Raw genomic sequence first — 144,179 nt, forward strand, 5'->3', positions numbered from 1 at the left:
CCGGTCGTAACGACATTACCGGTGTTAACAGCATTACCGCACGGAGGCAGGGATTAAAAAAGGGGTAATATTACTTAGCACCTTTTATGAAGTCTATAAAGGATATGTCTGGAATAAGCATTTATCCAATAAAGACCTGAGCCTTATTCTGTAAGAACACACAAAGTTCATATCTGGACAATATGACATCGTGTTGACGAAAATACAGTCCGACATATTGAGATCTCAGAGACGATTGCTGTTTGTACTCGACTGAGTGATCGCGATGTGGTTTAAAATATTGTGATGTTGTAAGGGAACTGGAGGTGTAGGTTTCTGAAAACAATTCTGATGTATCATGCCCGATGTGAGGCACGGCGTCGAAAATCGATTGACATGCCAGGATCCGATTACCGTGAGTTCGAATCTAAAACTTTCGTGGGCTCCGCGTCAAACATCTACATCGCTTTACGTTTTCCTCCCCATCAACAACTGAGTGACAAGTCTTAACTCGGACTTAACTGATGTTTGAAGCGGTGCAAAACCCAACCCGTTATGGACTCCCAGTTTCAGGAAATATTCCAAGAATATTTATAGAACTCCGCATTACAAGGCGATTCTTTGAGCATTAGGCCTTCCAACCGCACCATTATCAAATGATTCTTTGTATTCTTTGTTTAGTACACTGCAGGGCAACATAAAATACATAGATGCAAATTCGTTTTCACCAAAAATTACAATTGTTATCAATACGCTACAGGGTTAAAACAGTAGTTGAAAAGTCCAGAACATAACTGTAAAACCCATATGAAGTACTTTACCATCAAATAACCATTTGTTGTTTTGATATATAACCATTAGATATATCCATAACATGTTGAAATACCGTGTACACACATTCAACATACCCGTTCCTGGAGATCTTTACTTTCCACCAGCTGTGTCGTCAAGCCATTTTCCCTTGTCCCACATGGTATTAGATATCTACTGGTAGTTTAAGCAGTGCTGAATAACGTTATCTTTTGTGATTAGTGAACCGTTTTTAACGGATCGACATCTGAAATCACCCGGGCGATGTATTCATTTTAAGTGAATGAGTGAGTAAGGTTTCACTCTACTGTGAATAAAGTTTCAATTGAATTACGACATGTCAGCTCGACTGTAGACGACAGACCGACGTGGTTTGGATTGTAAGTGAGGAAAAACCGTTATCAATAATTTTCACGCAGAAAGTCTGTGTAAATAACACTAATCTTATCCATCAATATAAATATTTTCCCATTTCATACCTGCGTGCTAGATATTTCATAACGTGAATAAGAAAATTGTGCATTAAAACAAATAACATTTATGTAAACAGTGGCGTTGAAATGTGAATGAATCACAAATAATCGAACGTGTATATAGCGAGAGCCATGTATTCATCAAATACAATAATCACAACAATCGGTTTCGTCCTTTGTACACAGAAACTGATGGAAAGGATAATACCCAACATTAACACAAGGGATGAGTAAATAGATGACTTAGAGTTGACTTTAATCTAGCAAAGTACAGATGTGTCGAATCTTGTCCACCTGGTTACCACCTTCCCTTATGTGGATTTGTTATGAAGACTGCTGTATGTGACAGAGGCAACAAATGATTGGAACGCTACTAAAATGTCGAGTTGTCTGCCCTTCGGTTTTGAGAGAAATTGTAGGCTGGAACGTTCTTGACGTCGAATACTTGCTTTAACAATGTAATAGCGACATTAGGACGATTCAAAGCTCTGTATACGTAACTTGAGTCTTATCTACCTGCCAAGAGAGGCACCTATTTCAAAACACTGGATCCCTGCCCGCTTCCGAACACAGTTGCGCACATTCGTGAGACTCTTACATTATTCATAGGGCTTTTTACTTTCTGCTACTTACACTTCTTTGACCCATTGTCCTTTTTGGTGATTGTGAACTTAAAACTGTTATATAAATTATTGATCGTTCATTCATCGTAATAAAGCTATGCACTGATTTCGCAATTGCTACCTACAGCCAATCCTTTCACGTCAACTGAGAAATCACATCGTAATAGAGTGAAAGAGTAAGACTTCACTGCACACAAATAAAAACACTTTTTAGCTACTTCAATACCCCTTAATAACATTTTTACATTTTGCATGTAGCTTCTTTGTAAGATCCACGCTGGACATGTACCAGTATTCAAACAGAATGATACATGTTCAAAACAGGCATATGTATGCTTGCATTATACCCTCAAGTTGGATGGTGAATGAATTATAAATGGATCATACTTCTTATAAGTACATTAAGGTATGTTGAAGAGAAGAGTGAGTGAATATTATTTTATGCTGGGTCAACATTGAATTTGAGAATGCAAGATTCCATTTTTATTTTGTGTTCTCTTGTAAAGTTGGCGGAATATTTTTATCTTCCCTTTCGCGCGATGGTCGTTCCGTCAGCAACAGATCCACGTTGGCTCATGAAACAATCCTCAGGCAAAAACAAATAATAACAAACATGTTAATTTTAAGGGTTTTTATTAATACCTGGAAATTGTAGAATAACAATGTTCACCAGTAGCAACCAAGCAATGTCTAGCTGAGAGGGCGGTAGCGAGAGTGCTCAATAAAGATGTATGTTGGAATAAAAATGTAGCTCATTAAACGTGGAAGGTCTGTGGAGCACCAGAACCTCAGCTCCGAATGCCCGCTAGTATGACACGTAGGGGAACGGGCTTTCAGGTGTACCCTGAATATCTGCCAATCAGACAAACCTAGCTTCCTTGTAGGATTTCTGTGTTAAGGTTGTAATAGAGAGGGATTTATGAGGTGGTTGATTCAAACAAGGATGTCATAAACACTACAGCAAGTCGACAGAACTGTAAGGCTCCAAATGGTCTGGTCAGAGCATTACACCAAGCGACCCTAATGTACAATATGTGAAGAAAGAAGATTAAAAATTAAGAAAACTACCAGTCGAATCTCAGATATTCTCCAGTAAAATTAACAAATATTCTGTGAATTAAAAAAATGACAAACAAAAAGCATATATTCTGAATGTGGAATCTAAAGTTAACACTACCGACAAAATCCTGAGATACACGAGTTAAAATGATCAGCTGTAATGAAGTGATCACCAATATAAGAAAGTATCATGTTAGTCAAGTCGCGGCCATTATTGTCAGAGTCACGGGACCTGTACTGAAATACAGCCAGAAGCATGGAGTGATAAGGAGGATGGTTTCTTCATCAGCCACGATGGAGACTGCGTGTATATCAACTTCATCTAGTACTCTGTACAAAACCGACTCGACCAGAAGCCACGATAAGACATGAGGAAAAAAATCTGACAACAGTAAGGTGCATAATAAAATTCCTTATTTCCCAAGCTACTTTATGAAAGACTTTGTGAAAGACAATTAAGTGCAAAATGTAATCAAATACATATCAAATCTACAAAAGGAAAAACTCACAGTTTAATGCATTTTATGAGAAGTATATGGTTCACTTATGTCTACTGCCGAGGCCAACAGCAGAACACGAAGGTCGTCCCACATGGTGGGAAGACTCTAATGTGTCTAGGGGAAGATTTGGAGCAGTATAAATTAGGCTAAGATCTTATACACCATTCTTACCATGTAGACCAACACGTCATCCCATTCGCTGGTAGCATTCGTCTCTGGGAGAGGATCAAGACGCGCGACAATCCCACACATACACAGTGGTAATATCAGTAAAAATGGGTAGATGTACAATAAACATTTTGTTCATTAGCTGGCACGAAAAACACTCTACCACCTACAATGTAACAAGTGGTCTTAAATTCGATAATATTGTAATCAGAGAAATTGCTAAGCAAACCTTTGAATGAAGGATGGTGGTATGTGAGGACTAGTTAAATACTGTTATACACATTAAATAATATTTGATCAACTATTTGTAATAGTAATTGGTATATTCACTCTATACATAAAGACAAATACATGCCATCATAAATAATCTACAATATTTCGTTTACTGGGCATGACATATTTGAATCAATAACATGTCATTAAATGCTTTCTTTGTTAATCCTGAAAAAAGTTGTGATCATGAATATTATGATGAATCTTTTTAATGACAATCTGCAATGCAAAACATTCAGTAAAACTATTCGTGATCCCTATTCTTTACGTTCAGAATAGATGGAATGAAAGTCATTAAGACTATTAGGTTAAAGATGATCTGAGTAAAAATTACTACTTCGTACAAAACATCTCACTCTTATGTAATTATAATAATGTAGCCTCGCTATTTGTATGTGAAAATGTCACTTCATACAAGGTGTTGTGTACTGTAATCGTATGGTAGATTCATGAAGTTATAAAAGCAAAAAAATATGAGAATACTTTTAAAAAACCACATAGATATGAAATGGATATTTTCATCATATATTGAAAAACTCAATCATAAGTAGGTGGGTGTTTCGTTCTCTATAACAAACATACGGATGATCGACGTACGAAATGAGAAATCTTTGACCCTACTATCACTGAAATTTACAGAAAATGTCTCAAGATGATGGTTACAATAAAACATAAAGTACGAAAAAGAATAAACGAGTTGAAGAAGATCAATAAAAGCAATAAAAATTAAGCTGGCATGGCTATGAACCATTAACAAATTTAATATATAGAAACCAAGAAGCATATATTTTTTTTCTGTTTCGCTCCAATTCAGACATGGGGCAAACAAATTCCAGAAAATATAAAGAAATCCGAACAAACGTTTCTGTGTATTTAAAAGATGGTACAAAATAAATGAAATGAGAATGATACCAACGCCCTTAAGACAATAATAAAATTTTCTTTTTCACCGGCAGAGGTTATACACAGCTGCAATCATAAGTTTAAAATACGTAACAACTAAAGGTAACCATCAAGCGTTTAATCAAAGCGCTGCTTAATTCCAAAACGAGGCACATCACGCATCGTGCTTTATTTAAAAGCTTTGTTTTAAACCCTGAAAGGTATGTGTAACACTACTGAATCTGGCAAAATTCCACTGTGACGTATTTTGGATATTTCAGTTCTTCCTCTCTCAATGAATCGCTTGATGGCTTCCTCTAACTGCAGTAGTATTCTATTGCTTAACAATGTTCATATCACAAGAACTCGCTGGTGTTAGGGACTGAATAATGCCTAATGCCGATATATTACTGTCTGTACGATCCATTGGCATCTTTGATAAATTTTACCGTGAAATTATGCCTTGAAACCTTACTTATCTACCCTGGTGATTGTTTACACTACCCAGATTTTACCACTTTGAACGTTGGGTATTTATGTCACTTTAGTTGTATCACGTCTTTCTTTGTTGGAAAAGTGAAAAAATAATTAAATTTAATACCATTTCGCGGAAATAGTCATAAAAATAAAAATATCCATAAAATTAAAACTGAATCTCTTTCACATTGAGTTGTTATGCAAATGTCAATATAACTATTCAGACACAATCTACAAGTAAAAGATGTGTCTATAATATATTCTAGCTCTAGGTAGTAATCAATACATGTGTTTTATCTCTGCAAATTGAGCGGTTTTAAAATATCAATAAACGTCTTTCACGTGTTTGTCTTTATCAACATTAGAGTAAGCTATGGCTATGAAAACCTTTGGTTCTCATTCCAGCAACTTTCAACGCACATCCAAGACATCATAACATCATTAACACTTCAACAGTTCATACAACAAATGTGTGGAAAACTCAACAAGGGATTTTACATCGCACGGAGATAAAAAGTGTCGTAAATATTTACCATTCAACAAACAGTCTTTAAATTCTATTATACAGTCATGATGTACATCTGTTACTATACTCATTTCACAATTTTAATCTCGACTTAAATATGCACGGGGAGCTGTTAATGACGTAACGTCATTGTCGAAACCAGGATTACCGAATCAAACAGCGTTATGTCCATCCTGTTCATGTTGTCGTGCCAATGGTTATAGTGTAAGTGGTGAGGACAGTGTTGTTATATTGATGGTTCTACAATGGTGTTCAAACTGGCCATGGTGTCCAATTGGTGTCCAGTCTGACTTCATACGGTAAATTACACCATGAGAGGCAGAATATATATTCTAACTCAAGGCAGAGTTTTTTTGACTTATTACTTAACCTCGCCAGTAACTTCTTTGCTTATGAAAAGAACACCAATTCACAGTGAAATGCCATCCCAGTCGATGCAAGAATTAATACTCTTCACAAATACTTTTCAAATGAATACTTTGAAGATAGATACATTAAAGGTGTAAGGGGAAATTATATTTGCATCTTTCAAACTTTTATATATTATTCATATTTGTTCGAGCTTTGTTTAAGTACTTGAATAAGCATTGTCATCAACTCAACTGCCTGGCTTTAAGTGTTCTGGACACAAGGACCTGCTTCTCCTAACAGTAGGTAAAGGCTATAGTTTTACAAATTGAGATGTGTGTTTTCCATTTATTTTCACTTCAAACCTTTCTTTTCGCAAAGTATCTTACAGATCCAGATGAGCGACATAATTCTTGTAACTGTTTTCAAAGGTTTACGAACACGACACATCTACGCATCAATCAGTAAGCAAGCAATATGTTTTCAGTGCCTATTCGTTATGTTTTCGGTATCCGAATGTTTCCAGAATAACTATATTTTGATTAGTACGGTATCCAGGAGCTGCCGGTTCTGGAGGTAGCATACAGTACAGTATATAGCATACTTCTAACATGGAATGATGAGAAATATCACTTTGAAGGAACCTCGGTTGAAATATAGCACACTTTACCAGCACTGTCATACCATATCATGTCATACCATGCTGTGAGTGAACATTACTAACATATTTAAATCATAACACAATAAAAAGCATTTGTATCGGTTCGATTAATATCATTATTTTATCGTAATTATATAATCATGTGATATGGACGGTGCTGCATACAAATCTAATGTAAAATAAGCATTTGTATATATACCTACCAAAGTCCACAAACCTTTGTTATTTTGTTTCTGATATAATTACACGGTGATATATTTACCTATACCTATCGTTTGGAGACATAGTATTACCATTTATGTCATATTATTCTAGTTCTATATTCTAAAATATACCATAAAGAAGAGCTTTTATATTTGTAGCAAAGTGACAAAGGTCATTCAGAAGTGAAAGATCTGTCATATTTATATCTCTACAAACCACTGTGTGTCTAGCAACCAACTGGTCTTTAAATAGAAGCCCCAGACTTTGGTTATATTCCTGTTTCCATGGATACCAGATTGTTAACCATTTGTGCTGAAATAACAACGTTGTTTTCTTGAATGTTTCTGCTGACTAAGTAAGGACATGTTCTGCACAAATATTTCAGGATATTTAAATTTATAATAGCATTAAATTCTTTTGAGCCATATGAAATGCTTTATGATTTGAAATATAACACAGAATTACAGCTGGGATTAATCGATTGTGTTTTGTTCAGTTGTCATGGCAATACACAGCAAAATGAAGAATATGACGTCAAATGAATTCATGGTTACCATGGCGACAAGATGGGTGCAGGAACGTATTCTTAAACTTGGATTCTAACACCCCCTAGAACGAAACATTCCAGAGCAACAACACTCTACCAGAAAACCTTCAATAGCAATTTCAAATATAAATGTCATCTCCCAAAAGGCATAATTTGCAATCCAGTCCAGAATTACATATTCTCAAACCAAAACCAGACGTTTCAAAGAAAGAAATTTGGTTTCAATGAATACAACAAGTTTGCAAATGCTACCTTTTGTTGTGTGAACGTTTATGTTAGTGATAGATCTTGTAGTGGAAATGGAAGATTAATAATAAGCCCCTTTTCGACAATCCCGTGCCAGATTTCGGGCAGATGAAGATAAGACGATGTGGTTTCATGAAAAAGAATGAGGTATGCAATGTTTGTCAAGAAAATGAAAAAAAATATGAAAATTAACAACAAAATGATATAAATCTGTTACTATGTTCAAACTGTGTGTGATATCTACACTGGGTGTGGTTAAAACTAGGTGAGTACAGAGAGACGCTGACGGGTGCATACTATATGGGGGACTAGGTATCGAAAACTCCTCAAGCAAAGAAACCAAGATGAAAACTACTGCTTAATTATATCATGAAAAGACCTCTCCCCATCAAGGATAAAAACAATATTAGCACAAGCACAGTCGTATAGATTCTCATTATGTTAAAACGAGGAACATTCCCCGTAGTATGTTTCTAGAAATGACTGCTTACATCCACCAATATACACGTTTCCGAAAATGGAAAAGTAAACAGGAAGGAAATTTACACATTACTGTACAGTGTTAAGTTTCCATTTAATGAAAGGTGTCATTGTACACATGATTTTGCTATGTCATAAACTCTCAATACATTTGGAAATCTGTATCAAATATATCTGCAATTAAGTTGAAAGTACGCTACGTTTCATAAAAGACATCTAAAAATCTACTCTACGAACCTTCTTAATTTGTGTTACACTCATTACAACAAATATACAAAAAATAGTTCAACGTACATTCTAGAATTATAGTCTATGTCATGTGAGCAAAAGCAATTGATAAACTAGCTATAACTAGAGAAGTTCATCTTGGCAGTACCGACCTCAATGGTGCAGTTGTCCGGCAAAGATTCAGTTGAGAACTTGAAGTCTCGCACACGTTCTGACAACAGTATGTCGACCATACATATTTGATACAGATTTCCTGCTTTTCCAGGGGGCTACGGTCTGCATTGTACGTACAGACTCCGCAAACTGTACAGTACAGAATTTGTACTCTGTACGGTACAGAATAAGTATCCTGCATGGTACAAATTATGTGCAATTACGGAACAGATGGCATATTGTACGGTTTCAACACTTTACCTTGTGGCATAGCCTCTCTGCACTGTACGGCCTAACATGTGTACACCGTACAGCGCACACATTTCTACACTGTCCGCCACAAACTCTGCACACTTTCGTGTACAGAATCTATACACCGTATGACACACAATCTGCACACCATGTAGTACAAATTCCCTACTCTGTACGGCACAAACTCTCCACACTGTACGGCACAAACTCCGTACACTGTACGGCACTATCTCCGTACACTGTACGGTACAGACTCGTGTTGGCTGGGACCACCAGGACGTTGAGATCAGGATGCGATACACATTAAAATGATATGCAAAAATTGTAAAATAAATAAATTAGAAAATATGTACAGGACACTCATCAGTTCAAACAAAGTACTGGAGCATTGTAAAGCTTGAACATTGCATCTCCGAGACCGCCACTAGGGCGAGTTAGGACCTTGTAAACCAACATCCCATAATATCAAAAGTATCGCAATCACAATTGAACGCTCCAATCAACACGCTATCCAACAGCATCCAACTGTGGGATTTTCGGTGCTCGTTCCTCGAGGTTCAAAGAGTGTGAAAATTGCAGCTCTCTGTGGAATATCCGGGGTAGGTCATGTATGAAATACACTTTTGAAACTTTCACGTGGTAAAACGCACCGCCATCTTTGTGGTGTATCACGTGGTTAGTTGCGTACAGATCACATGACTTTTCATTGGATTGTGTTCAGGCGATACACATCTTGTACGAACAATCAACACAGATCAAGACTCGTTCCATTCTCACAACCATACGCATATGGTCGACAAGAATAGGCAGATCGTCCTCAGCTCAAATCATGTATTCACCTTGTTCAGTGCTATATCATGGCCTGGAATCGAAGTGTCTCCTCATGTCTGGCTGATAAAAATGTACAGCTATTCCTCCTCCGCAGCAAAAGTTCCACAGTATCACCAATGGGAAGATAATTAAAGAAAATGTCATAATGCTTACCATCCACAAGAAATTCAGTGACTCGCCTTATATCACAATCACGCATATAAACTTGAAGTTGATAAAAATGTCATAATAAACAAGGTGGTTGAAAATTTCTACTCTACTTGGGAATGCCCGGAAATGCTGTTACAAGGTAGATATCCTCACAACTCCCGGGTTCTGGGATTGGGTAGGAGGAGACATAGTCCCACTTGTACTCTGAGTTTTTAATGATTCCGTCTCTGAGGTTGTACTTGGAGTCGGGAGTGTCACTATCGCTGTTGTCACGGTAAGAGTATTGTTAGATTTACTATTTGTACACTCAACGGCATTCAGGCTTGAGCGAGAGGATCGGTTTATTGTGGGAAGTCGGATTTGAATGTCGTTCAGTTCCTCCTGTTCCAAGCCATGTCTATCGTGTGTTCGACCCTGAAAAGGAACACAGTTTCAGAGTTATTAAGAGCAAACATTCCCACAATTGTGCATAATGTAGAAAATACATATATATATACGTGCATGCTTCAGGGACATCTCTGGCATAAGAGACGAATTTTGAAATTTTCAGATCATCATCCAGAAAGCAGACTGAACAAGATTCGTTGTAGCAAGATTCCAGTTAACTTAGAAGAACTTACCTTCTCACTGGGAACAAACTAAACTAGAAACTAAATTCTATGTCTACATTTGACATGGATTGGTATTTACTATAGAAATTAAAAGAAGAATCACTGTGCAAGAAATTTGTAAAGACGTGCATATAATCAAAGTTTTAACTGAAGCAAACCGTAAAAATCTACTCTTATTTTAATTACTTTATTTACAAGAAAGCTTCGATGTGGTGAAAACCTGCGTGCGCAGCAACCGGTAGTTCGCCGTCTCTGTAACGAGGCCAGGGAGGGATCGGGAGACGGAGGGGGGGTCTCAGATGGCTTGGTGGGTGCTCCATTAAATGTCATTTCCAGTTCTGTGAATTCCCGATCCTGTAGTGACAGAAGAACTTCTCGTCACTTGTGTTTAGATGGCCACGCCGGGCAGGACTTTGTATCACTATGGTTATCTAGGCTCAACTCAACTGCAACTGCACTTAGGGTAGGTACTACTCTCAGGCTTAGATTAATTTTTGAGTTTGTCTACGGGAATTAGTTTTCACAGCAGTCTGTTTTTTGTAGGTTTGCTTTTAGATTATCCAGTGTATCTTGTCTCCATTCTATTAGGATAAATATGTAAGTGAACCAATTTACCTCTATGGTATCATTAGGAAAATACGTCGTCATTTTCATCTATCTCTTCAATCTCTAACGCAACGCAGAATGTCTCTTCTTTATGCCAGTACCCTGATTGGATGGCTATTGTTATCAGGCTCAAAACAAGCCATTGTGCCAATGTGCCCACGGTATTGATCTTAATGGAATGGAGATATTATTCACTGAATAATCTAGGATGATGTGGTTGTGGATTATTTCTAGCTAGTGAAAAGTAGGCTACACAGGGCTATCTTAACAATGAGTGTTTCATGTGTAGCTTTTACGCTCAGTTTGGGAATCCGATTGTTCTCTCACGTTATATACTTCCAATGTGTTTAAAGACTTCATATTTTATAGACAGTAGATTGATAACAACGATTCGTGTAGTGAACTGACGTTGAGAAAATTGATCAATGTTTTAAATATTCTGAGTGTTGTGGGATTTTTTTTACTGATTATGTTACATCCAGGGACTAAACTCAAGAGGCTATCATATGCTATTGTATGCTTGTTCCTTCGGTGGTTAGCATGCTGATATATATGCTCCGGGTTAAGTAAACTGCATAACAAGTATGCTGGAACACATCTGTCTTCTTGAAACAACCTCAACAAGTTCCCTTAAAATTCTCCTTGATATTATTAAATGCTATTAAAAAAATTCAAAACCTATATACACCCTGAGTCTTGCTGGTTTCCATGGCAAAAACATATACCCAATGCTTATTTTTGAACCCCTTTTGGGCCATAATTAAACTTCGTATCGACTGTATCCTTTTTCTTTTATGGTAGTCTTCAAGACCTAAAATCATAAGAATGTTGTCTTCAAGACCTAAATTCATAAGAATGTATTTTGTTGACATTTCTTATGATTATGAAATGTTTTCTTATTTTCCTGTTATGGTTGTCTTCAAGACCTAAATTCATAAGAATGTATTTTGTTGACATTTCTTATGATTATGAAATGTTTTCTTATTTTCCTGTTCTAGTTGAAATGAAAACCTCAATATCATTTGCCTTCTTATTCACATTACTTTTCCTGTCAATACAATATAACTTTCATATTAGTTAATAATAACATCTGTTGTTCACTCTCCTCAGATTTCGTTTCCCTTTAGAAGTAACACCAAACTCTAGATTTTTTTCAGATATCGCTACCTGTGGAAAGTATTGTCCAATCATTGTTTCATCTCTATCCTAATTACATTTTATTTTATTTATTGCCATGAGCATAATTCAAACAATGTTTCTGTTGTGCTCACATTTTCTCGTATGAATGTAAACTCTCAAACATTCTTTTATGTTTATTCTTGTGAAGACTGAAATCTCAACACTGTCCAAAGCAAAATTCAAAAGCTGTCTTCGGTTACCTTTTCCTTTCCTTTTCAATAATAAAATCCCAATATATTGTCCTTTTCCCCTCACGCTTAAGACTGTTTTCCTTCAAACAATTAGGATCACTAGACTATTTCCTTCTTACTCTCACAGTTGCCTTATCAACTCCAAAGACTATTTTATTTTGTCAACAGCAAAATCCCCCAAACTGAAAAACTCTCACCACTACTTTTATGGGTATCCGTACCTTTTCTTGTTTCACTAAAATATCAGAATTTCCCTTTTGATAACTTTTATTTTTAATTTGAAAAAAGTAATACAGTTATTGTTTCATATCTAAATAGTATAAATTTTATTATCTAAAGAAAAATTCCCAAACCCATTTTTTTCTTTTGGGTATCCCTTTCTTGCCCCAAAATGAAATCCTTCTTATGGTTAATTTTGTCATGTCAAAACTAAAATCATCCAGCTGTTTCCCTTTCCTTGTCTTCAAAGAACTAAAATCTGAAGATTTCCGTTGGCTCCCAAAATCTTGTTCCTGTTCTTGTCTAAATTCAAATCCCAATACTCTTTCATTCTTTTTCTTTTCCTTCTTGATAAGATAGTATCCATATATTGTTTCTTCTTTCAGATCATATTCCTGGTCTCATCAAAACTTATATCCAAATATTCCTTACTGCTTTTTCGTATTTCCTCTTTTGTTGCTAATACTCCAAGATTGTTTTCTTTATCACTCTTATTTCCTTCATGCCAAACTGAAAGCCCAATTTATACTCTCCTGTTCTCATTACTTTTCTTGCTAAAATGATTGACGATCCTTCCCTTTCTAACTGTTTTCTTGCCTCAACTAGGTACCAAGACATCAATATTAATAAATGTATATATTGTGTATAAATGCGTGCAACTCATTCGGGTGTTTGCAAGGCACAACATCTCAAACGCACAAACGTGAACAGTGTAGTGTAGTGTATAACTATTCTTATCTATTGATTCAAACCATTGCTCTCGTAAATATCAGACGAGCTTAGTTCTCCACGGCAGGCGCTGGGGTGGGGTTTGGGGGCAGGGCAGGGAGTCACACCCAAACTAACGAGTGCAATAGCCTTTATCTATTGCAAACAAACTTTCTAACTGGCTGCAAAACAAAATTTTCAACCGACAATGCGAAGCTTTAGTTTTAGCTTTGGTGTTTTGATAAAACATTTATAAAGTGACAGAATGTCCCTCTGGACATCTGGCTACTGCATACAGAGGACAATGTATATCGTATGAGGCTCTATGGGCAAACATATTCATAAGAAATACAGAAATATATATTTGTATGTTCCACATAGAGTCTCACATTTAGGCTATTACAACATTGCAAATTTACAAAGCATGACAGCTGTCTCGAATCAAATATATAACAGATCAGCATGTTTAAACATTTCTACAGCATTAGCAACTAAAGCAAATGTATTACGTTATACCTTAGAAAGAGTTAAGGTACATAGCATTCGGGTTAAAAGTTATTATTATTCATATGAAATGATAATAAATAATCACTAGAGTTATTTAGAATGCGGACGTACGGACAAGCTTGTAAATCAAATATGACTGAGAGTAATGAATAATATTAGAGACAGCTTTCATAGGGAAACCAGTCAGGTACACAATGCAGTGACGAAAAACAGATAAGATATTTGTCTACAGAGAGGAGGGAGAGGAGGGGTGCAGATTACCACTTCTAATGGGTGTGACTCCATGGGCGGTTTGAATATGGACCACCTATGTATATGTGCAAATATGTGTCACCATGAAGTCCATGAAGTCATTCTTCAAAGGAATTATGTTTAAAGTTATCGTAAAATATGATAGTGCCTGGGATTGATGTTTGAATAATTTCTCCAGTTCATGAAGTCATTCTTCAAGGGGAGTATTTAAACATTATTGATAAATATTGTGGTGCCTTTGATTTTGAACAATTTCACCAGTAGTTATTCAGATTTAGGATAACACAATGGTGACTAAGTGCATATTAAGTTATAATATCAATTTTGCGATCAGGGGGACTAGAACGTTGGACATAGTGAATTGTGTCCATAATATGGTGACGAAGATCAGAGGCAAACATACACATATAAAGAGATATCTAGTGCAATTAGCTACAGTCTTGAATGGCGTAGGACAGCATAAGGACTAAATCTAGTGGGTAATATATCATAGCATTAGCACTAAAGAAGATATTTAAGAATATTCATGTACATACGGGTACCTTTTGATATGTTTCACTCACACAATGTCACTGCACTTTATGGTAAGGCTCGTACTCATTTTATTTCGCTTAACATATATTTCATGGTTCCCAAAACAGTAATGTTTGGAGGTAATGATAAGGTGATATTCAAAATATTGAACTTTTTTCAACTTGCACTTAAAGATGAGTGCAGGCATGACAGATTTCCTATTATAAGTGAGTCATCGATGTGTGCATCAAATTATTACAAATGTCAATAAAAGTGCCGATGTTTAAATGTTGGACATCCGCATACATATTTTAAGTATTCTCTACGTAAATACTTTAACTCTTTCACTTAAATTAAGTGCACAATTATTTCGGCACTTGTCGTTAAGTCAGTGTACCTTTAGATGTACCTACTATTGCCTGAGGTTATTTTGACAAGCGTTTGTGATTGTTTAAACTGTGGGGTAGTTCTTGGTTAGGGATGGTAATGTTTGATGTCTGTACATCATGCATGACATGTTAACATGGGTGGGGATCATGCAGGATCTATTCATGTCTAACATAAGCTATATATACTATATTGCTGAAACGAACGACAAGTATTAAACATATATATATGTATATATTCTCATTATACGTATAATGCAAATACTTGAAAATACCCGCATCAATGTTTCAAGCAGATTTAAATGGAATAATGTTATGAATGATGTATTTGCTCATTTGAAGGTGGATAATGTTTTTAAATTGTTTTGGCTCCTTTGATGAGATATTTTCAAGTATTTATGTACATGTATATACGATATACTGTGTGCTACATGGGTATACTAACATACGAAGAGGATATACATATTGCCTACGAAATATTTATATTGATATCATAAAAATTAGATAAGAGTGATAGTGTTTTAACACTCAAGTTATTCTATACGCTTAGAACTATATATCACTATGGCATATCATCTATGACATCATAACAGAACATATTTATAATTATTCATCCACGAGGGTTCACCTGATAACAGTTTGCATTCCAATCCACAAACTAAAATTTCATTTAATGCATTAATAACATGCATTTACGTGAAATGATGCATCTACAGGTATGCATATCAAAATAATATGTCCATATCAAATTCTTTCCACGAGAAAACTTAAAATTATTCCAATGTCAAACATATGATAACCCGCGCTGCTAACACACACTATGCAAACTCGTGTGATACAGAAAATAAATTATCACATTAAAATATCTACAAAAATGAAAATAAATTCAAACACTCTGAGAGTAAATAGAATTAGTGTGAAACTATATCAGATTAGTGCAATACTTAAATGTAAATACGCGGAAATAACTTTCAAGCATTGAAATAAACTAGACTTATCTCTGTAAACACATATACACAGGAATGGTGAAATAGATTGTGTCTTTGAATTCCCATACAAACACTGGAACATTTTAGTCCCATTTAAGTCATGATGGCAAAAGACCTTTAAATGACATGCGTTTGTTTGCTCAACACAAAACATGTTGGCACGGATAATTACATACATGGTATGGTGTTCATTAAAGACACATCCCTGTTTCATCACTGACAGAACTAACTGCATCACAAGCAAAACCAGATAGTACACAAGCACGGGATCATACAGTGAGCAGGCAATAGACACAAAGATCATGAGCTATATGCTGTATGCATACTGCAGGCTCACTTACCGTTGTCTTCTCCAGACAGCTTAATAGATGGTGATGTTGCATCTCAAATATGTCCTCCTTGTATTCGTCTAACTCTAATCCGCTTTCCCTCGCTATCATTATTTCCTCAGCTCGTTTCTTGCTGTTCAGGAAAGCAGCACCGCTAGCATTCTTTGCCATTCGAATGCGTGCCAACCTGGCTTTCTGTGAGAATAAAATGAGATTAATATTAATTCAGTAATGTCCGAATGTTACTGAAAACAGAATTCCATTCCATCATTGTTTCATCCGTATCCAACAGATCGACCTTTAATCACTTACTTCCAAACACATTCAAAATCAATACAGCAATTGCGATACACATAAAAGGAAATATAAGGATATTTAGATGTGTAATTGTTTAAAATTGTTCGATCTGACCAAACGCAAGCAAAGTTAGTTTCACCATTTAACGCTTGGCAAGTTAAAACAGATATTTGCTTTGTCTTGTTAGGATCCAGACGTCAAACATAAGCAACGAAAGCCTTTTCACAACCCCTTCTAAAAACAAAGATTATTGTACGATCCCGATCACATAATGTGTTTATGACACCAGGTGTTCGAGAAAAGATGAGCGTATAGTGTCCTACCAGAAGGACCATTCAGAAAAAATATGCCAATCACGTCAGTTGCTTAATATTCACATTCAATCACTGCACGCTTCTTTCATCCTGCATTCTGTTCTATAAATACTTCTTCTGCTAATGCTAGTCATTATATTAACACATTGTGATCAGTGGAAAACATATAGTATGCTTCCCAGCAATGAGATGTCATTAACGTAATTTTGAAATTATCTCGGGAATGACGTAATCGGTTCAGCTGCTGATCAATATTTTGATATTGTGTTCTTGAAGTATGGATGTGTGGAATACAGAACTTGGAGCTATGAAAATAATCTTTGTTTACCTTGAATTTATTTCGAGGTTGACTATAGTCAAATACGTTTATGGCTTGCATTATCCAGGTTGAACACAGTACAAGCCAACAAGCATCCCATTAACCTACCTTTAGTCCGATCACAGAAGAACACGTTGATGAGAGCATTCCCGTTAGTTTTAGTTCGTGAATAGGAACAGCAGACCCCCAAAGGGTTCGTGAGGTTCTTATTCGCGAACCAACACTTATGAGTATGTTATAGAACTTCAGATCCCTAGTTCACACGTTTGGAAAAATATTCTTTTGAAGAAAATATTTCAACAACTGAGTCCATGGATTTACAACAGCACAAATATGAACACAGGTTATCTCCCTTACTCCATGTCCTGAGAGTCGAAGTCGTTTAACGATCCCAATTACTACCAGTATTTGACGGTGTATTGATAATTAACGCAGCATCTGTGGGTGTTTACGTACATGATCTGCTGCCTAATTTAATCTCGTGCACAGAAACATATGATCCTTGCGAGTAAGAGGCATTGGACACGGACCGGCAACCCAATTATGAGAGTCTGACGAAATATATTGACAAGTAATTGTTTAATTTATAGGGAAGGAACAAGTGGCTGGCTGTACTCAATCAAATACGGATAACTGAAATGCATAATGTGTTATCATACAAAGAAGGTGTTTTCTCCATATTTAATCAATGGCACGTAAAGCGTAACGGATTTCCTTGCAAGTAGTTAACGGGCCATGATGTTAGCTAAATAATTGCTGACATGGCAATTTGTACATTAACCCGTAGCCACCGTCACACAATATATTTCCTGTATAATGGTCGTCAGTTCACAATGAACACTACACTCTGCTAAACATGTTTGTGTGTGTCCAATTGTTCCGCGGTTTTAAAATTTCATGATTGGGGGCGGTTTCGCTAGCCCGCTGGCACCAACTGACAGGATCCGGATCCTCAGAGACCAAGGGTTGCCAGAGGCTATGGAGTGGCAGTGGTGGCGCTGTGATCTGCTGTCTTCCAGGCCCGTCTATTGTGCACGATCCTAAAGGACCTTATTCCGCTTCTCTGTACTATACTAATTAATCTCATGGACCAAGCATTTCTTCTTGTCGTCACGTCAAATATGGTTGGGTCCATATTCTAGCTACCCACAGAAGGGCTGGGGTATTCCCCTACCCAATGTTCGTTTTTCATGTTTAACAATTACAGGTAAACGTAAGCCTCATTGTAATGCTATATGCTTTGTAGGTTTTTGTGACAAGACAAGAAGATAATTTTTTTCACTTTTTCCCAAAGGAGTGTACGATTGTATGTTTTAATTGTTTTCACAACAGAGTGTTCATTATACTATGTATCTTCTACTAAACATATATTTTATTTATTTAATAAAAATGTTATGGGGTTTTGTCTGTATTTTATACTATTAGATATACGTTTGCCATAGGATTGGCGACTGGCTAGAGTTAGCTTTGTCCTGGGTTTCACTTGGAAGCAAATGTTTCCTAGCATGCAATAAACCTATCTATTATCTACAATATTATCTAGAATATCACGTGACTTTGTTAAACAACGATGAAGCATTTATATTATCGTCAGCCGAGATCATTGAAACTGTATTACTCTCCTACCCCCGAGCATAGATACTGCTTCAAGTAAACAATCCGACTGGGTTTGTCTAACGCCGTGTGAAGTATGAAGTCAAACACGCCATTAGGGCACAGTCGTGAATCTGGGCTTCGAAACCAAGACTAGATGATCCCGGGCGTAATCTTACTCAGCAAACTAAGTGGCATTGTCCGGTGGCGCGTGGTCCTGTGCTCAAAGCTCAGGTCACAAGTCGGTGAAGTTAAGCAGCGTCGAGCTCGGAGAGTCCTTGGATGGGTGACCGTGTTTGGCAGCTTGACTCCTGAGAGTTTCTAGGACTTGAGTCCTGCCCCACAACGAAGCACATGTGACACATGTGGTCTCACCTTAGGCAAGTGAGTTTGTTGAAAATTGTCTCTGTTCACCCAGCAGGAAAATGGGTACCCGGTGGAAAAAAAGTCATATGACTATAACCTTCTAGCGCCTAACAGGCAGCTTGGGTTATCCGGGGTAATAATGTGCTGTGCCTTGATTCTTAGCGCTATGAGCATACCTAGTGTGGAGTTTGTATTATACCAAAAGCAAAAGTAATGCAGCAGATCCTGGTACCAACAAGGGGTCGTACCCCGCACTGAGACAACCTACGTATAACACATTGTGGTAAGAAGGAGGCATGGACACCAGCTGGGTTATCCTTCTTGTGTCTTTAAACATGTGATCACATGTTTGATGTGGATTACCGTTTCTCATGTCGTAGTATGACATACAAAACATTTGGACACTTCGAAATGTGATTTATCATTGATCAAAATGTATTGCAATTCCTCATTTGATTTGTACTTTATGTCTACAATACATATTTGACTTGCCTGTGCATGTGTTTATGACGGGGCCTTTATGATGGGGCATGATTTGCTCACCTTTTCGCGAAAAAGTGCCGCAATATCGTCATTAATGGATAGTGAACCATAGGCATATGCCCTTTGACAAATGCCCATAGTTTATGATTTTTTTCCTTTTAAAAAAAAACATTGGTTGAGCAAATTAAACATACCTTCTGAGCTTTCCTCTTATCGGCACGTTGATTTTGATGATAGATGCGACTAAAGTTGGACACTATAACTGGAACGGGCAGAGCGATCACCAATACACCACTGAGAGAACACACACCTCCTACAATCTTCCCCGTAATAGTGTTGGGCACCATGTCACCATAACTGGAACAGAAACACGGACAATAAGCACATAGGAAACGGAATTCAGCGCAACAATACATTAAGCTGAACAATGCATTCAGTTCAGCAGTGCATTCAGCTCATCGACTACATTTAGGTCATCAATACATTCAGCTCAGCATTGTATTCAACTCATCAATGCATTTCGTTAAACAATGCTATCAGCCGAACAATGCATTCTGTTTAAATGCATTAAGTTCAACAATATATTCAGCTGAACAATGCATTCAGTTCAGCAGTACATTCAGCTCATTGACTACATTTAGGTCATCAATGCATTCAGCTCAACATTACTTTCGGCTCATCAATGCATTTCGTTAAACAATGCTATCAGCCGAACAATGCATTCAGCTTTGTCAAATGCATTCAATTCAGCAATACATTCAGCTCATCAATACATTCAGCTCAACAATACATTCAGCTCAAATGCATTCAACTCATTAAAAACAGTTCCGGAAACGTATGAAGGCGTATGGTTATCGCCTATGGTGAGATATAAGATCAGTTGGTATAATGACTTCAACAATACAGCCTAGCTGGAGCTGGAGCTGGTAAGATGGTATATTCAAGACTATTGTAAGGCAATGTGCGGAACGGAGCAGACAATCCTCAAGAGTATGTGATTTAACGTTGTTTATGTGGTATTGCCCTCCCGAAGGACTCATAACTGCCATGGTTGTTTGTTATCAGGAAAACTGTATCTTAAATGTGATATTATCTGACAACTACTTCCGTTCGTCAGATTATTTGCATCATAAAATAGGAGCAGTATTGGGGAAACGACCAAAGTATTTGCATGGATACACGTGATGCATATAATAATTCCAGATCCGTAGATCGATGCCTACGATGTCTATAACTGGACTGACAGATCCAGATTTAATTATTTACACAACAAGCATTTGTACATGAACGGTGTTATGCCACTGTCCCATATATTGGTTTTATTCAATACACAAACAAAATCGTCTTTGCTTTTGCAGTAAGAAGAAAAATATAAAATATAAAATTTGCGAAAACAATGTAATGTATTAGCATATGTAATAGGTATGTTCCATCTGTGATGTGGTTTGATCTTTTTCCAGTTGTCATGCACATATATGCATAAACCAGATAGTTATATTACAGCCATACGATATGTGCGTGTATTTCTACCAGATACAACCAAGATGGTATAGGGAGTACGGTAGAGAATGTTTCCCTAAGTTGACAGATTCTAACAGTTTAACAGAATGAGTATTGGTGGGGAAACAAACCCGGAATCGGACACCCTTAAACCTCAAAACCACTAGACCAAGATCACAGTACGGTCCAATATACATTGTGCATGGTCATGGCTTATTCCTCAAAAAGATTTGTCAAATATTTCCATTAGCATGTCTGCTTCGTCCTAACAGGGCAGAACAAAAAACGACAGTGAAAACTATTGCTTCCAGTAATCTTATCAACGTTTTTGTCAAACAAATCAATCACAATAATGGACATTTCTTTTGCCGTTGGCTGGAACTTATCACATTGTTTCACACTTATCAATGCCTAAAGACAAAAAATGAAATTTTGTCTTGATTATAATGTTCACTCTATCCCGACAATATCTGATTAAATAAATCTACAACCAGCATAATCAATTTCTCCAAACATGGTTCCTATAGCAACCATAAAACGATAATGCTTTGATTATTAGAAAAGTACTGTCTGTAAGAAAACATGAAAAGAGTGAATTAAAAAAATACTCGTATCCCTAAAGTAATTCAGCTGACGGTAGTCTTTGAACCTCTGCCAGGCGCCATTCAGGAGAATGTTAGTAAAACTCGCGCTGTCATTGCTATTCGGTGTTGACGAATGAAGGACAAAGACAAACAGTGTATGAAAATTATAATTCTTGTGATAAAATCATACAGTTATTTTCAAGACCAACATGTTTCTGCCTCACCAGAAATTCCATATTTGTGTTGAACGTTAACACATTGATTTCAGTCCACAACAGACTTATTCATGCTACAAAGGATAGGGTGTCATTGGTCTTTGCTTCTATACAACTGTCTGTTAATTCATGACACATCAAATTTTAACATTGTTGAAATGTTCGCCTATGAATGTACGGAGGAACAGTAAACAGCATCAATAATAAATACTACTACAGCCTGGATAGACTGGAAGCACTGAAAACAAATGGAAGTTAGCACGAGATAAAAATATCACGACCAGGTGCCGCAAAAACCATGGCAACGGTATGGACTTAGTCCAAACATGTCATTTCTAACATTACAGAGGCATGTTTTGATGCTTCTTTCAAGATATCCATTTATTGCATGTAAATTGTTATAAAGGCAACGATGCCGGTGTCAAACAATGGCCATTCCCAGTACACATGTAAAATGTATGAAGCTCTTCGAATGATAATTTAAACTGACAATGTCTTCAAAGTATTCAATATTAATGTATGTGTAAGGACAGGTTTCCCATGCATAATATTCAATTCCAGACCCCAAACCCAAACTTTTGTAATATTACAATTCTGGCATGTCGGCAGCCAGTCCGGTCAGAATTAAACAAAAGCACCACCCTTTCCATAAAAATACCAGAACGAAATAGAAATCGGTAGTTGCAGTTTCACAAATGGATACCCAAAACACTCGAACATTGTTCATGCCCCATACCATTGGTTTTCCCGGGTTTGATTCCAATATTTACCGGTCAGCACCGTGAATAATATATCCCTGACTGCGTCAGGAAACGACATTCACACACTACAAAGACACCAGGTGTCAAATAAGATCACACACATTACCCTACAAACAATAGGAACTGGTGAATTGCATTTTATATTTTTAACATTATGTTTGGTATTGGTATTACAATGCCCACAAGCATTAAATTCAGTTGTTGCTATGTTTCACTATCTAAAGTTTTCTTAACTAAATACAAAGTAGCACGAGCACAATACATAAACAAGTACGCTTGCTATTGATGAGCTAACGATCCAGCATCTGATGGAGAGATATTTGTATCTCTCATTACCATATGATCAATCTCCTGGCTCAGACACCAGCAACAAAAATACAAATGGAACCAGACTTCGTGTACAATGTCACATACAATATACGTTTTCCGGTTTGTTTTTACCTCCCTCCCAACTAGGGAAATAGGATCAATCAGGCAGCATTCATGTCGATGCAGTACCGCTGTCATTAGCTTGGTTAGGTCTTGTAAACTAAGCCGTAATTCTAACGGAAAGGCCCGGCCTCCATCATGCCTTTCTCTTCGGTCTGTGTGATCAATGGATGATTTGCTATAGCTCCGCTAATTGCAACATGTGGCAAGCGGGGAACTCTATACCGGTTCTCCTACATGGACGTAATGCAACTGATTAATGAGTCTAAACAGCTGACGAAGAACAAACACAAGAAAACAAGGTAATTAATTGGAAACACCGATCCCTTAACCACACACTGTCTACATATAGCCAACGCTTCTTCCTGAAACCAAACGGCTTAGGGTATATGAACATCTACTGAATGGAAATGGTATCTGGGCATGGTGATGTGTCTCGAAATGCCTGCACATAATTCTCCCCGGACACAAACACTCATTTCATCATCATACGAATTATATGCAGTATTTGAGGCATGTTAGTATGTGGTATTATGCTCGCTGGGAGACTGGCAATCTGCATAGCATGAGAAGAGCTAGAGAGAAATGTTTCATTTACAAAACCGATCTTCTGCAAGGAATGAAAGAAATACCAGACATAATAGGAAGAACCTGAGTTCTTGTGTTACAAATCCCTGTATAAGTGACCCCCATGAAAGGTCATACGGTTTTGCATCACCTTCTTCTCATCTTGGAAGCGAAGTCACATGTGGAAAATGGTGTAACAGAGACGTAAGAACTATCAAACATATTGCAAGATCTACGGGCCAAAAATAACGAACAAATCACAATGTTGAGTTTAACCTGAGCAGGACACTGCTCAATGGAACCCCTATAATTGGTCATTTCCTCATATCCCTGTGTCCCCTCAAGAACCACTTGGAGCATGACCAGATCCTAAGCGCCCACCACAACTGATATTGTAAAGGATGTATGCTGTTAAATATAGTCTAGACAGTGTATTGATGGTGTACAACAGCATAAAGACACCGTGCAGGGAAAGCAAAGGCGTTAAAAATCGATAGTTATTATGTATATAAATGTCCCAGTCGGGAAATGACATGGAGTTTGTGCTACACTACAGAACATCTGCGTTGGATCGGGAGACGTGGATCCATAGATACTGGCGGATGCTAACGTACTGTGATGATACGTATTGATATTTCTGTCCTTAAAACATAATTGATGTTGATCTTAAAGATCACCGAGTTTCGTTTCCTTTTCTTGAAGGCATGTGGATTTGTCCACAAATTTCCTATCAACATATTTACACATTGCATTTATTTGAGGCTGTTATAAACGATTCCTTAATGTACCGTTAGACTCAAAATGCATTTTTATTGTACATCTATTTACTTTTTGTTTGCCTCTGTTTTACAAATAGTATATGCATTAACACCATTTGGTACAGATACTTTATAAAACAGTTCCTGCATTAGGAACCTTGGGAGCATTATTTGTGCTTGCTACCAACTATGCTTGGTAGATAGTTCGTGCTATCCTTGACGGACGGATATAGCACAGCTAACAAGTTGGCATATTGCCCGTCACAGCTTGCTGAAAGTACAACGTTTGACACCGTGGATGTTGGTGGCATCATTGATCTTCAATGTAGACTTTCCCTTCCCAGCCACAGCATCTCCACACGAGGTAGTCGTCAGAGGCGGAACCCTTGCATCACAAACCGTTAATGTCATAGCGCTACTTGTTTGAAAAACAACAACGAGAAACCTTAAACCATTTGTCGGTGAGGAAAGCCCGGCTATAACATACCCATCCGAGAGATGCTCAATCAGAACTAAAAAAACATGTTGACTAGCTGCCCGCCACACAATCTAGTAGACACGTTTGTCAAAGACGCTGCCCTGGCGGTCATAAGGCCGTGCATAGGGACCTGACTGTGTTGGTTGTTGCTGCAGCAAATAATGTTTGCATCGGAGTCCAATATGACCTGTTGTTCGATCAAACAGATCTTGTTTTTGTGCCAAACAGAGCAAATGTGCTAGCATCAATGACCTAGAAGTTGGCCGAATTCGGCGGCTACGTGCCCAGAGAGAGGTTTGAAGTCATCAGACAGAGTCATCTGAATCCAATTGAAAGTGATGAAGGAAAATCTAGTTATTGAATTATTCCGATCAGGCAGTTCCATGCCTTGTCGTGAGCCATGCAAGAATCTGAGATGTATTCTACCTTTTTCCAAACTGCTCATCTTTAAAGCAAATCATGGGTTTTCCCGTGGGGAATCATGTATTGTATTGTCTGATGGTTTATCATGCCCTATGGCTTGGTCTGCGGTCTAAGTTCTACTATGTCCGCCAACTGTTCACCATTACAGACATTAACGGGCATTTTTCACTTCTTGAGCCGTTGTGATGACGTCAATATGCTGTACGTGTTCTTCATACTGAGCCAGGAATGCAGTGGCCATTCTAAACGTACAATTTAACCAAGGAAATGTGATGTATCACTTACATCAGCAAACTTACAGAGAAATTGTGCTTCGACCATTTCACGGCATAAGTCAGGAAAATCACCTCAACTAACTTTCTCTGCTCATCAGCAGAAAGTTGTTCATTACCCAAAGCATGGGGTTAAAACTGCAGATCCTACACATAACAGCACATTCACAGATATAAAATCCGAATTTTTGCATATACTGTATATCCTTGAGTGGGGGCACCTGAGTCTAAACGCTGTCTCTTGACCTGGCTAGCTATTCTTGAAAAAGTCGTAGCCCTACGAACTTCTTAAGCCCATTCTTAACACATTGGCTACGATCAAAGTTAAGAATTCCTAGGGCTACGAACGTATCGAGAATAACGGTTCGTAACATTTGCAAATTTGGGTCAAAAGAAAATGTAAATACAAACCCCGTCCAACAAGATGCGTACGTTATTTAAAACACGGACACGTTAGCAAATCTGGATTCAACCCAACCTTTAGGAATTCTAGGCAGCTATTAGGAGAGGCCTTCATATTCTTAAATATTGTTATACGTTGAGTCGTTCGGGAGAATCATAATAACTTAATATTCAATGACGTTATGTTGAAACTAAATGCGTATACAATGTAAATCTATCACAGAGCTATCAGTGCCATAAATTCAAATCACCTAAATAATTCCCAAACCGGAGCCTTGCCTACGTCACAAAAGCCGCAGAGGAACATAAATCATCCACTCCAGCGTCCGTTTTTTACTGCCATGCATTGTCAGTTGCATCTGAACTCCGCACTCCGAAACAGACGCAGCCAGGGAGAATATGACCTGAGTGTACACAAATCAATACGTCAGTCTTACGCTTGTAGTGCGAAATCTACGCAAGGCAGGAAGCACCAATATAAGACTGAGCTCCGTGTGCGTTGACCGTCTCCAAATCGAGGATAACTCATTTTCTTCTACTTGAATGCAACACAAGCGTTTGTGGAAACACATTACACCCACGAGAAAGAAATATCCTTGTGTCGATTTTGCTAATTTGGAATCCGGTTGTTATATGGCAGCCTTTCTTATGACGATATGGAATCAGTATTCTCATTCCAACCTGGCCAAAGTATTGCATTGTATTTGAAATGTTACAAACTGATTCTGCTTTTGGACGATTCCAGTCTGCAACTAAGACAATATTTAAGAGGGATTAAATACATTTTTTGGTCTTTCCCTAATTGTGTATTCGCGAATAGGTTGATTTCGTGTTCATCAGTACGTTTATAACATTATATACATCGGTATGTGGTATAGTGTCTTCCTGACGACAAACGGTCAACGTTAAGGTGGCTTCCATCACTTAGATTCCATATGACATATTCAGAATTTCATCCTGGTACGTTTTAACAATTAACAAAATATATATCAGCATTTCTTTCTTTTAAGCAATGCTCAGTTTGATTTAACATATTCAGTAACACGATATTACTTCCTGAATGCCTGTCACTGGTTGGTCAGATAGCTACTTGTCAGCTGCTGCGAATGTATTACGATATTGAGTGTTTTTGTCGTAACTCTAAATTTCCATATTATTTCATTAAATTTCCATATTATTTCATTAAATACCGTATCTCATTGATCACAGTATCTACATCTGAATTGAGATACCATCGTCACTCTGCTTAAACCAGATCTTTCCAAATAATATCACAACGTCTCATCGCTAGAAGCTATCATCAGCTATGCTTTACCTAGATTGCGCTGAACATACTCAAATGCTGCTTTGACCTTTGCAGTATTCGTATACATGTATACAAGACTATGTCAAGTTTCTATTTCCAACACCGCATTGCGAAGGGAAGCAATCTTGTATTTCGTTCAAACACACACTCTCAACATCTTTGAAACATATATTGTATGTTCCCTTGATAGTCAGCTACCCAATCTCATAATGAACGCTGGCAGATGTTTTCATTCTAGTCATATGGTAACGAACACTCTCTCCGCTACCAAGACGCCTTCGACTTCACATATGAAGTAAAACTACAATGCTGCTATGTCTCGTCCCTCGCGATTCCTTATCGTTACTCTCTGGGTAGAGTTCTTTTGATCTAACCCGATCCCCGCAAACCAACAAACAAAGGTCTGTAGAGCCCCTTCCGAGGTACCTTCTGTTTATGTACTTGGAGGCTGTCTAGGCAATTCCACATATACGTGAAACAGGAAACAAACATATGGCGCAATAAGTCCTTGTTTACATTGGAACATTATTCTACATAATATTGTGCATTTCTAAAGCGAAATGCAACACTGAACATTATTCTAGATAACATTTTGAATCGCGAATGTCATGAAACATTAAACAGTCTCCTTCATAACATTTTGCGTTGTCCATGCCAAATGCAACACCGGACATTATTCTATATACCAGCATGTTGGGCAATTTCATTGAAAATGCGACGTTGAACATTATTGCGCATAATATTGAGCATGCTAAATGTGTAATGAATTGTCAATGTAGAATCCAACACTGAACATAACTCTACTAAATAGTTTGAATTGTCAATGTAGAATACAACACTGAATATAACTCTACTAAATAGTTTGAATTGACAATGTAGAATCCAACACTGAACATAACTCTACTAAATAGTTTGAATTGTCAATGTAGAATACAACACTGAACATAACTCTACTAAATAGCTTGAATTGTCAATGTAGAATCCAACACTGAACATAACTCTACTAAATAGTTTGAATTGTCAATGTAGAGATCAACACTGAACATAACTCTACTAAATAGTTTGAATTGTCAATGTAGAATACAACATAACTCTACTGAATATAACTCTACTAAATAGTTTGAATTGTCAATGTAGAATCCAACACTGAATATAACTCTACTAAATAGTTTGAATTGTCAATGTAGAATCAACACTGAACATAACTCTACTAAATAGTTTGAATTGTCAATGTAGAATTCAACACTGAACATAACTCTACTAAATAGTTTGAATTGTCAATGTAGAATCCAACACTGAACATAACTCTACTAAATAGTTTGAATTGTCAATGTAGAATCCAACACTGAACATAACTCTACTAAATAGTTTGAATTGTCAATGTAGAATCAACACTGAACATAACTCTACTAAATAGTTTGAATTGTCAATGTAGAATTCAACACTGAACATAACTCTACTAAATAGTTTGAATTGTCAATGTAGAATTCAACACTGAACATAACTCTACTAAATAGTTTGAATTGTAAATGTAGAATTCAACACTGAACATAACTCTACTAAATAGTTTGAATTGTCAATGTAGAATCAAACACTGAACATAACTCTACTAAATAGTTTGAATTGTCAATGTAGAATCCAACACTGAACATAACTCTACTAAATAGTTTGAATTGTCAATGTAGAATTCAACACTGAACATAACTCTACTAAATAGTTTGAATTGTCAATGTAGAATCAACACTGAACATAACTCTACTAAATAGTTTGAATTGTCAATGTCACTGAACATAACTCTACTAAATAGTTTTGAATTGTCAATGTAAATCAACACTGAACATCTACTCTACTAAATAGTTTGAATTGTCAATGTAGAATTCAACACTGAACATAACTCTACTAAATAGTTTGAATTGTCAATGTAGAATCCAACACTGAACATAACTCTACTAAATAGTTTGAATTGTCAATGTAGAATCCAACACTGAACATAACTCTACTAAATGGTTTGAATTGTCAAGTGTAGAATCAACACTGAACATAACTCTACTAAATAGTTTGAATTGTCAATGTAGAATCCAACACTGAACATAACTCTACTAAATAGTTTGAATTGTCAATGTAGAATCAACACTGAACATAACTCTACTAAATAGTTTGAATTGTCAATGTAGAATTCAACACTGAACATAACTCTACTAAATAGTTTGAATTGTCAATGTAGAATCCAACACTGAACATAACTCTACTAAATAGTTTGAATTGTCAATGTAGAATCCAACACTGAACATAACTCTACTAAATAGTTTGAATTGTCAATGTAGAATCCAACACTGAACATAACTCTACTAAATAGTTTGAATTGTCAATGTAGAATCCAACACTGAACATAACTCTACTAAATAGTTTGAATTGTCAATGTAGAATTCAACACTGAACATAACTCTACTAAATAGTTTGAATTGTCAATGTAGAATTCAACACTGAACATAACTCTACTAAATAGTTTGAATTGTCAATGTAGAATCCAACACTGAACATAACTCTACTAAATAGTTTGAATTGTCAATGTAGAATCAACACTGAACATAACTCTACTAAATAGTTTGAATTGTCAATGTAGAATCCAACACTGAACATAACTCTACTAAATAGTTTGAATTGTCAATGTAGAATCCAACACTGAACATAACTCTACTAAATAGTTTGAATTGTCAATGTAGAATCCAACACTGAACATAACTCTACTAAATAGTTTGAATTGTCAATGTAGAATCCAACACTGAACATAACTCTACTAAATAGTTTGAATTGTCAATGTAGAATCCAACACTGAACATAACTCTACTAAATAGTTTGAATTGTCAATGTAGAATCCAACACTGAACATAACTCTACTAAATAGTTTGAATTGTCAATGTAGAATCAACACTGAACATAACTCTACTAAATAGTTTGAATTGTCAATGTAGAATCAACACTGAACATAACTCTACTAAATAGTTTGAATTGTCAATGTAGAATCAAACACTGAACATAACTCTACTAAATAGTTTGAATTGTCAATGTAGAATCAACACTGAACATAACTCTACTAAATGGTTTGAATTGTCAATGTAGAATCCAACACTGAACATAACTCTACTAAATGGTTTGAATTGTCAATGTAGAGATCAACACTGAACATAACTCTACTAAATGGTTTGAATTGTCAATGTAGATTCAACACTGAACATAACTCTACTAAATGGTTTGAATTGTCAATGTAGAATCAACACTGAACATAACTCTACTAAATGGTTTGAATTGTCAATGTAGAATCAACACTGAACATAACTCTACTAAATAGTTTGAATTGTCAATGTAGAATCAACACTGAACATAACTCTACTAAATGGTTTGAATTGTCAATGAACATGAACTAACTCTACTAAATGGTTTGAATTGTCAATGTAGAATCCAACACTGAACATAACTCTACTAAATGGTTTGAATTGTCAATGTAGACATAACTCTACTAAATAGTTTGAATTGTCAAAATGTAGAATTCAACACTGAACATAACTCTACTAAATGGTTTGAATTGTCTGTAGAATCAACACTGAACATAACTCTACTAAATAGTTTGAATTGTCAATGTAGAATCCAGAGATCACTGAACATAACTCTACTAAATAGTTTGAATTGTCAATGTAGAATCCAACACTGAACATAACTCTACTAAATAGTTTGAATTGTCAATGTAGAATCAACACTGAACATAACTCTACTAAATAGTTTGAATTGTCAATGTAGAATCCAACACTGAACATAACTCTACTAAATAGTTTGAATTGTCAATGTAGAATCCAACACTGAACATAACTCTACTAAATAGTTTGAATTGTCAATGTAGAATCAACACTGAACATAACTCTACTAAATAGTTTGAATTGTCAATGTAGAATCAACACTGAACATAACTCTACTAAATAGTTTGAATTGTCAATGTAGAATCAACACTGAACATAACTCTACTAAATGGTTTGAATTGTCAATGTAGAATTCAACACTGAACATAACTCTACTAAATAGTTTGAATTGTCAATGTAGAATTCAACACTGAACATAACTCTACTAAATAGTTTGAATTGTCAATGTAGAATCCAACACTGAACATAACTCTACTAAATAGTTTGAATTGTCAATGTAGAATCAACACTGAACATAACTCTACTAAATAGTTTGAATTGTCAATGTAGAATCCAACACTGAACATAACTCTACTAAATAGTTTGAATTGTCAATGTAGAATCCAACACTGAACATAACTCTACTAAATAGTTTGAATTGTCAATAGAATCAACACTGAACATAACTCTACTAAATAGTTTGAATTGTCAATGTAGAATCCAACACTGAACATAACTCTACTAAATAGTTTGAATTGTCAATGTAGAATCCAACACTGAACATAACTCTACTAAATAGTTTGAATTGTCAATGTAGAATCCAACACTGAACATAACTCTACTAAATAGTTTGAATTGTCAATGTAGAATCAACACTGAACATAACTCTACTAAATAGTTTGAATTGTCAATGTAGAATCAACACTGAACATAACTCTACTAAATAGTTTGAATTGTCAATGTAGAATCCAACACTGAACATAACTCTACTAAATAGTTTGAATTGTCAATGTAGAATCCAACACTGAACATAACTCTACTAAATAGTTTGAATTGTCAATGTAGAATCCAACACTGAACATAACTCTACTAAATAGTTTGAATTGTCAATGTAGAATCCAACACTGAACATAACTCTACTAAATAGTTTGAATTGTCAATGTAGAATCCAACACTGAACATAACTCTACTAAATAGTTTGAATTGTCAATGTAGAATCCAACACTGAACATAACTCTACTAAATAGTTTGAATTGTCAATGTAGAATCCAACACTGAACATAACTCTACTAAATAGTTTGAATTGTCAATGTAGAATCAACACTGAACATAACTCTACTAAATAGTTTGAATTGTCAATGTAGAATCTAACACTGAACATAACTCTACTAAATAGTTTGAATTGTCAATGTAGAATCCAACACTGAACATAACTCTACTAAATAGTTTGAATTGTCAATGTAGAATCAACACTGAACATAACTCTACTAAATAGTTTGAATTGTCAATGTAGAATCCAACACTGAACATAACTCTACTAAATAGTTTGAATTGTCAATGTAGAATCCAACACTGAACATAACTCTACTAAATAGTTTGAATTGTCAATGTAGAATCCAACACTGAACATAACTCTACTAAATAGTTTGAATTGTCAAATGTAGAATCCAACACTGAACATAACTCTACTAAATAGTTTGAATTGTCAATGTAGAATCCAACACTGAACATAACTCTACTAAATAGTTTGAATTGTCAATGTAGAATCAACACTGAACATAACTCTACTAAATAGTTTGAATTGTCAATGTAGAATCCAACACTGAACATAACTCTACTAAATGGTTTGAATTGTCAATGTAGAATCAAACACTGAACATAACTCTACTAAATAGTTTGAATTGTCAATGTAGAATCCAACACTGAACATAACTCTACTAAATAGTTTGAATTGTCAATGTAGAATCCAACACTGAACATAACTCTACTAAATAGTTTGAATTGTCAATGTAGAATCCAACACTGAACATAACTCTACTAAATAGTTTGAATTGTCAATGTAGAATCCAACACTGAACATAACTCTACTAAATAGTTTGAATTGTCAATGTAGAATCCAACACTGAACATAACTCTACTAAATAGTTTGAATTGTCAATGTAGAATCCAACACTGAACATAACTCTACTAAATAGTTTGAATTGTCAATGTAGAATCCAACACTGAACATAACTCTACTAAATAGTTTGAATTGTCAATGTAGAATCCAACACTGAACATAACTCTACTAAATAGTTTGAATTGTCAATGTAAAATCCATCACTGAACATAACTCTACTAAATAGTTTGAATTGTCAATGTAGAATCCAACACTGAACATAACTCTACTAAATAGTTTGAATTGTCAATGTAGAATCCAACACTGAACATAACTCTACTAAATAGTTTGAATTGTCAATGTAGAATCCAACACTGAACATAACTCTACTAAATAGTTTGAATTGTCAATGTAGAATCCAACACTGAACATAACTCTACTAAATAGTTTGAATTGTCAATGTAGAATCCAACACTGAACATAACTCTACTAAATAGTTTGAATTGTCAATGTAGAATCCAACACTGAACATAACTCTACTAAATAGTTTGAATTGTCAATGTAGAATCCAACACTGAACATAACTCTACTAAATAGTTTGAATTGTCAATGTAGAATCAACACTGAACATAACTCTACTAAATAGTTTGAATTGTCAATGTAGAATCCAACACTGAACATAACTCTACTAAATAGTTTGAATTGTCAATGTAGAATCCAACACTGAACATAACTCTACTAAATAGTTTGAATTGTCAATGTAGAATCCAACACTGAACATAACTCTACTAAATAGTTTGAATTGTCAATGTAGAATCCAACACTGAACATAACTCTACTAAATAGTTTGAATTGTCAATGTAGAATCCAACACTGAACATAACTCTACTAAATAGTTTGAATTGTCAATGTAGAATCAACACTGAACATAACTCTACTAAATAGTTTGAATTGTCAATGTAGAATCCAACACTGAACATAACTCTACTAAATGGTTTGAATTGTCAATGTAGAATCCAACACTGAACATAACTCTACTAAATGGTTTGAATTGTCAATGTAGAATCAACACTGAACATAACTCTACTAAATAGTTTGAATTGAATTGTGTGAATCCAACACTGAACATAACTCTACTAAATAGTTTGAATTGTCAATGTAGAATCAACACTGAACATAACTCTACTAAATAGTTTGAATTGTCAATGTAGAATCCAACACTGAACATAACTCTACTAAATAGTTTGAATTGTCAATGTAGAATCAACACTGAACATAACTCTACTAAATACTAATAGAATGGTTTGAATTGTCAATGTAGAGAATCAACACTGAACATAACTCTACTAAATAGTTTGAATTGTCAATGTAGAATTCAACACTGAACATAACTCTACTAAATAGTTTGAATTGTCAATGTAGAATCAACACTGAACATAACTCTACTAAATAGTTTGAATTGTCAATGTAGAATCCAACACTGAACATAACTCTACTAAATAGTTTGAATTGTCAATGTAGAATCCAACACTGAACATAACTCTACTAAATGGTTTGAATTGTCAATGTAGAATCCAACACTGAACATAACTCTACTAAATAGTTTGAATTGTCAATGTAGAATCAACACTGAACATAACTCTACTAAATAGTTTGAATTGTCAATGTAGAATCAAACACTGAACATAACTCTACTAAATAGTTTGAATTGTCAATGTAGAATCCAACACTGAACATAACTCTACTAAATAGTTTGAACTGTCAATGTGAATCCAACACTGAACATCAACTCTACTAAATAGTTTGAATTGTCAATGTAGAATCAACACTGAACATAACTCTACTAAATGGTTTGAATTGTCAATGTAGAATCCAACACTGAACATAACTCTACTAAATGGTTTGAATTGTCAATGTAGAGATCCAACACTGAACATAACTCTACTAAATGGTTTGAATTGTCAATGTGGAATCCAACACTGAACATAACTCTACTAAATAGTTTGAATTGTCAATGTAGAATCCAACACTGAACATAACTCTACTAAATAGTTTGAATTGTCAATGTAGAATCCAACACTGAACATAACTCTACTAAATAGTTTGAATTGTCAATGTAGAATCCAACACTGAACATAACTCTACTAAATAGTTTGAATTGTCAATGTAGAATCCAACACTGAACATAACTCTACTAAATAGTTTTGAATTGAATCAAGAACATAACTCTACTAAATAGTTTGAATTGTCAATGTAGAATCCAACACTGAACATAACTCTACTAAATAGTTTGAATTGTCAATGTAGAATTCAACACTGAACATAACTCTACTAAATAGTTTGAATTGTCAATGTAGAATCCAACACTGAACATAACTCTACTAAATAGTTTGAATTGTCAATGTAGAATCCAACACTGAACATAACTCTACTAAATAGTTTGAATTGTCAATGTAGAATCCAACACTGAACATAACTCTACTAAATAGTTTGAATTGTCAATGTAGAATCCAACACTGAACATAACTCTACTAAATAGTTTGAATTGAAAATGTAGAATTCAACACTGAACATAACTCTACTAAATAGTTTGAATTGTCAATGTAGAATCCAACACTGAACATAACTCTACTAAATAGTTTGAATTGTCAATGTAGAATCCAACACTGAACATAACTCTACTAAATAGTTTGAATTGTCAATGTAGAATCCAACACTGAACATAACTCTACTAAATAGTTTGAATTGTCAATGTAGAATCCAACACTGAACATAACTCTACTAAATAGTTTGAATTGTCAATGTAGAATCCAACACTGAACATAACTCTACTAAATAGTTTGAATTGTCAATGTAGAATCCAACACTGAACATAACTCTACTAAATAGTTTGAATTGTCAATGTAGAATCCAACACTGAACATAACTCTACTAAATAGTTTGAATTGTCAATGTAGAATCCAACACTGAACATAACTCTACTAAATAGTTTGAATTGTCAATGTAGAATCAAACACTGAACATAACTCTACTAAATAGTTTGAATTGTCAATGTAGAATCCAACACTGAACATAACTCTACTAAATAGTTTGAATTGTCAATGTAGAATCCAACACTGAACATAACTCTACTAAATAGTTTGAATTGTCAATGTAGAATCCAACACTGAACATAACTCTACTAAATAGTTTGAATTGTCAATGTAGAATCCAACACTGAACATAACTCTACTAAATAGTTTGAATTGTCAATGTAGAATCCAACACTGAACATAACTCTACTAAATAGTTTGAATTGTCAATGTAGAATCCAACACTGAACATAACTCTACTAAATAGTTTGAATTGTCAATGTAGAATCCAACACTGAACATAACTCTACTAAATAGTTTGAATTGTCAATGTAGAATCCAACACTGAACATAACTCTACTAAATAGTTTGAATTGTCAATGTAGAATCCAACACTGAACATAACTCTACTAAATAGTTTGAATTGTCAATGTAGAATCCAACACTGAACATAACTCTACTAAATAGTTTGAATTGTCAATGTAGAATTCAACACTGAACATAACTCTACTAAATAGTTTGAATTGTCAATGTAGAATCCAACACTGAACATAACTCTACTAAATAGTTTGAATTGTCAATGTAGAATTCAACACTGAACATAACTCTACTAAATAGTTTGAATTGTCAATGTAGAATCCAACACTGAACATAACTCTACTAAATAGTTTGAATTGTCAATGTAGAATTCCAACACTGAACATAACTCTACTAAATAGTTTGAATTGTCAATGTAGAATCAACACTGAACATAACTCTACTAAATAGTTTGAATTGTCAATGTAGAATCCAACACTGAACATAACTCTACTAAATAGTTTGAATTGTAAATGTAGAATCCAACACTGAACATAACTCTACTAAATAGTTTGAATTGTCAATGTAGAATCCAACACTGAACATAACTCTACTAAATAGTTTGAATTGTCAATGTAGAATCCAACACTGAACATAACTCTACTAAATAGTTTGAATTGTCAATGTAGAATTCAACACTGAACATAACTCTACTAAATAGTTTGAATTGTCAATGTGGAATCCAACACTGAACATAACTCTACTAAATAGTTTGAATTGTCAATGTAGAATCCAACACTGAACATAACTCTACTAAATAGTTTGAATTGTCAATGTAGAATCCAACACTGAACATAACTCTACTAAATAGTTTGAATTGTCAATGTAGAATCCAACACTGAACATAACTCTACTAAATAGTTTGAATTGTAAATGTAGAATTCAACACTGAACATAACTCTACTAAATAGTTTGAATTGTCAATGTAGAATCCAACACTGAACATAACTCTACTAAATAGTTTGAATTGTCAATGTAGAATCCAACACTGAACATAACTCTACTAAATAGTTTGAATTGTCAATGTAGAATCCAACACTGAACATAACTCTACTAAATAGTTTGAATTGTCAATGTAGAATCCAACACTGAACATAACTCTACTAAATAGTTTGAATTGTAAATGTAGAATCCAACACTGAACATAACTCTACTAAATAGTTTGAATTGTCAATGTAGAATCCAACACTGAACATAACTCTACTAAATAGTTTGAATTGTCAATGTAGAATCCAACACTGAACATAACTCTACTAAATAGTTTGAATTGTCAATGTAGAATCAACACTGAACATAACTCTACTAAATAGTTTGAATTGTCAATGTAGAATCCAACACTGAACATAACTCTACTAAATAGTTTGAATTGTCAATGTAGAATCCAACACTGAACATAACTCTACTAAATAGTTTGAATTGTCAATGTAGAATTCAACACTGAACATAACTCTACTAAATAGTTTGAATTGTCAATGTAGAATCCAACACTGAACATAACTCTACTAAATAGTTTGAATTGTCAATGTAGAATCCAACACTGAACATAACTCTACTAAATAGTTTGAATTGTCAATGTAGAATCCAACACTGAACATAACTCTACTAAATAGTTTGAATTGTCAATGTAGAATCCAACACTGAACATAACTCTACTAAATAGTTTGAATTGTCAATGTAGAATTCAACACTGAACATAACTCTACTAAATAGTTTGAATTGTCAATGTAGAATCCAACACTGAACATAACTCTACTAAATAGTTTGAATTGTCAATGTAGAATCCAACACTGAACATAACTCTACTAAATAGTTTGAATTGTCAATGTAGAATCCAACACTGAACATAACTCTACTAAATAGTTTGAATTGTCAATGTAGAATTCAACACTGAACATAACTCTACTAAATAGTTTGAATTGTCAATGTAGAATCCAACACTGAACATAACTCTACTAAATAGTTTGAATTGTCAATGTAGAATCCAACACTGAACATAACTCTACTAAATAGTTTGAATTGTCAATGTAGAATCCAACACTGAACATAACTCTACTAAATGGTTTGAATTGTCAATGTAGAATCCAACACTGAACATAACTCTACTAAATAGTTTGAATTGTCAATGTAGAATCCAACACTGAACATAACTCTACTAAATAGTTTGAATTGTCAATGTAGAATCCAACACTGAACATAACTCTACTAAATAGTTTGAATTGTCAATGTAGAATTCAACACTGAACATAACTCTACTAAATAGTTTGAATTGTCAATGTGAGAATCTACAACACTGAACATAACATAACTCTACTAAATAGTTTGAATTGTCAATGTAGAATCCAACACTGAACATAACTCTACTAAATAGTTTGAATTGTCAATGTAGAATCCAACACTGAACATAACTCTACTAAATAGTTTGAATTGTCAATGTAGAATCCAACACTGAACATAACTCTACTAAATAGTTTGAATTGTCAATGTAGAATCCAACACTGAACATAACTCTACTAAATAGTTTGAATTGTCAATGTAGAATCCAACACTGAACATAACTCTACTAAATAGTTTGAATTGTCAATGTAAATCCAACACTGAACATAACTCTACTAAATAGTTTGAATTGTCAATGTAGAATCCAACACTGAACATAACTCTACTAAATAGTTTGAATTGTCAATGTAGAATCAACTGAACATAACTCTACTAAATAGTTTGAATTGTAAATGTAGAATCCAACACTGAACATAACTCTACTAAATAGTTTGAATTGTCAATGTAGAATCCAACACTGAACATAACTCTACTAAATAGTTTGAATTGTCAATGTAGAATCCAACACTGAACATAACTCTACTAAATAGTTTGAATTGTCAATGTAGAATCAAACACTGAACATAACTCTACTAAATAGTTTGAATTGTCAATGTGGAATAAAACACTGAACATAACTCTACTAAATAGTTTGAATTATCAATGTAGAATCCAACACTGAACATAACTCTACTAAATAGTTTGAATTGTCAATGTAGAATCCAACACTGAACATAACTCTACTAAATAGTTTGAATTGTCAATGTAGAATCCAACACTGAACATAACTCTACTAAATAGTTTGAATTGTCAATGTAGAATTCAACACTGAACATAACTCTACTAAATAGTTTGAATTGTCAATGTAGAATCCAACACTGAACATAACTCTACTAAATAGTTTGAATTGTCAATGTAGAATCCAACACTGAACATAACTCTACTAAATAGTTTGAATTGTCAAATAGTTTGAATGTAGAATCAATCACTGAACATAACTCTACTAAATAGTTTGAATTGTCAATGTAGAATCCAACACTGAACATAACTCTACTAAATAGTTTGAATTGTCAATGTAGAATCCAACACTGAACATAACTCTACTAAATAGTTGAATTGTCAATGTAGAATTCAACACTGAACATAACTCTACTAAATAGTTTGAATTGTCAATGTAGAATCCAACACTGAACATAACTCTACTAAATAGTTTGAATTGTCAATGTAGAATCCAACACTGAACATAACTCTACTAAATAGTTTGAATTGTCAATGTAGAATCCAACACTGAACATAACTCTACTAAATAGTTTGAATTGTCAATGTAGAATCCAACACTGAACATAACTCTACTAAATAGTTTGAATTGTCAATGTAGAATTCAACACTGAACATAACTCTACTAAATAGTTTGAATTGTCAATGTAGAATCCAACACTGAACATAACTCTACTAAATAGTTTGAATTGTCAATGTAGAATCCAACACTGAACATAACTCTACTAAATAGTTTGAATTGTCAATGTAGAATCAACACTGAACATAACTCTACTAAATAGTTTGAATTGTCAATGTAGAATCCAACACTGAACATAACTCTACTAAATAGTTTGAATTGTCAATGTAGAATCCAACACTGAACATAACTCTACTAAATAGTTTGAATTGTCAATGTAGAATCCAACACTGAACATAACTCTACTAAATAGTTTGAATTGTCAATGTAGAATCCAACACTGAACATAACTCTACTAAATAGTTTGAATTGTCAATGTAGAATCCAACACTGAACATAACTCTACTAAATAGTTTGAATTGTCAATGTAGAATCCAACACTGAACATAACTCTACTAAATAGTTTGAATTGTCAATGTAGAATCCAACACTGAACATAACTCTACTAAATAGTTTGAATTGTCAATGTAGAATCCAACACTGAACATAACTCTACTAAATAGTTTGAATTGTCAAATGTAGAATTCAACACTGAACATAACTCTACTAAATAGTTTGAATTGTCAATGTAGAATCCAACACTGAACATAACTCTACTAAATAGTTTGAATTGTCAAATGTAGAATTCAACACTGAACATAACTCTACTAAATAGTTTGAATTGTCAATGTAGAATCCAACACTGAACATAACTCTACTAAATAGTTTGAATTGTCAATGTAGAATCCAACACTGAACATAACTCTACTAAATAGTTTGAATTGTCAATGTAGAATCCAACACTGAACATAACTCTACTAAATAGTTTGAATTGTCAATGTAGAATCCAACACTGAACATAACTCTACTAAATAGTTTGAATTGTCAATGTAGAATCAACACTGAACATAACTCTACTAAATAGTTTGAATTGTCAATGTAGAATCCAACACTGAACATAACTCTACTAAATAGTTTGAATTGTCAATGTAGAATCCAACACTGAACATAACTCTACTAAATAGTTTGAATTGTCAATGTAGAATCCAACACTGAACATAACTCTACTAAATAGTTTGAATTGTCAATGTAGAATCCAACACTGAACATAACTCTACTAAATAGTTTGAATTGTCAATGTAGAATCCAACACTGAACATAACTCTACTAAATAGTTTGAATTGTCAATGTAGAATCAACACTGAACATAACTCTACTAAATAGTTTGAATTGTCAATGTGTAGAATCCAACACTGAACATAACTCTACTAAATAGTTTGAATTGTCAATGTAGAATCCAACACTGAACATAACTCTACTAAATAGTTTGAATTGTCAATGTAGAATCCAACACTGAACATAACTCTACTAAATAGTTTGAATTGTCAATGTAGAATCCAACACTGAACATAACTCTACTAAATAGTTTGAATTGTCAATGTAGAATCCAACACTGAACATAACTCTACTAAATAGTTTGAATTGTCAATGTAGAATCCAACACTGAACATAACTCTACTAAATAGTTTGAATTGTCAATGTAGAATCCAACACTGAACATAACTCTACTAAATAGTTTGAATTGTCAATGTAGAATCCAACACTGAACATAACTCTACTAAATAGTTTGAATTGTCAATGTAGAATCTGAACATAACTCTACTAAATAGTTTGAATTGTCAATGTAGAATCCAACACTGAACATAACTCTACTAAATAGTTTGAATTGTCAATGTAGAATCCAACACTGAACATAACTCTACTAAATGGTTTGAATTGTCAATGTAGAATCCAACACTGAACATAACTCTACTAAATAGTTTGAATTGTCAATGTAGAATCCAACACTGAACATAACTCTACTAAATAGTTTGAATTGTCAATGTAGAATCCAACACTGAACATAACTCTACTAAATAGTTTGAATTGTCAATGTAGAATCCAACACTGAACATAACTCTACTAAATAGTTTGAATTGTCAATGTAGAATCTAACACTGAACATAACTCTACTAAATAGTTTGAATTGTCAATGTAGAATCCAACACTGAACATAACTCTACTAAATAGTTTGAATTGTCAATGTAGAATCCAACACTGAACATAACTCTACTAAATAGTTTGAATTGTCAATGTAGAATCCAACACTGAACATAACTCTACTAAATAGTTTGAATTGTCAAATGTAGAATCAACACTGAACATAACTCTACTAAATAGTTTGAATTGTCAATGTAGAATCCAACACTGAACATAACTCTACTAAATAGTTTGAATTGTCAATGTAGAATCCAACACTGAACATAACTCTACTAAATAGTTTGAATTGTCAATGTAGAATTCAACACTGAACATAACTCTACTAAATAGTTTGAATTGTCAATGTAGAATCCAACACTGAACATAACTCTACTAAATAGTTTGAATTGTCAATGTAGAATCCAACACTGAACATAACTCTACTAAATAGTTTGAATTGTCAATGTAGAATTCAACACTGAACATAACTCTACTAAATAGTTTGAATTGTCAATGTAGAATTCAACACTGAACATAACTCTACTAAATAGTTTGAATTGTCAATGTAGAATCAAACACTGAACATAACTCTACTAAATAGTTTGAATTGTCAATGTAGAATTCAACACTGAACATAACTCTACTAAATAGTTTGAATTGTCAATGTAGAATCCAACACTGAACATAACTCTACTAAATAGTTTGAATTGTCAATGTAGAATCCAACACTGAACATAACTCTACTAAATAGTTTGAATTGTCAATGTAGAATTCAACACTGAACATAACTCTACTAAATAGTTTGAATTGTCAATGTAGAATCCAACACTGAACATAACTCTACTAAATAGTTTGAATTGTCAATGTAGAATCCAACACTGAACATAACTCTACTAAATATTTTAAATTGTCAATGTAGAATTCAACACTGAACATAACTCTACTAAATAGTTTGAATTGTCAATGTAGAATTCAACACTGAACATAACTCTACTAAATAGTTTGAATTGTCAATGTAGAATTCAACACTGAACATAACTCTACTAAATAGTTTGAATTGTCAATGTAGAATCCAACACTGAACATAACTCTACTAAATAGTTTGAATTGTCAATGTAGAATCCAACACTGAACATAACTCTACTAAATAGTTTGAATTGAAAATGTAAAATCCAACACTGAACATAACTCTACTAAATAGTTTGAATTGTCAATGTAAAATCCAACACTGAACATAACTCTACTAAATAGTTTGAATTGTCAATGTGGAATACAACACTGAACACAATTCTACTAAATATTTTAAATTGTCAGCGTTGAATGCAACATTGCGCAACGGGATAATAACTGCCATCTGTGTATTTAACAAATGCACATTTGAAAGAAGTCGCAAAATATAATTCCTGCATGAGTAAAACCACAGGCGTATGATCCCAAATGAACCTGCAACACAAGAAAACTATCGCTGTCATGCATATGGTAACTCTCAACAAGAATCCACACGTCGCTTGAGATTTTGCGAATACAAATTCACGTTGAATTATATATTTTAAGTAAATAATGTAGAATCCGTTGCAGATGCGGTATTCAATGAATATTTACTTTACCACAAATAATCCATTGCGGGTATGGGTGTCCAAAGCATATTACTTTACAAGAAATAAAGGAACACGCAGGTAAACTATATGTGAGAAGGTATACACCTGTATTGTACGATGACATCTATATCTCCACACCTGAAATCGAATTAACCCCTTGTCTATGATTAAATCTTATGCCATCAAATACCCATGCAGAATTTAATACTACACCGAACACATAATGAAATCTTCCACCACGTTGGGAAAAGGGCATTTAAAAATGCGATTCTCTATTTGTGAATAGAAGCGACAAAACCCTTTCTACGTCCATAGGAAATCTCTGCTAAAACAGAGTCGATTGCACAGTTGTGACTATATCATGAGCATGTATTTATTTCAGCAGTATTACAGCTGTACGATGTTGTTTGTAAACGATCGAATCTGAACCAGATAATCCAGTGATTGTGACCATGCGATACCATGACAGTACATGTGTTTATGAATCCGATGCTTGATGGGCATTTAGAAGTTGGAAGGTAACATAACAACGTATGGTATGGATTTACAACTTCTTTAATAATTATAACACATTGTAAATATTAAAGTGTGTTGTAAATTTTAAAGAAGTTGTAAATCCATAACATACGTGGTTATGTGTATCAATCACTATGAAATAGTAATGATACCAGGTGTTCACGATACCAGGTGTGAGCGTATCCTGCCCCACCGGTGCCACTAGTCATAAACATATGCAAAGTCTCGTCAATTGCATTGGTTTCCAAGCGTATATATTTATTCAAAACCGTAGCAAGCAATACAGTGGCTCAATTCAAATTGGGACTTCCATAGAATCAGTTTAGTCAACAACTTGCCTCTCAAGTGCTGGTCTCGACAGTCAGATCTATATGGTGTGGGATTAAATTAATCAAGTATTGATAGCTCATGTAGTTTTATCTATAGAACAACATCGTCTTTAGTGCAGCATCTATAATATACATACGTATACGACCGGTTTTTACATCTTACACAGCCTAACTGGAAATATCATATAAAACACAACGTTTAGGGGACGATGGTTGACGCGTTCGCTCGTCGCGCCAAAGTTCTGTGTTCGATTCCCAAAATGCATGAAATATGTTTGGGATCATTTAAGATGCCCTCTTCCAGTACTCTGATTTTCGTCATCATCGTTATAGCCGCAAGTTTACAACCAAAGATGTTCATATTGTCATATAAGTCTCATCGCGTTCGTTTCAATAATGACGACGTGTCACTATAACACTGATTAATATTCAATTTTATTGTTACTTTTATCAGCGTATGATAAGTCCATACATGTAGTTTGTATATTTCCTATGATGTGGTACCAAAATATGGTAATTCTGTCAGTCTGTGTGTCTGTCTATCTGCCTGTCATATGAGAACACACCACCAGTACAAACCGTGACATAACAAAAACTATTCACATGAATCTCATTAACTATTTGATTTTTTCTGTACCATTTCAAATGAAACAATATCCAGTTTCCATGGCATTGCCGATAACACTCTCTATCGTGATGCATAACTACACATTATAAAATCAAATTGCATACAGTTTCCATATGATGGCTTACTAATATATGTACACATGTATCGTCACTTAGAATTCATTTCGAGGCCAGCACTGTGTAACCTAAGTGCGATATGGATTGCCACACACGCGTCATTTATCATTTAATAAAACTCCAAACGTACACTTGCATATTGACCTAGTAATATAGCTCGATCCATTTGTATAGATGTGTCAGCATGCATTCATGTTTCTCGACTTATCAGGTCAGACTGTTTAAATGCACTCATTTTCACTCTGTAAAATTGAATCAGTCCCTTGTAACACAATGGCTTTTTGTCCTGCAAACATCTCCCTCTGACGTCACGAATAGGTTAATAAAATTTATAATGAAATTCGTTCTCAACTTATTGGAGAGAAATCTATACTATTTAAAACATATCTACCCTTTTATTACTGTATATTATTTAGTATAATGTACCATATTTATATTCTGTTGATGAGCATTGGTTTTTCAAAACAACACCTGTACGCGTGGATATCACCGAAGTTGTAAATGTCAAGGAACTCTACCACTTCAGGCTTTCTGCGACCGCCTCCGTGGTGTAGTGGTTAGAGCGTCCGCCCGGAGAGCGGAAGGTCGCGGGTTCGATCCCCGACCGCGTCATACCAAAAGACGTTAAAATATGGTACTTGTTGGTCCCTGCATGGCGCTCGGCATTAATGGGTACAACAAGGACTGGTCGGCTCGGAGTCAGTTTAATGTGTCTGAGTGGGGTATTCATGCTTCACTGCGGCATGGTATCTCAGTGGGCTAGCACTATAAAACCAGCTTAAGTCTGGGCTAGTACCAGCAGCCGCACATACACATACACACGCATGCACGTCGTCATATGAGCGAAAATTCTCAAGCACGACGTTAAACCCAATTTCACTTCAGGCTTTCTGCTTATTTTTAGCTGACACACTGTCATATACTTCGCATGCTGTTCCAACTGGCATTAAAACCAAAGTCACTGTCGTGAGAGATAACTTAGAGATAGAACTGAGGGTCAGAACACGCTTCATCTCTCTGCCATCATGTATGCAAAGAGCAGTTATCACTGAAGTAATTTGCAAAATGGTAATTAATTTAATTAAAAGCAACGCTGTTAAAATATCTCTATAACGTTCACATGTACAGACATAAGACATCACAAGACATCACAAGACATCACAAGACATCACTAGAACAAAGTGTCAGCTAATCATAAAGAAAGGTAATTGCGATTTAAAACAATTATCTCACGATTGTAAAGAATGCAGAAAGCTGCCAGATTCATTAAAGGCGCTAAGGAGGATTACAGGAGATAATTAACCCTCCTCTATATCCTAACAATGAGCGCTAAATGATTGTTGTAGCCAGTGTCCTATTAAGAACATTGTTTCTAAATACCTCATGTTGTTAATTGATTTAGATATTAATCCGAACTGACTCCTGGGATGAACATGATACCTGCCCGGTTTATTTATGATCATGTCACAGAAACACATGTTAATGTATTTCCAGTACAGCGATTCAGGAAAATGTAATATTTGCAGCAATTCCTAAATTGGAAGTATGCCCATGGGGCCTAACATGTCTGTGCTCTATTCAAGGTTGACATGGCCGCATAGCCCCGGTGACCGCACTGGCCGCATGCCATGTTCTAATTCACCCATTGACGTCACGACAGCGCGCTACATCACTGTGATAGCTCGCCCAGCAGGTAACGCTGGCGCGTGGATTAAATCCCTATGTCCATCAGCCTACCAATATAATAACTATTATCTGTGGTAAGCGATAACGTCACGACTTATCTTCAGATTCGTTCTCCGCAGAAGGACGCCCGCGGCTTTCATTAGCAGAGCACAATTCTACAGTAGCGTGCTAGGGCTGGAGCAGGAATGGACCCGGGTGGTGTTAACGCACGGGGAAACAATATTGTCTAAACAGCCAAATTAGCCGTGTTGATAACTCTTGAATTATCCGTTCAGTGCAAGAGGTTTCAAAAACAACATCGTAATATTTGGTATTACCTTTCAAGTGTTGGTTTAAGTAATAACATGCTTAATTCCTGCAGTTACTTGTCCTTGGTCCCAACAGAAACACTGTTCAACTCGAAAAAAATAACCATGAAAAACTGTATTTTGCCTCTGGGTATATATACATTTTATCTCATGATCTACATGTATATGTATGAGTATCATATTATACATATGCATGAATATGACAATAAATTATACATGCATTATGCGTACAAATTAACTTATTGTGAAATGTTAACAGCCAATTGTATTTTTTCATTGTTTACATTTACGACTTTTTATGCATTCATATTTTGATCATGATATTTGGTGTCATTCACTGTATGATCGTAAATGCTCGAATACAGTAACACATATGCATGACAATAAAATTGCGTTTACATCGACACTGTCATCGTGGACGTTTCACTAGCCACTTATAGAATCTGTGTATATTCCATAGAGAGTTAACTACGTTTAAAACGAACGTACGGATATAACGCCCTCGCTTCTTGATGTACATTTTAGTCGAAATGCGTAAACGAATTACCGCTATAACACACTAGCGGTTTCTTTGAGTTCGCGATAACCGTAGTTTATTGTTATAGTGATCATGAACACGTAACCATCATCATGATCATCATGATCGTTGTCTAAAGCACTGTTACAGTGTTCATGAACAACAACGCAACTTTTACAATGTCCATGCTGACAATTATTGTTTTGTTCTATTGTTTTTATATGATAAAATATCCATGTAGTGTCATGCAAGCAGACATTCTGGAGAAGAACAAATATTCTGGAGTAGAACGTTTGCATTCCGAGCCTGCACTTTTTCTGTTTATGTTACAGATAGCGCAAAGGTGCGCTCATCACTTCAAGGCATTCCTTGCAAGCCTTATCAACCTCTACGAGCATTTGTATCTATGGCGTATCAGAAGACAAAAGTCGAAACGCGGATGGTTCCTCAGTGTTTCTGTAGGTTTCTATAATCAATGTGCATTCTTCGTTACAACATCCAGAGCATATGTAGGGATTCCTTGCCTTTTCCTTCACTACCTGCAATACTGGAGATAAATATATTGCAAAGTTGAGTGTAAACAGCAGCTGCCTAACAAATGGGTAGAAAAGATCGATGCCCATTCCCGTTGCCATGGATACATGGACACATAATACCTTGGCCATTACAACAGTAATGGACATATTTTGAGATTCTGAACAATCGTGAGCTATTGAAGAGAATATATTTACAAACCTATTGCTTCATTCTAAGCAAAGCATACTATAACAGTAAGAAATGATACAAACTTTTAAGTAATGAAGACACAGGCGAGTTATAGCTACTGGATACAGAGACGTATGTTCAATGTCTGCATAACATACTCTGTGGTGACAACGATACAAAATTGTTCAACAAATCATGTAAAACCAAGTCCCTGTTTGTGTGAAAACGACACTTCATATTTTGTCCCAATACTCGAGATCAAAACATAAATCATTTGTTTTCCGGCTCATTTGTTTGTGACGGATTCCGCCACAGTGGTTCTAAAGCTCATATTTTCGCGAACCCTGGTTACAGTATGTGATATTAATTCATATACACATACTTATGATCTAGTCGGAATCGTACAACGTACTCTGATTTTAGTTGAGATTTCTAATAATTTTGGAAGGTTTTTGTTGCTTCTATTTTAAAATATTTATTATTATTATTATTAATATAGGATATTTATATAGCGCACATATCCAGGCAACTAGTGCATGCTATAGGCGCTGGTACTTTTTTCCCTCGATCATTGGATGTCAATTACCAAGGAATTAGCAATGCCTTCAAAACACTAAACTAATTGTGTCCTCGTACTTGATATATTTAATGATTTGAGAATAAAACAATGTTCTTTATGTATACAATGCTTCTGTGGATATAATTAAAAATATTAATGAAACACTGCCAAGAACAGCTCATATATTCAATGGGTTCAGGTAATTATAACCTAACGGCTGTTTCACGGTGTGGAATTGAATCCATCTCAGCAACATCTGAATCTGAAGTGTTAACTACCTGACAAAACGACACAGCTGTGTGCCACATTTCATCCAGGACAGACTAATTTCAAGCCAAGATTATCCCTTTATCAATACTTTGACGTCATCATGTACATAATTTGAAAACATATAAGTAATAGTAATATTTATCATATATGCCATTTAAATGGGTCGTTTTATTTGCCTTATAGAATATAATAATATTCATTACTTCTTTCATGTTTTTCAGGAAACTTCCGTTGGTTAGATATTCATGAAGATCAAATGTAACACTAGTCACTTGAACATGTAATACCACTTTACGATCTGTTCAGTTCCAATGCGTAATGACAACGCACAACAAGGCCCATTCAAGTTCCTCCTACAACTAATCGTTAATATGAATCGATATACATACGTATTGATAAATCATATGCAAATATTGATAAAATCCATGGCAGTTTCCAACGTGAAAGCCTGGCATTAAGTAGTGTGACATAATATGCTCTTGCACCATTTGCTTTCAAGAACCATTGAGGTATTTTGCTGATTCTCACCCTACAACATATTTGACTGGCTTTTAGGTTAATATATTTGAGTTTGAAGCCAACTGATGCGAAAATGATGACATGTGGGGCGAGGGGTGATCAATTCTGATGTTCTTGACTCTCTTTAACATCCCCACTTGCTTAGAACTGACAATTGTTCAGGCGCTACGAATCTGAATCAAATAACTCAACACGGCGTTTATAGACTGGATGGAGCATTCAGCTACATTAGTGTGGTAAATGTCATAACCAGGCAGGGAAGGCATAATGACGTTAAAATATGAAATACCGTTCCATTCAGATGTCAAGTGGAGATTAGTGAATTGGTATATTCAATTACCATTAAGGGTCTTTAAGCTTAATTTCATGTCTGCATTTGCCGTGGCATCGGGTCTAAGAGCAAAATGTCAGAATTAATATTGAGAGTAACACATTTCCTGTCTTGTTTTGAGAGTTACGACCTTATTGACAGATGACTTGTAGAATTAAGTTCTATCGTTCTTAACTAGGCTTTGAGTATGAAAGGTGAGTAGTGTCATGCACCATTAGCAGAAACCGTTTCATGTGAACGACCAAACCAGGACAAAAAAAATATTATAAGCCATTATCATCATCAGCGACATCAGCATCATCATCATCAATCATCATCGTCGTCGTCGTCGTCGCCGTCGTCAGCATCAGCATCATTAACACTATCATCATTGTCATCATCATTTGTTGAGGCAAAAATTCCAAGGTTCCTATCACGTAGAAACATGTCTCATGTGCAATACTAGTTTCAAGAATCTTCAAGAATAGTTCAGGGTATATCCCAGATATATCATTAAATGTATATAACTAGTAGGTTTCACCACTGCGCAATAATGGCTGTCACTAACCAATGTGTGATGAGATAATCAGAATACAAGCACTATCATGTTACTACTCATAGCAGGAACAGCATCAACAGTGTTCATCCAGGCAGAAGTAACAAGCTTGTGATGTACCATCTAATCACAGATGGGTTGGCCATGTCACTGGGTAAACCAGTTAGCCTGGCCGACTTAACCTCCCCAGGTCCAACTGAACATGTACAAGCACCTGTTAAAAACTGTACATCTGAAATTGATCAGGCCATCACTTCAATCACACTATGAAATATTCATTGTGTAGCCAAAAATGAAACCGTGTACCCAAACTGCCAATTCTAACCACGATATCGACTTTCGTTAATTGGCCTGAAGCATGAAAGCCATCCCCTCTTGTGACTTGCCTAGCTGAACGTGATACTGGAAACAACTAGACACAAGATCAGGGTGGGAACCAACGATCAATACTACAGTCGATTTCTCTGGAAGGCGTAGTCACTGGTAGGTGAAACAAATGAAGTCTTTCCTGCAGTTCCAGCAGTGGAGTACTCCTCAAGGCTACAAGACACTTGCCAAATCATAGTCAGGGTTACACTACCCATATCCTTAGTTGATGACGTTTTCCCCTTGATTGCAAAGCTTTGCTCTATCTGTAGGTTACTGGGTGGCCATTAGTAAACCTATTGATTTAACGAATAATTTCGTGAAATACACACATCACAGAAATTCGGGTTGTACATTTTTGACTTGTTATATATAGGCCGTTATAAAGACGCAATGTAGTTCTCAAACGTATATATTATGCAGGAGTTCTATCCCATCAATGGAGGGACGAAACGCAAATGCAACACGATTTGAAAATATACAACCTTTGTAGCGCGTTACTCTCACTGATATTAAAGTCACTGGATGATAACAACATAAACAATGGTTATGGTTAGAAATGCAAGAAGGTAATAATATGTTGTACATTGAATATATGCCATTATGAACTGTTTGTTAGATATGTAATATCATGTTTTGGGGAAAGTGAAATAAATTATTATGCTAATACACACCGATTTCATGACTCAAAGCAAAGACAGATAATACTAGATAATATACACATATTACTATAAACAATTTATCCAACTCAAATTTATGGATGGATGAAATCTACATCTGAAGTCTGTATATCTTGTGATCAGTCAGCAGAATACAGTAACGACGAAACTTGATAAAATGGCAACAACCTAACAGTGTGTGTGAGACATGAAGGTAATAAGGTAACAACATAGTTTGCATGTCAGATACGCATAGAATCAAAGACATATATATATATATATATATATGTGTGTGTGTGTGTGTGTGTATATATATATACCTTCTCTATTTCACCATTGTGCATGTACTCAGAACCAAACATATAACGTCGACGGTACATTGTATGTTAACGAGCTTGGTAACATGCTGAAAGAGCTTCAAACAAAGGTGCACATATTTAAAACGAAATAAGAAATTTAAATTTAGCTTCTAATATTCCACACACAAAACAACAATGGTGTAAGTTTTCAAAATGAATTCCATCAACCTCGTACGAGCATCTTCTATCGTTGTAAGATGTCATTGAATCCTGAGTGTCAGCTTTGAAAATAACGCGAAATGCATTTACGAGGGGAAACTAGTTTTATATGAAAAGTCGCTAATGGCCATAGTTTCCTCATTAAGCTGCTAATGACTAACGTATTAGAGTATTTGAATAATGCCAGTAGCGTATTGATCATATAATAGGAGGTATAAATAGCCGTAGTAGCATAACATAGCACGAAGCTTCATTATCAGATAGCTTTTGATAAGACCTGTTGTTCACATCACCAAAGCACTGTGACCCATTACACCATGGGTAGAAAACTGTAATCGAAATCCCACGACCTTGTAGGCTCTGACCCCTAGTGAAGCTCTTCCATGTGGATACATGTCCAAACGGTACCCCCAATCTGGAGCTTAAGTCGACAGTGTTGAGTTGAATGATTACACAGCAATTATATGCCAGGATGTAGTATTACCATACCAATGAAGTCATGCAGAACTGAGAATGGAAACTAGCGACACATATTTCTCTTGTCAACTGTGTGGGCGAGTTTCACCGCCTTCAGATATCCATAGGGGACCCTGTTGTGGTGTCGCGATGGTCATACGTAATAGAGAATTGAACATCATGGAAAACTGATCCGGATCATGAACGCGCAAAGGGAACTTTAAAACATGAAAACAGAATAGTGTTTGCGTGTTAGAACTTTAGATTAATCTGACTGAAGATTTGTTTTGCCATTCCTTCCGATTGCGTGTTGGAATTTAAACGAGTCATAGACAGAATTAGAACTGTGTTCAATGTCCCATAGATCAAGCTTAACTGCGCATGGCCACACAGAAAGAGACAGAGATTTTAAGCAGATGTTGGTAAAAACGGCCTTGGTGCCACTGGTCTTTGTCATCGTGAAAACTGTTGTTAAACAGTACACTTCTTTCAAACGGTACATTGACAATACCGAGGTATAATACCGCTTGTGAAGGACGTGGGAACGGTTGGCACTGTCCTGGTATGTTCGCTGTCAAAGGTCAAAACACTCAGAATTAAATTAAAGATACAATGACTACCCGTGAGTGAACATATTATGTGGAGCTGTGTATGCGTTAGTCATTTTCTGGGAATTCAGTTTAAATGTTAAATTTCGATTCTGAATACAACCGTATAATCATAATGAGTGAGTGAGTGAGTGAGTTTAGTTTAGTTTTACGCCGATTTTAGCAATATTCCAGCAATATCACGGCGGGGGACACTAGAAATGGGCTTCACACATTGTGCCCATGTGGGGAATCGAACCCGGATCTTCGGCGTGACGAGCGAACGCTTTAACCACTAGGCTACCCCACCGCCCCTCATAATGACCTTCATGTTATTTTCATATTGTTTATGTTGTCCTCATATCTTTTCACCTTTTATGTGTTCCTTCTAAATGCTGTTCAAAGTCCCAATAAATACGTGTCCCAGTCCCGAGTGTCATTTGGGTTTTTTCGTCCAGAATACCGCCGTTATACTGCTGAAAGCTTTACGAAGCCAAACTCCCATCTGTAATTTCTGAAATAACCGCCACGTGCTGTGTATTGATTGGCAAAACTGTTCTCGAATTGGACCAATATAGGCGTATGATATAGAAACAATGTCAATACCGACAATCCATTCAAACATGGCACTACCGTGACATATAACTCGCATAACTAGGTCAAAACATGTTAGCATTGCCATGTCCATAAATGGTTGTGTTTATTGCTCTTTAGAACGTTCACCAAACTTTCATCCAAGCAAACAAATAGAATATTTTTGGTTGACCTACTTTGTAACCATACGTAGTTTGTTAAAATTCGATGTCAGAAAACGATTAGTTATATCGACCGTCAAACCTGGGGCAATAAACAATACCCATTGTGTATAAGAAGGTGAAATGACGTAATAGAAGTAAACATTAACATTGGCCCCGCGAATCACATGACCATCTGTGACATCCGGGTAACTGTTGAACAGTTGTTGTAGTGAACGGTTATCAATGGCGGTGTGTGTGTTCAACACTGTATCGACCTACCTCGACCTAATCGTGTTCCTTCGCTGTCAGTTTCTACGTGTAAAGCACATTAGAGGAAAATCTCTAAACGAGGATTTTACATACTTATTCCTGCATGTTTTGTGACCTTCGAACGAGGTAGAACATGTACCGTTAGTTACAGTCAATATTTAACTATAAAACGGCAGAGTTTCTCGTGACAATTTAGCAACACGGATGGAAAGGTCAAACTATTAGGAAAGCAGTTCTCGATGTGCAGGTGTTTCATATTGTATTCTATTACTCAAAGTGTTACCAATAGTATACACATATGGTAAGCGATGACTTAAAAACCATCGTGAACACCTCTCTCAAAGAAGAGATTATTCAATATTTCTTATATCGGGGACATCGACGTGATAACAGTGAACCCCTTTATTCCGGACATTGAGGACAACACTGTGGGGAACGTCTTCTATATCAAGGGGTATATCTATCATGTATTTGTACGCCGTGAAGATCCGGGTTAGAACTGGGTGCTGTTGTATAAAACAACCTTAGCGCTAGGACGATAGTCTATGTTAAGGCGTGGGTGTTGTAGTCACCTTATCGCTATGATCGCTTTGTACAACGGCACCCTGGTCTTCAGCAATCCACGTTGTCGTAAAAGGCGACTAGTGGATTCGGTGTTTTATAGCTCGCGGACATGGTTGATGCTGGTCATCCCATTTACCTACATTGATGCTCATGATGTCACCCACTGGATTGTTCGGTCAAAACTCTAGTATTTACTGACTGCCATCATATAGCTGGGATATCATTGAAAGCGACAAAACACATCAAACAAACAACTACGAATTTGAGAGTCGTTAATCTGCAAATATGTTAATACTACGGACGATTTCGCTGGGAGAGGTAGCCGCTGGGAGAGGTAGCCGGCTTTACTGTGTGGAACACTAAGCTTAATGAAAACGGTAGCGCTGTACAAACGTAAGTCTTTCATTCAGGAAACGCAAAATGCGAATTAAGTCAGACTAGACGTCATTGATTCTATGTAATCGATGGCCAATACCTGTATCACCACACAATGGTGTTTGTTGTTCAGTGTACACGTTGTCAATGAAAACCTCACTCACAGATGTAGTTGCTGATTTGAGCTAGAGTGAGTGAGTGAGTGAGTGAGTGAGTGAGTGAGTGAGTGAGTGAGTGAGTGAGTGAGTGAGTGAGTGAGTGAGTGAGTGAGTGAGTGGGATGCGCCCCTGTTTGACACCGTCATAACACATGAACTTGTAAGTTGTGTCGGGGGAAGTGGGGTCGGGCGGAATGAGGGAAGGGGATGACACAGATGGGGGGGGGGGGCGGTAGTTCTCTTGTCGCAGGTTGTAGGTCTTTGACAAAACCTTGTTGTTTCCTATTAATGATAAAGTTTGAGACGATGATATGTTTTGTCAGATCGTACTATTTATGACGAAGTGTCCGTAATATTTCTGACCTTTTTTTTATTTGCCATTGTGTGAAATGGATTATACGTATCCTCTTATACTGGAGGTGATTAGGTAAAAGTTACTATAGATCACTTCAATCACTACCACACAATCAATAAACGTCGACCATTAAAAATGTAATGTTACACCTCATAGTAAAAAACCTCGTTCGCACAATATATAGGGCACCTGTTGCGCAATGACATAAGGAACCGCTCTTTTGCACATTGCATTAGTACCTTCTGGTGCTGATGGGAACTGCGAATGGTAACACTATCAGCCGGTTATGCTCAACCAATACCAGCGTTAAGCATACTTATTGCCATCATTAACGCATAACACTACATACACTCTCTAAAAATATTAACGAGAGCTCGTGCTTAAAATACCTCCTTTAGCTCGCAAGGTCAAAAGCTCCAATGCTTCTGCTGCTTGTTTGATTAAAGGCATTCCACATAATGAAAAAACGTTTTACTTTGATTACGCAGGAGTTGTTTTCCTTTTTACCCATACAACAACATGATTAAAAACCAATGTACCACGGCAAAGCATTATAGTTACCTGTTAATTACCGATTTACAGGTAGGAAGAGATAACTTGTTGCTTTGATCAGAGGAAAGTGAAACTGTGTTTTCCTTTAGTCCTTCAGGTGGATCTTGGTTCAATCTTGTATATGCATCCCCGACCAAATCATATGAATATTAATGGCAAAATAGGTGTTCCATCACGACAGATGGAACACATTCTGGAAGGATCAATGCGAATTTTTACCCAATCCATATTCAAACTCTAACAAAATGTGATATTCAAGATGGAAATGAAAAGATTACTATTAAGGAGAAAAGGAAACTCGGCCTTGCTATCTCGGTTCGGCGTATATGCACATATTTAGCAGCCAGGCAGTTTTGCTGGAACCTTGGCCAATATATTGTAAACGATGGACATGAGCGGACGTCATAGTTCGCATTTACGCATTCTGCGCAGAGATCAGTTATATTCTTTTTCTTATGTTCTATTGACCTGACAACATCAGTTAATATGGTCTGTCTCCTTCAGGTTCCATGGCACCGTTTTAGATGAGGAGGCTAGATGGATGTGCAGTGCCGAGCTGTTTGATGGTATGGCCGATTTAAATGGGGTTCGTCTTTGGGTTCATATGAATAGAAACATTACTTGCATATGGGAAGCGTTATCCACTTGGAGAACTTGGATCACGGTGTGGTTCTCACAAGCCAAGAAACATAATCATTTAAACTGATGATCTTTGTTTTGGGGAGATCCATTGACCATTGATCAACCCTTGAATTAGGAAACCCTTACAGTAAGCATGTTGATCTATGCACCACTGGATCACGGTGTGGTTTTCACAAGCCAAGAAACATATCATTTGAACTATTGTTTTGGGGAGATCCATTGACCATTGATCAACCCTTGAATTAGGAAACCCTTACAGTAAGCATGTTGATCTATGCACCACTGGATCACGATGTGGTTCTCACAAGCCAAGAAACATAATCATTTAAACTAATGATCTTTGTTTTGGGGAGATCCATTGACCATTGATCAACCCTTGAATTACAGTAAGGTTGAAACCACTTATCAGGTAAGCATGTTGATTTCTATGCTTTGTTTTGGGGAGAGCCACTGACCATTGATCGATTGAAGTAGGTTCAGTAAGCATGTTGATCCAAGACTGGATCATAATCACGCCAAGAAACATAATCATTTAAACTAATGATCTTTGTTTTGGGGAGATCCATTGACCATTGATCAACCCTTGAAGTAGGAAACCCTTACAGTAAGCATGTTGATCTATGCACCACTGGATCACGGTGTTGATCTATGCACCACTGGTTCCCACAAGCCAAGAAGACATATAATCATTTCAACTAATGATCTTTGTTTTGGGGAGATCCATTGACCATTGATCAACCCTTGAATTAGGAAACCCTTACAGTAAGCATGTTGATCTATGCACCACTGGATCACGGTATGGTTCCCACAAGCCAAGACATATAATCATTTCAACTAATGATCTTTGTTTTGGGGAGAGCCATTGATCAACCCTTGAATTAGGAAACCCTTACAGTAAGCATGTTGATCTATGCACCACTGGATCACGGTGTGGTGCTCACAAGTCAAGAAACATAATCATTTCAACTAATGATCTTTGTTTTGGGGAGAGCCATTGACCATTGATCAACCCTTGAATTAGGAAACCCTTACAGTAAGCATGTTGATCTATGCACCACTGGATCACGGTATGGTTCCCACAAGCCAAGACATATAATCATTTCAACTAATGATCTTTGTTTTGGGGAGATCCATTGATCAACCCTTGAATTAGGAAACCCTTACAGTAAGCATGTTGATCTATGCACCACTGGATCACGGTGTGGTTCTCAGATGCCAAGAAACATAATCATTTAAACTAATGATCTTAGTCTTTTGGAGAATCATTGACTACTGGACAACCCCTGAATTAGAAAACCCTTATAGTAAGGAGGATGTTGGAATATGGTAAGGAATGGTCAGTACTGATGTATTGAAATGACCATAAGGATCGGTGAGAGGTGTTACGAATTGGATGTGGTTACACGACGAGGATGATGTATAGGTGTTCACGGATAGAGAACGATGTTGGCGAATCGATGAGATGTTGATGTTTAAAAGAACAGAAATATGGATGAATAAAAACAGGTGCCATGATACCTTGTGGGATGGTATGAACTTAATTTCAATATCTGCTCTCGAGGTGAGATGACCACTGGATGAAATGGAAATAGGTCAGGAATCGAAGTCGTTAAAGAGCAAACATATATCACCTTTGTCTAGCGGCATAACGTAGCAATTTCTAGCAGCGAGCTGTTAAGTGTTGTGAAGCCCTGTGAAAACTGTCTGCCAGGGCCTGTTGTTTACAGATTGCAAGCTGGTGGTAATCTACACTGACATTAGGCAATGTGAAGTGGTGGTAGGCAGTAGCTGTTTCAGGCTTGGACTCGTAATGAACTGCGAAGCCAAACGATATGCAGATTGCGCTGTCAAGCCAAATACTGAATTATGTTTTATTTATTCATGATCCTGTAGTGGCTCAGAAACTAATCGGGAAGACTTGGACTGCGAAAAAACATATCCCACTGACCACTAACGCCCCGATGACGAACCTAAAGTGGCTTACCAGACACACAGAGATTGATTTGAAACCAAAACGGTGGAGGTCTGATTGAAAAAGGAAAACACATCGTGACCCCCAGCGCTTGACGGTCTACCAATCATCAGATAAGGTAACATTACTGTTGATAGTTCACGTCCAATATAATCTCCAATCCTTTCATTTCAACACGCAACATATATGTATACCTTCTTGTAGACCTATGACATATTCGTTCCTCGGGAACACGGCTGCAAATGACAGTAACATGTTCACCACTGAATCATTTACAGAGACACACACCAATGAGTTGCCAGATGGACTCGAAGCTACAAAGGGGACACGCTGGAGACTGGTTCCATCATTCAAGACATTGTCCCTTGGGCAACACCTGCTAGGCAAAGCGAAAATGACAGTGACGTCATTCCAATTCTAAGAAATGATAGTTTCTTAAACCTGACATACAAATAAATCACTTTTCAGAAACAGACTTACGAGTGTGTTACAAGCTAGTATGAAACTAACAGAGCGCCACATGCATCTGTTCCAGAACAGCAGCAGAGGATGAATAATACATGATACCACGACTGCAGCTATTCTTTATTAATGGGTAGATAATGGTATGGGGAAAGCTGACGTAACAAATGTCGTGAAAGACATAGGCTTAGTGCTAAGTCACCAGATCAACAAACTATTTCACCAAGCAATATTCCAGTAAAACATTTCACATAAGGTCGACTTTTCCAGTGTATAAAATCTCCAAGGGTCTATCCGATACTATTTATGAACTATTAGTAAAATACCGATGGGCGGTGTGGTAGCCTTGTGGTTACAGCGCCGAAGACCCGGGTTCGAGTCCCCACATTGGTATTGTGTGTGAAACCCATTTCTGGTGTCCCCCGCCGTGATATTGCTGGAATATTGCTAAAAGCGGCGTAAAACCATGCTCACTCACTCACTCCAAAAATGAAGATATAGAACCTTCGATAACCGAACATGGTAGAGGGTTAACCGGTTCAGTATGCTGCAGCTAATGGACAATACGTAATTAATGTTTCACTCGTCGTGTACAAGGAAATGTAGTGATATACTGGTACTTTGAAAAGTTTGACGTATAATAACGTCATATTTCATCGCGCATTAAAACTGTATAAAACATGGATCGATGAACAAGAAAATGCCAAATTATTCAATTATATCACATACATGAACATAAAAACATATTTACCATGAATGGGGAAACTTGGTTAAATGAGAACTGTTCTCATTTTAGTAGGGAATCTGATGATATCGGTCAAAATACGTTTAGTCCAGTATATTATTCGACCCTGCGCAGGGTCCACATTTGCGAGGTCGAGATTAACGGATGCTGGATTAACAAGGTCCTGGATATTAGAGTAAAGCTGTATTTTAACATTACAACATTAACGGTAGTGCGTCGTCAGGTAAACTACATTACGCTAGTATTAACTACGGAAAGTCACATATATCCTCCCTCCTAATCACACAATGTTGCAATCCCAAATGCCACAGACAGCCAAATGAGCTTATAATATCCCATGAAATATCCATCGCCGGTCATCGGTTAAGGTGTAAATCGAATCATATTGAAACGGAATTATTCTGAGTGTCATGTGCACTTGGTTCCACATAACATGAACGCTGTTCGTTGGTCGTATAAAATCACCTCCAGCCAACAGTCTCCTAAATCTTTCATATTGTTTACAGTTTGGGTATTATCTCGGCAATGGCAATAAAATATTCCTTTATCTAGGACACAAAAAGCAACAGCACACATCACAACTGATTAATTTCTCTTTTGTTCGCATCCAATCTGAGGTATACAGCTGGCACTTCTTGCGCCTGGATCTATTAAAGTCGTAGGATTTAGGATGAACTCGCCGCTCCACCTTAATAATTCATCAGGAAGCAAGTTTAAGTGGCGTAAGTCTAGCATTGCAGAGTCAGAGTAATGATGGATGCCAAGGATGGAGGGGGTACATGTTATAGCTCCTGGAACTCAGGCTTCGTGAAGGATGTCATAGACAATTGCATGCAGAGTTCGCTGGATTCAAAATAGACTGTCGGAAAATATTTCACCATTCTACGATTTGAGATGTTTCAAGTGTCCATTCTGAAGAGAGAGTTTTCTCAAAGAATTCTGGAGAAAGATCTGATCAAAGAATCTCTTGAAGAAACAGTCTGATCAAAGAATTTTGAACAACTGTTCGTCACAGAATTCGGATGAAGCATTTTGATAAAAGAATTTTGCAGGAAGAGTTTGATCAATAATTCTAAAGAAACGTTTTCGTGGATGAATCTGTATAAAACAGTTCCGCGACGGAATCCTAAATGGACATTTCACCAAATAATTCAGATCGACATGATTTTCGTGAGATTTTTTAAATTATATTTGAAAGAGATTCCAAGTTTAAGACATGTAATCGTGCAATATTTCGAATGGTGATCACGACAACGATTGAGGCGATGATGCTAACGTTTAAAGTAGTGTCTTTTTTCTGATGATGACGTTGATGAAGGTGCGGAAGAGTTGGCAAGGGTAAAGCAAGGTTGATGATGAGCTTGACCGATGTCATTGGCGATGTTGATGCTGAAGAAGGGAATGATGACGTCTCTATCACCATATTTGCTGCTGATGTTGGTAGAAAATAAAATGGCCATTTTTAATTGAAAGACGATTTGGCGAGAATCTGACTTATTTTCTAACGAGTCCAAATAAAAATAATAACATGCTACTTGAGTCCTAAAGTTGACTGACATAACTGCAGCAACCTTTTACAGAGCTAAACGTACTGGATTGATTCAAATTCCTGTCGGAAAATGGAACTGCCTGACTAATGTTAAGTAACACTTGCACTGCCTCCAGATGACAGTTCAAATACCCAGTAATCTATAGTCACCTGATAATCAAGTACTCAGCAAAATACCACGGGCGTTACAAAAATTACATATTCTCGAACAAAATGTTGCACATAGACGACAATTCCATCAATCACGCACCTCCAAGACCAACCGATTCAAGATTAAGTGAGTTTTGGATGAACATACAGAGGTTGGAATACGTTGTTACATTCCGAGGCAAGGCCATATGGAGTTTCAGGGCTGATTTTCCCCATTGATTACACGGGAGGAACCTTGGCTATCTGTTTAAACAGATCTGCTACACGCCCTTCCCCACAAATGGGATTGCTAGCAGATTCCTAGGGATCCAGGCGTAAAGGATGACGCAGAATATCGTTAATTACAGTATCTGGAGGTATATAACAATGGTTACATCGAGTTTGCAGGTCATTGTATTTCACGTGATGACCAGAACCCGTCTAGCAGTACCCATTGGGGACGTCAGTGTGTAGGTATTGTTTCACTATTAGGTTAGGCATTCGTACTGACTATTCAAGCAGTTCAGGATAGTGATCAAGCTGATAAGGTTTGTACTTCAGTTTATGCTGCAGTGTACATGGGTTTAAAAAGTATTCATCCTTCAGCCTCTCTGACTTGAAAATGTGACCCTCAATAATCAGGATCTCCTTCTTCTGGACAAGAAGTAGTCTGTCTCACAGTCCCTGAACCACATTATTTTCCCCACTGCCAAGCCCTAAATAAGGCAAGTCTAGATTTCCTCAGGTTCTGAATCTCTGGTCTCCCTAGGGCTCCTTTTTAATTTAAATGGGTTTGTTTGTTACTATCAAAATTATATATATTCAGAGACTAAGCCTTAGTCTAGACAAGAAGTACAGGAGCGCTGTGCAGTTTCTCAATAGGGTGGGGTTTTTTAGTAAAAGACACCTGTCTTCTCGAATGATTTTGACTTGGTTCATGGAGGTTATTACAGAAATTACAGATGGAAAATGAATACCAAATATTTGGTTTTATGGGGGGTGATGGAGTACAGTATGCTTCTTGATTTGTAACGTTACATTTCATCGAGTATGGGTTCACATAGTTTGGAGCAATATAATCAATGGCATTACAGGAGGGGAAATCAGGAACAGGATTCGGCATCTGGAGATGTATACCAACTGAGTTAGGGTGGGAGGGGATGGAGGGGAGGGGTGACGGGCTGGTGGGCTGTGTAGAAGCCTGGGATCAGCACCTGGATCAGCCCCGGGTTCGGCCGAACAGCTCAGTTTAATAGGGATCAGCGACAAGGGAATCTTCCAGTCAGCAGTTTCATATGTTAGGGATCCTGCGGTAAGACGGTGCTTACATCCTGTGGCTGTTATGAGAAGATGCACTGAGCGTAAGAGTGAAAATCAGCAGATTTGTTCTGAGCGGAGGTTAATTGGCACGTTTATGGAGATTATTTAACCAGATTTGGGGCTTCTCGCTGACACGCGCTAGGAACTTCTCATTAGGAGATGAAACCTCTCTCCCACATGGGAGATACATGTGCGTTGGTGAATATTTTACCTACGTATTTTAGGAGCATATTCTTTCATCTTGTTGCGATTACCCTAAGCACGACCAGCTTTGTATCGGCTATGGAACTGTGTTGGGATAGATTTGAAATTGAATGAAGATGGTTGAGGGCAGTCAGCTAGCCTAGTGGATACATATTTGTCCAGAATAAACCCCGACATAGGATACAAGGGTCAAATATCAGAGGTCCGTTTTTGTGTTCACAAAGCGACCTGTAATATTGCTGAACCGAAACTCAATCATTCAGTACAAAACAACACTTGTGAGGTATCTGGGTTAAAATTTCTTTTTGTCTGGACATCCGTGTGAACACCAACTTTGACATCCCTTCTTCAGGACGCCAACTGTCGGACACGCAATAATTATCAAGGGACATGACTGACTATATGTACCCCGTGAGGGTTGGAATTGGTCTTTAGCAACCTAAAACTGATCATGAGAACTGACCAAATGGATCGGTGGTCAGGCTCGGTGACGTTGAATGCTGACAATACCAATCACTGGATTGGCTGGTCCAGATTCAATTTGTTACAGTTACCGCCATATAGGTGGAATATTACTAAGCGCTGAGGAAAGTAAAACTTGTTCTGAACGTAAGCCTACTTCTGCCATCAATGAGTTTCTGGTAAGTACTTATTGATTGGATAAACACACAGTATGTAATATTAATTCACGAGGATATTGATATTGTCAAAACCTGCTTCTCAGTCAAACAATGTCAGCTTAGTCAAATCAACTGGAACTCAAGCAACAAAGCAATCGGGAAGCCCCAGTACGATTCGTTGCTGCATGTCTTCGACTGATTGAACCACTCGGCGTATCGCGAACCCATTCTTCTGATCAAATAACAAACCTTCGCCACAGAAATCACTGGAACACCATACTCGCTTGTTGCCCCGGAGATTAGTGTTGAAATTGGCCTACTTCACCATGATAGCTTCCGATGGCAAACTGAACGATTTTATCACGGCCGTGTCGAAGAAAACTTGGCCTATAATTATCTCCGTGAATATAAACCTCTAGTATCATATTTCAGAATGTAAATTCAAAACAAATATTTTTGGAAAATGGAGATTGAATATTAATGTCTCTCAAAGCTTAATGGCGATGGTGTTCCAAATTGAATAGTAACAATGGACAAGTGATGTTTAATTTCCAAACGATGTCAACCCACATTTACAATGGAAGCTTTGGGAGTTCGTAATGTCATAGGTATTCAGGAAAAAAAAGTATACTCAAATAAATCGACAATTGAGAGCACACAAAACCTTTAAAAGCTTAATCAGAGAAAAGAGTATATTTCAAACACGTTCACAAACTAAACATACGCTTCAACTCAAGATGATGTATTATTAAAGTATGTAGGATGTAGGTGGTACCAAAAATACCATTAGTAGAATCGTTTAAAGCGTGAGTGCATGATCCCCTTATGAGCTTAGGACAATGTCTTCAGTTAGGAACTTTACGGCAACAGCCTGCGTGACCTTATTGAAGATGATTATGCTTCAATTAAGTTTTATGCGCCAATCATATCGACAATGTCACCCTTGCAACGTGTAATCCATCAATTCTACAGTGATGACCCTGTGTTGGTGCGGGATGACACACCACCTCAATAACCCATATGTGTGTCACCTTGACATTGCATTATTCAAAATGTAAAGAATTCTTTTTCTCATAAAACAAGCAAAATATTCGCAGAAACAGACTTGTTCTGTGATTGACGACTCAGCCTTAGGAGCTGACTGCAATGAAAATCATCCACGTGCCTGGACTATGATAATTCCGTTGTTCGCGTTTATGCCTTTGAAAGAATTAATAGTGAAGGTGTTGCACCTTGATGAATTGCATTCGGGTTGCATTGACGTCATCACTTACATAAGTGCTTCCTTCACTTAATTAGCGATAATTTGCAGGTGAGGCGAGGTGAGGTGAAATTGGGTGCTTGTTGTGCTTGAGAATATTTCGCTCATATGACGACGTGCATGCGTGTGTATGTGTATGTGCGGCTGCTTGTACTAGCCCAGGTTTAAGCTGGTTTTATAGTGCTAGCCCACTGAGATACCATGCCGCAGTGAAGCATGAATACCCCACATTATACTGACTCCGAGCCGACCAGTCCTTGTTGTACCCATTAATGCCGAGCGCCAGGCAGGGACCAACAAGTACCATATTTTAACGTCTTTTGGTATAACGCGGTCGGGGATCGAACCCGCGACCTTCCGCTCTCCGGGCGGACGCTCTAACCACTACACCACGGAGGCGGTCTAATGATAATTTGCAAGCTTCGTGCAGTTAACACTCTAGGAATGGTATACGTTAAATCACTAATATACTGATTACGCTGTTTGGCAACTGGTACAGTTGTTGTACTGTTTCACTGTGTGTTTAAATCTACATACACAATATGCCAACTGCCAAACAAACGGGCGAAAAATCCAAATGTCCTTTATTTGAACTCCTGACCTAATGGTCAAACCTGATCAAGTCCACGCATCACCACAGATCATCCCCTTAACGGACCTTATACCATCTTACATCTACACGCGCCCGATCACGGATGGTGAAGCTCACTACCTCTTCTATCAAGTTCGGGGATTATTTGACAATATGGTGGATTCCCATCTGTTGCATGGACAATACAGTGGACACTGTTGGCCGAGACCATTCACGATTGATTACAGCTTCGGACACCAAGGCGCTGGACAATGGATAGGCTTCATCTTGGCTAGTTTTCCATTGGTCATCGCAACGCTTGTCCGATATATCGATTGGGCTGGCTGAGTCTGGAAATGTTCTGGACAATGAGATAATGCCCACTGGCCAGAATGACTGACAACTCCAGCAGTCCATTTGCTCAAAGTGGTGGAATTGTATGTTTGAACAAATGCTGTCTTGAGCAGGGTTGGGAATTTGTGCTATACGGTAGATTGAGTAATGCCTCAAACGGGATCAGTGTTAATGCCTTGAGAGTTCATTCCAGGGGCCAGTGTCAGGTACACTTAGGCTTCTAGCTTTATGAGTGAATGAGTATGATTTTACGCCGTTATCAACAACTTTAAAGAAGTATCAACGTGGATAAATCAGAAATGGGCATACACAAGTGAGAAATGAAACCTTAGATACCAAAGTGTCCTGTACTCCACGATAACCGAGTTTTCACAACAGATGTATCGACATTCTTTTAATGCATTGATGTATCCAAATTTAATGTGTTTCTCAGAAGTTTTTGGTCTGATTGCAGTAATATAATTCTTACATTAAGCATGTACATAAGAATGCAAATGCATAGTAAAAGTGGTTAAATCACAAAATCAATACCATAGTCGAGATAAATGTGAGGTTCGGATCCTGGTACGACAAAGGGGAGTAATCATATAGAATGTATGGTGACATCTGGGCCACCAGTTTCCTTTAATAAATAAAACATATTTGGATAAGTGTCGAATATGTGATCTTTTGTACTCAAACACAACATTAAGCTGTGAAGTGATTTCCCATATTGTGAAATTCCTGCTGAGTGGGGGAAATGTTAACTGCTCAATACGGTAAGTGTATACTAGAACACACCGGGCATGAGCACTAATCACATGTTAGTTGGGAGTAATACCAGCAATTTGAAGAAATGTCAACTATGCGAAAAAAAAGAGCTGCGCTGGGAAACAAGAAGCAATTCCCCCCGGATACATCACTACGTTCAGCTTCTGATGTTGAAGTTTGGCAACCTGGCGCTAAACCTATTGGCACGCATGACTTCACCCGTGCGTGTATCCTGCTGGAAATTATCCAGATGGTACTGAGCAGTACTTTGATATTCTGCATACACATTACATACACTGACAGAATATAAATGCACCGATTGTCCTGGGTTTCCTGGGTTCATGAGTGTAGCTTGAACAAACCAGCAGCATGACTGGTTGTAAAATTATTCCTGAACAGCTGATGTAATCATAGTCATACTTGTACATTTATCCAGCGGAATGGACTCGTTTGTGTGATTGAAATTAGCCATGTGGGCATGGCACATTGACCCCTCGTTACTTAATAACACAGCTGAAGCAAGGGAAGGATAAATATAAGTAAATTTGACTCGGTACAAAAATCTCTAGGTAATAGAATGGGCGGTTGGTGGTCTAGTGGTTAAAGTGTTCAATCCAAAGACCCGGGTTTGATTCACTACATAGTTACAATGTGTAGATGTATTTCAGGTTCAGGGTTGTTCCTGGAATACTGCAAAAATCGGCGTAAAAGTATACTCACATTTGTGTGGCAACAGGAATATTTTACCATTTGACATGAAAGTAACGTTGATGTTGTATCTATTTATATTTTATGATACATTGTAATTTGTTAAGTTTCGTTGAGTTTCAGTTGATGGTGTCTGTGCAAAAACCTAATTGAAGTTTGTTTCAGTTCTGATTGCAGGGCGGTGGAGTAGTCTAGTGGTTAAAGCGTCGCTCGTCACACCGAAGACCCGGGTTCCACTTTCCACATGGGTACAATGTGTGAAGCCCATGTCTGGTGTTCCCGTCGTGATATTGCTGGAATATTGCTAGCAGTGGTAAAACTAAACTCACTCACTCACTCTCTGATGCACTGACTGTAACAGATACAAACAATGCTACCCAAGATCCAATAAACCTGTATACGCGTTACAGTTCACACTCGAAGGCGCTTTGTTCTACTTCCATTCATAACAGAAACGAAGTGGACATTCGTAATGGATCTTGTGTGACTTATTGATGAGCACCGACATGTTGCAGAGAAAACCATTCTAGCGTTGTGACATATTCGACATCGCGTGCCCTTTAGCACCAAGAACGGTAAGGACAATGCATGTGGTCCTTACAGACCGACCAATATTTCTAAGCCCGAATTATACAGCACAATACTGTTCGGTATAGTATAGATTTGCTGGAGGGCATTTAAACTCGTTTCACGATATGGGGACAGTGGTAATAGTGTTAGGATTGAGGAACAATAAACTATAGATATAACGATCTAGGAGAACCATATTTTAGTTCGTTACAACCGAACTTCATTACACGCATTTCAACTAAAATAGAGTGACAGAGTGAGTTCAGTTTTACGCCGCTTTTAACAATATTACAGCTATATCACGGCGGGGACACCAGAAATGGGCTCCACACATTGTACCTATGTGGGGAATAGAACTCGGGTCTTCGGCGTGACGAGCGAACGCTTTAACCACTAAGCTACCCCATCGCCCGAACTAAAATAGAAAGCCGGAACAAAAAACCGTTCTTTATATCCGTGAGTTTTATAGGCCTGCTCCTTATGTACATAATGTACTGCATTTGTACAGATATCTGGTGGTTGAGGAATGTATTTGTACATTAATGATGGAGTCGCTGTTCTGTAGCCTTATTGAATCTACGGTTGGCCACAGTGTAATAACACGCTCTAATATAGCCTTCGTAATTTGACTCTGCATATTCGTCATCAACCTTTCCAACCATTATGGCTTGTGTCTGCCACCTCCCAACACATACATACACCCCACTGATCACTCTGCCATCTGATCCGGTACATGTCCTCAAAGGGACGACGTTGTCGGATGTGGGTGACGTCAATGCTAACATCTCCCAGGACAATCCGCAGCCACAGTCTCGTCAGACATATCCCCACCCACCGTCTGGTTCAGCATTCCAAACAGTACCTGCAATTTACCATCCCACCTCTGACATTTGTTCAACTGTCCATAGATCGTACACATCGTGACAGAAGGACTCACAGTCCTTGCATGTGGAGACGGAGAACCAGTGTAGTGGGTGGACGCGACACGGAGAACCGCAAGAGGCTTGAGGAGAGGAGAGGCAATCATAACATCCCACAGAAACATTGAATTAGTTTCAGTCGCGTGTCATGCCATACAATTCAGAGCTAGTATACTTGTCTGCATATTTTTAAAAAGTCAATGGCCGAGGGTATTCACATTTAGATCTCTGCCACATGACAATTTTGTTGTTGTTTTTAAAGCGCAGTCAGCAGTATTCTTGCTGGTCTGCAAATAATCAGGTCTGGAGAGACAATCTGGTTATTAACATCATAAACATCGATCTGTGGTATTAGGATTCGATTACATGCATTAACTAAGTCAGCGACCTCCAGTCGCCTACTACATGGGTTTCCGAAGAAGAATTCTAACATGGAACTTTACCGGAGAGGAGGAACAAAAATCTAAATGGAAAGGTCAATCCAGATAACTTACACTCACGAGTCACTGTAAACTAACACCAGGTGTTCGCGAAGGGTAATCATGTCGTGTCTTACTGGTAAGACACCGTCATTAGTGAAGGTCAAGATCAGCAGGCAGATGCTCTCAAGTCCACGATCGTTTAAGGCCAGGACCTGGTATTGTCTAATGTTATTTGAGACAAACGACATTTACAAAGTGTGGGAAGTATTTAAAACAAATTGCAATCGATTTACATAAGCGCACGTGTTACGTATGGGGCATGGGAAGAACTCCATTTCCCTCTAAATCAGCCCACGCAAGGAGCAGGGAAGTGTCGAGATGTTGAGCCTCGTTAAATGTCTAGTCAGCAGAATTACCTAGAACATATGGAACAAGAAACACTTTCAACACCGTCGGTCAGAAATTAAACAGAAAATGTCAACACCAAAGAACACCCGGTGCCGAACATCGGGTGAAAGACTATATGGATGTATCGGTAATGACACCGGGTGTTCACCAAACAAAACACGTCAACGCCAGAGAACAACTAGCCTCGACCATCGGGTGAAAGCTATATGGATGTATCGGTAATGACACCGGGTGTTCACCAAACAAAACACGTCAACGCCAGAGAACAACTAGCCTCGACCATCGGGTGAAAGCTATATGGATGTATCGGTAATGACACCGGGTGTTCACCAAACAAAACACGTCAACGCCAGAGAACAACTAGCCTCGACCATCGGGTGAAAGCTATATTGATGTATGACTCAACGTCAGTGATGGCACCGGGTGGTCATCGCGGATAGGGTAAGCATATATATCAGGTTTCCGAAAGATGTCCCACTGAATGAAATCTCATATTAACTACTCCATGTCATGTACGGGAGATTGATTAATTTATCTTCCGGGTGTTCGATTTTGGTCATTTGTGTGTCGAGATCTTTGGGGTCAAAGTACAAAAACACGTTTTTATCACAAAAATATTTATAATAATTATATTGTGTATGAATCATATTTCCAAAAAATATCCTATAATGCACATATGTTCCATATTAATCGTTTCATCTGATAACGTTATGAGATAATGACAGACATTAATATTCTTCTCTCGACAAGACGTTGCACCAGGTACCCTTCTCACCAACTTCACCATTGACTTCCATTGTGTAACGCCAATACAAAGCATCTCTTCAGCTGAACTCACAGCACAGGTGATGCCTTGGAAAATCAATCCGCCATTTCCATGAATCTAAATCGATCATTAATTGATATATTAAAAGCTGTACACATCAATCAAATATTACCTTTCCTGAACATATGCAATAAATCCTTGATAACATCTTAACAACAGGGTAACCGCGATTTTACTACTACAGCTAATACCAAATCGATACGAATTCCCTCTATTAATTTATCTGGGTACAAGAGACTTACAGCACTACTACAGCGCAATAAATTGTATTATACAACCACGGACACATCAATAACATATCAGATAAATATACTGAGGTATGTTTCGGGCATAATTCTACATTACATTGCTAATACCATTTAGTATGATAGGTAAATTAATTGCACCTTTCTATAGGCATTACAGCTTAAGCATTACTAAACTAACCTTAAATAATACTATTACAAATATGTCGGTTTTAGTAATGGGACCATTGGCCTGTGATAATCAACGTAAATGTATGTCGTGTCCTTGCAGGTTTGTTGTGCTTCTGCATAAAGAAAAGGCATATTCCAATACTTATCACTACAGCATTACGAGAACATGTTTATTGATAAAGACCCATATTCACATCAACTACATTAAACTCAACACGCATCACTAATGTCTCATTATTTTAATCCTATTTGGATAATGATCTATATTATATACCAAATATATGTACAGTATAGAACTAAATACCGTGACTTAGTAATAAACCATTATCTCAAAACATTAGGATAAGTGGTACAAAGTATTCTTCACATCATGGCTTGGCCGTATTCATTGTCAGAATGTCAAGGTCACCTTCTATATGAACGCTGAGTAAACACACTGAAGCATTAAAAAAACAGTTCGAGAAATGTGCGCATTTGTTTAACTTACATAAGTCAAAATAACCTTAAAACAGCTGAAGAAAGTTTAGGAGAGAGGTAAACAGCTTCTAAAAGAGCCATGACCTTTGCTGGATAATGTCTGTGTTTTGGACGTCATTTTCAGTGTTCCGACACCTGCAATTCCGATTTAAAAATGTATCCAAACATCTAAAATCGATCCCGTGTCTGTCTACTTGTAACACCCACACGTTACGTGAACCCTTCTTGTCAAAATGAGAACGCTTCTGCCTTCCGAACCCATCTTCACTTTCATTGTAAGGAACATTCTTTGAAGACCTGTACACTCTTTAACGTGTAGCGTTCTAGTGTAAACAGCTCCCAACACCGCGTGCCTCGCATTAGCCTTGCTCGGGTTTCCTTCGTGTGCAATATAACGCCAATGACGGTTAGGTAGTAGGCGGTGTAAAACCATCAAAATGATAGTTTTACCAGATATTTTCAATTTGAGCTGCTTCCTGATTGTGAATGGGTGCCCGATAAAATATGCGGCAGAAGATGTGAAAATGATGGGGGTTTTCTGTAAGCATACTGATCTGACATATTTTCACAGCTGTGGAAGACTTAACGTACTTTGGGTATTATTATTACTGCAATGTCATGCTTTGTTGCCCTGATTTATTTAGCTAATGCAGCTCATTATTACAGTATTACAAGCAATGACCCTTTCAACCTAGTGATTCGATCCTATGTTTGAAATATAAATACAGAGAAGTAGGCATCGTAATGGTTTACTAGATCGCTGTAGAACAAGTATGGTATCATCAAAAACTAATTTTACTTTCATGTTGAAATTTGCAAAACTACGGAAGCGTAGTAGGGCCACGGTAAAAAATAATAATTTTGGTCTTGCTATCTCCTACGTAGTACTTAATATCTTCTACGTAGGGCTTAGTATCTCCTACGTAGTACTTAATATCTCCTACGTAGGACTTACTATCTCCTACGTAGGACTTAGTATCTCCTACGTGGGACTTAGTATCTCCTACATAGGACTTACTATCTCCTACGTAGGACTTAGTATCTCCTACGTAGTACTTAATATCTCCTACATAGGACTTACTATCTCCTACATAGGACTTACTATCTCCTACGTAGGGCTTAGTATATCCTACGTAGTACTTAGTATCTCCTACGTAGTACTTAATATCTCCTACATAGGACTTACTATCTCCTACGTAGTACTTAGTATCTCCTACGTAGGACTTACTATCTCCTACGTAGGACTTAGTATCTCCTACGTAGTACTTAATATCTCCTACATAGGACTTACTATCTCCTACGTAGGGCTTAGTATCTCCTACGTAGTACTTAGTATCTCCTACATAGGACTTTTCTCCTACGTAGGACTATTTTCTCCTACGTAGGAGATAGTAAGTCCTACGTAGGAGATGCTAAGTCCTACGTAGGAGATATTAAGTACTACGTAGGAGATAGTATGTCCTACGTAGGACTTTATAACTCCTACGTAGGAGATACTATCTCCTACGTAGTGACGTAGTAAATAGTGACACCAAAAAACTTTTCACCGTGGCCCTACTACGCTTCCGTACAAAACACTGCTTGGTTCATGGGTGTAAAAAAAATAATATATAACAGATCTATCTCATTTATATCTCATGTAAAAAATACCTGTCAAATGTTCGTTATGTTGGTGCACCTCCACGGTAGAAAATGACGCTCTTAAATGCAGTTATTTTAAGTAGATTAAATCTTTATGTTTTGGCTTTCCGACTAGTCAGTACCCACACCCACTCACCCACTCACCCACGCACCTGAGTCTAATATGTTATGAACATATATACATACACTTGCTTCTGGCTACTAAGTGATAAAAAATTCCATACTTAATAAGTGTAAATTAATTCAAACATCATTCGTAATTGATTACTTCAAGATTACGTACAAATAAATATGAATGTTGAATTGATAAACTGTAGAACAACAATCTTAACATTATTCCACCTTGAAATGCAAATACTACATCCATCCATCCAACCAACCAACCATCAATCCATTCATCCGTTCAAAACAGAGCTATGATACCAACATGACATACATCACTATGGAATAATAATAAGTTCCATTTTACAAATGCTACTATCACGAGACATATTATTATTGCACAATGCATCTGATTACATGCAGTAGGTAAGATAAGTAAACACACGGTCTTTAGAATAAGACACATTGTTACATGTATTACAATAAAACCATAGCAGGTTTTAGAAATTCATATATATTTGACTATGATAGGATAACTATTAATGTTTCATGAAACAACATACAAGGTTGAAATCAGACGTCCAATGAATACATACATACTGAACCTAGATAGATTCTTCAGATAATATAATAAAGATAACAGCATGTACAGGGCGTACGTCGCTCAGGCGAAATACAGTCTTAAAGGACACTTGTCATACCAATTTCAGCTTCATTACATATCCAGCAAGTGGCTATAGTATAATGCTTAGCATAGTTCCCTGGGCAGGGCAATCTTGGTAGATCGTAATTTACAGGTTCTGCTGAAGACATCCAGCTGTCTGGAACACACTAACCGGCCCATAGTCGTACGTAATGCAGCCCCGTGTTGTAGGTGTAACATTGGAATATATTTATAACGATACAAATGCTCTTTACCATCACGCATGCATGTATGCACTGGATTTGAATAATGCATGTGATGATCCTCGCTGGCAGAGCATTATGTCTGCAATAACATTAGAAACATATTTCACAATTAGAAACCATGGCAATTGGAAATCATTTGATTCCTCGCTAGTCATCACCAACAGATGAAATTATTCATAAACATTATCATATCATCATAATATTATAACCGTAATAAACTTGGCAGTTGTCATTAAAACCCCATTATTCATGAACATAATTTAACATGTATTTATCAACAAGAAGTTTCCAGTCTGGTGATACACTTCAGTCGAATATGACAGCGTGCGTACTCATTAACCAACAGCATGTCAAATTAATGTGTGGTATATCAATAATGTACAATATACAAACAGGAAAATCATCATAGTCACGAAACATGTATACAAACGTTTTCGTGGTCATGGCAACATATGTTGCCACATGCAAACACAGTCATAGAAACATATATGTGGTTAAAATCCAACATACACCAGGAAACATTAACTAAATCCAACATCATCGAGGAAACATTTAACTAAAAATAGTAAAATCCAACATTCTCAATGAAACATTAACTAAATCCAACATTCTCAAGGAAACATTCAACTAAAATCCAACATGTTATCTAACTCCAGCTTTCTCAAGGAAACATATGAAATTAAAATCCAACATACCCAAGGAAACATATAAAAGTAAACCCACGGACCCACGATGAAAGATTTTTAAATACATCAAAAATATTCAAGGAGACATATGTAACCAAAACTCCAACATACATATGGAAACATATGTAACTACACTCCACCATGTTCCAGCATAAATAACCAACTTTTACCAAACATCATGAAAGCAGATTTTATTTATCTTCCCCGTGGTGATAAACGCACATACAGCACAACTCTGTCACAACATATGTGACCCTCAACAGGGATGAATGCTTCATGGGAAATACAAAAACGAACCAAATATTCCTTAATACAGAACTCCTAAAGGGAGCTGTCTCCGACAACGAAGATGTTTCTAGTTGCATTACAATCGACTCGTTAATATGCAGTTTTGGGAACTATTGTTTACCATCAGCGAGGCCATCAAAAGAATGTTTACTGACGTTTTTTCGCCAAATTTTGCCATCAGAAATAGTCAACAAGAACGCATTGATTTCGTGGCATAACGCTGCCTTACCTATTCTGCTCACGCTCGGTCAAATGAGGCATTAGCGCGAGTCCATCGCGATTTGAAGCGACTTGATAATGGCATTCAGCAAGGAATCGACATGTCACTAATATCTTCTTCAATGGAAGCATTAAATATCAGTTCAGGTATTTAAGCCTAAAAACTGGAATATTGATGTGCAAGAGAGATTGATCGTGTAATTACAGAAATATGACGGTGTCGTTATCAAGTAAACACATGTAAACACCAAAGCGATAAGATATGATTATTATTTATGGTTTTATTGCTGTGGCTTTGGAAGAAGTATGTTTATGATCCTTTAACACTGATTCTGAAATTGATGAATTGGTCGCGCGATTGCCAAGCCGTAGTTTCACATTTAAGCACGTTTCATTACTTCAGCTGTTGCCAAATTGGCAACGGTCTGTAAATATAAAACCTGTAAACAGTAATAGGACGCTGGAGAAATGAAATGCATAATCTCTGTAACAAGGTTCCTGTAGATACAGCACTGAATAAATGGCATTAGAAGGATAAACAGTTCCATTATCACAAGATACGTCTACTAAAAGCAGAGTCGAGATTCTGACTACATGATAAGCATGTTCAGGAATCACAATCAAACAGTGATGGTACCAGATGTTCACCAAACGGTGTGTGTATCCTGCTCCATTGATGTCACATGTCACAAACACATGCAAGGGCAAGTCAATTGTAAACTATAGATGCGGTATTTTATGGATTTGTCTTCTTCGGGTTTAGTATAGTTACGCCATACTGATAGTATCATTTTGTGAAACAGGTGTTTCAGAATTAACTCGACTAAAATGAAGATCGTGTGGTCGGTTCTTGGATCGTTGCTTATGTAGTTCACATACTGGTGTGCCTGGCACAGGCTCTATTTTATTATATGCCATTGTCAATTAATACTGGTGAATGACTCACACATTCATTCATATTGAATTCCAGGGTATCACATCACACCATTGTTTAACCTGATACGAAGGTAATATGAAAGTAATGACGTTTAACAATTCGTTACAACGATGGAATGAATGAGGAAATACACGACCATTTTGCACAGGACACCCGGTGTCTTTTCTGTGTATCCTGTGTGTATCCTGTATATCCTGTGACCGGAGTTTATTTGGGACTATTGTGACACACTATGATATGCAGCATCTTTAACATTTAATTAACATTCTCGGAAATATTTCTATATGTTACTTTAGCTGATTCCACAGTACACACTGAATAACAAACATCAGTTTATACTGGACAACTATTTGTATACGATAATGACTGGCAATAGCAACAGATATAATAGCAAACAAATCAATGACGTATTCAAATCATTAAATCTACTTTAACCTTTCAAGGTTAAACCGAAGATTTGCCATCGGCTGATGGTTATTTTCCCAAGCTAAATGAATCCAGATTCCGCTTAATGAATGTCTACATTAACTCCAAGACTGCAATTCCACTGATTATCTCTCAATTTAGGCACTGGTCTTGTGATTTCCATGTTGGTTTAAGGATATTCCCAGAGTGCTTGACCAGAGTTGCTGATCGGGAAGCCAAAGAGGAATCTCAAGATCTGAGCAAACAAACCTACAGATCCAGTAGTGGTCAGTAGTGGTCAGTTCCTATATAACCAACTGAGTGGCCCTCATCACAATACACTGTAATCGGCAATAACCACTCCTAACTTACCAGCTGTTTCGCCTTCAAACGTCTGATGGGCATGCAAGTGTTAATGGACGCCAAAGGTCAAAACAGGTCTGATACAGTAACTGGCGGGAGAAGCTGTACTCACTTGATGGTGAGCTGCTGAAGGTGCGGGACTAGTGTCGTTAATGTGCTTGCCCCAGAACACTTTTAACCAGTTCCCACTGCGAATCCATCATGAATACATCCATAGGAGTACATTTCAATACACCATTAGATGGTTTCAGCCTGATTCAATGAAACAGATTCACACGTTGCTTTCTCAAAATGGAAACATTATAGTTCTCCATTAATAAGTTAAGTCAATACAGATTTGTAGTACTTGTGCATTGTTCTCGCGCGCATGAAGACTGCTGACGTAATTGATGCCATGGGTCACTGTATAATTATTATTTATACATTATACCTCAATATCAGACGGTAAGACGACTGTTAAAACTCAGCTAAAACCGGGACTGCTCGAAAGCTTTTCATAACGGATATATTCATTATTCCCCACATATGTTTCCTCTGCTAATAATGAGTTAGACTGCTAAAAGACAAACTGATACATGTACCATACACATGCTGAGATGTAACACAGTACCTATAATTCATTTGAACTAGTCCCGATACAGTTGAAGTCATTCACGCGAGCTCAAGGAGACCTTGTCATAGTTCAGGTTATCCGGGGTTCAATAAATCTGACTTGACCATTTTAGTGTCTGACAGGCCACAAAAACAAACCCACATATTATACATGTTATATTTATGAAATACACAATGCCATTTTACAAAGAAAGTGTAATCCCAAATATAACATACGTTACATTTGACGACTTTCTAAAATGGCATTGTGTATTTCATAGTTTTCTGCAGTGGGAGCCTTGCCAATTAACACTTATCAGAGGGGTACACAAAGTCCGCAGTCTAGACTACCAGTTGTCCGACTTCCATTTTTGTGGAAGCCGCGGTGGCTGAGCGTTTTAGGCGTCTGACTTTGTGTGCTGGCGATTAAGTGCCTGACTCTGAGGATGTGGGTTCGAATCTCGGATGGGACTCAACCCAAAATGTACTAGAATCTGTACTTTACTAAGAAAGTGTAATCCTAAATATAACATACCTTATGTTATATTTACCTTTGAAGTGTAAATTTAGTTAGAACTAACCAAGAATTCGACACATCCGGTTTTAAATACAGTAAGAGTTCCCATTCCCGGACTATGAGTTCGACGCAACTGAGTGTTCGAGACAACATGATTCAAATACCCTGCAAACACAACTCTACATTTTGATTGGTAAATAATTTCGTAAATCACCAATGAGCTAATACAAGTAAAAAACGAGCTATTCTACGCCGACTGACAACATTCTTCACCTTCACTGTTATAAACCACCGTAACCAATTCTACACCCATCTCGAGTTAAATTAAACATGTATTGACGTACCTATTAGGAAAATACAGCGAACGAAGTAAACACCTCGTGGTCAGGTAATGATCAATGTCAACAGCAAAGCGCACATGATTAAACATTGACCGCTGGTCTAACAAAGCAGTATCTCCCTAAATAAACACACTATCACTAATCATATGTAATGCTAGCTACCATGGTACAGACTGGCGTACCAGTCGAATGTTGTCCAGCACACTAATGTGTCATTTTAACAGTCAGAGGCTTCATTCATTATTGATACCACGGTTTCAATGCACGGGTAGCCTGAATGACAGATAGGTGCATGAATACGTTTTTGTCTCTGGAAATATCATACAAACACTGGCAGCCAATAATACCGTTATCAGTCGATATGAGTATGGATGCTTTGGATCAAGCATTCTAGACGGGTCGGGTAAACATTGCCTCGACGCTGGTGGTGGGCTTCGTTCCATTGTCATGTCTGACAGTTAACACTAAATGAAGACGCTTTGTCAGATTAACGCCAAGCTACTGGTCAATATTTCCACCTTGCTGAAGGATGTACGAGATGATGGCGTGTGACCTTTCAGACTGAACATACTGAACACGATACAGGTTCGATACAGTGACACCCCGTTAATCCGGACAGTATTGTTTTCATTGAAATCGTCCGGATAATCAAATATCCTGATTAACGAATGAAGTTTTGGGCAGTGCCTTTAGATCACGTTTTGTGTTCCTAAAGGCTGTTTTGGATAATCGATGTTTTACTGCCTTCAAAACTTCAACGAGTGAGTGAGTGAGTATAGCGTTACGCCACTTTTAGCAATAATCCAGCAATATCAAGGCGGGGGACACCAGAAATGGGCTTCACACATAGTACCCATGTAGAGAATCGAACCAGGGTCTTCAGCGTGACGAGCGGACGCTTTAACCACTAGGCTACCCCACCACCCCTAAACTTCAACGAAGACATTTCAGAAGGAGCTACTGATTCAAATGGCAAAGATATAATTTAACTCAAGCTTATGATAGTACATGCATCCCAAAACGAACCCTGAGCTTAGTACATGCCTCCCTTGATTATGGTAAAGAAGTTGTTACCATAATATATATTCCGAGTTGTACCAACAAGAAACTTGATACAAAGCTTGAACATTTCTGGTCTTCTTGCTTACAGAAGGGTATTGTCCATTGTATTTGGCACCTTCTAAAATGCCACTCAAAGAGGTTAACGTAATACCTCTCTCTTGCAATAAGCATAACACGTGACATTTATTTGCAATACACAATAGTCTCATTTCGGTTCGTGGCCTTTGTGTCTTGGAACCTAATCTGGTTGAAACGCCCACACCTTCCATTACGATATTGGACCACGCAGTCACAGCCCCGGGGATGGTACTCGTCCTTCTGACCGGGAACCAGTGACATTTCTAGTGACCGTCACCGTAGTCACCCTACTGACCATCAACAATGGCACGACCAGGCCACTGCATACTCGGTTCCTACTAATAGGTGCTGAGGTTGAAAGTGGGTAATGGCTGCCGGCGAATATTCTGGTATTAATCTAAACCACTGGTATAACAATGTTGCAATCATTAGGCTTGCATAAAGGTCGTGTTGCCATGTTATTAATCCTGTGTTGGTATTGCGAAAGTGTTCTGAAAAAAGTGTTTTAAACACCAGGCATGTTGTTAAAACAAACGGATACTGACAAAATATCTGCTATAAAAGAAACTCCTTATACAATGTGTGCAATTGATCACATAACTCTTACAGAATTGACAGCACATTCGGGACAAATAACTCTTACTGAATGGAGAATTAATTTTGGTCAAATATCTGACATTGGTGAAATATTTGATACTGAATAGACAATGTATTCTAGTAAAATATCGTATACTGAATGGACAAATTATTCACATCAAATAACTGATGGACAACTTACTCTGGTAAAAACGAATTGATACTGGTAAACGTCAGACATTGACAAAATAACTGATACTTGATGGCAATTGATCTTGATCAAATAACTGATATTGAACGACAAGTGATACTCATCAAATACCTGATACTGTAGAAACATTCGATTCTTATCATTCATCTGACATTTATCTAATGAATACACTATCGATACAAGAATGAAACTAAACTACAAACTCTCAAACAAATGCCATATATCTGACAGTATCCCAAGCTTTTGGCATTGTAAAGACTCAAATATTATTTCGCGTTTGACGTTCAGGGCTGCTGATGATATCGGTTCCTGACTGCATGGTTGAGTACATATTGAGGACCCCTTGCATAACCACTGAATAACTTCTCATTTTCAAATACACAAACATTAACAAATCCGCAAATAAAACAAAGTGAAACTGACATCATCTACACATTCAACATATCCGTGTCCATTTTTTCGAATAGAGAAATATAGTTCAGACTACAGCTGTGTACATAGGCTGTCAAAGCTTATTGCAGTAACACTTCACGATACGACCTGACTGTCAATATATCTATACATATATCGAATGCAATTGTATTGCTGTTATTGACAATCTCTTTGAAACATCACATTTCAATATGCATGGAATGAAAGACTGACCTATGTATATACACGTACAGAGGGACATTATGAAGTATTTACAATCTCTATACTTAGTGTTATTGACCGGTTAGTGCACACGTATATGTACACATAACTATATATAAAATTGAATATCCCTGTCGGACAATGTGTACCAACTGTTGCCGTATCTGGTAAACAAATTCTAATAGCTGTTCCTCTTATTCGGCCTCGCCGTCAGTGCCACATAAAGTTCCAATAAGCTCAGTCAACATTGTATGTAGGATAACGGCACATCGATATTGATACACTAAATTACACACAGAACAAATGTGGTGCCATAGTTCTTGAGCACAATAGTACTTAACATAATCTGAATTGATATAAAGACCAAAGAAAGCGCAACGCTGTGCAAGTGTCGTCCTTGACCTTCATAGAGTGCATTGCTGCCGTTGCCTTACGGTAAGAGCATCGACTCAATAGGAGGTTTGGTCCTATAATCTGGATTCCTTGTCAACATACAACACAGAATGAGATTATCTGCCAGCTCGGCATTCGCTAATGGTTTTGACAATCGATTTAGTCGTGTTTATTGGGTATCTGTAATACGCAGTGGGCCATGACAGTCACGCTTGGAGTTTGGACCTTTAAGCACACAATGAAATGTTAAGTGATGCCGGGGCATGAGATTCATTAATTCACGTTTTAATTGGCCAGCTAGTTGTGAATGGGTGACCTTGATTGTAAAGGACATGGACTGTTGGTATGCTGTGTGAAGGTATTTGCAGGACTGCAAATTGGCAACAAATTATATTTACACTGCGATCATTGAAAGCTTCTCCTCAACGGACCCTTGATAATCTACTTCCATTTTGTAAACTAGATATATATATATATGGAAAGTGAATCTCTGTCTGCATAAAGAAAAATATTAATAATCTACACATTTTATCTAATGAAATTGGAATTACAGGACTATTTTCAAGTCTTGGAAACAGGACATTAACTCCTATTCTCTTCGTGTCAATTTCTACGCATTACCAGTGTGAAGTGATGGGGTAACACTATGGCTGTTGGATGGATGGGGTGGATGGAAGGATGGATGGATGGATGGATGGGGTGGATGGATGGGGTGGATGGATGGGTAGATGGATGGATGGATGGATGGATGGGGTGGATGGATGGATGGATGGATGGATGGATGGATGGATGGATGGATGGATGGATGGATGGATGGATGGATGGATGGGGTGGATGATGGATGGATGGGGGTTGATGGATGGATGGATGGGTGGATGGGGGTGGATGGATTGGTGGATGGATGGATGGATGTATGGGGTGGATGGATGGATGTATGGGGGTGGATGATGGATGTATGGGGTGGATGGATGGATTATGGATGTATGGGGGTGGATAATGGATGTATGGGGGTGGATGATGGATGGATGTGGGTGGATGGATGGATGGGGTGGATGGATGGGGATGGATGAATGGCTTGGGGGAATGGATAAAGGACTTCCATTTCCACCCTTTGAAAGAATATTTTAAAATGTCAATTCTGTTACCTTGCTGTTACTACAGTTTGCTTCCTGCACAGTGTACGCTGGTATGGGTTTTATCATACGGTAACAGTAATGTCCAACCACAGCATGTGATTCTTCTTTCCTTTCCAGAAAGGCATCCTTTCAGCAAATGATCTAATTGCTGAGTTCAGATACCGTTTTCGGTACACGGTACCCCTTTGATATGCTTTATTACGTGACTGTTACAATAACGCTTAGTCTCTGAATACATTTAATTTTGATACAAACAAATAAGAATTTGCAAGGCAGCTCCGGCTCGGAGATTCAGAGCCTGAGGTAATCTAGACTTGCTTCATTAAGGGCATTTTCGTTGCAGCCAGGGTTGGGTGGGAGGGAAAATACTGTGGATTAAGGACCATGCGACAGACTATGTGTGTGTTTGTGTATGTGTGTCTCCCTGTGTCTGTGTAATTGTGTGTGATCAGATGTGTGTGTGTGTGTTCATGTGTGTCTTATTTTGAGTGTGTGCATATGTGTGTGTGCATTACCATTGTGGATTTCGACAATGTCATTGTCTATCAATATTTTATTCCCGTCAACCATATGAACAGAATCCCAATGGTATAAACAGTGAAACGTCAATAGTGTGCATAACAAATGTTTCATTGAAGGGAATATTGATCTACAGAGACCCGCACCCTGCACTGGGCTGAATCCTTTTTAATGATCACCTCCTCCTGTTGTGGTAGAAAGCACGAGTGAACACCACGATTGGTTATTCAAGAAAGAAAATTGCATTTCTGATTATGTTCTTTTTATGACTGAGAATTATGGTTCAAAACAATTCACCTATTTTGCTTGATTAACCAAACATTCTACCTTGTATTCGTCATAAACGTCTGTTTTATTTTTTATATAGATATACGAAGAAATGTGAAAACGCCTTCACATTGAATCGTTCTTGAGAGCATGTGTTTAGATTCAGTGTGAAGGTTTGAGGTTCAGAATGCCGTTAGGCTAAGAAAAACAAAAACTGTTTTCATCAACCTGTAAATAGTTATTAGAACAAACATGAACAAATCGACAGATAAGTTAGTGCCTTATCGTGTAAATAAATCATTCAAGCAGGCTTACTCTCTACCTGATGGGTCCAAGCTGCCAAAATAACGTCAGAAATACACAATCTACAAATGTGTTTATGTTTGAGCCGTTATTACAATTTACAAGGATCTATAAACATTGAGTCCAATAGCTGAGAGCATTCAAGAGCAACGAGCCACATTAGAAAACGGCGTGGTTTTCATTAAGCCAGAGAGTCTTCGTCAAGAGTAGACTCCATCCATATCGTTCCATGCACCCTCCAAGAACAGTGTGTCTTTCATTAACATACTGTCATAGCGATTGAACACATGTGGCGAAATACCACTGTAGGCTATATATACTGTCAAGGTATGTGGAGACATTGCCTGTACGGGAGATACGACACTGATGTTGAAGGCAGCACCATCTTAAGTCTACAGCGCGGACGTACATGCATTTGTTGGTATATGCTGAATGCATGCCAAGCCACGCTTGATTGATCGTGGAATTCCACCTGGAATATTGGTACAAGGGTTCTGTTACTCAGCTGCTCGGGGAGAGTTACTGGGTTTCAGGTTCTTGATTAACGAAATGGTAGAGCTAGTATACATGCATCATGTGTAACAGGTGTACTCATGAAACACAAAATTAAACCAAACGTTGCATTCAGTAATTTGAAAAAGTGTAAACTAGTAAAAGAAAGTGCATCCTTGAACGCAATTACAAACGTCAAAGCATGCTGGGCTGAAACAGTTCTCGGAACGCTGGAAACGTTAGTTCCAAAACATTAGACAATGATACCTACATCCAATACATATGTATAATGAGCATTTATAAAGCGCTGTATCCATCCACAAGGTAAATGCTCAAAACGCATAAAATGGGAGAAAAGGCACACTTAATGAAATCACCATCGTATAACAGTTTCACGTTTGGTGTATTTCAGGTACCATGAAACACGAATGTTTATCTTCTTTTGCCCATCGTCACGATATGGCTGAAATATTGCCGATGTGACGTTAAATCTTAACTCACTCACTCACTCTTTTGCCCAACAGTCTACATATGTGTATGATCGAGTTGCATCATCGATATCATTGTGTTATATAGATTATATACCTGTGCGTGTTGTATATCCAAAGCATCATCCTTGTCAATACAGACAGCGAGAAACGAGGCTACAGACTTTGATACACATTTCATAAGGTGATGTTGATGAACCTGTACATAACATCATGCCGTATTTCCTTTTTCACAAAAATCTATGTAGATGCAAATTGGTAGCTGAAGAGTATATATTATTACTCTGCTTTAACAATGACTGCAAATATATTTGATCAAACATAGAACAGTAAATGAGGTAGAACGGCATCTTTTAGCCATACACTTGGAAGATGAGGATACTGTAATTAAATCCAACCCCAGCCTCCGTCCACAACACAGGAGGTGTTTGTTGGGCAGACCATGATGGGCATGTTTTCGCATTAAGCGCCAACAGTCGACAACAGGCTGAACCGTGCATGACCTTGGACTGTGACCTCTGGTATTTTTTCTTCACCCCTAAAATAGCAACAGATGCAATGAACAAGCCAGCGTTCTTGCAACAACGGCTCTCGGAGATGAGATTGCTGGTGAGTTGTAGATGGTCTTGGAAACCCCTTTCCCAATAAATATCCATATAAAGATTACACAATAGCCATAACTCTCCCTGTATTTTCTCCCGCCCCGGGTATAATGAGATTGCACTCAACTCCCCCTAGAATTGTCTCTTCACACAAAACACGTACTTTCCTATGAAATGTATCAAGTCAGTGTTACGTATCTGTCCCAATACCAAATCTTATCGTCTGCTTCCAATTAGTTTCGCGCCATTCTTGGCTCTTTTTGGTCACTAATCAACAATTGATTATTTGATTCCCGCAAGTTCCCCTGCTACAACCAGCTTCAAGCAGGAGAATAGCCAAGTTGTGCATTGTGGGATAATACTCTGTTTGTAAGAAGGTAAATTAAATGGCTCAAGCGTCAATTAAGGGCATATCTGTGAATAGATTTTCATTATTAAAGAAACCAATTCCCTTTTTTTTGCTTCTAGTCACATTTGCTCCATTCTCTCCACTTGCCAAATGGAGTGTTCGCGAAAGAGGCAACCTGGCTTCGGTGTAATGAAAAGTAGTTGGCTAGAACTGCTTACTGAAAGTAATTTCCATGAACTCATTAATCAACAAGTTAATCTGTCACAGACAGCTCAAATATTATTGCATGATAATAAAATACCATATAATACAAACTATTATATCAGTTAGAGTACGGACATTCATGATCTAATGTGTTATAGTTTGATCTTGTGACATTTACAAACCACCCATCTCGATAATCATACGCTTACATATTGATTGAAAATTTAACGCATGGTAAATGCACACTTAAGTATTTAAAATATTTAAACAGCAATTTAAATGTGAAAAATCCTTACGATATGTAAATGTCACAGAATCCACGCTACTGCTATTAATAATCGTTTTATAGAGGCAACTTTAACAACGTTAAACGTGTTAAATAGTGTAACTGTAAATATATTGAAAATAACTAAATATCATATAAAACTTACATGTTATTACTAAAACTACGAATGCGTGGTATCGAAGTATATTTTATGAAAGTGCACCAAGAATCGATTACATATTCTTGTCAACAAGTAAATATAATTTATTGCATAACCTACGTTTGTGAGTCAGGGAAATTAAAGGAAAACGCAGCCCCACACAGTAACATGATGATTCTACAGTCTTATGAGCCTACGTCAGAAATAAACAAACCTTTATGGACGTACATATCGGTTATGTCAGTGGAAGTGTTTATCTGGATCACTGGAACGACAACAAGACCTTTTACCTCTGTCTGAGAAACCTATATATATAACACCCACTTCTAGGTAGAGAGGCGAATTGACCGCAAACCGAAGACAATGTTATAAGTGCTCCCAAACCACAACATGATTCCCGTGTTATTCAAACCACGTCACAAACATCCAAAGGATTCCATTTTTAAAGGTCTGTTAATAACATGAACACTAACGGTGCCCCATGTTTACAGTCCATCACCATACACCAGAGTGCTATACATATTTTTATCGTCTACAAAGAAAGCAACTGGCCGGTGTTACCCCAATATATATCAGATGGTTTTGACCCCGGATAAAATTAACTCGGGCCACATCAAAGCAGTGTTTTGGTGGCGGAGGGTAGGATCCCGCATTCAACATAGCACGAAATGTCAGGCCTCCGTAATGAAAAAACACCCTGTTTGTCGAAACATTTTTCATTATACTCATGTGCTTAAATAACTGTACGTATCATCTGTAACAGAAAATATTAACAAACAAATTATATTGTAATGGATAAGAATGATATTGCTTTCATTTACCACGTTTAAGATGAATATAATAATATGTAGGTAAGGTAAAAATACGACTTGGTCCTGTAAACAACACAAAAGGTGAAGGTAAGCAAGAGAAGGGACCAGCTACTCGATTTCTGAAAATTCCTTGGGCTTCGGCCTGCCTAACGCCGAAGCACGTGTGAGATATTTGAGGAAGAACTGCTTTATTTTACTAATGCAATACCATGTCAGTCAAACCTTTGCACATTGGCATTACATCAAGCTGTTAATGCTAAGAGCCAGCACACTCAGCGGTCGGAATTTTCGGGCTATATACTCAGGTTGTAAATACCTAGCACCGAATTATAAGGCCTGCCTGCATGCAAATGTCGCAGAGAATAACGCTAAGACAGAATTGGCATTGGCCCCGTTGGCAACTGCGTCAGTGTAAACACGCTATTGCCACCACGGTCTGCACTTTGTTTTCCGTTTTTTATACAGTCGATTGGTTTTCTCCGAACATTCTCTCCAGAGTGTATGCATATATTATTCAAATTATTGATTGCACCGAAAACATGTGTTCACGCATAAATCATTAGCTGCCTCAGATATCAGGTAAATATTGACAATGCACATGTATAGGTGCGTGGGTGGGTAGATACAAACGCATGTTTAGGAGTGTTCAGTGGCAGTTGTAGTGTCGGTAGGATCACCACGTTACCAACGGCCCCCATCACCAACCCCCACCAAACTCACCCCTCGCCGCCTCCATCACGCCCAACTGTATGGATGATCAGATCGATAACACTCACTGCATATGCCTCCTAATCTTATGAAACATGCATACTTGAAACTAGCACCTATCTGACAACGCTAACGGTGAATAAATATATACTCGAATGGCCTTTAAATATACATTAATGTGTTCCCTAATTCCTATGATATTTCCAAAGCTCGATTTATTGTCTGTTTATATGTACCATAAAGCACAACCGATATTAATATTTTCCGGTAACTGAACATGGATTGGGAATACGCTGCTATTAATACCCCGCTATGCCTAAGCAGAATAGTGCTTTTTAAAATTTTAAATAGGATGCTTCAATGCTAGCAATGCAAATAATGTAACTGAATACTGATGTTTTGTTCCTAGCCGAATATGATTAACTCATCACCAACTACAAACACGGTATCCGTGTGCCATTCTTTGGGTGTCCATTACCAACCAGGGCGGGGATTTACTGTTATATGGCATACACTGTAACAAGTGTGTGACCCGATCTTCTAGAGGGACGTTTACCAGGATGTAGCATATATTGCAACAATGTCAGACTGACTGAGCTTTGGTTTTACGCCGCTTTTAGCAATATTCCAGCAACATCACGGCGGGGGACACCAGAAATGGGCTTCACACATTGTACCCATGTGGGGATTCGAACCCGGGTCTTCGGCGTTACGAGCCAACGCTTTAACCACTAGGGTACCCCACCGCCCGCAACAATGTCAGAATATGCCCGCCTTTATGTCCTTCTCTGGACGTTTAGTTTGCGGACTTAATGGCATGCAGTGTGCCTGTGTCTCAATGTTAAGTCAAACATACAGAGTTCTATATGGCATATAGTGCAAGAAATTGTGAACGACTCATTACTTTACCTAATATATTCTGTGAATGTTTAGTTATGGCATTTTATGGCACATACAGGTCTCAGCGTAATGTCTGACATGTTGAGTCTTATATTGCATATTATGCAATACATGGAAACCGAAAACAACTCTGACACCATGATCTTGGGAGGTCAGGTTTAGCGATGCACGACATGGAAAGGTTTAGCTGGCTGTATTATATGAACCCGATAACGAGGCCATAATCACTTAAATGGCTATTAGCTTTAGAACGTGTGCCTTGTGGCATATGGGTTTTACTCTCAATTCTTGTTTATAAGAGTTGACACGTATCAGCGTTCTCTGTGCCCGTGAAGATCCGGGTTAGAATTGATCTTCAGCAACTCATGCTTGTGGTTCGCTGATGTGGGAGAGACAGTCATTGTATCAGAATTGTGTAGATCTGTGCTCATGATGTCACTCACTGGATTGTTGGGTCCAGACTCGAGTACTTAGACACTATCTTTATATACCAACGTTCTCCATGTATCTAGTGTCTAGGTTTTATACTAATCACAACAAGTTAGGGATCTAGACTATTTTGGGGTCCACATTTAAATGAAGACGGAAGAGACAATTTCATGAACAATATTCCCATAATATTCACGATCCCTACCACGATCATGGCACCAATTAAATATGTGGCTTTGAATATACTTAAATCTTTTACAGAACGCTGGTGTCATTCTGGTTGTGTTTTAGGCAAATCTATAAAATGGCCATTGAAGCCATTCTTTTTAGTGGACAAATTGTTTTTATTTTAAGAGCATAGATGCGGCTATTACAACAAATCAGACGAATTGAGATTAAAGATTACCATGGATTAAAGCAGGTATACGTAGTGTCGTGTGACCACTATGACCTTCAGAGAGTTCAAGGACACCGTGTTACTGAGGTAGCTGGATGTTGGTTCTTCATCCGTGGGATAAACATAGGAAGACAGCGTTACCTCAGTAACGGATACTAGCTGACGCATGAATTATGACAGTTTCCCGTAGAACAGATGTTGGGTTCAACAAGCATCCCCTGACTCACGAAGATGTCCGCGAAACACAGGTGATCGAGGTCAGGATGATACTTGAGAGTAATGAAATCCCCATGGATGGTGACTTCGGCCCTACTAAATTATACATAAGCATGTTATTCAACAGTGTCTGTACTAACGTTGTTACAATCCAAGTACATCTGGGTACACACGTACCTGAATGCACCTGAATGTACTTGAATGTAATTTATGAATCTTTTCTTGATTCTAGTTGCTTACATTATACATTAACATTGGTATTAACATAATTGCCTTTAAAAGAACACACAGCTTGTGAAAGCTTATCCCGAATATATTCTCTTAATATGGATCATTTCTATATTTCGCCATTGGACAGTTAGCAGTTAGAAGACCTATAAATAATATTCAGTGGACAAATGTTCCGTTGAAATTAGAACTTTAACGGGGGCGTACAGTTCATGAAAGGAATCGTGAATGTTCAATAAACAACTGACTAACTGAGTTTGGTTTTACGCCGCTTTTAGCAATATTCCAGCAACATCACGGCGGGGGACACCAGAAATGGGCTTCACACTCAATAAACAAATGATCCAATGTCATAACTAGTATTATGTGGACACACCGTTTGTCGATACACACATACTGATTATTCAGGTTTAATATACGGGCACATGGAGTTTGTGAAGGCAAGAGATTTGGTTTGTGTTCTCAACACATAAAAGCAGTAAAACCCTTTACGTAATCTCTAAACGCCCCCTGTATATTTCCAACTATCTAATAAGCAGGTGCTCTTTGACTACTATCAAGCAATGACGTCACGGATACTGGTGAAAGATTAGGCGCATCCTGGCCAATCGGTAATACTTGCCCCAAACACATGCAAAGGCAAGGTAATTGTTCACCTTAAAAACGAACAAGAACCTATGGTCCAAAATATAAGGAATTGCATCAGACATAATTTGTGGTACTGGTGTGTCCAATGTGGAATTGTTTTCTAGGAGTCTACCGGTGGGGCAGATACGCTCCTTTTGTGAACACAGGGAACATCACTATTTCATAGCATTTAATAAACACCTGCCTAGGATATTGTCGAAATAATACATTGAGTTTTTCTGATGAATATGGAAAGAGTGTTGTAGCTTATATTACCACAAAACCTTTTGAAAGCTTAACTACAACCTGGTACGTTGTAGCCCTGATCTGACAACAGAGAACATTCCTGACCTAAATAGCGCCGCTAAGAGGAGCTGGCATACCTGATCATACCTACCCCCACCTACATATATACTATGTAAACGCTGGAATCGCGGGAATACGTGGAGGAAGAACAAGTAATATATTGAGACGTTAAGACGTAAAGTTGCCAAAAGGATCCTCACACTGGCTTCCATATGCATCCTGGTTTGCTGCAATGCCTGTGTTGGCTACTAAACATATCTCCATTATTTTGCCAATTATTCGCATCCCTCTCAGAGCAGCATAAGCTACATCTGTCTTGTAGCCGCGTGTGAGCTTGCAACAGGTGCATCAGCTTCCCTACTCCAATATCAGAATTCAAAACATCATTATCGATTTTTTCCATTTTCGAGTAATGCTAAAATTGTAATGAAAACGAAACGCTCTGTGTAGTGCATATACCGAATGCATTCAGCAGAGTTGCCTTCGCCTACACACGCATTAATAGCGTTGCCTAGCAATAGGTGCAAATTGAGATTTTCTTGCATAATACCTGTTAATTATATACCTGTGTTAATGACCTGTGTTTAGGTAGGTCCCAATAGTTGTAAAGAATTGATTATTCCTGCAAACATCCAATCTATAGCCAGAGGGATCTCTCACGTTCACGAATCTAGCTGCCGGTGAAATTGGGGCTCATTTGTACATCTCACAGTCTGATTAGTATGTTACCGTGGAAATCAACGTACTGGGGCAAAACTGCTAAACTACTCGGGGTGTTAATAAGTCATAATGTGCAATATGTGTGGAACAGGATTTGGGGTAACATCTGGCAATGCAAGATTTATTGATAAACATATCTTGTAGAAGGTTCGCATTATATGTTCACCGACTGTCGATAAAAGGTTCACGGGCAAATGGAAGTTCGCACTGGGTTTAACGTTCTATCGGTTTCAGATCGCAAAAGCGATGGCTGTTATTTTTTTACAAAATACTAAAACATTCGATATACAGACTCATATAATATGACACGAAATCAGCTGGATCGATGGATCAAAAACGTACATTCTCGAAGCTTTGAAAAACGCTGGCGTCACGGGTTGGTGTGTCAGGAGATTATTAATGCATACCCTTCGCGTGTGAAGGTTGAGGTCATCTCCAATATGCGGGGAAAACGTTCTAAAGTCAAAGCATTTATCTGCCGATGTGACGTTAAATATTAACTCACTCACTCACTCACTCACTCAAAGCATTTATCTCTACTGTAGTGTAGGTTGTTAAGAATAGGGCCCGTGCACACGTGGCTCTGAACGTCAGAGTGCTATTAGAACATGAAACAGCAGCGTAACATAACAGCGAGTTTATTCATTTCTGGATGCATTGACGTCATAGCTACAGAAATGCGTTCATAGGCAACGGTCTGAATATTAAGAACAAGTCTTTTGTGGCAACCTACTTTATCAAAATTATTCATCGACATAGTAAAATGTTAATGTTACGCAAAATTGCATCCGCTCAAAGGAACGTATTCACTCCCATAGTCGAATGTAGCAACATAACGAAATTATTACATTTAAACTGAAAGCATTTATCGACACTGTCATGAAGCTAGAAGCATCAACATCAGAATACAATAACATGCTACGAGATCCTTGGAATAAATGTACATCTATTACAAAGCATGAGATCAACAAAATGGATTCTCTGGTATCTGTTGTCAAAAGCTCGAGATATTCGGGTTACATATCTCCCGAAGATTCTAGCACAGACCGACCCTGCATAAAACACAAACGTTATAGGTGTAAGGGTTGCCGACTTTTCATAGCGATTTCCTCCTTATGTACAAGTCCCAGCCGCGCTCCGGTTTTTCTCATCCGAAATCCCCCTGGGAATGATGCGATGCTAAAGCTGCCTCCAACCGATGATAGCTGGATTCAGCATAGATGAATGTCAAAACGCATGAACCTCAATGAGCTACCCCGAGAGGATCTCCTCACTAGTGCAACAGAGTCCGCAAATTCTTCCAGCAGCTGTTTGTTTACATGTGGTTTGACTTCCGCGAAATTGCCAAAAGATATCCCACATCCTCAACCTTTCTTACCCAAAAATCAATACTTTTCAATTGCAAACTCGAGACCCAGACAACAGTTGCAGTGATGGAAGTGCGGCAAGTGACAAAATCCAATTCATGAACCGTCTGTGTTGGTTTCAATAAACGATAACATGGACCACTGTTTGTATACTAGGGATCATATGATACCCTGTGTATAGCGTGATGGACGTGCACGTGTGCTCAGATGTGCTCTGATCATCTACATCATATTGATGCACGTGCCATGTGCAGTTTAATGCATAAAACATGTTCGATTTCTTTCGCTGGTAGAACTATGCAGTTATTCTTCTGGCAAGCGCACCGGCCATTCTGAATCTCCATTGCAAGATGGCGACCATACAATGGACTACCGCAGAGGCATGTGCATGCGTATACATTGCATATACTTACAGAGAACGACAGCTAATTTATCGGTTATTATAACAATGTGGTATTTCTACGATGTTGATTGTTTGATAATGAATAAAATTAGTGCATGCCTACAGTGTCAATACAAAGACCATTGCCAAAAAAGGTAAATGGCATTTACTAATGTCATTAGAAAGATACCCACTAATTGCCGTGCCGGGCTATGACAGAGGCGGTTAAAGGCTACTCAAACGGCAGTGATTGGTCAATACGGTTATTACAGAGTCATTCATTAGCGCTTTAACCTCCACTGTAATCATCTTATCTCCTGGAACAGGGTCTGATTTAACCTTGGGTGTTGGAGACGTAGAATGTGCTGAGTTCCCAACACAGGCTGAGGTGACGAGGTGACGAGGTGATGGCCACGTAGCTTCATTTGATTAATGATAATTTCATCGTTAGTGTTGAAGCTTCTATGAATGGACAAGCCAAGATCAGACCCTAGAGTGATATACACATACGTAAAGATGACGAAATTTGAAAATGCTTTCAATGATTATTTCATGTTAAACGTTTGGTATATTCCTTGAATTTTGTATCATCTGTGGACTGTTTTTGTGACTCTTTCATTGGCTGTATTTTTTTAAAGACTCGTGTTCTATGAATCCCACAAATGCTTGTATGATCTCGGGAGGATTGACAGGCCACTCGTTGACACTGTAGCAAAACAGATTCGTCAGCCGAAAGAACATTGGGGCAAATTCCCAGGAACCAACAGTCCGTCTCACAGTCAACTGCCTTGCTTTTTTGGAAAAGCTAAAGCCCTATATAAAGAAAGTTTAGATTTCCACTGGTTCAGATTCTAGATCTCCCATCTCACTGGGGTTCCTTTTCGATTTAAAAGGAGTTATTTCTTTCTATCACAAATATATATATATTCAGAGACTGGGCGTCAGTCTAAGGAACCAGCAACGTTGCTTCACTTAGCGTGATTGATATAGCCACTTAGCTTGTCTCCAAACGCCCATGATTTTATAATAAGCAATTATGTTGATGAGGGATGATTGGATGTTTTGTGAGAAACGATTAAGCATGCTCTACTTAGGGTATCAAGAGACTTGCTGAAACTCATAAAGCCATCGGCAGTTTGATTTGCAACGATTCCGAATTCAATTTATTGTTACATGTTTACTAGTTATGGACGTTTGGGGTTCATTTGAATTAAAATGAAACGTAACAGAATTAAAAAGGTAAATCTAGTTAGCTTGAGGGACGGTCCACCTGTGGCTATCCGACGTACTTCACAGGTGGTTTGTGGAAGAAGGAAGCGCCACCTGGTGGTGTAATGGATACATTCTGTGGGGTCACCTCTTTCCCTTTCACTCAGTAACGCTGTACCCCACAGACGTCCCCCACCCCATCTTCTCTATCTGTGCACATGTTTGGTGTTCCCTGCACACATGGTATATCCCCTTCCTTGTGTGTCAAACGTATTTGATGAGCCTCATGTGAGCTATGTAGGTAATGTTTCGATTACGTCTTTCCGTATGCTATTTGTTATGATTTTCGCATGCGTTATATATACGCTATATTTGGCCATTACATCAATAGCTCAGCAGTCTAGGATTGACAAAGGATGGTTGCGCAATGACAGCTTGAATATATGTGTCAAACGCTATGTTGACATGACCCGATCTATTGAATATATGATAGATATAACGATATTTTGACAGGAGTTGGCGTATTGTATATATGACTACAAAGGCAATGTTAACATGGCTTGACGTATTGTATGTATGAATATAAGGCTATGTTAACCTGACCCCATCTATTGAATATATGGATACAATGGTATTTTGACAGTAGTTGACGTACTGTATGTATTAATACAAAAGTATGTTAACCTGACCCCATCTATTGAATATAAGGATAAAACGATATGACAGTAGTTGACGTATGGTATATATGAATACAAGGCTAGGTTAACATGGCCTGACGTATTGTATATATGAATACAAGGCTATGTTAACCTGACCCCATCTATTTAATATATGGATATAATGATATTTAGACAGTAGTTGGCGTATTGGATGTATTAATACAAGGGTATGTTAACATGGCCTGACGTATTGTATATATGAATACAAGGCTATGTTAACATGACATGGCGTATTGTACACATGGATACACGGCTATGTTAACATGGCCTGACGTATTGTGTACATGAATACAAGGCTATGTTAACATGGCCTGACGTATTCTACACATGGATACACGGCTATGTTAACATGACCTGACGTATTGTGTATATGAATACAAGGCTATGTTAACATGACCTGACATATTGTACACATGGAACACGGCTATGTTAACATGGCCTACCGTAGTGTATGTGGATACAACTCCATGCAAACATGACTTAAAATATCAAATATGCACATACAACCTCATTTCAACACAACCTGATAATTTAAACACAATATGATGTCAAGACGACCTAATGTGTGGTATAAATGAACACAAACCTATGTTGACATGACATGGTGTATCACGTATATTGACACAACCATATGTTAACATGTTTAAACCATGCGGTTTTACAGCACAAGCATCAAGCAGCTGATGTGAATTGCACGCAGCACATGACTACATAAATCCCACATGTAGAACGAAATATGTACACTTCATCATTTGACGTTTTCAAAAGTCTAAATAGACAATTAGAAGTTTGGTGTACCAGCATGGCATGCAGTATACATACATGGATACAACTACGTAAATATGACCCGGAACATGACAAATTCTTGACAGGTGTATATGTAATGAAGTTGTTATCCATAATACAAGGGGTGTCATGGATAACACCCTACTGTAACGTGGTATTCTGGTTTTGCAACAACACATCGTGATCATGCTGACATGGCACCGTGTACCACAGACATCTGTACAAGCCTGTATTTACATAGACTTGCACACGTCTCTAGGGTAATAACTAATAGTTAAAAAAATATAAACAGCAGCCGTGGGTCCTTAGACTGTCCGCTTATGTAAACTTGTCTCTTTAAAGGATATAATTACTATACATGCATGGGCTTAGCACTGAGTACAGCCTTGGAGCAAGGCTAGTATTTACACGATCCTTCGGTATGCATGTGCAGGGATAGGCAGGCATGACAGTGTTAACCACATACATCAATAAATACCATGCGGAACATCTGGCATGACCACTGTAGCATGACATTAGGTTTGAACCATATATACCAGTACAGCTGTAGCTGTATAAAACCAGATTATCGTTACATGATATATATAACATACATACAAGTACAACAGGTACACGTTTAATAATCTTTGTGTTGTATTATTTGTTTTGTGTAGGTTTGATATGGCCATATATGTGTATTAGTATACTCTGCATCCCATATTCATGAGTCGATATTCGCGTTTGGGGTACAATATTGTACACTCGAGTAAACAATGTTGTACACACCACACTGTGAATAACTCGAGTAAACAATGTTGTACATATCACAGTTTGTTTATCTCGGGGATACAATGTTGTACACACCACACTGTGAATAACTCGAGTAAACAATGTTGTACATATCACAGTTTGTTTATCTCGGGGATACAATGTTGTACACACCATACTGAATAACTCGAGTAAACAATGTTGTACATTTCACAGTTTGTTTATCTCGGGGATACAATGTTGTTGTGATACAACATTGTACACATCACGATGTCTCTAATTTGGGGATACAATTCGGGGATACAACACACTCTGTATAACTCGAGGATACATTGTACTTTGTACAAGTCCAGGATACAATGTTGTAGACACCATACCCTGTATAACTCGAGGATACAATGTTGACTACTCCATGCTCTGTGTAATTAGAGGATACAAGGATTCTTACCACGTTCTGTAACTCGAAGATACAATATAGCACACATCAAACTCTGGGACGAAATACTCTTCATATTACACTCTATAACTTACAAATACAATATTTCACACGTCACATTCTCTATAACTAGCGAATACAACCCTTATTACACCCATGCAACCTTGGGTACAGACTCAAACGCACACCAAACCCGTTGTATTCATATAACGCTACATTCTACACACTCGCCGTGTTAAGCGAAACTGATCACCCTATCACTCATCGAAGATGAAGATCGATACATTTGACCTACGGCAATTGGGCGCCATCTACAGATTACAATAGAACTATCGATCACATGGATGCTTTTAATTTCACATTTATCCACAATGGGAGGCCATGACATGGCCGAATTCCTGTACAGAGTGGCGACAGGTGGCCCGTATACGGCGGCAGCTGCGACGTGGAAGTAGGACTGTGAATTAATATCAAGCGTAATCTACATATCACCCAGAACACGCTGCACACGACCACCATCATTGTTTAGCACTCACCTCGTTTGTAGGAACGACTAAGAAGCCCCTGCCACTTTCCGATGAGAAAAGTGTAGCTTTTCCCATGTCGTTTACATGCACATTCGGTAATACGAGAAATCTAACCATTATTTCTGGTAATGATATAATCCTACATGTATACACATGTAATACTACTAACATATAAAAAATACTTCAGTTGACATTGTGACTCTTCTCATCAGAGAAGCATACAGCGTGGCCTATGCTATGGAACGGTTGTAAGTGTAGCCTTATCAGAAAATGCTTATCTCGAAGTTGAATAGTTGAAGGGAAACCTTGTTATCTCAACTCCATTATCTCGAATTAGTGTTTGAAGTAATGGAATTGGCATTCATTTTGTGCCGAACTACATGCACTATGGTCCATTACTTCGAGTTAACAACACGACCCAGGCACTGTGACAGATGTTCGTGTGTGCATTACTTCGAAGTACCACCAGTGTAGTATAACTCGAACATCTTTTAGCCGAACACCTGGTGTCATCGGTAATTTCTAAACAATTAATCGCAGTATTGACTCGGCTTTTGGTATTTCGTGATTATGGAAAAGATTTAGCTATATATAGGCAAAAGGTTAGATGACACCTTACTTACAAATTACTTCGAGAAAGCGAGATTACCCATCATGCTTCTGCAATGCTAGTGATATGCTCCACTGCACGTGAAGCAACAAACGAATAGTCCCGGTAGATGATATAGTTTCGCCAACCGATGGGAACGCCATCCAATGGTAAGAATCGCACATTCAAAATTAACGAGGTTCCTTTCATACGTTTTCCTTGCCGTTCCGGACCACTGATCATGGACAACAGCGCCGCGGTGTCATCCATATTTTACACGGCGTCTCGGCTTTCTTTGCGCAATCAATACAAGGCAAGATGCTGTTGGCTTCACAACTACTAATACATACAAAGTAAAATACGCTGACTCCACAACTACTTAAAGGTATAAAGTAATATGCTGCTCATTTCACAACTATTAACAGGTACAAAGAAAGACCATGCTGTCCAGCAACTAGGCATTTATAAAAGAAGATGCTGCTAGCTTCACAACTACTTACATTTGCTACAAAATGATACTGGCTTTACAACTACTGACAGGTACACTTTAAGATCATACGGGCCTAGGAACTAGTAACATGTATAAAAGAAGATGCTGGTAGCTTCACAACTACTAACAAATATAGAAATAAATGTCCTTCTGATTGAATATATACCAACAGGTATCAACGATTGCTTCTAGTTTCATAACTACTAACAAGCATATACAGTAATATGCTGTTGACATTTTTGCAGAAATACATAAAACATTATGTGAGTATCGATTCTAAAGTCAGAGTACGCGAAACATTCCTCAGAAAACACACAAAACGTTTATTGGGATATTATATTCATTGCATAAAGAGCTCATATTGCATAAACAGTTCAATATAGTGATGCTTTAGCGTCGGATTGTTGAAGTCATAACTCTGCACTAAAATATCCCTAGATCTATGTTTTCATTTTGTGTGCATAAGCCTAATATTTTTCATAAACGCTGTTATGAAAAATCGATAATCCTTTCATCCCCAATCATAAAATATACCTTGGATCCAATTATATCGGTCATTAATTCCCAGATCACCGGTGTAAGGATATGTTCAAACTGGTTTATCCATTCTCAACATGACCTTTATATGAAACATTTGATTACAATTGCCTGACCACGTGGTAGCGATTAGCACGTGCAACATGTGTTACCATGGTTGTTGCAGCTGGACCACACGTGAGGCATCCAAGTGTTCAGCTACAAAATTTGCTTTGAACGGGTGTAGGTTAATAAGACACATAAACACTTTGGAGGTATTTGCGAGTCCAATCGTATAGTACGATGCTCTTACAGGGTACTATTGTCACGCAAAGCGTAACCGAATTCTCCTAAGTTGATTTACGTCTGTCAGATATGGATGGCTTTCTGTTTGGCGTCATTGTGGTATAGAGTTCAGAGCGTGAAATCACCATGACAACCGTTTCTCTGCCAGTTTGACGTAATGGTATTTTAGACTATCATATAACAAAATTTGAAGAACCTCTGAAAACTGTCATTTGAAAGTAACGGAGATAGCTCATTTTATTTTAACAAGTTTACACAATGCAATGGAATTCTTGATATGGGAGAAACAGTATTAATATTTGTGCACACTCTTCATTTAGTAAATCTCTCTGTTCCATGATAACCTACCTAAGTATGTAACATATTATAATAACTTATTTATGTACGCAATTTATCATTGCAATATAACGATTCGTATGACGTCTTTTGATAACCTACATGTGTATAACATTCCATGATCTCTAACACATGATAAAGACACACATATGTATGATGCACATGGCAACCTATCTATGTATATGGCATATGTACACCCAATATGATAGCCTTCCTTTGTATATAACATAGCATAACATATTAATCCACCTGTGTGTATAGCATCCATGTCAATCTGTATATATGACCTATCTTGATCACCTAAGTTTATAGCACATAGTGATAACGTATACTTACACACAAATATTTTAAAACATCTCATGATAACCGACCGATATATATAACATCTCATGATAACCGACCTGTGTGTATACCATCTCATAATAACCGACCTGTGTATATAACATCTCATGATAACCGACCTGTGTATATAACATCTCATGGTAACCGACCTGTGTGTATAATATCTCATAATAACCGACCTGTGTATATAACATCCCATGATAACCGACCTGTGTATATACCATCTCATGATAACCGACCTGTGTATATAACATCTCATGATAACCGACCTATATGTATAACATCTCATGATAACCGACCTGTGTATATAACGTCTCATGATAACCGACCTGTGTGTATACCATCTCATAATAACAGACATGTGTATACATTCTCATAATAACAGACATGTGTATACCATCTCATAGTAACCGACCTGTGTATATACCATCTCATAGTAACCGACCTGTGTGTATAACACCTCAAAATAACAGACATGTGTATATAACATCTCATGATAACCGACCTGTGTATATAACATCTCATGATAACCGACCTGTGTATATAACATCTCATGATAACCGACCTGTGTGTATATCATCTCATAATAACCGACCTGTGTATATAACATGTCACGATAACCGACCTGTGTATATAGCATCTCATGATAACCACCTGTGTGTTTAACATAACGTGATAACATACCTATATATGTAAGATGTCATAACCTATCATGAATACATATTTGTGTATACAAGAATAGATAATAACGTACCTGGGTACACAAAAACATGATAACCCAAATTTTCTACATATTATATCATGATATCCTACACACGTATGATAAAAATCTACATATGCATATGACCACCTATCTATGTATATAACATATATCATGATAACTTACCTATGTACACACCATAATAACCTTCCTGTATACACAACAACTCATAATAACCTTCCTGTATACATAGCATCTCATGATAACCGACCTGTGTGTATAATATCTCATAATAACAGACATGTGTATATAACATCTCATGATAACCGACCTGTGTATATAACATCCCATGATAACCTAAGTATGTGTATAACATCTCATGATAACCTCCGTATGCAGATAACATGTCATGATAACCTACGTATGTGTATAACATCCCATGATAACCTACGTATGTGTATAACATCCCATGATAACCTACGTATGTGTATAACATCTCATGATAACCTCCGTATGCAGATAACATGTCATGATAACCTACGTATGTGTATAACATCCCATGATAACCTACCTATGTACATAACATGACAACCCTACTTATCTCCCGATAACCTTCCTATCTATATGCCATCTAATAACAACCTACGTATCATAAGTACATACACACAGGAGCATATATCACCAATACCAACATACCTGAGTAACATATCATGAATACCAACATACCTGAGTAACATATCATGAATACCAACATACCTGAGTAACATATCATGAATACCAACATACCTGAGTAACATATCATGAATATCAACATACCTGAGTAACATATCATGAATACCAACATACCTGAGTAACATATCATGAATACCAACATACCTGAGTAACATAGCATGAATACCAACATACCTTAGTAACATATCATGAATACCAACATACCTGAGTATCATATGAATACCAACATACCTGAGTAACATATCATGAATACCAACATACCTGAGTAACATATCATGAATACCAACATACACAGCATATGATAAGAAATTAGATTTCTACTAAACGGAAGCAAAAGGGGAAGTTGTAATGAAAACACTTTACTCTATATCGTCACTATCTCATTTCATTGACATTTAGGGCCGGTTCCACAAAGCGGCTGTAAGATTATCTTAAGTCGAATACTAAACAGATTACGACAATCGTGGCTTAAGATCACTTTGTGGAACCGGGCCCTTATGCTTGTGCGTGGTTGGGTATACGCTACGAATAGAATACTGGAGTCATATAATATGGCACATGAAATAACTCGATGTCAAATATAGGCTATATGATTCAGCCTAATGGTCTGGGCATAGGGGCACCTGAATGGAAACAATGAAACTATTGATTGGCTTTGTTCACTTTGCGACATTCGGCAACATGTGGTTAATAAACACAGCTACTCCATCCAGTGCGTGAAGGATGCACTCAATACACTCCTAACATCTTGGTACAGTACCGCTCAAAACATGCTGAAGGACGAGCTCTCATGTTCTCATTGAAGAGCATTGAAGAGCATTCTAGGATTATGCATTCATAATATATCAGCTTGGTAATATACATTTGTCATTTGTTACAGGTAATGAGCACACAGAAGCACTAAGGTATCATGAATTGGTATCATAATAAGATAACATGTATATAATGGCACTGTGTACAATGAGGTGAAATGTGTAACGAGGTAATACCTATTATGAGCTACTGTTGCACCAACATACTGTGATGCCCCTTGAAACTGTCACATGTTAATATATCGCAGTTATATAACCCTGAAGTTAGCAAATGTAACAATATCTCCAACTAAAAAAACAACTAAATATATTTTTACAATTCTTTTAACTGTGTCTTCTTGTTGAAAAGGGATGTGAAATGTCTATCAATAACATGTTTAGAAAATTATGTTTTATACTGGATGATGTTTCAACATTAAAGTACATTTTTCAAGCATATTTCATTTTTTTAAATTGTACTTGTCGCATCAAATAGGTTATTTTTTATGGTAACTTATATGTATATCTAGTTTCAATTACTGGCTCTGATGTTGTATGTAAATACAGGAATGTTGTTTGACATCCGTGGAGAATAACATAGGTTCAAGTTTACTTAACCCAGTCAGCCTAACATCAGTTGTTGACCAGATAGCATTGATCAGCAAGAGTGTTCCTCCTTAAGAGGTAAAATAATGTATACAGTGTACACATACACGTGTGTGCACAATACACGTGTGTGCACAATGCAACATAGTTAACGCTAACTCCTTGAACGTCTTAAAGCATTTGAAACTGTGCTTCATCATCTTGGGAGAATTCTTTCACTATTGTCTTATGTTGGCATTCTGTTTGTTGCAAGCTACGGTTAACATCGATTAATAAACCATGGCTTTGTGTTTACGAAGTTATGTTATAAAAACCAGTGCTGTCAGATTCAATGTATATCAGAATAGTGGATGTGAAATAATGAATTATATATTCCTCTACGTGGTGCATGAAACGTAACATTTGCAACACAGCCAGTGTTGTCAGATTCAATGTATATCAGAATAGTGGATATGAAATAATGAATTATATATTCCTCTACGTGGTGCATGAAACGTAACATTTGCAACACAGCCAGTGTTGTCAGATTCAATGTATATCAGAATAGTGGATATGAAATAATGAATTATATATTCCTCTACGTGGTGCATGAAACGTAACATTTGCAACACAGCCAGCCAGTGTTGTCAGATTCAATGTATATCAGAATAGTGGATGATTTGCAATGTTGTCAGATTCAATGAATAGTGGATATATGAATTATATATTCCTCTACGTGGTGCATGAAACGTATATATTTGCAACACAGCCAGTGTTGTCAGATTCAATGTATATCAGAATAGTGGATATGAAATAATGAATTATATATTCATGAAGCAACACGTAACATTTGCAACACACAGTGTTGTCAGATTCAATGTATATCAGAATAGTGGATATGAAATAATGAATTATATATTCCTCTATGTGGTGCATGAAACGTAACATTTGCAACACAGCCAGTGTTGTCAGATTCAATGTATATCAGAATAGTGGATATGCATGGAATGAAACGAAACATTTGCAACACAGCCAGTGTTGTCAGATTCAATGTATATCAGAATAGTGGATATGAAATAATGAATTATATATTCCTCTACGTGGTGCATGAAACGTAACATTTGCAACACAGCCAGTGTTGTCAGATTCAATGTATATCAGAATAGTGGATATGAAGAAGTGAATTAATATGTTCCACTTTATGGTTCCTGATTCTTTACCCACAGTACATCAGTATGAAATATAATCTGGTGGGCTCTTTGATTTCTCCAGGTTTGTATGTTCAGTGTACCACTGTACGATATATGAGACTATGGTATGATATATATGTATGATATATAACATGTATCGTTTTTCTGCTAGTTGGTTCCGTTCAACAAGATATATAAGCTACTTCATTACTCTGTAAGTAGAGCCTTTGCAGCACTGCATGATATACAGGTTGTAACCAGTTCTCAGCTAGTGGATGCTATGTGGAGTTTGTCTATACATTGTATATACGCTGCATCATTACTTTACTAGTAAAGTCTATGAAGCACTATATGATATATAAGCTGCATCATTTCTCTGCTAGTAGAGTCTATGTAGTACTACATGATATATAAGCTGCATCCTTACTCTGCTAGTAGAATCTATGAAGCACTATATGATATATAAGCTGCATCCTTACTCTGCTAGTAGAGTCTATGTAGTACTACATGATATATAAGCTGCATCCTTACTCTGCTAGTAGAATCTATGTAGCACTATATGATATATAAGCTGCATCATTACTCTGCTAGTAGAGTCTATGAAGCACTATATGATATATAAGCTGCATCATTACTCTGTTAGTAGAGTCTATGTAGCACTACATGATATACAAGCTGCATCATTACTCTGCTAGTAGAATCTATGTAGCACTACATGATATATAAGCTGCATCATTCCTCTGCTAGTAGAGTCTCTGTAAGCACTACATGATATATAAGCTGCATCATTACTCTGCTACTGTGGTCTAAGTGCAGCTGTTGCGTGTGTGTGCACACAGACAGGGTCACAACACGCCTCCATTCAACACTGCAGCCGTAAACCTACAGCATGAAGCATTGACTGTCATTCATTTATGCAGTAACCATTGTCAAATATGGCGTAAATAAGGTCTTTTTTTTAATTTCACGACTCATTACTGCAGCGGCATCAGGGTTCTACACCGTTAACGACATTATACGATAATCAATTTAAAACTTGGCTGAAATCATGCCGCCCTCATTGCAATGCATTAAAACCTCAGGGTGCTGAGCACTTTCTGAAAATAACACATACGTGCGTGTTCTATGGAGGAGTCGTAAGGCTAATTGCTTTCTGTTATTCCCTTCCCGTCGAAAGGATTTATGGTGCAAGGAGGAGAACTGAACGGATATGACATTTCATTTCTGAATAACTAATATACAAGAACAGATTCAACATCGGTATTTGACAGTTCCAGACCCATGGGATTTAGAGACTCCGTCATTAGAACGACCAGGGTGGGGTAGTATTCCAATACCTTCACACTGTTGACGTTGTCAGAGTACAAGATGCAATAGATAATACATGAATAGAATACATACACCGTTTATCCGCCATATTTGGAAGAACAAACATTATGCTCTCTCCCTCCGAGTAGACCTCGTATCGATTGTGACACTTCGGGTGCTACAATGATATTACTACAAGCAGCCATAAGATTAGTATGACCTGGTGATAGAGCTGAAAATGGGACTGATTTGGAGAGACGTTGTGGAGACGGTGCAAAATATGACATCAGGGTGGCGTTAGCGGAACTGAGTAGGCTCTTAATATGGGTATAGGTTGACAATTTCAGCCAGATTGGTGAGAATAAACAGTTTGGACAACATGTTCAGGGGTATGGAATCTGGACATTACGGTCATGACATGACGTTTGGAGAGATATATGCAACTTAACACATGTTATTGACAGAAGCTTGGCTCACTATGCACAAAATACTGAAATATGATTAGCATGGCACCTACTTTTTCATAGCCTTCACAAGTCTATTTTTAGAACATCCGCGACAGTGAGTGGGGGCCATCTTGAATATACTTGTATTGGTTGGCCATTGATTGGTGAAATAAAAAGATAGCTGTGTGCTTTGTAGGGTACAAGTATAATTGACCATAGAAATGGACACTGGCTGTCGTAAAATGGCGCCGGCCTGGCTCGAATACCTGTAGACTCGTCAATGGCGGCCGTAAGCTGTGGGGGGTTTGGCTGTTGAGGAGGATAATAATTAATGACATGTATTAGTGAAGAATTAATCAGGTCAGGTAACAAGAACTACTTACCCTAAGGTAGTCATGGTAACGATGGTGTACCAGAATGCCGCTGGAATACTTGTGAACTTCGTGTCTGTCACATTCTTTTCTGCATAAAACATAACAGTAGCGAAAATTATGATTGCCATAGTGAGCGAAAACAGAAGGAAGCCAAGCTCGCTAGCACAACTTTTCAATGTATAGCCAAGAATGCGTAATCCTTGGGAGTGTCTGGAAAATTTAAAGATTCGGAATACGCGAAAAACTCGCAGAGTGACGAAAGCCCCACTAACGTCGTCGTTGTCGGTGATGACGAGTCCTATGTAGTACGGCAAGATGGCGACAACATCTATAATTGACATTACGCTACGCATAAATTTACATCTGTCCGGAGCGGCGTATAACCGAAGCAAGTACTCCGCAGTGAAGATCATGACACAGGCTGTGTCCAGACAAAAGAAGGCTACATGAAATCTGTCCCCACAAGACCGGTTTTCCTTCTTTCCTACTTCTACACCACATGGCACCGTCTCCACGACGTTCGCAATAACAGACACGGCAATGAAGAATCCTGTCACATAATAAAACACTAATGCCGCCGTGCCTATATGAGGGTTTTCAAACGCCCTCCACATCCGTTCCCTGAGGTTCCCGACGGGTATTGGGTCACCATTCTCAGATCCCTTGTCATCGATGAGACGTTCGCTATTTTCTCTCTTTCTGTCCCTGTAATCCTCGTAACAACAGTCGCCGATAAGGTCCGGGAGAATTCCAAAGAAAGCGAGCTCTTCATCATAGGCACTGATGCATTCATGTCTTGGATAATGAAGCTTACCCGTTCGGTAATAGTTTAGAATGTGCCGAAATATATCGGGATCCCTGTCAAAGAAAAATTCCTTACATTCCTCGTCAAAGAAGAATTCCCTCTCGTTTGATCCCAGAAGTGTGTCTGGGTATTTCTCGAGCGTAGTCCTCCAAGTTTCAAATCGACGCCCGCTCACATTGATACTGAGCTTCTCGTCCCCTCTTTTATGGTCAGGCTGAACCCGTGGTGGGGGGAGGGGGTTCTGTGAGATGGGCACCCACCCTATAGCGGATGCCCGGGCAAAGGGAAGCCACGCTGCCACGGAGGCCATTGTATTCCCCTTGGAAGAGAAAAGATCTGTATCCTCTAGGAAAACAATTTTGAATTGTTAGAATGACAAACGGGGTGAAGGGTGAAGAAGAAAGAAAAAGTGAAGTGATACTACGTCGCCTTACTCCGTCGGCATTGGTGAAGCAATACGAACAGTATATCCGATCAGATCTACGGCGACAAATTCTGTCGATCTGGTTTACAGTCAATGGCCTTGCCTCCTGTGGACTAGCTAGCTACACAGTGGCACTTTCAGCGTTACATTATCTGGGCTGTCCATTGTGTCCTAAAACCTCAGCTTAATGTCCATCCCTGACGGCTATCCACGACCAGCAGACGACACTTGTTCACGCGCAGGTATTCACATCTTTGTCGTCTGCATGTTAAACCAGCACAACCCGACCGAGCTAGCAAGAGACTGTCTGCCAGAGATGCGAGCAGGTCGCCATTGCTTCCGAGGCGGTACACTCAGGCGGGAGGCAAAGAGTATTACAGCAGCACCGGGCTATGAGGCTTCATAGTCGGTCGTTCTACACTGTGCAGAGCGGCCGTATCGATCCTGGCTCTACTCGCCATTGGCGTGCTAGATGTTTGCATAATTAGTTTTCTCTCATACAAAATTCAATACCCGCCGCTATGGTGAAGGTACAGATTCTGCCTTGTTGTAGCCAACCGTTTCATTCGCCTTGGCCCGCACAGTATATATGTTTACGTCACATGTATTGCTGCATTGTTTTTCAAGACAGACGCGGGCTTCTTCGCGAGACGGCCTACGCCACGAGTGTAGCGCGTTCTCTCATACAGAAAAATGGTTTGGTATTACTGGTCTCTGGTTGTTACCGCTCAATTGAATTCTGATGCCGAGGTATACAGGCCGTGCATTCTTAAACCGGATCAATATGGAGTTAGTGAGGGATTCCCCTCTAGTCTGAAAGAAGCGCTGGTCGAGATGTACTCAACCCTGTAGCATTAAGACACAGATTACATCCAGACCGTTACGGAACCCCAAGTGGACTGGCGAACCATCTGCGAGCAACAGGTTTGTTATTTCGTAATGGCCGCAGCGTTAGAGGATCTGGAGCGGACAGACTGCCCTCTTCGTGGAAGATACGGCGTTACCTCATTCAATTGTCGGATCATAGCCGGATAGCCTGGAAGCTAATGAACCGCACAGCAGCAACAGGTTTTAATGATCATGGAATCCTTCCCTGCTCAGATCCCCCGTGACCTGGAGGGATGCTGTGTTAGGATCTGGACAAATTGTAAGATTTGTAATGGAATACGACCTAGCGTTCCATTACAAACTTCCACTTCCTCTCAACCCTGATGCAACTTTACAGTGATGAGGAAGAGATTTCATAGCAACAGATTGTGTTCGGCTTCTTACAGCTTAGGGATTCAACTTAGTGAAGTTTATCATCACCCTGTTTTCAGTATCTCGGGGGTGCAGTGTTTGAAGCACGCCTGTTGCTTTTGGATTATATCCTACTGGTAATTTGTGATAAAAGATAATTGACCACTGACGTATTCAACCCCACTACGCGACGTGTTAAAACAAATTGAGTTTTGATGCTTGATTTTTAAAGCATTAGCGCTGAATATTGCATTACTTTTTACTTTAGATTGTTGCATATTGTTTCAAATCATAAAATGATATTTTATTTAAATAAGAAACGTAAATCTTCATAGAAAACATGGTTTAGTATATTTTGTTAGAGCCGTTTCGGTTTACATCGTTGACAAGCTTGAAAGTCGCTTGTACGGTATACCCAAAATTTGGGTCTATTAAGTCGTACGGTTCCGTACATATTTACTCGCAAACTCTAGAATGCCGATCAAACCGTATCAAACGTATTTATAAAATAAATAATCATTCATCCGTGTTACCGAATGTATCTTCCTGATATATGTTGCTTCAATTAGGAGGAACTCTCGAGTCAGATCTCCAGGAAGGCTCTCCCGCATCAAAGGTAATGTTATATTTGTATATGATCAAATGTCACAAATGTGGATTTAGTGGCTGTCGTCATAACAACTGCATTGAAAGTGTCCAGATTTCATCATTACCTCAGAACAGACTGCAGTGTGCAGAATATGCTTCGTGCCATGGCTCTCACTTAAGTTCACTTTCTACATTACAGTGGGCCTACATTTACCCTGCTTCACACTGGATACGTCACTAGATTGAACCTACATTTATCCTGCTTCAGACTAGGTACGTCACTAGATTGAACCTACATTTACCCTGCTTCAGACTGGGTACGTCACTAGATTGAACCTACATTTATCCTGCTTCAGACTGGGTACGTCACTAGATTGACTGGATACGTCACTAGATTGAACCTACATTTATCCTGCTTCAGACTGGGTACGTCACTAGCTTGACTGGATACGTCACTAGATTGAACCTACATTTATCCTGCTTCAGACTGGGTCACTAGATTGACTGGAACGTCACTAGATTGACTAGATACGTCACTAGATTGACTGGATACGTCACTAGATTGAACCTACATTTAGCCTGCTTCACACTGGGTACGTCACTAGATTGACTGGATTCGTCACTAGAGGGACTGGGTACGTCACTAGATTGACCGGATACGTCACTAAATTGAACCTACTTTTATCCTGCTTCAGACCGGATACGTCTATCCTGCTTCACTGACTAGATTGACTGGGTACGTCACTAGATTGAACCTACATTTATCCTGCTTCAGACTGGGTACGTCACTAGATTGACTTGGTACGTCACTAGATTGTACCTACATTTATCCTGGTACGTCAGACTGGGTACGTCACTAGATTCACTAGACTGGCTTCAGACTGGGTACGTCACTAGATTGACTAGATTGACGTCACTAGATTGAACCTACATTTTTATCCTGCTTCAGACTGGGTACGTCACTAGATTGACTGGATACGTCACTAGAGAGACTGGATACGTCACTAGAGTGACTGGGTACGTCACTAGATTGAACCTACACTTATCCTGCTTCAGACTGGTTACGTCACTAGATTGACTTGATACGTCACTAGATTGACTGGATACGTCACTAGAGTGACTGGGTACGTCACTAGAGTGACTGGGTACGTCACTAGATTGAACCTACACTTATCCTGCTTCAGACTGGTTACGTCACTAGATTGACTGGTTACGTCACTAGATTGACTGGATACGTCACTAGATTGACTGGATACGTCACTAGAGTGACTGGGTACGTCACTAGATTGAACCTACACTTATCCTGCTTCAGACTGGGTACGCCACTAGATTGACTGGATACGTCAATAGATTGAACCTACACTTATCCTGCTTCAGACTGGGCACGCCACTAGATTGACTGGATACGTCACTAGATTGACTTGATACGTCACTAGATTGAACCTACATTTATCCTGCTTCACCTTGGATACATCACTAGATTGACTGGATACGTCACTAGATTGAACCTACATTTATCCTGCTTCACACTGGGTACGTCGATAGATTTACTGGGTACGTCACTAGATTGAACCTACATTTATCCTGCTTCAGACTGGGTACGTCACTAGATTGACTGGGTACGACACTAGATTGAACCTACATTTATCCTGCTTCAGACTGGGTACGTCACTAGATTGACTCACTAGATTGACTGGATACGTCACCCTACATTTATCCTGCTTCAGACTGGGTCACTGCAGTGAACCTGCAGAATATGCTTCGGGCCATGGCTCTCACGTTTAGATTGAACCTCACTTTATCCTACATTACAGTGGGCCTACATTTACCCTGATTCAGAACCTACATTTATCCTGCTTCACTGGGTACGTCACTGCGATTGACTAGATACGTCACTAGATTGAACCTGATTTATCCTGCTTCAGACTGGGTACGTCACTAGATTGACTTTTATTCTGCTTCAGACTGGGTACGTCACTAGATTGAACCTACATTTATCCTGCTTCAGACTGGGTACGTCACTAGATTGAACCTACATGTATCCTGCTTCAGACTGGGTACGTCACTAGATTGACTAGATACGTCACTAGATTGACTGGATATCACTAGATTGAACCTACATTTATCCTGCTTCAGACTGGGTACGTCACCTAGATTGACTAGATACGTCACTAGATTGACTGGATACGTCACTAGATTGAACCTACATTTATCCTGCTTCACACTGGGTACGTCACTAGATTGACTGGATACGTCACTAGAGTGACTGGGTACGTCACTAGATTGACCGGATACGTCACTAAATTGAACCTACTTTTATCCTGCTTCAGACAGGATACGTCACTAGATTGCCCCAACATTTATCCTGCTTCAGACTGGATACGTCACTAGATTGACTGGGTACGTTACTAGATTGAACCTACATTTATCCTGCTTCAGACTGGGTACGTCAATAGATTGAACCTGCATTTATCCTGCTTCAGACTGGGTACGTCTCTAGATTGATTGGATTCGTCAATGTGATTGAACCTACATTTATCCTGCTTCAGACTGGGTACGTCACTAGATTGACTGGGTACGTCACTAGATTGAACCTACATTTATCCTGCTTCAGACTGGGTACGTCACTAGATTGATTGGATTCGTCAATGTGATGAACCTACATTTATCCTGCTTCAGACTGGGTACGTCACTAGATTGATTGGATTCGTCAATGTGATGAACCTACATTTATCCTGCTTCAGACTGGATACATCAATGTGGTGAAAATGCATTTGTCACGAATTAAACTTAAGACGTCACTATGGTGAACCTCAATTTATCCTGTTTCAAACAGGATACGTCACGACAGGGAATTTACATATATCCGGCTTCAAACTCTATAAGATTCGCGGCTTTAAACTGAATACGTCACTTCAAGTAAATCTACATTTATCCGGTCTTCACAAACTAGATATATCCGTCACTGACACGTCACTTGTGAACCTTCATTTATCCGGCTTTAAACTAGATACGTGACTATGATTACACAAAAGTAAAATGTAACATATGTTATAATCTATATTTTTTCCTTTATTTTGCAATCCCAAAATATAACATGTGTTACATTGGATACGTGACGAGAGTGAATCTACATTTATCCTTTTTAAAACCGGATACGTCACAAGAGTGAGCCTCCATTTATCCTACATCAGAATGGATACGCCACTTCAGTGAATCTACATTCATCCGGCTTCAAACTGTATACGTCACCTCGGTGAATCTACATTCATCCGACTTCAAACTGTATACGTCACCTAGAGTGAACCTACATTTATCCGACATCCGATTGGATACGTCACAATTGTGACGCCACATTTGTCTTACGTCAAACTGGATACGTCACATCAGAGAACCACATTTATCCCACCTCCAGACTTAATACGCTATAGTGACCTACGTGAACCCATATCCTACTGAACGGCCTATACACCAACACCTTCCACTCTGGACACGTAGGAAAACCTCATTTGCTCTATACCTGATCCGATGTTGGGTTAACATAGATCAACATTGAGGACTTAGTGATCATTGCTCGTAGATAAATAAAGATGGCGGGGCAACATCGGTTCCTTTCCAAACAAGACAGTTTAGCCCTCTTTTCAAGTTCGTACACCAACTTGACCTGTGACTCGACAGTTCTGCGTCTCTGACCTCTGAATACTTGTTGTTTTGTTGTTGCAGTTTCCTGAAAATATACATCAGGAATGATCATTTACTGACAGACATTAACAGAACTATACATTCTTTTATGATGCGTGTCATTCACACATGCCATATGTTCCAGACTGCTAATGTGGGTCCCATTGCCCAGGGATACATCTGTCTAATTAGTATTGGAACTTAATGCTCTGAACATGTCGTCATTCACAGATTACTTGAATGAGACCCAAAACAACCCAGAGACCATATACCGAAGCTCATGAAACTGTTCCTCGCCCAATACCAAAGAACTTCATGAGAACTGTACACTATTTAGTTCAGATTGGAGGTTTTAAAAACTGCCCGTTATTTTTCTGTGAAACAGATACGAATACACCCAAGGGTATAACCTTTATCCATTAGTGAATAACAAGGGGGGTAACTTTAATAACATTTAAATGGCACGTCGATAAATAATTTATTAGTTCTGACATTAACTTGCGTAATGTTAAAGCGTAAGGTTCGTCAAGTCGATTCACGTTTGTTCCTGGTTTCAGAGTGTGAAGCCAATGCCAAGCCCCCCGGTGTGATGTGGGTTGTGTACTCACTAAACCTCGTAAATGATACAATTAGGACAAAACAGTGCACGTCATGACATCAGTTTTATAAAGAATGACAAACGTGGATACAAAAGTAAAAAAATCAGCCGTGGGTTTATAACTCCGATGTGACGTATGTGAAAACGTCAGTTTAATAGTTACTTGTCGCATAGAATGAATGATAGTAAATCTATGATCATCACCACCGAACAGCTGTTTTCGTTCAATACACATTATCGAAGTCCATTTCGTCACAATAGTGCGAGGCAGCCAAAACACAAATAGGACGAGAGTATAGTTATCGTTACACTATCCCAGGAAAATACCAACGTACATGCGCCAAACTAACGCCACTCAAACATTATGATTGTTTATTTGAATAGAAATTAGAAATTTAAAAAAAAAATATTAAATCGTTGACACAAAGACATCACTGTAATGAAACATAACTCAGATGAAACAATCACATATTGATCAATAGTAGTATGTGCTGTGTAGGCGTATATGAAATGTGTGCCATCTGTGAATGGGTGTGACATATTCGCCATGTTTATACGAGTATGACTTGTGTATCATGCATGTATGTGTTTGTCGTGTGCCGTGTGTATGTATGCATGATATGTGTGCCAAGTATATATGTCTTTGACGTGTGCCGTGTGTATGTAAGCATGATGTGTGCCAAGTATATGTTTTTGACGTATATATGTCTTTGACCGTGTGTATGTATGCATGATATGTGCGCCAAGTATATGTGTCTTTGACGGTTGCTGTGTGTATGTATGCATGATATGTGCGCCAAGTATATATGTCTTTGACGGTTGCTGTGTGCATGTATGCATGATGTGTGTGTCATGTGTATATGTCTTTGACGGTTGCCGTGTGCATGTATGCATGATGTGTGTGTCATGTGTCTATGCGTATGACATGTGTGTCGTCCGTGCCTTGTGTATATGCGTATGACAAGTGTGTCATGGTGTTATGCCTATGACACATGTGTCATGTGTGCCATTGGTGGATACGTATGATATAATTTGTATCATGGGTGGATACGCATGAGATATGTGTCATGGGTGGATACGTATGACATATGTGTCAAGCGTGCCAGGTTTATATAGTGTGACATGTGTGCAATGTTTATTTATGTATGACAATATCTATCCACATATAAACAAAACCTTGAATTGACAACGTTCATCAAACTCGTCAAACAAGACACCCATGACACGTTGTGAGGGACATGGCAGCGTTATGAGGGACATGGCAATTTTGTGAGGGACATGGCAACGTTGTGAGGGACATGGCAACGTTGTGAGGGACATGGCAATTTTGTGAGGGACATGACAACGTTGTGAGGGACATAACAATTTTGTGAGGGAAATGGCAACGTTGTGAGGGAAATGGCAACGTTTTGAGGGACATGACAACGTTGTGAGTGGCATGGCAACGTTGTGAGGGACATAACAACGTTGTGAGGGAAATGGCAACGTTGTGAAGGACATGGCAACGTTATGGGGGACATAGCAACGTTGTGAGGGACATGCCAACGTTGTGAGGGACATAACAATGCCAACGTTGTGAGGGACATGGCAATTTTGTGAGGGACATGACAACGTTGTGAGGGACATAACAATTTTGTGAGGGAAATGGCAACGTTGTGAGGGAAATGGCAACGTTGTGAGGGACATGGCAACGTTGTGAAGGACATGGCAACGTTATGGGGGACATGGCAACGTTGTGAGGGACATACCAACGTTGTGAGGGACATGTCAACGTTGTGAGGGACATGGCAATTTTATGAGGGACATGCCAACGGTGTGAGGGACATAACAATTTTGTGAGGGACATGGCAGCGTTGTGAGGGAAATGGCAACGTTGTGAGGGACATGCCAACGTTGTGAGGGACATGACAACGTTGTGAGGGACATGCCAACGTTGTGAGGGACATGCCAACGTTGTGAGGGACATGACAACGTTGTGAGGGACACGCTATTAGAGAGTAATCACGGCTGCGACATTGACTGCATCATCGATGAGATATTACGCCAAAACGACATTACAGTCTGGTTCGAGAAAAAATAAGCTTAACGTCCTGTTCTACAGATTTGATCAAGCACGGTGCAAACATGAAATCGAATTTCTTGATCGGCAATTTCCCTGCATATCCGTAATCGGTATTATGCTAATACAGGAAACGGGGAACGCATTCCGCACAGATCGGTTTTATGACAGGAATGTGTGTTCGCATTGTGGATTCCGGCTACTTTCATTTTATCAAAGTGCATTTACACCCATTCACAATCAACTTGTTTCATAAAGGTCCGAAGAAAAGATTTCATAATGTATTGAATACAATTGAAAATGTAACCACAACTGGTGTGTTGATGCATATCCACGTCTCACAGCTGGATAATAATTATATCGTAACGCACAGAACGAAACGCTGTTTAAATACTGATATTTCAAATATTGATCAAACTGTCAAATTTACATGTTATATTTAAACAGTTAAGAATAGCCAGCCCGGTTACCTGGTTAGGAGACAGAAACATTGGCGTGTGTGACATATTTGTTTGTTTGTTGTTGTTGTTGTGTGTGTGTGTGTGTGTGTGTGTGTGTGTGTGTGTGTGTGTGTGTGTGTGTGTGTGTGTGTGTGTGTGTGTGTGTGTGTGTGTGTGTGTGTGTGTGTGTGTGTGTGTGTGTGTGTGTGTGTGTGTGTGTGTGTGTGTGTGTGTGGTTAAACGCTACATTCAGCAATATTCCAGCTACATGCTTGTGGCCTACAAGTGAGGGAGTGAGGGAGTTTAGTTTTAAGCCGCACTCAGCAATATTCCAGCTATATGGCGGCCGTCTGTAAATAATCGAGTCTGGACCAGACAATCCAGTAATCAACAGCATGAGCATCAATCTACGCAATTGGGAACCGATGACATGTGTCAACCAAGTCAGTGAGCCTGACCACCCGATTCCGTTAGTCGCCTCTTACGACAAGCATGGGTTACTGAAGATCAATTCTAACCCGGATCTTCACGGGTGGTCTTTAAAGAATCGAGTGGGGACCAGATAATAATGTTTTCCAAATGTCATCCAGTATCAGATATACAGGAACGGTTAATCTGGGCCTAGATTTTCGAAGCTCTCTTAGCGCTAAGATAGTCGTAAGTGTCATACATTAACATTAACTTACGACTATCTTAGCGCTAAGAGAGCTTCGAAAATCTAGGCCCTGGACGTTAAAGCGCTTGCTCGTCACCCTAAGACCCGGGTTCGATTCCCAACTATGACTCTATGGGCAGCTGTTCTATTATGAGCTTCTAGCGTAGAACAGCGGCACAGACTAACGTACTCATAGAATGGAATTATCAGTCATGTGACGCATGTGAAAACCTTATGTCAGCAGTTATCTGCTAACGTTGTTAAATGCCTTTGTAGTTTGTGGTGGGTTTTTGTTGGTAATTTACTAATTATCTTCAGCTTCTAGAACCCCTCCAGATGCTTCTCCATATCGTCATCCCAGCGCCATGCACCCATAACACAGACACATTCAAACGTATGTTTCACAATAGGTACTTGGCAAAACTGCAAATGTTCCTTAAACAAATTATCAGACTGGAATACAACCGTCAACTTTTGGCTTCTGGAGAAAATTTAGCAATTTTCAATGAGCGTTGTCAGCATGTTTCATTACAACCTCGGCAACAGATGACGTCTCCGTGCTGACTGTAGTGATAGGTGTGTGTCCAGGTGCTTGCTGGGTCTGTGAGCCTGGCGGTCTGTACTGAAACTTAATGAGCTGCATGGTGTAAGGTTATTTATGTTTGAGATGGTCCTCTTACGTAACACGGCTTTTGGTTACTGTGACCAGATGTAGACACGAATGCTATATTTGTAGAGATGAGGTGAATCAGGGGGTTTTAGTCGCGTTTACGCTTTTTTGACCTTCAGAGAGCAAGCGAAAGAGCGAGAGGTGGGACGGGGGGGGTTGGGGGTGGTGGTGTGTGCTGATAAATGTGGCGTAAAACAATTTTCATTCAGCCACCCATATATGCGTCAACAGAACAACTAAACTGTCTACTGCTCAACTTGCTGCCTATCGCTCAACGCTGAAATACTGCTTCGAGTGAGTGAGTGGAGTGGGTTAACCCGCGATTGAGTGAGTAGTGATCAAGTATAAATGGTTTAACCCCGTATGGTTATCAACTATAAATCTAAGTATGGTCAATGCAGAATACGATGGAATTCACACAATGTGTAAATGTGAGGATCGATCCAGATCCTTCGGGGTGACAAGTGGGTTAGGTAAAACGCCGCTTTCAACAGTATTACAATTATATCACGGCATGTCTGCTTCATGTGGGAGAAAAGCCCGGAGTAACGCAGGTCCCAGACGTTAACTACCTTGGTGAAACCCACAAGCACAGGTGTGGTTCAGACAAACCTAGGAAATATAATCAGAACAATCGAACCCACGAGCACAGGTTTCTGATGTTCCCAAGGGACATAACTCTGGGACTTGCGGCGCCTTAGACAATTTGGTCAACCGTGCGCTCACAATGTGACGAACAAACCACTCAATATTATCCACTGATTATTATGGCTAAATTTGTATCTATTGTAAAACATTAACTTGATTTATAGAATAACAGTTCTACTCTACTGTTTTATAGGAATCCACAGGCACACAATTAGCATACATTGTTAATAATAATCATAAAATGTAATGAAAGGAGCCCAGAGACTTTCCGCATGCCTGACACTGTGGAAATCTAGTCTTGCCACATATTCTAGACTATCATGTTCTTTCTTTGATATATTTGATTCAGGGTCTGTATGACAGACTAGCCTCTAATCTGTTTGGACTATTTAATGAAACAGATTGTATTGAGCGGAATAGATAAAACAGAGGTGAAAGTTGAATATGACTACGATGAATATTAGGTAAGAATAAAGATGCTCTGCTCTGTCCGCAGCACATGATATTCACACTATTCGAAATACCGCGTCTGTTTCATTAATTCGCAAAGAAGTACTCCCCACCCCCACCCCCACCCCCCCACCCCACGACAGCCTGAGAGCCGGCGGGGTAGCCTTATGGTTAAAGCGTTCGCTCGTCACGCCGAAGACCCGGGTTCGATTCCCGCATGGGTACAATGTGTTAAGCCGATTTCTGGTGTCCTCCGCCGTGATATTGCTGTCAATATAGCTAAAAGCGGCGTAAAATCATACTCACTCACGCGTTTAAACAATGGTGCCCAGGTGAAATGAACGGAGTACAATATTCCTAACTTAAATTGAGCACATATCAACCATTAAGCATGCTAAGGTCAGAGTGTCTCTGTGTGACCAGAAAAGCGAGCGAGTTAAATGAATATTTTATTCTCCACATAACCGTCTACACAATCAGCGGAGACGTGGTCAATGAAACGACACGTCGGCTACAGAATCTGGTGTTTACTCAGTAATTATAAACATGGCGAGTGTTTATCCATCTTATAGCACATGCACTGTATATATTTTTAATGTATCCCAAGCAACGACTTTGTTAAATGATTGAGCTATTGCTATATGAAAACAGCCCCCCCCGTAGAGTCATGAAATTACGTGCTTGCTTTCTTAAACATGCTTCCCTCGCTGGGATATACTGTACATGATCATTGTCACCAATCAATATTGTCATTGTCTTGTTAAACGCCCTTGACCCATGCCAATGCAAGGGCAAAGGTGAGTATGGAGTATTGATATATATTCAGTAATGAAAAAGTATATGTTCGATAACTGATAAATAATTTTGCGCCCAGTTTGCTTTTTTTCACGTAAGTATATTTGACACGAGAAGAACTTTCTCTGTGAGTTCCGTAAAAAGACTAATGAATAATCACGTGTGAGGTCATTTAATGAATAATGATATGTTATGAATATGACCCAAGACATCCGTTAATTTTCATTTTTATATTAAATTACATTACACGTATGTCAATGATGATTACTGAATAATTCTTTCCTTAACGTGAAGCAATCATAATAATGTTATCTTGTTATTTACAAATGCAAAAAATCTGACAATTTAATACCAAATTATAAAATAGAAAAATAATAAATACGTTATGAATATGAATGTTTTATAAATAACACCAATCTTTAATACTGAATGACTGAATAGGTGCATGTGTACCATTTGAAAGAAATACTACGATACTCTCCACCGATATGACATCCCGTACACTCAAAACATATAGAACACGAGAACCCTACATCCATATTATATATACTTATTATGATTATTACAGAACAGAAATTAGTATGTGAATATTTATTTAATGAGCTGGCGGGAAGCCCTGTTCGATCAATCAGGAGGTGTGGCCTTATATAAGAGTATACAGTTAAACATTACAGGCAACAGCTGCGCTCCTTGCGGTGTTTGATGCAGTAGTAAATAGCTTGCTTGGAGCATTAAACTGTGCTCTGTCACAACTACAGAACACGGTGGGCAATCAAACATACATGGATATATAATACTGTTATAAAGGAAACACAAGGGGCTATACACGAGCAGTTTATACCAGCATGCAGACTTAATGTTCTGTCAATACGAATAATGTTATTATAAAATGTTCTGAGATCATATTGCTGATAAAGCGTTATGGCTTGGCTGTTTAGGCATATTTCTTCAAATGGCGATTTTAATTCGCTAAATAAACGTACAGTCTGCTCCAGTTGCCTAGAGACCGCCCCCGTGGTGTAGTGGTTAGAGCGTCCGCACGGAAAGAGAAAGGTCACGGGTTCGATCCCCGGCCGCCTCATACCAAAAGATATTACAATATGGTATTTGTTGTTCCCTGTCTGGCGCTCATATAATATACCGTTTAAGAAACGCATAGGCGTTTTGTATTTTAAAATTCTCTGTATCTATTAATTACCTATTGTGTTCAAATCGTCAAAATATGTAACAAAAGTATATATACTATGATAACATGATTTTTGTACAAAAATTGCACAAGTAAAAAAATCGACTTTACCTGAAAATGTTGATTTTGATGAGATTTCTTACAAGGATTAAAAAGGCATCGCCACAACGCAACAGCAATCACCTTCCAGTTGAAATTGTGCAGCAAAGAGCATGCACTGTCTGGCTTTAAAAAATCCAGATTACTTTCGGAAATCGGCATTTGTTTTGAAGGAGTTTCAAGGTCAAATGACTACGCTACGTCTTGACGCTGCGACACGGAACATCGCCATTGAAAGAATCCACGCTGGAGATTAACAATCTTCTGTTGCCAGGCGTCTGAATGTTAGTCTGAGCACGATATCACGATTTGCAGCTCGTTACAACCAAACAGGTATAACAAATGACCGTCCCCGTACAGGCAGACCTCGAGTCACCACTGCAGCCCAAGATCGGTACATCCGGGTACTACATTTGCGTGATCGTACTTCCACGGGTGAGAGCACAGCAGCCAGGGTGCCTGGGCTTCGGAGGATATCCGGTCAAACTGTACGGAACAGGTTGAGAAAGATTGGACTGAGAGCCACGAGCCCCGACGTCGGGACCGTGCTACGTCGTCACCATCGCGCTCAACGTGTCCGTTATCTAAAATTATCCACTTGGTTGTATAGACATTTCCTTCTTCTAAACTGATGTAAAAATTCATGTACTAAAGTCTATTTGTGGACGAGTTATACATGCTTGAAAATACAACATTTTCGCAACAGATTTCTGGGTTATGCGTTTCGGTTTTTAATAGTATATGTGATCAACAGAATGAGCTTCAATCTGCGCAATTGGGATACGATGACATGTGTCATAACACTATCACGTGTCTGTACATTATTGAGAAAGTGTAATAATTTTAAAACGAGGATTCGTAAAATAAAACATGAGAATATGTTTGACCAAGAAACAACGTGTTAATATTGTACACTCGTCTTCTTTCAATTCATCCTTCCACTACATTTGAGATCTGCGTATCATATTGATTTCTGATATAGCTTTCAAAACCGCATTGGTCAAAATATTCATCTTTTTACCATCTATTTTCTCGGGGGACCTCTGATACCTATAACCAGAAAGACAAAATCAAATGGAACTGGCATGACAGAAACTTGGAATAACTAGCCAAAGGATTACCTTTCCTGTCTAGCTTAAAAACGCTCCATTTCTAATTTAGTTTTATTACACGACTGTGAAATGTTCGATGAACGAACCTATTTATAAATAACGATCACTAAACTAATTACAACGTCACTTGCTTGAAAAAATACGGACGGGTGAATATCAGGCTGAGATTTCAGCTCAAAAGACATCTCGCTGACTTGGTTGACGCATGTCATCGTATCAGTCACCGGATTGTCCGGTCCAGAAGCGATTATTTGCAATACAGTCGTCATATCGCTGGAATACTGCTGGCGTTGAATACATATCAAATATACTTGCTTGAATAAGAACCACTAGCGCGCTGAAGTAATGTTGAAATCTATGTCTATTCAACCATCCTTTATACAATAGTTCCTTAAATGGCTCTTACAGACACGGGGGCGGTGGGGTAGCCTAGTGGTTAAAGCGTTGGCTCGTCACGCCGAAGACCCGGGTTCGAATCCCCACATGGGTACAATGTGTGAAGCCCATTTCTGGTGTCCCCAGCCGTGATGTTGCTGGAATATTGCTAAAAGCGGCGTAAAACCAAACTCAGTCAGTCAGTCAGTCAGTCTTACAGACACAGGCCACAGCTTTTAGCAGAGATAATACTGGCAAGTGTGAAAGGGTCGACTATGTAGGATTTATATGAATCCATAAAAAGATAAGTGCACGTGTGTAAGCTGTTATTTGTAGACATTTATATTCTGTCTACCAACACCATTTCCGCTTCTCCGGCAAATTTTCCAGTTTCGACTGAAACAAGCTTGAGTTTAAGCGCTGTTCCATCCTCACTTTACTCGTTACACCAACACAAGTACCTCTGGCTGAGTTAATAAATGACATGAAAGCCTATTTTGCTGTCATGTTATTTCTAGCTTTCTCTCATTACCTTTGTTATGTCAAATGTCGAGTGATGTGACGTGTCTTAAACAACCACTCCATATATAATAACTGAATTAGCCTTAACGTCGCTTTGAAAAGGATTTGGGTTAAATGACGGCGTGTAGACGTGGAAAAAGAGCCCAAAGTGGTGCCAGCCGTAGACGTTGTACGACATACTACTCAACTTTTGATTGGGCAAATGAAATTGTATTCTGTTTAAGTACACATATTATGAGGGTCAGCTTTGTGTCTCTCGGAAAGAAAGTAATGTACGTATCGAAAGAGGAGATGTATACATTGGTGCAATAAGTATTTGGCCCATTGACCGACAGACTTCCTCTTTTGGCAAGTTTTTTCCCTAGTTATATTCTATTGGGCGTTGTTCTATCACTTTGAAACTATATTTACCAACACTCCAAGCGAGTGTGAGTCATTATACGGTCCCTCACTTCTGATTGGGACCATCCCAGTAGGTCACAGATACAGTTTGAATAGCGAACACTGTTTAGAATATGAGGCTCAGGGGTTAATAATATATTCAGGTGTTATTAACATACATATATATCTATCTGCCTAGCGAGGTCATCTAAGATATTCATCTACACTTCTGTTGCGTGCTGCCTTGAGGAAATGGGTTGGCGTTAATGGTGATATATATTCGTGTTTGTGTGCGTGCGTGTGGGCGTATGCGCGCGTGTGTGTTGTGTGTATGTGTAACGGGTTCAAAGCGTTAACCCCACGTCAGCTACTTGCCCTACTGTCCTACTTGGCAAAATGACACAGTGGTTTATCTGCAGCTCAAACCTGTTGCAACATTTCAGGCCATAAGGGCCCTTTGATGTCCGCATAAATCATGTTCATTGAGTATATGGTTTAACACTGTATAATTTATCATGTTATCAGTTCTTTATTATGGGACGACTACGAGTGGTTTTATTATCTTTTATACATTGAGTGGCAATGCGTCGCGATAATGTTTTACTGGATTGTATGCATCATAAAGCTGAGTTCTGTGTCATTGCAAGTAGGATGAAAATAAGATATTCTGTTTGCCTTCTTGTCTCAGGCGTGGGTAAACTAAATGAGGTGCTTTAATTCTTTCTGCAGAGTTCTGTCCCTTGGCCGTGCCAGAAACCTATATCAGTGGGTTCGAATCCCGAATACAAAGAGAACCGTGAAGATCGGGGTAGAATTGGCCATGCTTGTCGCAAGAGGCGACTAACGGGATCGGGTGGTCAGGCTCGCTGACTTGGTTGACACGTGCCATCGTATCCCAATTGCGTAAATTGATGCTCATGCTGTTGATCACTGGCTGAGTGCGGCGTTAAACAATAACCCAACCAACCAATCAACCGAATGCAAAGATTATTTTTATGTTTATAGATGTTCCATCACAATACCTTCCTTGATGGTCACACCAATGCTGTGAGCTATGACTTTCATCACTTCCGGGTTTCCCGACACATGCACGTGACAGGCAGTGACGAAAGTAAACGTAACGCTTCGTTAAATAAATTACATTCTTTTACGTTTTTATGAACTGTGTTTAAGTAAATAATCGTTAAATGAAAACTACACTACATCTGTGAAATGAAGAAAGTGAAAACTACCTCGTTACTTCAAATGATACTTAAAAAACAGTCTCCTTTCAGAAGCATCCATCCAATGGTGATATTTTAGTATACACAATGCATATTTACACACAATATATAATTCTTATGGGGTCGTAAACTCGATCAATAGCGTGTTGTATTCAGCCGAAAGCGATCCCACCTATTAGAGAAATACAGCTTCCCTCACCGCGATGTTATGAAGCTGAAACAATAAGGGTCGCAATATATTATTGATGCAATACCAGGCAGACTGGCAACACTTGAGAAACTTCTAACAAAGATAGAGCCTGTCACGCTCTGTTTGAGTGGCTGCTGTCCTCTCACCTAGCTTGCTTCTCTACAACCGTTACACCTGGGATAGTGAGAGGCACGGTGTCACGGTGTCACGCTCCGTGGGTCTCTTGTCGCTATGTAAACAATGCCACAAGTCAAACTTGTTGATGAATATGATGTTTCAAGATGCCGCATGCGAGTTATGTCCCTTTGTGGGCAAGGCTCAGCTGATCGTAATTTGCTTCCATCACTTGCTTCGGTTTTATCAAAGTCGTAAATGAAGAGATACCGTTTTCATAGATAACATTTCTTAATCGTCATTACAGCCTTGAATGGGCAAGAATCGTTCCATATAATCAATAAAGAAGCTGTTGTCCATAAATGTGTCTAAGAGCGTCAGGAAATGGTTTACTCTATGACAAATGTACCAGGACTTCACATTCACGTTCACACACACACACTAGCACTAACACTAACACACGCACACACACTCACACACACACTCTAACACTAACACATGCACTAACACTAACACACACACTAACACACACTAACACTAACACTAACACACAACACACACACTAACACACACACTAACACACTAACACACACTAACACTAACTAACACACACACTAACACTAACACACTAACACACAACACTAACACACACTAACACACGCACACACACACTAACACAAACACTAACACTAACACACTAACACACTAACACACTAACACTAACACTAACACTAACAACACACTAACACTAACAACACACACTGACATACTAACACACACTGACACACTAACACACATACTAACACACAGACACTAACACACTGACATGCTAACACACACACTGACACAACACACACACTGACATACTAACACACTGACATAATTAACACACAAACTAACAACACACACACTAACACACAACTGACTAACATACTGACACTGACATACTAACACACATTAACACTAACACACACACTACATAACACACTAACTAACACATAACTAACACACACTAACATACTAACACTACACTAACATACTACTAACACACTCTGACATACTAACACACACACTAACTAAACATACTAACACTACACACACTAACACACACACTGACATACTAACACACTACTGACACTAACACACACACACATACACTAACACACACTAACACTAACACACTGACACTAACACACACACACACTACTAACACTACACACTCAACATACAACACTAACATACACTACACACACACTAACATGCTAACACACACACACTAACACACACACTAACATACTAACACACACACACATACTAACACACACACACACACATACTAACATATATGTACTCCCAGTCACTCTATTCTCACGGTAGTATACCCGTGAAGGTCCGGGTTAGAACATTTGCCTTCAGTAAACCATTCTTGTCGTAAGAGGCGACTAATGGGATCGGGTGGTCAGGCTCGCTGACTTGGTTGACACGTGTAATCAATTCACAATTGCGCAGATCGATGCTCATTTTGTTGATCACTGGATTGTCTGGTCCAGACTCGATTATTTACAGATTGCCGCCATATAGCTGGAATATTGCTGAGTGCGGCGTAAAACTAAACTCACTCACTCACAGTAGTAGGGGGGCGGTGGAGTAGCCAAGTGGTTAAAGCGTACGCTCGTCACGCCGAAGACCCGGGTTCGATTCCCCACATGGGTACAATGTGTGAAGCCCATTTCTGGTATTCATTCGTGTATTCATAACGTTGCTTCATTCGTAAGTGAATAGATGTACGTTTGCGTGCATGCACACAACACAAAGTTGCGAAGTATTCATTCGGCATTTATAACATAGTGGGTGAGTGACTGAGTCGGGTTTTACGCCGCTTTAACAGTATTTCAGCAATATCACATTGTACACATTTGGGGAATCGAACCCGGGACTTCGGCGTGACGTGCGATCCGTTTAAACTCTGGGCTAACGTCTTATGAAATAGAGAATACAACCATTAGTACAGATATTCATATGAACAGATATCACTATATAAATTTAGTTTCAAACCGTTCAGACACATAACACTTTAGACATGTCTTTTATATGTATTTCCACATTCCGGATACGGTGAGAGGCCGGCCGTCAGCCAAGTTACCTCTATTTTCCTGTTACATTCCGTCGGCCTGCAAATAATCGAATCTGGTTCAAGCAATCCAGTGATAAGTATTGTAAAAAACGATCCACGCCATCGGTGCAAGCTAGCAGGATATCAACCAAATCAACGAGCCACAGTACTCAAGCCATTTAGTTGCTTCTTGCAGCCAGCATGGGTCTAACCCAGAACCTATACTGAAATATAGTAGAAACGCATCACATTGATCATGGAATATGCAAAACAAAATTTGAACCCAAACTGTGCTTGAAGTAATCTGACTTTGACATATAAACGTGATGTACATCGAGAAGCAGGTGTACCCTGTGTGATCACATGACCCACCATTTGCTGTAAATCACCTTTTCACCTGCAAATCGCGTGAAAATGAAGAATATGTGACGGTTCCACAACATTTTGACAGATCATACAACTGTGTACCAAAATCACTGCTGACTTATGAAAACCACTAAATTGTTGATTTTACATAATGCCACCTTTACCAGCTGTTGAGAGAGAAAGAGCTGTTTGGTTTCTTTAGACAGGTTTGTCTACAGATCAATTGGCCAGAAGGTTTAATTGTCACAATCCAAGATCGTCAGGTTATCACAGAGCCTACGATAAACTGGCGCAACATGTCGCCGACCACGCCCAAGACAACGACGTGTCACGACCACGTCCCAAGGTCATTACATTTCTTCACTCATTTAAGTGAGTGGGTGAGTTTAGTTTTACGCCGCTTTTAGCAATATCAGCAGCGGCGGACACCTCAAATGGGCTTCACACACTGTACCCATGTGGGGAATCGAACTCGGGTCTTCGGCGTGACAAGCGAACGCTTTAACCACCACGCTCCCCCACCGCCCCTCACTCATTTAAGGAACATGTTGAATACAATACAGGAACAGTGACTACCATCCGTGGAAGAAGGGGTATCATCAGTCCCCAGACATTCCAGACATTGCTGGAGTCCCAGTGTTCAGCGCGTGTCATATTTCAGTTTGATAACAACAACCCACGTTAATGTTATCGTTAATTTATGGTTGCACTAAACGGCGACTGACTACTTTTGTCTTTTCTTGTATCCATCTTGATTATCAATTTCAATGTCAGTAGGGACAAGTTATTTTGTTCATTTATCAGGGAGATGAAACGTTTTATCCCGGTGATGCGTTTCTAATGGATTTGAGTATATTATTGCAGTCGACGGGTGTTTGGTTTTACGCCCAAATCATACTGGTTTCAAACAATGTACACATTCCCAGGCAGGAGATCCCCTGCTGAAATAGCTTCATAGTACTTGACTAACAAGATCGATCTTCCGGACAAAATGGCCAAATGAAGATTCGTAACCCTTACATTCTAACATGGGAAGAATATTCGAGTATATACAAGTGTCAACTTTGAGTCATTTAGTCCATAAACTCAACAAGCATGTTCAACGGAAAACATTGATTAAGGATCATTCTAATAATATCCGCATGACTATGGCGGCCATCATGAAATCTGGATTGGTCACTTGCTTGCAAGAATCAGGGAATCAATACTCAACATCAGGTCAAGTCTCTTGTTTTCAACATTTCATCCACTTTCCTTCCCGAAACGGCCTACCTTGGCAGTCAATGTTCATCTTCATATGCAGTGCAGAGCTGCCTCCGTTGTTAGTGCTGAGGTCGTGGTAGTGGGTTCTAATCCATGGTATGGTCAACACCATATCGAAGTTCGGTAGTTTCGGTAGCCAATTGTCGAGTGTATCGTTGCTTATACCATCAAACACGTTCTGGTAACACACTCACTCATGCACACACGCATGCACGCACGCACGCACGCACGCACACACACGCACCCACTCACTCGCTCGTTCACCACTCACCCACGCATTCACTCACTCATGCACGCGCGCACAGACCACACGCGCACACCTACACGCATTCACTCACTCACTCAAGATTCCATTTAGTTATTCGTTCGTTCATTTGGTTACCCATCCATCCAATTATTTACTTTCCATCGATTTATTTATCCATTCGTTCAGTTATTCATCCATTCACTTGGTTGTCCTCCCATTCTTTCAGTTATTCATCCATTCAACCGGTTGTCCATCCATTCGTTCAGTTATTCATCCATTCAACTGGTTGTCCATTCATTCGTTCAGTTATTCATCCATTCAACTGGTTGTCCATTCATTCGTTCAGTTATTCATCCATTCAACTGGTTGTCCATTCATTCGTTCAGTTATTCATCCATTCAACTGGTTGTCCATTCATTCGTTCAGTTATTCATCCATTCACTTGGTTATGCATCCGCCCATGTAGCTATCCACGACAGACTTGGCTGCTCATCGACTGACTTGATCTGCCATCTATTTAAGTGGCTAAACACCCATTCTTATGATTAACCACCCATACAGTTACCCACACGTTTAGTTATGCATCCAATCATTTGTTTTCAATCTATTTGATCATTCACTCACGACTCAATCACTTTATATGCGTTCAATTGGTTATCCGTCATCCTGAATATTCAGTCATTCGATCATCCAATCATTTACGTATTCAACTATTTGGTTAGCCATAATTTAGCTATCCATTATTGAGTTATCCATCCATTTCGCTAGCTACCATTTAGTTATCCATTATTGTGTTATCAATCATTTTGATTATCCATTATTGTGTTATCCATCCATTTGGCTAGCTATCATTTAGTTATCCATTACTGTGTTATCCATCCATTTGGCTTGCTATCATTTAGTTATTCATTATTGTGTCTTATCAATCATTTTTAGTTATCCATTATTGTGTTATCCAATCATTTTGATTATCCATTATTGTGTTATCTATCCATTTGGCTAGCTATCATTTAGTTAACCATTACTGTGTTATCCATCCATTTGACCTGCTATCATTTAGTTATTCATTATTGTGTTATCATCATTTTAGTTATTCATTATTGTGTTATCAATCATTTTGGTTATCCATTATTGTGTTATCCAATCATTTTGGTTATCCATTATTGTGTTATCCATCCATTTGTTAGCCACCATTCAGTTGACCATTCATTTGGTTGTCTACAATGTGGTTAGTCATCCATTTGGCTATGCATCATTTGGTTATCCATCCATTTGGTTATCCATCATTTAGGTATCAACTCATTTGGCATCCATCGATTTGGTTACCCATCATTTGGTTCTCCATCCTTTTGGCTATCGTGGGAGTCGACATGTAGCACAGCAAAATACACACAATCACCCAACAAGATTGAATTATCTAAATACAAGAAGATTCTAAGTCTTCCTATTTAAAATCAGGACATCTGAATTAGAGGCATGTACAGATCGCTAATCATATCCCTGGGCTTGGAGGGGTACGGGGCTATAATCATCCACGACAGCTGGAACAAATTGAATCAAGTCTCTACTGAGCACGACTCGCCCTCGCTGTAATTATTGTTTAAATTGTGAGCAGCCAAAGATTTGTCAGTTTACTGTCACGAATGAAATGAATGCCAAACGTCCTCAGTTCCTGCAGGAGGCCAACAACATGATGAAATCAGAACACTAATTATTTTCAGATCATTTTTAGTGATTTCTGTCGTCATAAGTGGGTGTTGATGAAGTGTGTTAAAGGGGTACTCGCCTCAGGATGGACGGCAGAAATTCTAGTCTAGTTTCTCAAATATTGTTATCTGTATGAAGGCATGGCGCGTGTTATGGACAACATTTCAATTGGTCGTAAGGACGTTTCAGGGCTACTTCTTGCCCCTGTTCAGGTGAATAACTTAGTAGGTCAGTTACTGTTTAACGCAAGGACAAGGACATGCCTTGCACGTCACGAAATGAGACAAACAGGTTATTTAATACATTCGTTCCATTTGTTATTTTACAGGTGAAGATCCGGGTTTGAATGTGCCTTCAGCAACCCATGCTTGTCGTAAGAGGCGACTAATGGGATCAAGTGGTCAGGCTCGCTGACTTGGTTGACACAAGTTATCGTATCCCAATTGAGTATATCGATGCTCGTGCTGTTGATCACTGGATTGTCTGGTCCAGGCTCGATTATTTACACACCGCCGCCATCAGCTGGAATATTGCTGAGTGCGGCGTTAAACAACAAACAAACAAACCTAACAAACCAAAACCCCCTCGCATTCAGTATATATATGCATATCAGTCTGTTTACACAAAGTAGATGTTGCTGGAATACTGCTAAAAGTGGGGAAAACCCATACTCACTCACCCACCTGCTTTTGACAATAAAGGGTGATAGCACTGTTGAGTACACGTTGGTGAGTAGATGCCTTGCTCTTTGTTTATATATCTGTCAGTATTAAGTTGTAATTTTAAGATGTTTAGCAAAATATATTATCGGACAAAAGAAAGTATAAACACATGCTTGATCAGAGCGTACTAGAAAGGGTTATCCGACGGCGATCTGTTTGACATGGGAATCACAGATTTTTCTCTTTAAAGTTTTGGATTTTTTAATATATTTCACAAATCCACTTTTCATGACTGAACTATCTTTTGCCCGGGAGTGTAGAACAGACACATATCTCTGTTTCACTATTGGTGTTAATTACAATATCAGGATCTAAGCAGAGAACAGGCCTTAGGTCATGAATAGCAGATCACCAACAACAGAGAAATCGTGATAACCTGATAACCCATGTTATTCGCCATTGTAGCCATCAACACATCATGTCCAACTTCGTGTTATCCAGAGTGTATGCAGATTGTATATATGTACATGAGGCCAGCAAGTGTTAAAAGGCGTCTTATCAAGTTATTAATATTTCAGGCAAATAGGTTATTTTTCAAAGCTCGAGATCATGATATTTCCTAACAGATTGATCAATGTTTCACAATGCTTTTTTCGCATTTTCGACGTTTGTGGCACTGAAGGTATTGTGGTTTTAAAATATACCCATTCATCCATTTGCGTTTCAAATACTGTTTTGAAAATGTGCCAACAATGTAGAATTGAAAGGAAATACATAGAGAAAAAAAAAGTAAATGCTTTTTAAATTTTAGCCATCATTAAACATAGGTGTACATGTATATTTTCATTTGCCTGTCAGTTTACATACCCAGCATTCGTTCATTCTGACGATTCACACCGGGTTAACGGGGATTCACTGAACAATACAGATTTTATATTCAAACGCCTGGACATCTTGAAGAAGTAAGCGAAGGACAGTGATCAACATGTAAATTATATGACGTACACCTAAACTAAACTGTACGTGAAATCTGCAACCACTGTGTCATGGCTCAGCGACGAGGAGTTCCAGCAAGAATATCGCATTCGCTGTTTCCGTCAGACCCACTTTCTCCGACATACATGTAAACATCCAGATTCAAACATGCACCCTTTTTATCAAGAAATGTATTTGTTCAAATAACCCCAAAGGAATGGTTGGAAACCACTCAAAGAAGTTTCAAAGAACGGCGACCGATATCGCCAGCAGTTTGGGACACAGAGTACAGGCTATGTAATCTGATTTTAGTAATATCTAGAATATTGATTTAGCAACGACGGTGGTCAAATAATGAAATAAAATGTTCTTATCAAATTGTGGCGGGAGAAAACAGCTCCTGATATGCGTTTACTCAATATTGAAACCAATAAAGAACTTTAATCCGAATAAATTCGAATTGCAAATGGACATTGTCATGCTCGTACCCTGTATCAATAACACATTAGTCAGCTATACCTGCAGGACATGTTCTATAGTACACGATAAAAGGAATGTATCGGTTTTATTTAAACGTGTTTTACGACCCTTGTGTCAATTTTACGTAAGAAACGAGACTTGTAAAAATGTCTCAGCTATCAAAATGATATATTGGAACGCGTTGACAGTAAAACAGTCGCTCTCCAGGTTGCTATGGAAACTGTAGTAAACCAGTTCATGAAGGACAGATAAAGCAGCATCTTATTGGACCAAAATAAAGTATTAGTTTAAATACTGATGGGCTTTATCGAACATTAGACATGGTGGCCATACTAAGCTTTGGATATAACCCGTCAAGGGTTCTGCTGATCTGTTTGTGGTAAATGAAGTTCTTTATTAATTTAACATTGTGGATTCACATAATCTGCGATTGGTATTAGTGTTTGTTTGTTGTTAAACGTCTCAGCATTTCAGCTAAATGTGCTGTCAATAACCGAGTCTGGAACAGACAGTCCGGTGATTGATATGAAACGCAACGTCCAAAGCATTCTTGCAGTCGTCATGAGCGTCTCAATTTTCGAAACGTGGAGTGCCACATGTCTTTGAAGTAAAGTTGTTCCATAGTGTTTTGTTGTTTTGTGGGTTTGTTTGTTTTCTTTGATTTTGTTATTTGTTTTGTTTAGTTTTTCTTGTGTTTATTTTGTTTTGTTTTTGTTTGTTTGGGTTTTTGTTTTGTTTTTGTTTGTTTTTTTGTTTTGTTTGTTTGTTGTTGTTTTTGTTTTGTTTTTGGGGGTATTTTTTTTAAATTGGGGTCTTTTTTTTATTGGGGGATGGGGAATGGGGAGTTCGGGGGCAGGGTTGGGCGGAGGGGGTGCAATGGTGTTGGGTTAGAGGATCATTACAATGTGACGGGGCTGTTTGCCTGAAGTATGAAGACGCTACACTCCATCACAAACATAAATTACCAATGGGGCCAATTCCAGTTGCTGTGCTTGATAGGCAAATATTGTGAAACATAACATGGTCCTATTATGACAGCCCGTAGCATGCTGGTTGGTGTAATTAACACTGAGACAATAGCCTAATGTTTTGTACAATCCCAGCGGCTCATCTTGAGGGACAGATTATCGGAATCGATGCCGAGAAAATTGGTATGGAAATTCGAAAACGTCCTCACAGGCCATATTTGTTTTGATAGATGATATAGATGGCCTGTAAGTCCACTTACACATCACAGATGCATGTAAGATTTGAAGATTTATGATCACAGGTTTCTATTGTTTCTAATGTGCATTACCGATGAAGTAGATTGTGGTTGGTAATTACAAGTAATTCTTCCTTATCCATATATGACTGCTACGGAAATGTAATTGAATTTTGGTCTAAGAACGTTCAGTCATGCGTTCGAGAAACTCTTTCCAATGTAACAGCGTTGTCGACTGAGACATTACCTACCTGTTCCTTACCTGTCAATGGCCCCGCCACCCAACTCTTCAGCCACATCTAACCCCACGAAATAACGCGACCCAAATCAACCCACATTTGTTTTGTTTTTCGAAAAGGTTAGTAGCAACTGATGTTACTATTGAGGTTGAAGAGCAAATTCTCAAGGAATGCAAGATGGATTCAATGCTACTTTTGTTCAATGTCTCAAATATCTTTCAGCGTCTCAGTAACTTTGACAAATCCCAAGCATAGATGTTTGGCGTTTATAAGCTTAAACTTCATTCTTTCCTGTTTTGTTTATAACTATTCTTTATATATATACAACACTAATGTAGTTAAAATGTTATTGTTTTTAATCTATTACATGTTCATATCATCATTGGTTTAATAAATATGTGATATTATTAATATTTTCTTTGTTCCGATCCATTTTAATAGACCCATACCTCTCCTACCTTCATCCACATCGGGAAACTGTCAGTTTCTCCGCCGCACTGGAAGCCTTTGATAAAATATTTTGTTTAGAATAGACAAGCCCCGTGCACATAGGTTTAAAAAATTCATGCCATGAATCAGTTAGTCAGTTCGGTGCAATAGAAGCCTAGTCTCGTATTGATCCTTGTAGAGACAGGAAAAATAGCCTCTGTTGCTGCACAGTCTGAAACCAGCTATAGAGCACAGGGGTTGCAAATGTGTCTTTAAATCTTTCCTGTAATGTCCAAGAGGCGTCATCATTTACATACCCATAATATCATTCACGCGCTCAGAGGTCAGACTGTTATATGCATTGTTCTAAATCATGAATTAAATTTGATATAGTACTAAAGGTTAGAGCCGTGGGAGAGGTATCGACTTATTTTGGTTTCGTACTTCCAGCAAACTTCCAGCGACTGTCTGTAGTGTATGATAACTAAGGCCAAACAAACGGGAGGTTGAAAGTGTGAGCGGTTTGAACTGAAGTGAAACACATACAGTCTAGTGATAGTTGAGAGCAGAGTTTATTCAGGTTTTTTATTATTATTATTTTACTGGCACGAAACGGGCGCTGTGTCTAACTGCACTACACTGCAAATCGTCTGGTACCAGTAATCTCGCGAATGTCATGTATGTGTTTGTTATTCTCTGGAACTATTTAACCCAGAGACATATAAAAGTCTTAAACAAAGCATTCAAGGTCATTGCCATGTTTCATTCAAATGAAATATGCAGAAGAAGCTTTTTTATCTATCAAAATAACACTAATAAACATAACAATAAGATTAATGAGGATGATGATTATAAATATTAGTTATCTGTTCACAATATTCGCCATCAACACATTTGCCAATAACGTATTAAATCTGAACGTTTTGTGCGGTGTTCCAAACAGTTTGTTGAAGACAATTCCATGATGATAATAAATTCGGCTTCATACCACAAATGTCTTCAAGTCATGTTGGTTTTTACGAAAATAGAGTATTGCGAGTCACGTCTTTAGGATGCGCCCGCAGCTCGGCTGTTGGGCATGCTGTCACTCCAATACTGGCTTTGTTGGGGGGATCAATTGCAGTAAATTTCACAGACGAGTATATGAGGATAGCTATACCGATCGTGGTATACGCTCCTCCAAGAGCCGACAAACACCCAGTATTTCCTTTCAGCACTCATGACCACCCCAATTGATTAATGCACTGATAGAACCAGTCCAATATTTTCATCACATTTGCAATTTCTCTCCATGACCTTGACCTTTCACCAGAAGGTCGTGTGACCCGTGCAAATGCCGTTATGTGCTCAAAGCCTGGCGTGGCCTCGATTTCATATCCTGTCAATTCTAGTCAATTAGTTATCAATTGATCCTCAATCCGAGCAACGGACGACTCGTCTTCGTAATAACAGACGAATTCCAACAGCTGCATCTGCTTTCAAGTTTTGCTCTAATGTGATACGCGGAGTTTTCTAAAGACTTTCATCAAAGATGTCCGAATGGTTTTAATGGCTTCAGATAATGCGAAGAGCATGGTCATGGATAAAACAGGCTTTTTGGGCGCCATTATCGTGGTGTGCCGAGTAGTGAGGATAATTAAAGGACATTTGGGTTTTTAAATTTCTGTATATTTATAGACCTGATCATCGGCATCAACAGTTAACCATTGTGACGTCAATGATTCATTTGAGATTTTTTAAATGAGAACACGCATAGACGTAATTCTCCAGTATTCTTGGGGTTGGGGATGGGGGGGATGGGTTGGGGGCGTTATGTTGTTCGGTCAGTCACCTCGTGAACTATGTGTTTGACATGCTTGAACCATTCCAGTTCCATAGCCGTTAACTGCATTCTCTGCCTCTCCGACAGAAAAGAGATGCACACTTCGACAGAAAAGTGAATTTGGCCATCGATTTTAGCACCAGGGACCTCAAGGGAGCTATAGATGGGTACCTCCTCCGCGAGCCCACCATCCCTGTCGATGCTGAGGTGACGCCAACATCACGTGACCTCAACCAGGTGACAGTGACCTTTACCTTGGATCCTGCAAGGGCTTTTGTCAGCTTATTTGGGAAACCCATCAATGCTTCTTTTCGGGGAAAGGACACCATGACTTGCAAATCATTACCAGCTATTTATAGCATACATGTGGACTACTGAATATATTCCTACAAAAGTATACACTTTAAATGTATTAAATTATGGTTACGGATTTACAATACTGCATATTTCACTTACAAAATACACAGCCAAAAATATAAACTTTTCATGGTGACATCACTAGCTGCTTGTAGAGAGTAAGTACCTTCGAGGCTGCAGTTTTCCACAATGTTTTTTCACTTGACACTTGAAACGTTTTGTAATCTTATCTTTGTTTGTAGACCTATATATACCTTTCGCCCACAGCGCTCAGGCACTTTCTTTTGTTTGTTTGTTTTTATGGAGCTTGTGTGAGTAGGTCTTTGGCCTTTTTTCACTTAACGATGGCATTTTGATTATTTTTATCACAGCACGTGAACCTGTTGTAATGTTACTGTTTTACTGTTTTTTCGAAGGTTTATGGTAAACTCTGTGTTTTTTGCTATTAGAATTTTTACAAAGAAAAAAATATTTGTGTAATACTGGGGACGGTCCGATTTACTTTCTTAGTTCCGCTGACTTCCTGAAATGAATCATTTGTCTTTGCATTTAATAACCAAAGTATCATTTTGAGCATGTTTGTAGCTAAGCACGAAGTTAGGCTAATTTAGTTAGTATTTGTCATTTTCTTATCAGGAGATGTGACATTTTCGTATTTGAAAATGTCCGTAGGTGTTTAAATCACTGGGTGTTACCGTTCCTGAGAGGAGTGTTTAAATATTGAACAGAAGCATCACCTTTTCATATTCCAATGCGATAACAATGTCCTTCTGTTTGTCTTCAACTTTCATCATTTGTGGAACGTGTGGATTAATACAAAACTTTATAATCCAGTCATCGATATTTAAATTGTCTTATTTTCGTCACCTTCAGAAAAGCCAAATCAAAAGCAGTATCTCAAATAATACCGTCGATCCAACTGCCCATACTCTGGTGTTAATTAACTACTGAAATGAGATGGAACTTGCAGTGTGTGGATACTTATTTTTGTCGCATTGTATCTTGGACCAAGGGCATGCTGATGGACAATAGACTGGCATCCCTGTCAGACGCCTCCTGGATGACTTCCCTTCGTTCTGATGGCGCGGCACGTCCTCGCGCCATTTTAGCCCCCATCTAGTGCCGAGGGATCAATCATTGACAGCCTCATTCACTCGCTTCTCTATCAGCCTTTGCCGTCTTTTCTTGTTCAATGACAGCTCCCTACCTTGATCAAGGGCGCGTCATCAATAATAAACGTTGTTGCCTACAATCACGTGAACAACAATTTTACTGCTTCTTGCTGTTGTTATTTAATGCTTCATTTTCATCTGCAGCTGTTGAGCGTTTGTTACAATCGAGACGGGACAAGCATCATTCTCTGACCCTTAATTGAAAGCCGGGATCTGTAGTTACAGCTGCTTAGCGCACCTGATTGCACGTCTGGCTAGATAAAGCATCCGAGGTATTGCTAACTGATATCTACTGATCAGGAACTAAAGTAATTATTGGTCACTATTACTCTAGAACACGCATAACAGTATCGGGCGACATCGGAAACATGCTGAGAGTAGTATGGGCGATGTCTAAATCTGATACGTTGACCTGACCGGGCTTAGTACTGGATTAAGATCAGAGACAGATGATCAGCGAACATCCGGGCACTGTCAATAAGTACCATATTTGGCATACATGGACTGACCAGTTGGACTTGTTGATTGGCTCTCTGCTTCAATCCATTGTGTTCCCATTAGCTAAGCCGAGGGTCACATTGGACAATAACTCCTTTTACGATAGAGGAAAAATAACATCTATCAATAGTTTTCAGGGCAGGTTAATTCAATTTGAATGTGATTTCCTTGCTGACCGATGGTACTATTAGACCATCATTATATACTTTACTAACAAAGAAAACATGGAAATATTAGTACACGCCAATAGTTTTCGCGGTGAACATGGTTTCAAGATGGCCAAATTGGCTCACAACGAGTTCATCAAAGAGGAAATATTGAAACGATTTAATAAAAAAAATACGTTTTAAAGATTTTGAAAAGTGAAACATGGCTTCAAGTTATTAAAATGTCATAAAGGGTTTTTGACAAAATGTATTTCTTTAGTTAATAATCTTTATCAAAACATCTTATCAAAATTGTATATATTATTCATTTTAGTATATCAAGTAAGGAGTTTTTGGATAGAGCACAACGAAGAAAAATGTGTCATGTACGTATTTTTAGTTCATAAGTACACTGAACAAAACTGTTCCTTTCAACACCTACCACCGTCTACGTCACCGCAGTCACTTGAAGCTTAAAAAGACGCATACGTCATTTATTGAATTGACACCGGCAGCGTTGACTTGCGTCATTCCGGCAAACGCGATCAATTTTTTGGCCTTTAATTTGTCCCAGATGCTGGCACGTGTCTTCTGTCGAGATCCCGAGGGAGAACTTGAAACTGGGAGCACATCACTTACTGGACAGGTTATGAGAGTGAAGATCCGTCGTGAGGGGGGTTCTCGACAGGTCGCCACGAAGACGGATCTGGCCGCCGTACCACTATTACTGTTTGACTATGTTTATCAGGAAATACTGCAAATGTGAAATGTTAGGAAGCAGTTCGGATGAAAAGAAGGCGCGAAATGGTATGGTCATTTTGTGGGTCCCTTTTTACCGAGAGTTGTCTTTCGTTAAACAATTCGCTAAAATTAAATTGAAGCTGAATTAAAAAGAATAAAAAGAAGATGAAATCCAGAAAAGTATTCATGTTCAGAAATTGAAGGTATTCATGAAAACGTTTGGTCGTTGAGCCACCGATAGGTCAATGGCACTTACGGCCGTCATACCCGTCTTTGCATGTGTTTTTGACAATTGGCGCAGGATCCGCTTTCTTTTGGAACACCTGGTAAGATCACTAATTGATAGTGATTCTTAAACACGTGTTTTTGATATGGTCAGATACTGATGAATTTATTCTGCTTTTAGCAGAGATTTCCTGTGAATTTGGAAAGTGTCTTGTCGTTCTTATATTGACATGGCCAAGGACAACATTGATTCACAAACATAAGGCTGACATGGGATATAAACGCGATTATTCACCAATCCTGAATCCCCAGTACCATTTCTATTTCGGTCAGTCTTAAGTTGTGAGTAAATAGGGCACGATTAAATTACAGAAAACTGCCGTTCAATTTGCTCCGATACAAACTACTGGGGAAAGAACAGATACATTGGATTCGACCAAATTACAACCGACATCAAAACATTAGCAGGATGAAAACAGTCACGGAGACACTGCAGACATACAGTGTAAGGCACAACTCGGATATCCTCATGAAATACATCACTATATCGAATAACCGTTTTTGTTTGTTGCACAGGTGAATATACTCACAGAAACGAATAAGGGAACACATGAAAGTACAAGTGCGGCAATTACCCTTGCTTACCGCTCTGTATAAAAAGTCAAATATCTTAATTAAATTGAATCAGTCACAATTTCAGACCTTATCCTTGTAGAAAAGTGTAATAATGAAACTTGTAAAAAGTTTGTAGGATGGTTTTATAGTTTTAGGGCGACGTGGGTCCCAGACATACGAGTATCGCCCCTTTGCTTCGTCAGGATCTGTACTGTTCATATCTTTGATATGCAAGCATATCAGTGAATATGATTTCGTGAATACAGTGAACGTGTACAAATCTGACAAGGATTATTTTAACTGAGATACTGCTGACATTGGTTAAAACCCAGACTCACTCTTTCCCCGAAAATCCAGAATATTCGATCTTTACTGTACCACTTGACAGTGGCTCCAGCACTAGCGCTTTGTCCAAATGACCTGATCAATACGTATTATGCTCGTTTGTGTAATGACCATTAAGACGATGTCCACAAGGATGATGACCGGTCAAAATAGGTCAGATCAATTTCCATGGAAACAGATCTGGTCGCCAAACCCTAATCCAGGTTACGTAGGTGCAAACGATCCGAGTAATCAACACCACGTGTGTTTAATCAGGGTAACTCGAAAACCAAGGTGAAACAGCTTCTTCCTTCACAACTCTGGCTTCATCACCCACCACGACGGGGCTGGGGCAGGAACCGACCCCCCGGGCTCAGCAGACTGCCGCGTGTGAAAGTATAGGACGCAGATGGTATTGCCCAAGTAGTAATTACATCCTCCAATATAGAGGACTACACTGAAGGACTACAACCACCACCGTTATTGAAGAGACAACAGATTTATCTGCACTGTGGAATGGAATTTTAAAGAAGCTTAATTTAAAATCATCAACAATCAATATACATATTTTTATATGGTATAATTCATCTGATAGTTTAATCAATCAAGAAATTATTGTATTTTCTGTATGTGATACCACTGGACAGGCTCTGCCTACTCCTTCAGCCCCTTGGGCGCCTCAATAGAAGCAGCATAGGCACATGAATCTGAACCCGTAAATTATTCCAGTTCTAATAAAAACTATATTTTAAAATTCGTATCTGTGACGTAAACTGTTTAGCTTAACGGCGCCAGTGAATATTAAACTTGTATCTCCAAGGAAGTACACTTAGACAGTGCGAAACTATGTGATGGAGGTGGAGGCTGGTGTTTGAGAAAGGATGCTTTACTGCAAGAGTGAATAATTGATATGATTCCGATTCTTGAAGGACAATTAACGTTGGGCGTGCGATGACGTAACACTATCATGGTTTAGTGTTGAACAGTTTCCATTTTGATTACTGATATAGTCGAATATATCACTTATCTCGATTGTTTCAAACGATCATAACATTATCAGATTCAAGCATTATGAGTATCCTGTCCATTGATTTTCCTGATCACATCTAGACACTGCTTTCAAAGACCATAGCGCTTATTTTTTAACTACTTTCTAACATAAAGAGCATTGTCTGCATTGTTATCTTCGAGCATCACATATCTAATAACTGCTGTTTCGAACATTGTATATCTTGTCTTTTTTCTTAACTTATCCCGCATATTTGAAATTGTTTTTTGCCTGGAGCTGTTCTTTGTTTCTTTTTATTTAATCACAGTATAGGATTTTCATTTCTCTGTTGATACGTATATGTTCTTTCTCGAAGTAACGGGGAAGATTTTGATTGCTCGCCACTGACGTATCCGAATACAACGCACGTCATATCATTACCTTACAAGAAGGGCTCGTTGTAAGTCAGTATGTGTCTGAGCGATGTATTCATGTTATTCTACACACACACGCGCTCACAAGCATGCACACACGCACAGGGGCACGCATCCTCACGTATTTGCAATATTCTTACAAAACCCCTTGTATTCGACAAAACCACTTGTATTCGACAAAACCCCTTGTATTCGACAAAACCCCTTTGAATAACCAAAGCAGAGCCCAGAGGAAGATTCCGACTAGATCACAAGCATGGTGAGCAAAAAGGTTAACGTATAAAGCCCCACCATTGACACCCGCCATGGACCCAATCAGAGGCAAGTCAGTTGTTCACCTAAGAAAATATCACTGAAGAAAAGACGCATCCAACATCATATCTGTCATTTAGGCGTCAAATTCAGAAATGTCCTCGGCGTGTATACCATGAAGACCCATTTCTCCTCGTCTAACGTCTACCCTATAGACACTTCAAGTAGACAAAACAAAGATAGGGAATGTTTAAATGTAATCCTGTCTGAACCTTTGCATCTGTCTGATACTGTGATTTAGTTGGTGCGCAGGTATGTTTAACTAATGAAGCTTCAGATTATTGACTCAGGTGGTGCAGGAAGAATGTTGGAACTAAACCACATTGATCTCAACCAGCACGCTGAGGTCTGGAGTACACAGTTGTGAACGCAAACAAACATGAATATAATGTTTGTTTAACATTGTTTCTGTAAGTGTCCTTAATTGTTTTCCATAAAGCAAAACAAGATATTTATAGAACGTCGTAGATGTATGCAGGCTGTAACCGGCAATATCGGCTTTCACGATGTGCATGTGTGAATCTGAGTGTTGCAAAAACCAGTAATGGGACGGCGATGTCCAGTCTGGACAAGACAATCCAGTGATCGACAGCATAAGCATCAAACATAAAATGCATCAACCATGTCACCGAACCTGACCACCCGATCACGTTTCTTACAAAAGATATAGTTGGTTGTTTAACACCGCACTCCGCAATATTCCAGCTATATGTCTGTAAATTATCGAGTCTGGACCAAACAATCCCGTTATCCCTGACGCTCCAGGTTTCCACGGTTCCAGTGATCAGCTCAAGAGCATTGATCTACGCAACTGGGATACGATGACATTTGTTAACCAAGTCATCGAGTATGACCACCAGAACCCGTAAGTCGCCTCTTGGGTTGCTGAAGACCAATTCTAACCCGGATCTTCACTGGTCACAAAGGACATGGGTTCCTGGAGATCAGTTGCATCCCGGTTGTGTGATGGACGTAGATGGGAGGAAGCCGCGCTGGGCTGGACAGTCTGGTGCTGGACCCGTGATGATGTGGGTTAGAATTGATTCTTGTGTTAAGAGGCGACTAACGGAATTGGGTGGTCAGGCTCACTGACTTGGTTGACACGTCATCGTATACAGATCGGTGCTCTTGATGTTGATCACTGGAACCTTGCACGTCTGGATCTTCAGGGATAATGGTACAAGGATACACCTTTGTACCTTAATTGATCCAGATAGTCGCCTCTTACGTTAACCATGAGATGCTGAAGGCCACTTGTAACTAGAACTTTCACAGGTATTACAGGGATTATGGTTCTTTTCATCAGTTCCGATGGTATATGCAAAGACAAGTGAAACAAGTTATTGATAGCATGAGCAGCGATACGATATATCAGGGCAAACCAGGTCAGCCGTGCTACGTTTCAGGTAATCTATGTACCATAAGTGTGACCTGGCCCCGACTTCTCGAAACCAACTTAAGTCTGAGTTTGGACTTTAGTTGGAGTTTTTACTCCAATTTGAGAAAACGCAGGAAAATGCATTTCCCAGCATGAACTGAAATCGATATTAAATTCAAACATAGCAGACAATTTGAGTTTGGAGGATAGATTACTTAGGTTGTTTAGGGTTTTCTATTTTAAACATGCAGTTGAGTTACAAATCCAGCTGTTTCACATTGTCAAACAGTTGAGTAAAAACTTAAGTTTGTGTTAGCCATGGAACCTAGGTCATCACCAA

General features: G+C 38.3%; 1 protein-coding gene across 4 annotated transcripts; it reads right to left on the minus strand.

Annotated features, from left to right (window-relative positions):
- Positions 1-2,501: 2,501 nt before the first annotated feature.
- On the minus strand, positions 2,502-109,408 carry LOC124285294 (potassium voltage-gated channel protein Shal-like). 4 transcript variants are annotated; one of them, XM_046721494.1, is made up of 5 exons: positions 106,898-109,408; positions 19,927-20,089; positions 16,373-16,555; positions 10,677-10,835; positions 2,502-10,284 (listed from the first exon to the last, which is right to left on the minus strand). In XM_046721494.1, exons 1-5 carry the CDS (start codon positions 108,001-108,003, stop codon positions 10,003-10,005), a joined length of 1,893 nt encoding a protein of 630 aa, XP_046577450.1. In that variant the 5' UTR covers positions 108,004-109,408; the 3' UTR covers positions 2,502-10,002. The 4 variants fall into 4 exon arrangements, with proteins under 4 accessions (XP_046577450.1, XP_046577449.1, XP_046577451.1 ...); XM_046721493.1 differs by having other exon boundaries at positions 10,668-10,835; XM_046721497.1 differs by having other exon boundaries at positions 10,133-10,284; positions 10,702-10,835.
- Between the last annotated feature and the right edge of the window lie 34,771 nt (positions 109,409-144,179).

Source organism: Haliotis rubra, unplaced genomic scaffold (genome assembly GCF_003918875.1).
Source record: "Haliotis rubra isolate DU_JTF1 unplaced genomic scaffold, ASM391887v1 Scf358, whole genome shotgun sequence".
Classification (NCBI taxonomy): Eukaryota; Metazoa; Mollusca; class Gastropoda; order Lepetellida; family Haliotidae; genus Haliotis; species Haliotis rubra.

What these genes read in the sequence shown, in the direction of transcription:
- LOC124285294 (XM_046721493.1), bottom strand. Translation starts at nt 108,003, where the DNA reads ATGGCCTCCGTGGCAGCGTGGCTTCCCTTTGCCCGGGCATCCGCTATA. An exon ending in GTTACCATGACTACCTTAGG is followed by an intron (nt 20,090 to 106,897) that starts GTAAGTAGTTCT and finishes TTTCTGTTCCAG; the next exon opens with TTATGGTGACATGGTGCCCA. An exon ending in GAAGCTTTCTTGTAAATAAA is followed by an intron (nt 10,285 to 10,667) that starts GTAATTAAAATA and finishes GTTCCTTTTCAG; the next exon opens with GGTCGAACACACGATAGACA.